At 45.4% G+C, this 136,384-nt stretch overlaps 1 protein-coding gene across 1 annotated transcript; it reads right to left on the bottom strand.

Annotated features, from left to right (window-relative positions):
- Window positions 1-15,488: 15,488 nt before the first annotated feature.
- LGALS8 (galectin 8) lies at window positions 15,489-84,644 on the bottom strand. The gene is made up of 10 exons (XM_073672616.1): window positions 84,477-84,644; window positions 68,508-68,566; window positions 64,008-64,096; window positions 62,023-62,233; window positions 51,213-51,332; window positions 48,124-48,180; window positions 48,023-48,046; window positions 34,330-34,418; window positions 24,267-24,432; window positions 15,489-16,670 (listed from the first exon to the last, which is right to left on the bottom strand). The coding sequence occupies exons 1-10, from the start codon at window positions 84,523-84,525 to the stop codon at window positions 16,521-16,523; spliced, it is 1,014 nt and encodes a 337-aa protein (XP_073528717.1). The 5' UTR covers window positions 84,526-84,644; the 3' UTR covers window positions 15,489-16,520.
- Window positions 84,645-136,384: the final 51,740 nt, after the last annotated feature.

The following is a 136,384-nucleotide window of genomic DNA, read 5'->3' as shown; positions in this document are numbered from 1 at the left end:
TTTATTCATTACATAGTGGAATGTGTTGAGAACAATAAAACATAAAAATGATCAATGTAAATCAAAATTAATATCCCATGGAGGTCTGGATTTGGAATCATACTCAAAATCAAAATGGAAAATCAAATTACAGGCTGATCCAACTTCAGTGGAAATGCCTCAAGACAAGGAAATGATGCTCCGTAGTGTGTGCGACCTCCGCGTGCCTGTATGACCTCTCTACAATGCCTGGGCATGCTCCTGATGAGGCGGCGGATGTTCTCCTGAGGAATCTCCTCCCAGACATGGCAATTCCGCTGCAGAAACGCTTAAAAAACGCTTGGTAGAAGGTCTGCCATGTTCCCCAATGATAATCCGCATGTGCTGTGCACATGCTGCGGAAATTTCCGCTGCGGATTATCATTGAGGAAAAAAACGCAGCACTACCAATTATTTTGCGGAAGCGCTGCGTTTTCACCGCCATTGACTTGAATTGGAACGCTTGGATTCCAAATCACTGCAACTGTACATGCGGAATCCATGCGTTTCAATGTGCGGATGGTACCCAGGTCTGGAGAAGAGGAGGCTCTCCTCCGGACCCAGGTACCATAGAACCTGTAAAAAAAAAGAATAAAATAAAAAATATACATTATACTTACTTTCTGATGGCCCCCGGAGTCCTTGTCTGTGCTTGCCGGCAGCTCGCGGTGGACTGAAGGACCTGCGCTGACGTCATTTAGTCATGTGACGGGTCACGCGACCGCTGACGTCGGCAGGTTCTTAAATCCACCGTGAGCTGCCGGCAAGCACAGAGAAGGACTCCGGGGGCCATCGGAAGGTAAATATAGATTTATTTTTTATTTTTTAACATTCTTTCGGTCACACTATATAAATCCATGCTGGTTGCATGGATTTATATAGTGTGACCAAGTTGTCAAGCACTTTCCAAGTGATGCTTAAATCTCTTGGAAAGCGCTTGTCAACCCGCATGCGGAAATGCATGTGAAGAACGCTTCACATCCGCTTGTCCCTGGCAGGAAAAATGCATGTACAATCCGCATGCGTTTTTTCTACCAGGGAGATGAAGAAACGCTCAGGAAAAAATCCGGAGCATTTCTGCATCGTGGGCACATAGCCTAAAGGTATTTCTGGCTAGCACAAGGAGGGCTGTGTGGCCCTCCAAAGAAATGCCTCTCCACACCATTACTGACCCACTGCCAAACCGGTCATGCTGGAGGATGTTGCAGGCAGCAGAACGTTCTCCACAGCATCTCCAGACTCTGTCATGTCTGTCACATGTGCTCAGTGTGAACTTGATCTCATCCGTGAAGAGCACAGGGCGTTGAATCTGCCAATCTTAGTGTTCTCTGGCAAACACCAATCGCCCTGCACGATGTTAGGCTGTAAGCACAACACCCACTTATTGACGTTGGGCCCTCATACCACCCTCATGGAGTCTGTTTCTGACAGTTTGAGCAGACATATGGATGTGTCTGGAGGTCGTTTTGCAGGGCTCTGGCACTGCTCCTCTTGTTCCTCCTTGCACATAGGAGGTAGCGGTCCTTCTGCTGGGTTGTTGCCCTCCTACGGCCCCCTCCACATCTCCTGGTGTACTGTCCTGTCTCTCGGTATCTGCTCCATGCTATGGACACTACGCTGACAGACACAGCTGCCCTTCTTGCCACAGCTCACTTTAATGTGTCATCCTGGCTGAGATGCACTACCTGAGCAACTTCTGTGGGTTGTGCTGTAGACACCGCCTCATGCTATTGTACCTCTAGGTGTGAGAGCAATGACAAAAAGTAAAAGTGACCAAAACAGCAGCCAAAAAGGATGAGGACAGAGAAATGGGCTGTAGACACCACCTGCAGAACCACTCTTTTATAGGGGTTGTCTTGCTAATTGCCTATCATTTCTACCGGTTGTCTGTTCCAGTTGCACAACAGCAGGAAAAATTAATTCACAATCAGTTTTGCTTCATAACTGGACATATTGATTTCACAGAAGTGTGATTGACATTATGTTAAGTGTTCCCTTTATTTTTTTGAGCAGTGTATATACAATCCATCCCCTGCTAATTCGACAATTATCCAAAATGCAGTAAGTTTTGAGCTGAACTAGCCGAATGCTCATATTTTGTGTATGGGTGACTTTAATTTAACTATGGACGGTAACTTACACAGAATACGGCTAGATGATAATCCTCAAATGATAGCCCAGTCTTCTAGTGTTCTGTCAACCTATATGGAGAGTAATGGGTGGATAGATTTGTGGAGGTTACATCATCCAGGCGTTAAAGAGTGTACCCGACCAAAAAGCACTAGATACTGGCTGGTGATAAGCTCATGCAGTCTCTATCTATCCCTCATCCCCTCAAGATGGCTGGACCATCCTTGTAAATAAGCCATTGTACTTTGTGTCACCCCCACCTCATTGTAGATTGTAAGCTCTTAGGAGCAGGGACGTCATTATTTTTGCTGTAATTATTGTATTATCTTTAGCTATGTTACTTATGACTGTTGTACATGAACCTGTGAATTGTTAAGCGCTGCGGAATATGTTGGCACTATATAAATAAAGATTATTATTATTATTATTATATACCACTCATCAACTAGACACTGTCGAGACTTGATTACATATTTGGGTCTAGTAATGTAGCGGTTTGGGTGGATAGCGTGGAACATGGGATTAGGGGGATTTCAGAACATAGTCCTGTGATACTAACCCTTAGTTTAGACCAATCGATGGGTAGACCTCCATGGAAGCGTAATCATTTTTGGTTGAAATTGATAGGTCCAAATGACAGGATTCCAGATCAGTTGGATTGTTTTGTGGATGCACATTTGGGACACGCTTAGGGGCTGTCTCTCCTCTACTATTTCATATGTCAAAAGAACAACTTTCCAAGAGGATACGGATACTGAATCTAGCCTAAAAGAATCTGAACAGTCTTATATTTCAAATCCCTCTAATGAAAACAGGGTAAATTGGCTGCATTCCCGTAGATTATATACTCAGCATGCAGACTCCAAGTCCAAACGTAAATTGTTTTTCACTTGATAATCATATTTCGAGTTGGGGAATCAGTCAAGTAAGTCAAGTAAGCTGTTGGCATTCATGGTTCGTAGGCATAATGATACTAACCCTATTCTTAGGATCCGAAACATCAAGGGGCCAAATAGTCACTTCTCCGAAAGATATTCTCTATTGCTTCCATAGTTATTACAAATCGTTATATGGTTCCAGGGGTGCTCACAATGAATCGGATTGTCTTTTATATCTAACAGACCTTAAATTCCCAAATTTGAGCACCTCTCAACAATCTTTTTCTAGATGCAGATATCACCCTAGAGAAGATAAATGCGGCCTTGACGGACATGGCCACGGGCATGGTCTGCCATTGGAACTCTATCATAGATATCAAGATGCCTTGGTACTCCATCTCCTAGAGGTTTTTCCTTAAGCCCTGCAGGGTAATTCTCTACCTGAGTCCTTTTATGACGCTAATATCATTGTTCTGAAAAAGGATGGAAAGGACCCTCTGGAGTGTGGATCTTATCACCCTATTTCATTATTAAATGTAGATTATAAAATATTTACTACAATTTTAGCTATGAGGCTTAATAAAGTAATCCTTACTATTATAGACCCAGATCAAACTGGCTTTTTACCCGGTAAAAATACCTCAATTAATATCAGAAGAGTACAACCTATTGTCCAATGTAGTTCATTAATATTGGAGAATAGTTGGGCCCTGGCTTCGCTTGATGCAGCCAAGGCCTTTGATTCATTAGAATGGCCTTTCCTTTCTGTCTGCTTAGAGAAATTTGCTTTTGGTTCCAAATTCTGTAAATGGATTCAAATGTTATATGTGGTGTAGCATCGGCGTCTCTGCCCCTTGCTAGGCAGAGACGCCGTCCCTCTCACCTCCCCGCTCCTGGCGCAGCGTCCTCCAGCGCTTCTCTCCCCGCTGCTTCCGGCACGCGCTCCTTCCCCGGCTGTGTGCTTAGGGCGCGCGCGCTCCCCCTCTCTTAAAGGGACCGCGCGCGCCGTCCTAAGAAGTCCCCGGCCAATTGCCGGAGGACCTCCCATATATAAGGCACCTCCTCCAAAATGGAGGTGCCCGAGCAAAGTTGTTTGCACTGTTTCTGATCTGTGCTTCAGCCCTCAGGTCCCGCTGCTTGCCTGACTTCTCGTCCTGCCTGCCAGCCTGTTATCTGTCCGTTACCTGCCGAGCCTGCCAGCCTGCTCACCTGGAGCGCTCACCTTTTACCTGCCTTGGCTATCTGTCCGCTCACCTGGGAGCATCCGCCTGCCCTGTCTGTCAGACCGCTCACCTGGGAGCGTCCACCAGTTACCTGCCTCATCTGTCAGACCGCTCACCTGGGAGCGTCCACCAGTTACCTGCCTGTTACCTGTCTCGTCTGTCTGCCTGCTCACCTGGGAGCGTCCACCAGTTACCTGCCTGTTACCTGCTGTGTCCGTCAGCCCGCTCACCTGGGAGCGCCCACCAGTTACCTGTCAGTTACCCGCCTCGTCTGTCTGCCCGCTCACCTGGGAGCACCTGCCTGTTTCCTGCCAGCCTGCCTGGAGACCCTGCCTTCACTTGCTGTGACCACCTTCCTGGTAAACCTAAAGACTGCTACTTGCCCTGCTTTCTCGAACTGTGACCACCTGTCAGCTACCAGAGATTTCCGCCTGCTTGCCGTGTCCATCCACCATACCGGTCAGTCCCAGCCATCTGACCCGTGGGAGCCACCTGCTCTCTTACAAGGTCGTCCCCAGAGTAGCACCTGGTCCCTCAGCCCGGATCCTCCCTGGTCACGGTGTCGTTAGCTGCCGTACGACCAGGGTCGGTTCGGGCGGATACTTAGTCACGCCCCTCTGGGTCCCTCCTTACACCTCGGCACAGAGGTTCTACCACTCGGACCCGTAACAGTTTGCTCGGGCCATGGAACCCATTGGCACCCAAGCTCCCTCGCTCTCTGACCTATACCATGAAGTCTCCCGTCAGAGATCCCAGCAGGACTCCATCCTGAACCACCTGCGGAATGTCAACTCCCGCCTGGACACACTGACTGCTCCACCAGCAACCACCGCTAGTCGCACGACTCGCACCCCGGCAGCGCCGCTGCCCACCAATACCATGGCATCCTGCCCCGGACCCCGGCTTTCTGCACCTCCTCGTTTCGGAGGTGACCCCGCTCAAGCACGGGGCTTCATAAACCAGTGCACCCTGCACTTTGAACTCTTGGCTCACCAGTTTATCTCCGACTGGGCCAAAGTGGCATTCATCATGTCCCATCTCACTGGGGAGGCACTGGCATGGCTTAACCCCCTATGGGAGAGAGGGGACCCCCTGGTGTCCAACCTGTCATCTTTCCTCACTGCTTTCCGGAGAGTCTTCGATGAACCGGGATGAAAGACCTCATCTGCCTCCTCTCTGCTACGTCTCCGCCAAGGGAGTCTCACCGTGGGCCAATATGCCATATGGTTCCGCACCCTCGCTTCTGAGCTTGCCTGGGATAACGAGGCCCTGGTGTCCGTCTTCTGGGCGGGTCTTTCCGGTCGGATTAAAGATGAGCTCACCGGTCGGGACATTCCTACCACCCTGGATGACCTGGTGTTGCTGGCTACCCGGATTGACATCCGGTTTCAAGAACGCACCAAAGAGACCACCCGTGAGAGAAGGTTTCCCTGCCTAGCTCCTACTTTCCAGAGACCTGTCTCCTCTTCTGTCACGCCCTGGGCGCACTCACCCGAGCCCATGCAGATCGACCAGACCAAGATGGTCAAATCTTGCCAAGAGTCACGCTGAGCCGAGGGGAGCTGTTTCTATTGTGGCAGTAAGGAGCACCTGATCCGTTCCTGCCCGGAGAGGCTGGGAAACTCCAGTGTCTAGGACCGCTCGGAGAGGTCGCCCTAGACAAAAGTAAGTCCTCTCCAACCCTGACTTTGTCTGTATCTATCTCCTGGGGAGTGAACCGTCACTTTGAACTCGCCCACCTGGATTTTGGATCCGCTGGAAACCTCATCTCCCAGTCCCTGGTTGAGAAATAACGTATTCCCACCAAGTCTCTGGCTGAACCTTTGTCAGTCGCCACCGTGGATGGAAGACTCCTTCCGGTGACCATCCTGCTCGACACGGAACCCATAACCCTGCAGGTGGGAATGCTGCACTCTGAGGTAATCTCCTTCCATGTGTTGCCCGGACTCTCCCACTCCCTATTGCTAGGTCTACCTTGGCTCCAGACACATGAACCCGTGTTGAATTGGCATTCTGGTGAAGTACTCCGGTGGGGGCCGGTCTGCCATAAGACCTGCCTGGTTCCGGTTCGTCCGGTTCGTCCTCCACCTACCCCAGCTAATTTACCCGGTCTTCCGGCTCCTTACTGGCCCTATGCTGACGTCTTTGGTAAAAAGGAAGCAGAGACATTGCCACCTCATAGGCCATATGATTGCCCGATCGACCTGGTACCTGGCTGCACTCCACCCCGCGGGCGTATTTATCCGTTGTCTGCGGCTGAAACCCGGGCCATGTCTGAGGACATAGAGGAGAATCTGGCCAGGGGATTCATCCGGAAGTCTACTTCCCCGGCTGGAGCCGGATTCTTCTTTGTCAAAAAAAAGGATGGCTCGCTACGCCCCTGTATTGACTATAGAGGACTCAATCAGATCACGGTTAAAAATAAATACCCCCTTCCGCTCATCTCAGAGTTATTTGATCGCCTTAAAGGCGCCAGGATCTTTTCCAAGCTGGATCTACGTGGAGCGTATAACCTGGTCCGTATCCGTCAAGGAGACAAGTGGAAAACGGCATTTAATACCCGGGACGGACACTATGAGTACCGTGTGATGCCCTTCGGCCTCTGCAATGCTCCCGCCGTCTTCCAAGAACTGGTCAACGACATCTTCCGTGACCTTCTTTACTCCTGCGTGGTGGTATACCTGGACGACATCTTGGTCTTCTCTCCGGATCTTCCCACACACCGGAGGGATGTTCGTCAGGTCCTGCTTAGGCTCAGGCAGAACCACCTATATGCTAAATACGAGAAGTGCCTTTTTGAGCAGACCTCTCTTCCATTCCTGCGCTATGTTATCTCCCAGACAGGCTTGCGAATGGATCCCGAGAAGCTCTCTGCTGTCCTAAAGTGGCCCCGTCCGGAGGGCTTGAAGGCGATACAGCGATTCCTGGGCTTTGCTAATTACTATCGTCTCTTCATTCCTCACTTCTCGTCTCGGACTGCTCCCATATCTGCGCTCACCCGTAAGGGAGCAAATCCCAAGGTATGGCCACCCGAAGCTGAGGAGGCCTTCCTTTCCCTGAAGCAAGCCTTCTCCTCTGCCCCTGTGCTGCACCGTCCGGACTGCAACAAACAGTTCTACCTGGAGGTTGATGCTTCCTCCTCTGGAGCCGGAGCGGTGCTCACCCAAAAGTCTTCATCCGGGAGAATGGTAACCTGCGGCTTTTTCTCCAAAATCTTCTCCTCCTCTGAGCGCAATTACTCCATAGGAGACCGAGAACTGCTTGCCGTCAAATTGGCGCTGGAAGAGTGGCGCTATCTGCTTGAAGGGGCTTTATACCTGGTGATCATCTACACGGATCACAAAAACCTGGCATATCTCCAAAATGCCCAATGTCTTAATCCACATCAGGCCCGGTGGTCTTTGTTTTTAGCCCGCTTCGATTTCATCCTTCATTTCCGCCCGGCGGACAAGAATGTCAAAGCTGATGCCTTGCCCCGATTCTTCCTGTCCTCCGACCAAGAGGAGGAGCCTATGCACATTATCGACCCCTCAAAGGTGAGGAATGCGGCCCGCTTGGATTTTACTCGTCTTCCACCCGGCAAGACGTTCGTGGCGGCTCCTGACCATGAGAAGGTTCTTCGCTGGGGTCATTCTTCTAAACTAGCTGGCCATGCCGGCCAAAAGAAGACCTTCCTACTCATTTCCCGGCATTACTGGTGGTCTACCCTGCATAAGGATGTGGTAGACTTAGTCTCTGCCTGTTCATCTTGTGGCCGCAACAAAGTTCCCAGACACTTACCAGCTGGTCATCTCCTGCCGCTTCCCATACCTGTTGCCCCGTGGCAACACATCGCTATGGACTTCATTACCGATCTACCCGTTTCTGCCGGGTGTACTGTCATTTGGGTGGTCGCGGACCGCTTTTCTAAAATGGCCCACTTCATTCCCGTGCCTGGTCTCCCGTCTGCACCCGAGCTGGCTAAGGACTTTATCTGCCATATCTTCCATCTCCATGGCCTACCCCTCCACATCATGTCGGATCGAGGGGTTCAGTTCACCTCACGCTTCTGGAGAGCCACATGTAAACTGCTGGACGTCATCCTGGATTTCTCCTCCGCTTACCACCCTCAGTCCAATGGTCAAGTGGAGCGGATCAATTAGATCCTTACCAGCTATCTCCGGCACTTTGTTAATGCCCACCATTCTGATTGGGTGGACCTCCTTCCTTTGGCCGAATTCTCTTATAATAACCACGAGAGCGAATCCTCTTCCAATTCCCCATTTTTTATTGTCTATGGCCAGCACCCCCGGATTCCGTTTCCCGTCTCTGCCTCTGTGGACAACCCTGCCGCGCAGTCTCTTGTCAGCGAGTTTTCTACCATTTGGGAGAGTACTTGGTCCGCACTTCTTCAGTCCTCCGAGCGGATGAAGAGATATGCTGATAAGAGACGTCAGGATCCGCCTCAATTCCGTCTGGGAGACAAGGTTTGGCTCTCCTCCAATCATGTTCGGCTCAAGATACCCTCCTACAAGTTAGGTCCTCGCTTCATCGGCCCTTTCGAAATCCTCAGGCAAATTAATCCAGTGGCCTACAAATTAAAACTCCCTGCCACCTTACGGATTCCCAACTCCTTCCACGTATCTCTCCTCAAGCCCGTTGTCTTTAACTCTTTTTCCAACAATCCAGGTACTCCCCCTGCTCACGTTTCCGCTGAAGACGTCTTTGAGGTAGAGAGTATTCTGGCCACCAAGAGGGTAAGAGGAAAGACCTTTTTTCTGGTAGATTGGAAGGGGTTTGGTCCTGAGGAGAGAACTTGGGAACCCAGGGAGAACATCAACGCCCCGCTTCTCCTTGAAAAATTTCTTTCTGGCCTAAAAAAGAGGGGGCCTAAAGGGGGGGGTACTGTAGCATTGGCGTCTCTGCCCCTTGCTAGGCAGAGACGCCGTCCCTCTCACCTCCCCGCTCCTGGCGCGGTGTCCTCCAGCCCTTCTCTCCCCGCTGCTTCCGGCACGCGCTCCTTCCCTGGCTGTCTGCTTAGGGCGCGCGCTCCCCCTCTCTTAAAGGGACCGCACGCGCCGTCCTAAGGAGTCCCCGGCCAATTGCCGGAGGACCTCCCATATATAAGGCACCTCATCCAAAATGGAGATGCCCGAGCAAAGCTGTTTGCACTGTTTCTGATCTGTGCTTCAGCCCTCAGGTCCCGCTGCTTGCCTGACTTCTCGTCCTGCCTGCCAGCCTGTTATCTGTCCATTACCTGCCGAACCTGCCTGCTCACCTGTTACCTGCCTGTTACCTGCCTTGGCTATCTGTCCGCTCACCTGGGAGCTTCCGCCTGCCCTGTCTGTCAGACCACTCACCTGGGAGCGTCCACCAGTTACCTGCCTATTACCTGTCTCGTCTGTCTGCCTGCTCACCTGGGAGCGTCCACCAGTTACCTGCCTGTTACCTGCTGTGTCCGTCAGCCCGCTCACCTGGGAGCGCCCACCAGTTACCTGTCAGTTACCCGCCTCGTCGGTCTGCCCGTTCACCTGGGAGCACCTGCCTGTTTCCTGCCAGCCTGCCTGGAGACCCTGCCGTAACTTGCTGTGACCACCTTCCTGGTACACCTAAAGACTGCTACTTGCCCTGCTTTCTCGAACTGTGACCACCTGTCAGCTACCAGAGACTTCCGCCTGCTTGCCGTGTCCATCCACCATACCGGTCAGTCCCAGCCATCTGACCCGTGGGAGCCACCAGCTCTCTTACAAGGTCGTCCCCAGAGTAGCACCTGGTCCCTCAGCCCGGATCCTCCCTGGTCACGGTGTCGTAAGCTGCCGTACGACCAGGGTCGGTTCGAGTGGATACTTAGTCACGCCCCTCTGGGTCCCTTCTTGCACCTCGGCACAGAGGTTCCACCACCCGGACCCGTAACATGTGGCTCCTAAGGCTAAAGTTATGATAAATTATTTTTCTTCCTCATCTTCTCCTTTGGGGAGAGGGACCCTTCAGGGTTGTCCCCTCTCCCCAGCTTTATTTGTTCTGGCAATTGAAGCACAGGCAATAAGAATTCGGACAACACCAAGTATTAAGGGTATCACAAAAGCAGATAGAACTGATAACATTGGACTATATGTAGATGATATGATAATTTTTATAGACCAAGTGGAGGATACCCTGCCTCAGGTCATTTCCACCATTGACAAATTTAGTGAATATTCTGGTCTTTATAAATTGGTAAAAATCCTTGCTTATGTCTTTGTCTCATAGCCAAGTTGATTATCTGGAAACATTAGCACTTTTGCCAGTGGTATCCCACTTTAAATATTTGGGAGTTGTTATTCAAAAAGATAGTAAAAATGACCTTTTATCTCATGTTTTCCCCTTATTGGACTATGCCAAGCTTAAATTTTCCTTGTGGGGGAAGTTTACATTTATCCATCCCGACACAGATAATGGTATCAAAATGATATTGCTCCCTAATTTAGTTATATATTACAACATACCACGGTACCAGTCCCCAAGTCATTTTTTTTACATCTCTTAACTCATTGATGTCCGCATTTATTTGGGGAAGTTCCAGATCAAAGCTTAAATTATCAACTGTTCAGAGACCCAAAATTATGGAAGGGCCCGCACTGCCAGATTTATTTTTTGTACTATCTGGCGGGTCAACTTAAGGTACTCCATAGTTGGATGCCAGATTCTCAGTTACCAAACTCAGAGAACCATCTGGCTCGAGCAGTTGGAACAGACTGTTTGCTGGGTTTTTTGGAACTAAGTAAATCTAAAGCCCCCAAATTGTTACCCTTACTTAAATTAGCATGTTTAGTTTGGAGACTAAGAATCGAGTTGGTTTTTGCCATGTCATAGCTGAAATGCCAATAAGAAGAAATCCATATTTGTTTACACTGATGGAACATCCATCTGCCCTTTTCTGGAAAACTGGTAAATGTTCGCTCGTTGAAAGACATTTATGAGGGAAATGTACTAATGTAATTTGAACAGGTGCAGCTTAAATTTCAGATTCCAAGATCCCAATTCTTTAGGCATCTTCAGCTCAGGGCGGCTCTTCAGTCCCATTTGCCCAATCTGAATTCAGACCGGTCTATATCATCATTTCCCTTAATAGGTATTCTTAAATCTCAGGGTCCACAAGGTCTTATATTCAATCTATATATGTATTTGGCATCAACAGGTTTGGATCTAAATCCACTGACAGTGAAGGATAAATGGAGACTCTTAATCCCTAACATTCAAGAGGAGGCGTGGGAAGGGATTTGGAGACCCCTACTCTCGTCTCCCCTACCGCTAATAAAATGATTCAACTCTATATTATTCACCAGTCATGTCTTACTCCTCTCAAGCTGTTCCCAATGGGAAGATTCCCAACCTCGGAATGTCTACGGTGTCATTCCTTGGATGCAGATTTCGTACATATGAATTGGGCTTGCCCAATTACTTCATCCTTTTGGCGTGAGGTGACTACTCTATTGTCTTCTTAAATATCTATTCCAATCCCAAGTGATCCATTAATGTGTCTGTTTGGGGTGCTAGAAGACATATGGGATCATTATATTAAGATTTTTTTAAGAGAAACTTTGTTTCTGTCTAGGGCTACTGACAATACGTTGGATGGGTAACTCATAGCCAACACTCAGATCCTGGATCGTACTGGTGATATCAATAATTCCGTATGAAAAAAGTCTATCAAAATAGAGGATGTTCATTGAAGTTTTCTAGAACTTGGGATTTTTGGAACTCTCCATGACTCACAGTCTCTTCTCATGGATGTGGGCACAAGTGATGGGAAACTTCTAGATTTGGTATATGGATGGGATAAAGTACTACTCATTATGGAGTTAGGGTGAACTTGTGTATGGTTATATAATGTATACCATGATAAGAGATGTGATATTAATATGGAGGTAAGGTTTAAAGTTTGAGTGAAACTTAAGTTATATTACTCTTGCATCCTTTTAGGTTATTGCTTATTTATCCAGAAGAAACAGCACTCCTATAACAAAAGACATATGTACATCCGTGTTTTTTATTTAATTATTTCTTCTTTATTAATAATATGTTCCTTATTTGATAACGAATGTTACAAATTATCCAACAATATTCTGTAATCTGTATGGTTTAGGATAATCTGTACTTGTTTGTAAAATTGTTGAATAAAACGGATTAAAAAAACCCCATAAGGAATGCTAATGTGACCTATAAGAAGACAGGAGTGACGCTGGAAACCAAGGAAGCCGGAAAGTGTTTTAACGCACCTACATTACATCACTATCATATTTAGAAAGCATTAGGGGATACTAATTTTGGTGGGAGTGCTTCTTTAAGGTGTATTGACAGGCTGAAATTGGCACATCTAAATGCACAATAAGTGGTGATGTCTAAGCTAGGGTTTCATTTTGTCCCCCCTCTGGTCTGGAGACTGTACTTATTTTGAGGATAAGTGGTTGGATTAGTTTAGGGGTCTAGCCTAGAGTTTGTGTTAGTGCATAAGCTCAGGCTTTGACTGGCCCATGGGACAACATGTGAATCCCCCGGTGGGCCCCTATGCAGAAATCAGCCACTTACCCTCTAACATGAGCAGTAGTTTGCCCAATACATTTGATTCACTATGTACAGACAAAAAAAGCATCTCCTCATTCATTCAACAAAATACCTAGTGTTTTTTTATTATAGAATATACCATATTTTTGGTCTATTAGACGCACCAGACTATAAGATGCACCTAGGTTTTACAGGAGGAAAATAGAAAAAAAATTTGAAGCAAAAATGTTATCATGATGCACTGTTATGTAGGGGGGAGGGTCTGCTGCTGACCCAGTTATAGGGATAATGTCCCCCAATTCAGTACTAATATCCCTCATCCTTGTTTATATAATATATATATATATGCCCCCATCCTGGTATATATGGCCCTCCCATCCTGATATACGTAGCCCCCATCCCCATCTTAGTATACATGGCCCCCATCCCCATCCTGGTATACATGGCCCCCCATCCTGATATACATGGTCCCCCAATTATGGCATACATGGTTCACCATCCTGGTATACATGGCCCACAATCCTCATATACATGGCGCCCACATCCTATGTAAATTTGTAAATGAGGGTAATGTAATATTTTCATGAAACTGTACAGTGGGCTCCCAGAGTCAATATTTGTGGTTGGCCCCTGCCACCCCAGTCCACCACTGCATAAGCTACTTACTTGATATAACTGGACACGATATTTCATGCCCTTCTGATGTCAAAATTTATAGTCAGGTAAATGTATCAATTTTGACAATTTTTTGCTTCTCCACAAAGGTATTTGTTGGTAACTGGTGAGGGGTAAATTCAATGTCACGTCCCTTGTCTCCATAAGTGACCACAAAAGACCTCCAAACAGCTATATTAGGTGAATAAACTATAAATCATGAAAAAACTGTATCAGTTTAGCAATGGTAATACCTCTATAATGATTATAGAGGTATGAATTACGATGATAAATACCCAAAAGTGTATAAGTATAAATACAATTTTTTGTTCCAAACACAAAAAAAATGGAAAAATGGTAAATAAATAAATACAAGTACAAATTTTGATCAGATTTTGTGTAATTAGAATTATTCCAGCAAACATAAAAGTTAAAATGTAACTTCATTTAAACATTGGTAAGTACAAAACTATAAAAGGTTTATACATTAAACGCAAGGAAATACACAAAAAGATAAACTTGTTATATAAAGAATCAATGAAACATTAATGCAATTATGTACAATTAAAGTGAAAACTGTGAAACCGTTTCTATGAACTTTTCACTCTTGATTCATATCAATTTATAGTATCAGTACAAGAATATAAAGACAGTTGTCATCTGTTAACAATATAGTAACTATATAGATTCTCATTAGCATCATTAGTGGGAGTATTAAAAGTTCCATAAGTGTGTGTAATTGGGGCCAAAAATAATTTTTGTAATTGGGTTTCATTAAAAAATGTGCATGACTCGTGGGCCAAATATAATCAGCCTGTAGGACAGATTTGGCCCACGGACCAGAGTTTGACATGCTCTAATCACACATCCCTTGGTGTAATTGACATCTTCTATACAATCCCTGTCACTGAAAAATCGCCAGCATATCACACGCATGGGCAAGATTTCCAGTAGTCCTACCATGACAAGAACTGCATGGAGGATGTTAAAACCTAGGGAGGTGTGATTAGAGGATCCGAGGCAGGACTAGTCTGGGGGAAGCTACACCCCACTGGACTAGTCCTACCTGTTATTTGCACACAGTAATCATCATTTATAATGTAATAGTGGTGATTTTGGGATGGTTAGGGGACCTTATAGGTTACTTATAGCCATCAGATCTGCAATAATTATTTGGTAAAAGCATGACAGTAAGTTTGACTCCTATGACGGAAAATATTGCAGCATGGGTAATCAGTACTAGTTACTATTTGTGGCATTACTGAGCACTATTTTATACAGATTTTACATTTTATATTATAGGAACGGAAGACAACAAAGGTAAAATACTGTGCCCAAGCTTAATACATTTATGGAGGTTAATAAAAACAGACGACCCTTTTTTGATTGGTCCCCTGAGAAAAGCTTATTTTTGAAGTTTACACTATATAACTGTGGATTACATAAGTGCTCTCTCAAATCCAGTGCACGGAAAACGTAGTATGAAATGGATCTAAATAAATTGAAACGGCTCCTATAGTTTTTTTTGCAGCCAAGATCTGCAGCAACTCCACATGCCTGAACGCAGCATAAACTAACAAGGCTTAGATTACAGAAGACTCCCCTATAATCTGATGGGACTCTAATCTTTCACCTGATGAAATGTAATCTTTAATTTAAAGCACTTTTCTGTGAACTTTCAGTTTGAACACACAAAGTATATGAAATAACATAAGTGATAGACCTAAAAGGAGTCGTAGTAGTGAGTGAACATATAGATCCTTTAAAAACAATCATTTTATTTGTTTCTCTAAGAACCACCGAAACCCGTGTGTTTTAAACAGTATATAGATACCAAATAATCCTATATGACACATCCCCTTAAAAAGGGTTATAGCTATAAACAATGGACTTAAATAGCCCTGATGAAATTCTCAGATGATCCTGCCTATCACGGAGGTTGCCACCCTAATAGTGAATTTGGCGCTCAACTCAATGGTGGCTGTCCTTGCAGTGCCCCATAGGGTGGACTAAAACAGGAAAAGAGGTGACTGCCTATACACATAGCAAAAACATTAATGAATTAATATTAAAATATTTTATTTTTCTATACCCAAAAATACAGCTCAAAACTTCATTTTTTCACTGTCCATAGTTTGAATTTTAGAGAGTTGGTACTGTAAATCATGGTAGATCAGTGGTTAGCACTGCAGCTTTGCAGCGCTGGGGTCCTGGGTTCAAATCCCACCAAGGACAACATCTGCAAGGAGTTTGTATGTTCTCCCCGTGTTTGGGTGGGTTTCCTCCGGGTTCTCCAGTTTCCTCCCACACTCCAAAGACATACTGATAGGTAATCTAGATTGTGAGCCCCAATGGGGACAGTGATGATAATGTATTAATGGCACCATATAAGTGAGTAAATTAATTAAGGGTGAAAGTTGTGTTTGTTACTTAATATTCAGCTTTATGTATAATAATTTCTCAATACTAGAGCTTTTTAAAGTATAGCAGTATAAAGTAATGCATTTCTCCTTGTGGAGAGTGGCAAAAGGCATAAAGAGATTTAAGGCCATGCAATGCTACTTTGGGAATATGCAAATATTCTCTTCAGAGAGGAAGAGGACTTGATCTCTAGCGCCACCTATTTGGGGTAGTAATCCTAACAGTCAATATCGACCCTTTAACGAGCTTTGCCATATAATTTACTATAAAAAGTCAAACCAGGCTCTCCATTATCAGACATGTGTTTGGGGGCATTTGCCCCTCATCAGTGGAAAGGAGGAGGTCTAATTTGGCTAGGTGAGAGGCCTCCAACAAGGAGGTCTAAGAGGGAACATTTTTCCTTGTGTTAAGTGCAATGTCAGTGAAAGAAGACTTGTAGGTCATGCAATGCTCCCCTGGGAATATAAATGTGCTAACAGCCTCTATAGAGGACTAGAACTAGTAATTAAACTAATACAGTCAGTTTAGGGCTAAGCTATGTCCATTGAAAATTTATCAGTAGCCATTTCATCAATTTTAATATAATGCCTCTACATAATTCACAGGATCAAAGGAAAATCTCTATGTTCTGACAATAGTATTAGTGATTGGTTGGCAGATATCATGTCTTTGGCTACCAGGCCCTGACATCATGAAGCTCAATGTCTCCATTAATGCAAATCTTGTCAATCTTGGCCAAGTCTTTGAATCGGTGCTTATATGCCAGAATATGCTGTCCATTAATAGCAACCTTATACTGGTGAGCTTCACAGTAGATCAGGAGCTACAGAAAGAAAAAAAATATTAGTGTGATTAAAACATATATGAACAGTGTTTATGACAGTACCAATGTATTTGTAGGCAAGTACAATGCACATAATGCCTTTAATAGGCTACTACACAGAAATTCAGCAACTTAGACTGCTATGGGGTCTGCAGGGAGAAGTTCCCTGGTGCTAAACGGCTTCTCGTTATAGAGTTTTCCCGCACCCACCAGCAGGGGGAGCCAAGTGCATAGTTTTTTTTCTATTTTTACAACCACAAATCTATATGTAGTTAACTCCCCGCAGTCCTGTTCTCAGCCTAGAGGAGGCTACTAGTGTTGAGCGAGTATGTTCTGTCCGAGTATTTACAGCTGCTCGGTGATAAGGTTAAATCGCTCCCGTGTGCATGATTTGCAACTGTTTGACAGCTTTATTCAATGCCGATAAATGTAAGGTCATGCACATGGGAAAGAAAAACAGCAGTCACCCATACATATTAAATGGGAAACCGTTGGGGAAATCTGACATGGAGAAGGACCTGGGCGTCTTGGTTAATAGCAAATTAAATTGGAGTGCCCAGTGTCAGGCAGCAGCTGCGAAGGCAAATAGAGTCATGGCATGCATCAGAAGAGGAATAGGGGCATATGATGAGAAGATTGTTCTTCCTCTGTATAAAGCGCTGGTAAGGCCGCACTTAGAATATTGTGCACAGTTCTGGGCTCCGGTGCTCAGGAAAGACATATTGGAGCTAGAGAGGGTACAAAGGAGGGCGACTAAGGTAATAAAGGGAATGGAGGGACTAGAATACCCAGAGAGGTTGTCAAAATTAGGCCTATTTACGTTGGAAAAGAGAAGGCTTAGGGGAGACCTCATAAACATGTATAAATACATCAGGGGGCAGTACAGAGATCTCTCCCATGACCTGTTTATACCAAGGATGGTGACAAAGACGAGGGGGCACACTATGTGTCTGGAGGAAAGGAGGTTACTACACCAGCATAGAAGGGGATTCTTTACGGTCAGAGCCATGAGACTCTGGAACTCTCTGGGAGAGGAAGTGGTGATGTCCAACTCACTTAATGAGTTCAAGAGAGGCCTGGACGCCTTTCTTGAGAACAATAAAATTACATCTTATGCTTAGGATAGTTAATTAATCCAGAGATTTAATCTGACTGCCAGATTGGTGTCGGGAAGTGAATTTTTCCTCAGTGATGTAAATTGGCCTATACCGCATGGTTTTTTTTTTGCCTTCCCCTGGATCAACGCTGCGGAATAGCTGCAGTGCACAAGAAATAGGCTGAACTGGATGGACGCTTGTCTTTATTCGGCCTTATAAACTATGTAACTTATTACATGGGAGGAATGTGTAAGAAATAGACATTCCTCACATTTAATAAAGCTGTCAAACAGTTGCAAATCATGCACATGGGAGCGATTCAACCATATCACCGAGCAGCTGTAACACTGTATTAAGCCTAGGCAATATTTTGTAAACTCAACAGTCTAAAAGCCAGGCTGGTAGTTGTAGACAATGTTTCAGTTTTGATCAAATCTATCAGGACATGATATTTAATTCAATGCCCCCATCCCTCTATAAACTTTGAGAAGGAGTAGGTCTATAGCGGTTTTCAGTCTTTGGATGTGAAGTAGAATATTGTTCTGTTCGCTGGTAACAGATTAATGTCATGGATCTGAGTCACAAAGCTTAATATTACCCAGTTATGTTGCTGTAAAATCTGACTTCTTGAGTTATCTTCCTGGTTATCACGATTTTACATAACATGGAGTGTAATAGTGATAATTGGCTTTTTGTTCTTACCTGTAAAAGCCCTTTTCTCATACCATTGATTGGGAGACATAAGACGGTAAGTTACAGCTGACTGTCACTAGTAGACACAGGGATAGGGTAGACCGTTCTCTCCGGTTTAGTAGAACCGGCTGTTGAAATCACAGTTGGTTTGCAGAACCAGCGAGAGGCAATATCTCCAATCCAGTGAGGTCTTAGTTGTGCCTGTGACACCAAGCACCTCGGTAGAATACACAGCTGTTCTGAACATTAGCTGCCTACCTCTCCGGCCATTTCCTCCAGTGCCACTGCTTTTATCTCACAGTCATTCAGAAACAGAGGAGACAGCATATAGGACAGAACTAGGCCGTCTCCTCACATCTTCTCATATCTAGCTCTCATCACGATCCACAAGGGGCTAGCATTAGGGGCAGTAGCAAAGCATTGCCCAGGACCCCCACGTGGAGAACACAATAACGTAAATGAAAACATTGTTACACTTAAAAATAGTCTGTCAGTCTAAACCAACAGTGTGAACTCCGTGCTAAGATTTGTAGAGGATCTAGTCCTATTTTTTTGGACCTTTAAAGTATGTGCACACAATGTCTGTGTTCAGCCGATAGAGTCGCTGAGTTTTTGTAGGCAAAGCCGCTTGAGTAATCTTTTCTCTGTATTTTACACTATGGTGGCAAGTCTTCCAAGTAATTAACATCTTACGTTTTTAAAACGGATTGTCCACTACTCGAACAACCCTTTCTCAATTATTGTGTTTCCCCAAAGTAACTAACACCTATATTCACCTCCACTGCCGGTGACGTTCCAGAGGTGTTGTCACTGGCTCACCCGAAGCTCGTGTGACACTGTTGTTATGTCACGTGATACCTGCGGCCAATCAGTAACCACTTTACTTTCACCTCCTTCGGACAAATCGAACATCCGGAGGAAGTGAAAGAGCAGCCGCACCTCTCAGAGCCTAGTTTTGTGGCAAGCTCAGTATTGGAGCATCATACAGCGACCATACAAGATCTGTGGTTAGTTCTCCAAAATGTTTGGAACAACCTCTCTACCAGAGTTCCTTTAAAAACTGTGTGCAAGTCTAGAAGAATTGATGATGTTTTGAAGGGAAATAGTGATCATGCAAACTATTAACACTTCCATTTTTAAAAGTATTCTCACTATGTAGAATTCCTTCCCCACCTGCCTAAAACTATTGTACAGTACCGTAGGTATGGGGGTTTAATATAATTTTTTTTTAATTTTGTAATTTAGACTTTATTTGTACACATCTAAAGTGTGTGTTAATTGGGGTCCTAGGGAGAAGAGGGATGGCAACAAAGAGGGGTTGCATAGGCAACTCCCTGTGAACAGCAGATTTAGAGGCCAATGGATACTGGATCAAAATTAAGAGGGCCAAGATCTGTCCTTTTAGGGAGCTCGGACTCAAACATGAAACCAAGCTATCCCTGAGCAAGGAAAGTATCCAGGAGAAAGAAAGCAGCTTAGGTTGGAAGTGCTTGTCCTCACACTTATGAAAATTTATTTTCCAGAGTCTATTTGAAATGAGAAGACCGTTTTCTGTCTGTAAACAAAGGTGAATGACCAATTCAGAGAATCCTCTCACTCCTAGTACTGTGGCTTCAATAGCAACGCTGAAAGAGTTAAGCTTAGCTAAATTCAGGTGTAAGAGAAAACCCTGAGAGATTGAATCATGCCAAAGAGAAGAAAGCCAACCTTCAAGGCAAGGTGAGGAGGTTGACGACATTGGCGTACCATGCCCATTTGGGCCAGTCCTGAGTGATGAGTATTGGTGGCCCTGAGCTTTGACCTTATTGGAGGACAACAGGAAGAAGTATAAGAAAAGTGTAGATGTAAGGCAGCTCATACTAATTCCAGAGTTTCCACTGCCATTGCTTTTGGATCCTGTGACCTGAACACAAACCAAGGCAACTTGTGGTTGAGCCTGAAGGCCATGAGGTCAGCATGGTTGTGCCCAAAATCAGGGGGTCCCCACCTGTACCCGAGTTCAGCGAGTACCTCAGTTTTGTAACCATTCTCTTTGTTCAAATCGCTAGTATCTGATAAAGTCAACCATCCAATTGTCTACTCCTGGAATATGGACTGCTGAAAGGGCTGGGGTGTGTGCTTCAACCCACTGTAGGATTTTGGATGATTCTGAAATGACCATCATGCTTTGGTTCCGCAGTGGTGATTTAGCTAGCCGATTCTAGTCTTACTGGGGGAACAGTCAAGGACTAAGTCCAGTGCCTCAGAGAGAGGAGGATGGCACAAAGTTCCAGAACATTGATTGGAAATGTGTACTCCTAAGGGGACCAGATTTGTTGGACTGTCCACTCTTGAAGTATTTCTACCCATTTGTGAAATCTGGAGTCCTTTGTGAAGACTCATCATTGGAATATAAGAAAAAAAAAAAATTACTGATCATTGGAGTAGGAGGAAGAACGAAAAGGAGTATGGTCTGGTCCAAAAAATCTTTCGACTTGGCCTAGTACAAGAGAATGGCTTGCTAAAGAGGAAATTGGACATATGGAACTGCTTTCATGGATGACACCATTTGGTCCAAGACTTGCATATATTGCTGGATTGGGATCGGGTTGTAGTCTTGAACATCGGCGTACATAGAAAACCGTATTCTATAGCAAAACTCCTAATTGGGCCTTTCCCCAGACTACAGCCCCCACACATAGTATGATGGACCCCACACATGCTATGTAATGGTGCGCACACAGTGTAAAGTATGATGCCCCACACAGTAGATTCCCCCCAAACATGATTCCCCCATAAAAGTAGTGACATTTAAAAAAAAGAAATGAACAAAAACTATTCACCTCGCCCTGTTCCTCTGATGCACTGCTCTGGTATGAGGCTCTGTGGAGCAGGAGTGATTGAATGATTTCATTGGACCTGCTGCACTGAGTCTCAGACACACAGGCAAAATTGTGGAAGAGGGAATCGATGGCCGGAAGACACAATTCAGTGATTTGTTGGTTCACTGTTTCTCTGATCCAACTATCAGTTTCACAGCCGCCTTAGAGAACAGGCAAATCCCATTTCCGGCAGGGGAAGGGAAGGGGTGAAATACTGCAATCAGGGATAAACCTCGGACTGCGGCATTAGGTGGCCCAAAGCAGATGCTCCGCTTGCTCCCCCACATCTGTGTGTTCTGGTTTCGTTTTTTCCTTTCCCCTCTCCCTTTTTATTCCCTCCCTCTTTTTCCTTTTGATGCAAAAGCTGGTCCATGTCCACAATGTATTCACTATAATTAATGGGAAACGGTCACCAGGTTTTTACTATTCCATCTGAGCAGCATGATGTAGGTGCAGAGACCCTGATTTCAGAGATGCATCACTTACTGGGCTGCTTGTTGCATTTTTTATAAAATCACTGTTTAATGTGCTTTAGATCTAGCAGTTCTCTGAATGCTGAGCTGTGTATAACCCCCAACACCACTGATTAGAAGCTTTCTGCCTATGCACAGTGTACACAGAAAGCTGCCAATCAGTGGTGGGGATGTAGCTGGACTACATGGCAGCAGGGTTTCTAGTCCTCTAGTGACAATTTCCTTCTGATAAAACTGTGATTATATCAAAACTATGGCAAGCAGCCGAGTAAGTGACACATCACTGAAATCTCAGTCTCTGCCCCACATTACGCTGCTCCCAGATTAGTTGGCAAAAACATGATGACAAATTCCTTTTCAGTGACTGGTAAAGATCTGAAAAGTGCAAGATTGAAAGAGTTTTTAACTTGCACCTTTTTTTCATCATGATAGATGTAAAGTTATTTTTTTATTTTCATTTTTTGTGGGTGCTGGATCTTTTTCTGCAATAATATGGATTACCAATGGTAAAACAGAACTAAAGCCCCCGTAACACTAAGCGAGATCATTAGCGAGATCGCTGCTGAGTCACAAGTTTTGTGACGCAACAGCGACCTCTGCAGCGATCTCGTTACGTTTGACACTTAGCAGCGACCAGGCCCCTGCTGTGAGATCGCTGGTCGTGTCGAAATGGCCTGGACCATTTTTTGATCGTTGAGGCCCCGCTGGGTAGCATGCATCGGTGTATTTGACACCTTACCAACGACCTCGTTGGCGACTCAGAACTGAGAAGTCCGTCCCTCATTGAGGTCTGAAGCGTCAGAGTAGCTGCTTTGTGACAGGGTCCCAACGACCGCCGACATCGTTATACAGGTCGCTACGGGTCGCCGTATCGTTGCTGTGTCATTGGGAAGATCTGACTGTTTGACATCTCACCAGCGACCACATAGCGAAGCAGCGACGATCCCTGCCAGGTCGTATCGTTGTCGGGATCGCTGTAGCGTCGCTAAGTGTGACGGTACCTTAACTCCTGACCAACAACAGAGAAAGAGAGAGGAGACAATTACTAGCTAGCAGGGGTCAGCTGCAGGGAGTACATGTTGATGAGACAAGACAAACATGAAATTGCCAACAGCACAGCCTACCTGGTCAGACACAACAGCAAGATCCACAGAGATGGTATGTGCTAGAACTGCAGAAATCAGAGAAGGCAGCTGGTACCAGATCTTCTCATGAAAGTGAAGGCAGTCCCAGTGAACATGTGATCGTGTGAGATAACCAAGCCAAGGGAGCTTACGGCCTACTCAGACACCAATGCAATGGACTAATTAGTGAAGCTGGCCACCAGAGCAGATTTGTAGGTCCCATGCCACCCAACCACAACTGGTGAAATTAGTGTAGCCAGCCAATATAAAGCATCTACAAGTGGTTAGCACTGCTGCCTTGTAGCGCTGGGGTCCTGGATTCAAATCCCACCAAGGAAAACATCTGCAAGGAGTTTGTATGTTCTCCCCATGTTTGTGTGGGTTTCCTCCCACACTTCAAAGACATACTGATAGTGAATGTAGATTGTGAGCCCCAATGGGGACAGTGCCGATATAGTCTATGAAGCGCTGTGGAATTAATGGTGCTATATAAGTGAGTAAAATAAATAAGGACTATGCCACACAACTGATGAATACGCACTCCCAGCTAGAGTAGCTTCAAAGCCAGGGCCAAGTGTATGGTTTTTAGTCAAGAACAGAAAATTATATTTCCTTACATAGAAAAAGACACTTGAAGTGGTTTTTAACAGGGTCACCCCCATCAATACTTTGGGGAAAGGTGGGGTGGGGGGAATGGGTACTACACAGGAAAAAATTTAGGAGAGTTAGTTGACCATAAACCTGAGGGGCCACAGCACAATCAGTCGAGTTGTGCCATCTTTTCTTCTGGAGGCAGGGGCATATAACTGTGAAGTTACAATGCACTAGTCTCTCTTCGCCTGTGGGGTAAAAGGGTTATGATTCAGCCCTGTATTCCCAACCTAAAAGGGGGAACATGAAAAAAACAAAAGAATATGCTGAGCAGGTATGTGTGCCTCTTGCTAAAATGTATTAGATCAGTGGCTGCAAGAGAGGTAAAGCTGGTGGGAGGAGAAGACACTTAAACGGGATGTCTGAAGTTCCTATCTTCAGGAGCACACCGCTCCCCTGCCTTCCGGCTTTCCACTTACTGGGGGAGAAACACTCTTGAGAATTGACACTTTGAGCCGGCAGCACGGCTGAGCCCATGATTAGGGCTGTGCAAGCACTTTAAAATTTTGTCGATTTAATAAATGAGACAACCCCTTTAAATACTTATGTCTGCCTCTTAGTGGCAGTTAGCTATAACCCAAGTTTGTGTGTCCCCCAATGGCATGGATGAGAAGTAACTTTTCATATCATAGAGGTATATTATTACCTTTAATATACCTCACTCCATATTGGAAAACCTCAACCAACCCATACCAACCTCAAAATACATTTCTGGAAAGAGGGGGAATTCACTCAGTAGACGTTCTTCTGATCCCCAACAATCAGACAAGTATGTGTTCCTCACAAACACCTTCTCTTTCATGCGTGGATTCAAGTGCAAGGCAATGTCCTGGGAGCCATTGGGCTTAAGATCAATAGAAAATCTGTCGCCAAAAGAAAAAATAAACATGAAAACATGGTAACAAAACAGATAACATTTCAATACATCAAAGACAAAATGCAGGAAACTGCTAGAATCAGGTACTCCTTATTAGTACCTAATTTATGACTTTATAAACTGCAATAGCACTTACGTAGTTTATGTTATCTCCTGTGAGAAATGTATACTGCAGTATGTGGGATGCACCACTTGCCCTTTAAAAAGAAGGATCTCTGAACACATCTACGATGCCCAAAATACTACTACTCGTAGTTTATCTGGTGCATCAAAACATTTCTTACATTTACACAAGGGAGTCTAAGGGTCAATGCAATTGAGAGAGTTCTGCCTCCAAAAAGGGGTGGTGATAGAACACGTACTTTAAAGTTTAAAGAAGCCTCCTGGATCTTAAAATTAAACAGCAGAATCCCGAATTTGGGATGAATATAAAATCAGATCTATGATATATATATTAATTGTGATAATATTATGTCTTTTTACAGAGGTTCTTTCTGAATCATTGTTATTTCAGGATATCCATCATTTTCTTTGACACACCCCCCTTTACTCATTTCATTTAAGCGACCTCTTGGCGCACAGACTCCATGCATACTAGGAGTAAGAACTTTTTTTAGTTCGAAACGCGTCAGTGCATGCATCTGATACAGCGCTTGTTGTTGTTTTTTTTATAATATGAATTTTTAATCCATTTTTGTAATAAAGGTTGTTTAATTTTTTCCTGATTTTTCCACGGTATGGTGCTGGACTGTATACTCTTTTTTCCTTTCCTGGATTTCTTGTGGCCGATACAAGTTTCAGTCCGTGCACTAACGGAGGATATCATCAGGAATGAGTGAGTAAGCTGGATATACATTTTTACTCTTTGTGGGTATACAGTATGACTCCACTAAAGGGAGTTAATGACTAAATAGATTTATATCACACAATTGAATGTTCACATGTCCTGCACAATGCATACATTTACACTAAGTACTTTACAATAACCCATATTTGGGAATTCATTATATAGTGTTGACTACATTCTACTATATGTTTCCACCAGAGGGAGTTAAAGATTAGGGAATTAGATATCTTATTTTTAATAGCCTATAAGTAATGTATAAATTTTGCATTTGCACAGAGCACTTTATAATGACCTATGTTTAGGAATTTGTTGTATAGTGATCCTATACACATTTATCTTATTGCACTGGCAATACTGATGTGGTATTGTATCCTTCCATGTAGATTGTGTCAGATCATACATTATAAGTATAACCGGATTATTCTCACCAGGACTTGTTCTTTGGCTGTGTGTTCTCCTTTTTTGTATTTTATTTATGTTTTAACAACTTTTTTTAAACTTTTTTTTGTTATTGGTATATACAGGTGCTTCTCACAAAATTAGAATATCATCAAAAAGTTAATTTATTTCAGTTCTTCAATACAAAAAGTGAAACTCATAATATATAGAGTCATTACAAACAGAGCAATCTATTTCAAGTGTTTATTTCTGTTAATGTTGATGATTATGACTTACAGCCAATGAAAACACAGACATCATTATCTCAATAAGCCGGGTGTCATCTTATAGGGCGTATACCTTTATAGTCCGAATGTTGGGGGAGGAGGGGGGTACAGTTATATGAAAAAGTTTGGGCACCCCTATTAATCTTAAGCTTAATGTTTTATAAAAATTGGTGTTTTTGCAACAGGTATTTCAGTTTGATATATGTAATAACTGTTGGACACAGTAATGTTTCTGCCTTGAAATAAGGTTTATTGTACTAACAGAAAATGTGCAATCTGCATTCAAACAAAATTTGACAGGTGCATAAGTATGGGCACCTCACCAGAAAAGTGACATTAATATTTATTAGATCCTCCTTTTGCAAAAATAACAGCCTCTAGTCGCTTCCTGTAGCTTTTAATGATTTCCTGGATCCTGGATGAAGGTATTTTTGACCATTCCTCTTTACAAAACAATTCCAGTTCAGTTAAGTTTGATGGTCGCCGAGCATGGACAGCCCTCTTCAAATGATCCCACAGATGTTCAATGATATTCAGGTCTGGGGACTGGGATGGCCATTCCAGAACATTGTAATTGTTCCTCTGCATGAATGCCTGAGTAGATTTGGAGCGGTGTTTTGGATCATTGTCTTGCTGAAAGATCCATCCCCCGCGTAACTTCAACTTTGTCACAGTTTCTTGAACATTATTGTCAAGAATCTGCTGATACTGAGTGGAATCCATGCGTCCCTCAACTTTAACAAGATTCCCGGTGCCGGCATTGGCCACACAGCCCCAATGCATGATGGAACCTGCACCAAATTTTACTGTGGGTAGCAAGTGTTTTTCTTGGAATGCTGTGTTTTTTTGCCGCCATGCATAACGCCTTTTTGTATGACCAAACAACTCAATCTTGGTTTCATCAGTCCACGGGACCTTCTTCCAAAAAGGAATTGGCTTCTCCAAATGAGCTTTTGCATACCTCAGCCGACTCTGTTTGTGGCGTGCTTGCAGAAACGGATTCTTTCGCATCACTCTCCTATACAGCTTCTCCTTGTGCAAAGTGCGTTGTATAGTTGACCGATGCACAGTGACACCATCTGCAGCAAGTTGATGCTGCAGCTCTCTGGAGGTGGTCTGAGGATTGTCCTTGACTGATCTCACCATTCTTCTTCTCTGCCTTTCTGATGTTTTTCTTGGCCTGCCACTTCTGGCCTTAACAAGAACTGTCCTTGTGTTCTTCCATTTCCTTACTATGTTCCTCACAGTGGAAACTGACAGGTTAAATCGATGAGACAGCTTTTTATATCCTTCCCCTGAACAACTATGTTGAATAATCTTTGTTTTCAGATCATTTGACAGTTGTTTTGAGGAGCCCATGATGCCACTCTTCAGAGGATATTCAAACAGGAGAACAACTTGCAAGTGGCCACTTTAAGTAGCTTTTCTCATGATTGCATACACCTGGCTATGAAGTTCAAAGCTCAATGAGGTTACAAAACCAAAAAAAGTGCTTTAGTAAGTCAGTAAAACGTAGGTAGGAGTATTTAAAACAAGAAAATGATAAGGGTGCCCATACTTATGCACCTGTCAAATTTTGTTTGAATGCAGATTGCACATTTTCTGTTAGTACAATAAACCTCATTTCAAGGCAAAAACATTACTGTGTCCAACAGTTATTACATATATCAAATTGAAATAGCTGTTGCAAAAACACCAATTTTTATAAAACATTAAGCTTAAGATTAATAAGGGTGCCCAAACTTTTTCATATAACTGTATATATATATATATATATATATATATATATATATATATATATATATATATATATATATATATATATATATATATATATATATATATATATATATATATATGATGTGTGGGGTGTGGGGGGAGCGGTAACACAGGAGGCAGCAGCCGCCTGCTGCAGCCTACACTGTCCCCGCGGCTAATGAAAATGAATATTCATGCTCCTTAATAGCAGCACACAGTGTAGCCCCAGCGCGGCTCCTGCTGCTTCCGGAATCGCCTGTGCCCGCTGTTAAAGGGCATGAATATTCAACCTCTCTCCACGCCCATGGGCGTGGGGAGCGGTAAATATTCATGCCCTTTAATAGCGGGCACACGCGATCTCCCGGCAGCAGCAGGAGCCATGCTGCGGCTACGCTGTGTGCCGGCTATTAAGGAGCATGACGTCACTGCTCCCCGCGCACACAGTCCCGGCGTGGGGAGCAGTGATTTCCGGCAGCTGATCTCTCCTTGTGAGCCGCGCATGGAAGTGACGCCATGCACGGCTCACATGGCGAGATCAGTGCGGGCAGACCGGATGCAGCGCTGGAGGAAAGAAGAAAGGTGAGTAGGAGTGTTTACTTTTTTATGTGCAGCATGATGGGGATTAGGGGGACCATGCATACCAAAATAAGGGGGCATACGTAACAGGATAAAAGTGAGGGGGCCATACATACCAGGATAAGGCTGAGGGGGACATACATAACAGGATAAAGATGAGGGGTGGCATACATACCAGGATAAGGATGAGGGGTGCCATGCATACCAGGACAGAGATGAGGGGTGCCATGCATACCAGGACAGGGATGAAGGGTGCCATGCATACCAGGACAGGGATGAATGGTGCCATGCATACCAGGACAGGGATGAGGGGTGCCATGCATACCAGGACAGGGATGAGGGGTGCCATGCATACCAGGACAGGGATGAGGGGTGTCATGCATACCAGGATAGGGATGAGGGGTGCCATGCATACCAGGATAAGGATGAGGGGTGCCATGCATACCAGGATAAGGATGAGGGGTGCCATGCATACCAGGATGGAGGGGTTCCATGCATACCAGGTTGGAGGGATCCCAGGCATACCAGGATGAGGATGGGGGCCACGTATAAAGGGAAGGGGGGGGCATATATACCAGGATGGGGGACATTGTCAGAATTGAGGGACATTACCCCTATACAAGTGTCAGCAGAAGACCACCTCCCCCCTTAAAAGTGCATCGTGAACACATTTTTTTGCTTAATTTTTTTTTCTATTTTCCTCCTCTAAAACCTAGGTGTGTCTTATGGTCCGGTGAGTCTTATAGTCCGAAAAATACGGTATTTATGGTAATTTATAAGCCCTCCCTGTCTCCAAGACTATCAGAGCGGTAGCACTTCCCTCTGGCCCGCCCTTGTATCCTATTACCGGTACCTCCTTCTCTGCCTCTCTGATCTCGCGCCTGAGGACTGCAGTGACGAGGTGAGGGGGCCCTCACCGGGAAAGTGTAAGTGAGGCAAGCTGCAGGCGTCCGGGAGGCCCAGGGTATGGAAAAAAGATAGAGCGGTGCTGTGCCCAGAAAAACACTCCTATTTCACTCGTCTGGCCCACCCTTGTTTTACCTCCTTCTCTGCCTCTCAGATCTCGCTCCTGAGGACTGCAGTGAAGCGGCGCAGGCGCGCATGTGCGAGATCTGAAAGGAAGAGAAGCAGGTACCGGTAATAGGATACAAGGGCGGGCCAGAGGGATGTGCTAAGGCTCTGATAGTCTTGGAGACAGTGAGAGCTGGGCAGGCAGGGAGAGCTGACCAATCCAAGCAGGATTTGTATACAAAAAACAGCTAATCGCCGGTAAGGTTCATCACTTTAAAATTACCATATTGAAATCAAATCAGATTTTTTTTTAATTTTTACCATATGTGCGTTAGAAGAGGGGTAGTCTTATACGGCGAGTATATCCCAAACTCTATATTTTAACTGGAAAAGTTGGGGGTCGTCTCATACACCAAGTCGTCTTATACTCCGGAAAATACGGTAGATCACTCTGTTTGTAATGACTCTTTATAATATACTAGATGGTGGCCCGATTCTAACGCATCGGGTATTCTAGAATATGTATGCGGCAGACCGGGCGCAATCAGCAGAGCGGTGTTTAAATTTGGCGCCAAAATCGCTGATTGGTGGCAGCCGGCGGTCGCGACCAATCAGCAGAGCGGGGTTTAAATTTGGCGCCAATACTGCTGATTGGTCGCGGTTGCTGGCCGTGACCAATCAGCAGAGCGGGGTTTAAATTTGGCGCCAATAATGCTGATTAGTCGTGGCCGGCATCCGCGACCAATTAGCAGAGAGGGGTTTAAATTTGACGCCAAAATTGCTGATTGGTCGAGGCCGCCGGCCGCGACCAATCAGCAGAGCGGTGTTTAACTTTAGCGCCAAGATCACTGATTGGTCGCGTGCGGAGAGCGCGACCAATCAGCGAATCGTATTGGTGAGGACCGGGGAGCGGAATCGTATTGGTGAGGACCGGGGAGCGCCGCTGCCTGTGCGGCTACTTCCGCTGCGAGAAGCCGGGAGATGAGCGACTGCTCGCAGCAGAAGTATCCCGACTCGCAGCGCTGCTCCCCGGTCCTCCCTTCACACCCTAGCCGCTGATGTCCCCACAGTATCCGCAGGGTGTTACAAAAGTCCGGACATTTGTGTTAAAAATCGCTGATTGGTCGCTGGCGCTGCCCGCGACCAATCACCGATTTGGGCGCCAAATTTAAATATCGGCCGCAACCAATCACCGATCTTGGCTCCACATTTAAACACCGCTGTGCTGATTGGTCGCGCCCAGCGTCCGCGACCAATCACCGATTTTGGCGCCAATTTAAATAGCGTCCACGACCAATCAGCACAGTAGTGTTTAACTTTTGCGGCAAGATCAGTGATTGGTCGCGGGCCAAGACCGCGACCAATCACCGATTTGTGCAGCACATTTAAATAGCGGCCGCGACCAATTGGATGTCAGCGCCGCTCCCCAGTCCTCCCTTCACACCCTAGCCGCTGATGTCCCCACAGTATCCGCATGGTGTTACAAAGGTCCGGACATTTGTGTTAAAAATCGCTGATTGGTCGGGATTTTTAACACAAATGTCCGGACCTTTGTAACACCATGCGGATACGGTGGGGACATCAGCGGCTAGGGTGTCAAGGGAGGACCGGGGAGCGGCGCTGCGGGTCGGGATACTTCTGCTGCGAGCGCCCGCTCATGTCCCGGGTTCTCGCAGTGGAAGTATCCGCACAGGCCGCGCCGCTGACATCCATGCTGCTAGGGTCTGAAGGGAGGACCGGGGAGCGGCCGCTATTTAAATGTGCTGCACAAATCGGTGATTGGTCGCGGTCTTGGCCCGCGACCAATCACTGATCTTGCCGCAAAAGTTAAACACTACTGTGCTGATTGGTCGCGGACGCTGCCTGCGACCAATCACCGATTTGGGCGCCAAATTTAAATATCGGCCGCGACCAATCACCAATCTTGGCTCCACATTTAAACACCGCTGTGCTGATTGGTCGCGGACGCTATTTAAATGTGGCGACAAAATCGGTGATTGGTCGCGCCCAGCGTCGGTGACCAATCAGCACAGCGGTGTTTAAATGTGGAGCCAAGATCAGTGATTGGTCGCGGCCGATATTTAAATTTGGCGCCCAAATTGGTGATTGGTCGCGGGCAGCGTCCGCGACCAATCAGCACAGTAGTGTTTAACTTTTGCGGTAAGATCAGTGATTGGTCGGGTCCGAAGACCGCGACCAATCATCGAATCGTCTTGGTGAGGACCGGGGAGCGGCGCTGCCTGTGCGGGTACTTTCGCAGCGAGAACCCGGGACATGAGCAGGCGCTCGCAGCAGAAGTATCCCGACCCGCAGCGCCGCTCCCCGGTCCTCCCTTCCGCATGGAGGTCAGCGACGCCGGTGGTCCTTCCGCTGCTACCGGCCGGGAGATGAGCACCTCGCGCCGGTCATCTCCCGGCTGCATCTCCGTCCCGCAGATGGGTCCGGCGGTTGAGGTCCTTCTGCTGTTACCGGCCGGGAGATGAGCGCCTCGTGGCGCTTATCTCCCAGCTGCATCGCCGCTGAGCTCCGTCCCCCAGATGAGCCGCTAACGGCCACCATCTTTTTTCAGAAATCCCGCGGCGCTGATTGGCCGCTGCCGGACCAATGAGCGACGCGGGATTTCCAGGACAGACAGACAGATGGGATAAGACAATTATATAGTAGATGAGTTTCACTTTTTGAATTGAAGAACTGAAATAAATTTTTTGATGATATTCTAATTTTGTGAGAAGCACCTGTATGTTCAATAAAAGTATATGTTTTTATTGAAGTGTTTTATCATTTCTTCTTATTCGTGTTTATATGGGAGGTTCTTTTTTTGGTTTATCGCTTCCAGGTGAGTAGCATTGTTACAATATGTTTTGGGATATTTTTTTACCATGGAGTGTATATTTTGAGAAACACAATGCTGTATTAACTAGATACCGAGATATCAGTCCGTGCAGTTTATCTGTTTTAAGGGTTTTATTCATCTTAGTATGTACATCTATCTATATAAATTGTCTTATCCCGTCTGTCTGTCTGTCTGTCCAGGAAATCCCGCGTCGCTGATTGGCCGCGGCCGGACCAATCAGCGACGCGGCATTTCACAAAAAGATGGCGGCCGTTAGCGGCTGATCTGCCACATGGAGGTGAGCGGCGATGCAGCCGGGAGATGAAGCCGGCTGCTCGCAGCATACGTCCCCCGACCGGAGGCGCCGATGACCCCCATGCGGCTACTGTCGGGAGATCAGCGGCTACGGCCGCTTATCTCTGGACGGTAAAAGTGACGCCCCTCCCCTCTCCTCCTGTCCCTCCCCCCCGCTCAGGACCCCGGCACCCGGCGCCATACTTACCCCTCCCCTCTCCCCTCTCCCCCCGCTCGCTCAGGACCCCGGCACCCGGCGCCATACTTACCCCTCCCCTCTCCTCCTCTCCCCCCCCCGCTCGCTCAGGACCCCGGCACCCGGCGCGATACTTACCCCTCCCCTCTCCTCCTCTCCCCTCCCCCCCCCCCTCTCACTCAGGACCCCGGCACCTGGCGCCATACTTACCCCTCCCCGTGCCTGCGCAGCAGCTCCTGTGTCTTTCGCTGCTGCTGTGTGACGTGTCAGGTCAGAGAGAACGGTGACGTCTTTACACCGCGCTCTCTCCTGACCGGTCACAGCACACAGCGGGAACATGCGGGCTACGCTGGAGTCCAGAGGAGCAGCTGAGAGGTGAGGTGAGTATTGGATTTTTTTTTTTTTTATTGTATGGGGCCATAGGGCATTAAATGGTGGGGTGGGGAAGTGTGACATCGTGGAGGGGCCATTATAAGGGAAGGGGGATGTGACATCCTCCATGGGGCACTATGGGGGGGATGTAACATCCTGCATGGGGTATTATATAGGGGGGATGTGACATCCTGCATTATAAGGGAGGGGGGGATGTGACATCCTGCATGGGGCACTAAGGGGGGGATGTGACATCCTGCATGGGGTATTATAAGGGAGGGGGGGGATGTCACATCCAGCATGGGGCATTATAACGGACGGGGGATGTGACATCCTGCATGGCGCATTATATGGGGGGGGGAGTCACATCCTGCATGGGGCATATTCTAGAATACCCGATGCGTTAGATTCGGGCAACCATCTAGTATCTAATAAAGATTGTTTATTATATTAATTATTTTGTACCTAAGGGAGTTTTTTCTATTGGTTGTTTGCACCTTGTCAATGCTGTATTCAGATATAATTTTGATATGTTATTGCTGCAGACGTTTTACACTTTTGGTTCAATTATTGATATTTTTGTGAAAAATGCAATGAGTGCATTTTGTGAATACAATCCTTAGTAATTCAGCAATGCACTTACCTTATGTAACAACTAGATGGTGGCCCGATTCAAACGCATCGGGTATTCTAGAATATGTATGCGGTACACCGGGCGCAATCAGCAGAGTGGTGCTTAAATTTGGCGCCAATATCGCTGATTGGTCGCGGCCGCCGGCCACGACCAATCAGCACAACGGTGTTTAAATTTGGCGCCAATATAGCTGATTGGTCGCCGCCGGCGGCGACCAATCAGCGTCATATTAGTGTGGGCCCGGGAGCGGCGCTGCTTGTGCGGGTACTTCCGCTGTGAGCAGCTGGGAGATGACCGGCTGCTCGCAGCAGAAGCATCCCGACTGGCGGCGCTGCTCCCCGGTCCTCCCTTCACACTTACCGTCGGGAGATCAGCGGTCCTAGCTGCTGATCTCCCGACGGTAGCCGCATGGAGGTCAGCGGCGCCGCCGGTCTGGGTAGTTCTGCTGCGATCAGCCGGGAGATGACAGGCTCGCGCCGGTCATCTCCCGGCTGCATCACCACTGACCTCCGTGCGGCAGATGAGCCGCTAACGGCCATCTTTTTTCTGAAATCCCACGTCGCTGATTGGCCGCGGCCGGACCAATCAGCGACGCGGGATTTCCTGGACAGAAGGACAGACAGACAGACGGGATAAGACAATTATATATATTAGATTAGTTTTAACTACCAAACAAGATAATCAGCTGATAATTCACCTTTGAGCATTTTTCTTTATTTCACCCTTCACAAGTACAGTTTTTCCTGGGCCAAAAGTGTCAGGAAGGTTTCCAGTGTAAGGAATTTCCTAAAAAAAACAAAAAACAAACCAAAAAAACAAAACCTCTTAACATACTACAATATACATTTGCATGCAAAGCTCATCACAATACTCTCACATAAAGGGAATATGTCATCTGAGAAAAACCTAATGGTGTTTTAACTCCTTCTCGCAGCAGATAATTTACCGTATTTTTCGGACTATAAGACACACTTTTTTCCTCCAAAATTTTGGAGGAAAATGGGGGGTGAGTCTTATAGTCCGAATGTTGGGGGTGGGGGGGTGGGTGTATATATATGTGGGGTGTGGGGGGAGCTAGAGCTGTAGAGGAGCGGGGCACAGGAGGCAGCAGCAGCCCGCTGCAGCCTACACGGTCCCCGCTGCTAAAGAAAATGAATATTCACATGGGGCGTGGGGAGCACGGAATATTCATGCTCCTTAATAGCGGCACAGTGTAGCCGCAGTGCGGTTCCTGCCGGAATCGCCTGTGCCCGCTGTTAAAGGGCATGAATATTCAACCTCTCTCCACGCCCATGGGCGTGGGGAGGGGGTGAATATTCATGCCCTTTAATAAGCGGGCACACGCGATAGCCAGGCAGCAGCAGGAGCCGCAGCGCGGCTACACTGTATGCCGGCTATGAAGGAGAGTGAAGTCACTGCTCCCCGCGCACACAGTGCAGGCGTGGGGAGCAGTGACTTCCGGCAGCTGATCTCTCCTTGTAAGCCGCGCATGGCAGTGACGCCATGCGCGGCTCACATGAAGAGATCAGTGCGGGCAGACCGGACGCAGCGCTGGAGGAGAGAAGAAAGGTGAGTAGGAGTGTTTATTTTTTTTTTTATGTGCAGCATGATGGGGATTAGGGGGACCATGCATATCAGGGTAAGGATGAGGGGGCCATACATACCAGGGTAAGGATGAGGGGGCCATACATACCAGGGTAAGGATGAGGGGGCCATACATACCATGGTAAGGATGAGGGGGCCATACATGCCAGGGTAACGCTGAGGGGGGGCCATACATAGCAGGATAAAGATGAGGGGGCCATACATAAGATAAAGATGAGGGGGCCATACATACCAGGATAACACTGTGGGGGGCATACATAACAGGATAAAGATGAGGGGGTCATACATACCTGGATTAGGATGAGGGGCCATACATACCAGGATAGGGATTAGGGGTACCATGCATACCATGATAGGGATTAGGGGTGCCATGCATACCAGGATAGGGATTAGTGGTCCCATGCATACCAGGATAGGGATTAGTGGTCCCATGCATACCAGGATAAGGATTAGGGGTCCCATGCATACCAGGACAGGGATGAGGGGTGCCATGCATACCAGGATAGGGATGAGGGGTGCCATGCATACCAGGATGGGGATTGCTGTGCCATGCATACCAGGATGGGGATTAGGGGTGCATGCATACCAGGATAGGGATGAGGGGTGCCATGCATACCAGGACAGGGATGAGGGGTGCCATGCATACCAGGACAGGGATGAGGGGTGCCATGCATACCAGGATAGGGATGAGGGGTGCCATGCATACCAGGATAAGGATGAGGGGTGCCATGCATACCAGGATGGAGGGATGCCAGGCATACCAGGATGGGGATGGGGACACGTATAAAAGGAAGGGGGGGGCATATATACCAGGATGGGGGATATTGTCAGAATAGGGGGACATCACCCCTATACCAGTGTCAGCAGAAGACCCCCTCCCCCTTAAAAGTGCATCATGAACACATTTTTGGCTTAATTTTTTTTTTTTTGATTTTCCTCCTCTAAAACCTAGGTGCGTCTTATGGTCCGGTGCATCTTATAGTCTGAAAAATACGATAGTTTTTTCTTCCCCTTCTACTAATAGCCAAAACGTTCTTATTTTTCCGTTGAAAAGTTTCAATTTTGAATGATACTATTCATTTTACCATAAAATGTACTGAAAAACAGGACAAAAATGCAGCGACATGGGGGACAATGGAATTTGTAGTATCGGCGTCTCTGCCCCCTGACAGGCAGAGACGCCGTCCCTCTTACCGCCGCACTCACCACCCGGCGTCCTCCGGCGCTCCTGCTTCTGCCGGCGCGTGCAGCTTCCCGGGCACTGTGTTTAGGGCGCGCTCCCTCCCTCTTAAAAGGAGCCGCGCGCGCCGGCCGGAGGACCTCTCATATAAAAGGCACCTCCTCCAAAATGGAGGTGCCCGTGCAAGGTTGTAGCTTTGTGTGTAAAACTCTCTTCAGCCCTCAGGTCCAGTCCGCCAGCCTGACTACCAGTCCAGTCCGCCAGCCTGACTACCAGTTCAGTCTGCCAGCCTGACTACCAGTCCTGTCCGCCAGCCTGACTACCAGTCCTGTCCGCCAGCTTGTCTACTCTCCAGCCCGACAGTCTGTCTACAGTCCAGTCCGCCAATCTGTCTATGGGTCCTGCTCGCCTGCTTACCTGGAAGCACCTGCCTGTTACCTGCCGTGCCAACCAGCCAGCCTACCAAGAGGCTCCTGCTTGTTACCTGCCGTGCCTACCCGTCAGCCTACCCGAAGGCTCCTGCTTGTTACCTGCCGTGCCTACCAGCCAGCCTACCTGGAGGCTCCTGCTTGTTTCCTGCCGTGTCTGCCAGTCCGTCTACCCGGATCACCCGTCAGCCTGCCTGCCGTGCTCATCTGCTGTACGGGTCAGTCCCTGCCTTCTGACCCGTGGGAGTCACCTGCTCTTATACAAGGTCGGTCCCAAAGTAGCATGTGGTCCCTCAGCTCGGTCCTTCCCTGGTCACGGAGTCGATTGAGCCGCCGTACGACCTTGGTCAGTCTGAGTTGATACCTAGTTACGCCCCTCAGGTCCCTCCTTGCACCGCAGCACAGAGGTTCCACCACCCGGATCCGTAACAGAATTCCTCCATTGCTATTTGAATATTGTTTTTACAGCATTTATGTGGTAAAAATTACAGTACAATTACTGTGATATCAAATTTGTATACTTTTTTTTATACTTTGGTGATGAAAAAAAAAAAATTGTTTTGTGATTTTCTGAGACCTGTAACTTTTTCCTTTTTCCATGGAAGGATGCTATATGAGGGCTTGTACACTGCTCAAAAAAATAAAGGGAACACTTAAACAACAGAATATAACTCCAAGTAAATCAAACTTATGTGAAATCAAACTGTCCACTTAGGAAGCAACACTGATTGGGGCGTGGCCTAGCCGGGGATGTAGGAAGACGTGTTCTGAAGCTCTCCCGCCGACCGTCGCTGTGTGCACTGACCCGGTGTACTGCCGAGCCCTTTAAACGACGCCAGATCCTGTGGGAAGCTCTCCTGTCGCCCTGGGGAGCGTTTCTGGCGAGCAGGAGAGAAGAAATGAACGCACCAGGCAGCGAGATCCCGGCCCTGGCAGAGGGGGCAGGGGCCAAGATGGCGCTGAGACTCAGGAGGAGGCGGCCAGAGAGAATGCGGCGTGCTCCAGGAGGATGTCGGCCGCTGCACGCCTTGAGAGGTTTGCAAGGGTGAAAGTGGGTGAACACAGTGCTGGACTCTCAGAAAGGGAGGCTGGGGCAGAAGATGGTATGGAAGATCAGGAGCATACTGTGGATGCAGGAGATTGTGAGGCTGATGGCTCTGGAGACGTGGTGCAGTCTGCTGCTGAGCCTGCTGTGGAGGAACCCACTCTGAAAGAGGTGTTCACTGTGGTGTCATATTGCAAACAGGCGCTTACAAACTTGTCAAAGCAGGTTACGGGTGTGCAAACAGAAATTACTAACATTAAAGCTGCCATGCAGAAAGCCGACATCCGCATAGGAGAGGTAGAGGAAAGAGTGAGCACTGCTGAGGACACTATAATATCTTTACAAACTGCTCAGAAAAAGCTGGACAAGCAATTAACAGATGTCATTGCTAAAAATTATGACCTAGAAAACAGGTCACGACGTAACAATATCAGGATAGTGGGGGTCCCGGAAAAAGCAGAGGTATCAAACCCTACAGAGTTTATTGAGAATTGGCTGCTGGAAAAATTTGGAGCTGATAAACTGTCAAAGGTCTTTGTTGTAGAACGAGCTCACAGAGTCCCACTGAGACCCCAGCCTCCAGGAGCAGCTCCCCGAGACAGACACATTATCTTGCGTACGGCGAGGAAGATCAAGGATTTAACAATTGATGGACAAGACATCTCATTCTATTCAGATTATTCACCCACGGTGTAAAGAATGCGCCTGAATTATAGAGATGTGAAGAAAAAATTGAGAGACATGGGACTTGCGTATTCTGTGATGTATCCGGCCAAGCTGAGACTGGTTGCACTGGGTAGAGTACACTTTCTGCAATCTCCAGAAGTATTGGACTGGATTGAAAAGAATTCTAGACGAGCGCGAGAGCACAAGGACAGTTGAAGAAAAGCAGATAGTGTTTTTGTGAATGTGATTTATAATTATCCTTTGCTATCCTTTTTTTGGTGCATTTAATTATTTGTTACAGGATACAAGCTTGCTCATGGACTGGAGTGGCGTACTGGTGGTGCATACAGTTTATATACGTTTTATATAAAATGTTTTTTTCATAAGGCGGGAGAGGCCTTTTGGGAAGATAGTTGGTTTATTGTTTTTCTGCAGTTTAGGCGGAAGGGATCAGTTGGTGGAATAGGCTGGTTTCATTCACCCACTCTAGGATAGAGAGAATGGAACGACAAATTTGGAGGTGGATTTGTGGAGATAGGGGCGGTCAGAGGAGTTTTGGTTTGGGGTATGGTGGGGGTGGAGGGGGGCGGTTTCGATGCGGGGGGGGGCGGGGACGGATGGCATGGGGGACATCTTATGATATGGTCATATATACAGACGTTGATTCTGACAAACAAATGGCGGGTATGGTTAAGGTGTTAAGCTGGAACATACGTGGTTTGGCAGACCGTAAGAGACGGCCATTGTTCTCCAAAATATTATGGCTCATGGGTCTTCCATTATGTGCCTCATGGAAACGCACCTGACAAGGGACAAAATTGGGCTACTGGCGAGGAAATGGGTTCAAAAAGCATACCACTCTACTTATTCAGCATATGCGAGAGGGGTTTCCATCCTGGTGCATGTGGGGACTCCATTTGAGGAGGTTGAGATTAAAATAGATAAAGATGGGCAGTACGTTTTTTTAGTCTGTAGACTTTATGGCAAATTATATTGTGTGGTGGCAGTGTATTTCCCACCGCCATTTACTGGGACAAAACTGCAAGAGATTATAGAACTTACGAGGCATTGGACAGGGACCCCTGTGCTGCTGATTGGAGATGTTAACAATATAATGAATAAAATTTGGGACAAAACTAGTAGGCAACCGGGAAGAACTGACGGAGAGGGGGAGACAACCTTTGCTAAATATGTGTCAGAAGTGGGCCTGATAGATTTGTGGAGAGTGAGACACATGGGAGTGAAGACATATTCATGTTACTCCTCAACGCACGGCTCTCTGTCTAGAATAGACTTAGCCTTGGGAAATGGGTTGGCTAACCAAAACATTGCTCATATTGATTATTTGCCTAGGATACTTTCTGGTCATAGTCCCTTGCTGGTGGAACTGAAGTTTGGTATGTGTTGGGATGGTGGACGGAAAGAGTGGAAAGTCCACCCGGTATGGCTGGAAATGGTAGATATTCAGAAAATAGCAGGAGAGGTGGAGGAATTCTTTCAGAACAATGTGGGAAGTACAGCCATAGGAACTGTGTGGGACACAATGAAGGCCTATGCTAGGGGTTTATTGATTCAAGATATCTCCAGATGTAAAAGTCAGAACAGATTGGAGGAAAGAGAGGCATTGGCTGCGCTGAGGAGGGCAGAGGAGTTGGTGCTTAATCCCACCATAGAGGCGCAACAGAACATGAAGGAAGCTCAAAAAGAGGAGGATAAAATATTTCTGGCCAATGGGGAAAAGAAGAGGGAATTCCAAAAAATTGCCTTTTATGAAGAGGGTAAAAAACTTGGTCACCTGCTGTCTACTATAGCGGCAGCGCAGAGGGAACAGGGATTTGTGTATGGTCTCTTGGATCCAACTGGAACCCTGGTCACTGAAACGCGAGATATCTTGAGGGGGTTTAGAGACTTTTATAGTGACCTATATAACTCTAAATTAAGGAACACGGGAGATGATATAGACCAATTTTTGAGGGGTACTCAGATATCTAGGCTTAGTGAGGAGGCTAGGGATAGCTTGGAGAGCCCCCTGACGGTAGAGGAAATGGAGGAAGCTTTGGCTTCAATGGCAAATAATAAAGCCCCAGGAGCAGATGGTTTACCAACAGAAGTTTATAAACATCTTAGAGATGTACTACTACCAAAATTGAAAGATGTGTTTTTGGCGGCTCTTGAGGTGGGAGAATTACCAGAATCAATACAGGAGGCTACGGTGGTGGTTCTGCCCAAGGCAGATAAGGACCGGACACAGCCAGATTCGTATAGACCCATATCCCTACTACCGGCTGATATTAAAATGTTAGCTAAAGTGATGTCTAACCGACTGAGCCGGGTGGTCTCTGGTTTAGTACACCCGGATCAGTCAGGATTTATGCCGGATAGATCGACGGCCATTAACTTGAGGCGGTTATTCTTTAATATGCAACTGACCGCTGATAATACTGGGCATAGAGTGGTGGTTTCATTAGACACACGAAAAGCCTTTGATAGTGTAGAGTGGAGTTATCTCTGGCGTGTTCTCCAGTTAATGGGAATTGGTCCGTTTTTTTTGGCGTGAATACAATTATTATATACACATCCGGTGGCCAGATTGAGAGTAAATGGGGAGAGGTCAGATAAATTTGTTTTGACTAGAGGAACTAGACAGGGCTGCCCCCTCTCTCCGCTGTTATTTGCCTTGGCCATAGAGCCGTTGGCTGCTGTACTGAGACAGTCAGACGTGGTAAGGGGATTCCGGTATGGTGTGGCGGAGGAGAAGATAGCGTTGTACGCAGATGATATTTTATTATTCTTACAGGACCCTCAGATGTCATTACAGGTGGAGCGTACACAACTCAAATTGGTGCGAGAATTTAAGTATCTTGGAATTACAATAGCATTACCAGTAAAGGAGTACCTTCAGTTGAATGTATACCCGGTACTGGGGAAATTAAAGGATAAAGCATCTACATGGAGCAAAATGCGCCTCTCGGTGGTGGGACGCACCAATCTTCTTAAAATGGTGCTGATGCCCAAATTGTTGTACGTTTTACATAACTCCCCTGTGTGGATTCCTCAGCCGGTGTTCCAGCGCATTAATGCAATATTTAGAGATCTGGTCTGGGGTGGAGGGCAGCCTAGGATTAAGCTGGAGACTCTCCAGAGGCCAAAGGAGGAGGGGGGGTCTCGCCCTACCAAACCCATGGGTATATTTTTTGGCAGCACAGTCCCAACATATTAGAGGGTGGGCGCAGAGGGCAGGGAAGGGGACTATTCAGGCGGTTCTGGAACTTTATTTTAAAAAGAGTCCATTGGTAATGGGTTTAGAAACGGGACTTTTTGGGAGGATGGGCAAGTCATACCTGACATGTGGCTTAGTCCATAAATTGTGGACAAGGGTGAAAAAGATTAGAGGCATATTGGGGCTGACAACGTATACTCTTATTTGGTATAATGAAAATCTGTGTGAATTTTATAAAATAAGAGTTGAGAGGCAGGGTGGCAAAGGGTATACAATATATCTACCAACTGATGGATAACCAAAATATCAAAACCCTAGAGACGCTGAAAGAGGAATTTCACTTATCGGACAGACACAGCTATCAGTATACACAGGTTAAACATGCGTTTATTAAACAAGGGAAAATGAGGAACATATCTGTTCAAAGGGATATCGTTATTGATTATATTTGTACGGGGGGATGTACAAAAGGTGTCATATCTACGGTGTATGCGGATCTGCTTCACACCTTTTTACTGAATTACCCAGTTTTGGCTAAGGGAAGGTGGGAGGCAGATGTTGGCACCATTGAGGATGACAAATGGGAATCCATATTAGAATATATCCCAAAGCTGTCTCTAAGTGAACCTGCCAGAATGTCCCAACTACTTCTTATTCACAGAGCGTATAGGTCGCTTGATTTTTTGTTCAGAATAGGAGTACGGGAGACCTCGGACTGCCCGAGATGTGGGTCAGAAGCTGCCGATATACTACATGTTATGTGGAGTTGCCCAAAACTTGCAAGCTATTGGTCTGAAGTAGCTGCCCTAATTGAAGGGCGTTATCAATGTATAATTCCTAGGAATCCAATTGTTTGCCTGTTGGGATATGTGGAAGAACTTGTAGGGAATGATATTGCAAAATTGGCAATTGCCAGACTCTTATATGCAGCTAGGAAAGTAATAGCTAGGTACTGGGTGCGAATGGAACCTCCCTCTAGACAAGAGTATATTAGGCAGGTGGACTATGTGGTACGGATGGAGAAAATTTATTTAAAAAGGAAAAATGCCAAACTTAGTGACAACCTATGGGCACTATGGAAGGTGTGATTAATGCTATTGAAGGGAAGATTCCGGTGAATACACTACGAAATGTATTGAAATGTTATAGGATGTTTTGTGAGATATTGGATCATATTTTATATAACGACTAGGGATTATTGCTGTCTGTTAAAAGGGAGGGGGGTTGAGGGTGGGATTCTTTAAGCTATAAGAAATTGAAAATTGTTATGCTAAAGTTGTATTTCATCAATTTTTCTCTAAATGAATAAAAATTTATCTGATTTAAAAAAAAAAAGGAAGCAACACTGATTGACAATCAATTTCACATGCTGTTGTGCAAATGGAATAGAGAATAGATGGAAATTATTGGCAATTATCAAGACACACTCAATAAAGGAGTGGTTCTGCAGGTGGGGACCACAGACAACATCTCAGTACCAATGCTTTCTGGCTGATGTTTTGGTCACTTTTGAATGTTGGTTGTGCTTTCACACTCGTGGTAGCATGAGATGGACTCTACAACACACAGAAGTTGCTCAGGTAGTGCAGCCCATCCAGGATGGCACATCAATGCGAGCTGTGGCAAAAAGGTTTGCTGTGTCTGTCAGCGTAGTGTCCAGAGGCTGGAGGCGCTACCAGGAGATAGGCCAGTACACCAGGAAACGTGGAGGGGGCCGTAGGAGGGCAACAACCCAGCAGCAGGACCGCTACCTCCACCTTTGTGCAAGGAGGAACAGGAGGAGCACTGCCAGAGCCAATGTCCTCCAGCAGGCCACAAATGTGCATGTGTCTGCACAAACGGTTAGAAACCGACTCTATGAGGGTGGTATGAGGGCCCGACGTACACAGATGTAGGTTGTGCTCACAGCCCAACACCGTGCAGGACGCTTGGCATTTGCCACAGAACACCAGGATTGGCAAAGTCGCCACTGGCGCCCTGTGCTCTTCACAAATGAAAGCAGGTTCACACTGAGCACATGTGACAGAGTCTGGAGACGCAGTGGAGAGCGATCTGCTGCCTGCAACATCCTTCAGCATGACCGGTTTGTCAGTGGGTCAGTAATGGTGTGGGGTGGCATTTCTCTGGAGGGCCGCACAGCCCTCCATGTGCTTTTCAGGGGGAAGACCAGGGTGTAAGTACTTTCAGAACAAGGGATACGGAACTGCCGGGGCCGTGCCTCTGGTTGCAGGGGGAAGACAGACTGCGAGCACAGGAGTCAGGTGATCGGGAAGCTGCGGGTGTGTCCAGAGCCAGAGCTCAGGGGTCAGATGACAGGGGAGCTCAAAGCGTGTCTAGGAAGAGGGAGAAAAAGGAGTTTTGCGCGGGAAAGAAGGGAGTTGACAGTTGGGGTCAAGCCCCGCTAGAGGGAGAAGAGACGCAGGGTCCGTGGAGCCGAGCAAGTGAGGTGCAGTATTATGGACTAGGGGCTCAGCGGGTCAAACCGGAGACTGCTCGCTGCAGCCAGAAGACGTGGAGCCGAGCAAGTGAGGTGCAGTGTTATGGACTAGGGCTCAGTGGGTGAAACCGGAGACCACCCGCTGCCGCCAGAAGACGGAGCATTATTTAGGCGGGGAAGCCAGAAGAAAACAACACAGGCATCAGCCGGCAACTGCCTTGTGGGGAACAAGAGTCAGCTAAGTGTAAAACTGCCGATTACAACCGTGTCGACTCTGCTACATCTAGCCAAACTGTGAATTGTTGGTTATAGTCTGTTACCTGCTACTCCCCTTGTTGTCCCCATATTTCCCCTGTAACTCCCTGTGTGTAGATTGACCCTGTTACAATAAATCCCCCCTGTTTATTAACCCTGTACTGGCTGCTCTGTGTTTCTGTGTCACTGCATCTAAAGTACCTGTGTTACATGCTCGCCAGAGGTAGCCTGACTGCCATTAGGTACCGAGATGAGATCCTCAGACCCCTTGTGAGACCATATGCTGGTGCGGTTGGCCATGGGTTCCTCCTAATGCAGGACAATGCCAGACCTCATGTGGCTGGAGTGTTTCAGCAGTTCCTGCAAGATGAAGGCATTGAAGCTATGGACTGGCCCGCCCGTTCCCCAGACCTGAAGCCGACTGAGCACATCTGGGACATCATGTCTCGCTCCATCCACCAACGTCACGTTGCACCAGAGACTGTCCAGGAGTTAGCGGATGCTTTAGTCCAGGTCAGGGAGAAGATCCCACAGGAGACCATCCGCAACCTCATCAGGAGCATGCCCAGGCGTTGTAGGGAGGTCATACAGGCACGTGGAGGCCACACACAATACTGAGCCTCATTTTCACTTGTTTTATGGACATTACATCAAAGTTGGATCAGCCTGTAGTGTGTTTTTCCACTTTAATTTTGGGGGTGACTCCAAATCCAGGCCTCCATTGGTTAATAAATTTGATTTCCATTGATGATTTTTGTGTGATGTGTCAGCACATTCAAATTTGTACAGAACAAAGTATTCAATGAGATTATTTCATTCATTCAGATCTAGGATGTGTTATTTCAGTGTTCCCTTTATCTTTTTGAGCAGTGTATTTTGCATAGCAATCCAATGTATTTATTGATGCCATTTTGGGGAGCACAAGATGTTTTGCTCGCCTTTAATTGTAATTTTTGGCGGAGGTGTCGTGGTCCAAGAATGACAATTATGGTGTTCTTATTTTTCTGCTTTACGCCATTTACTGTAAGGATTAAATAATTTTATATTTTGATACATTATATTTTTTACTTTTATGAATGTGGCAATACCAAATATTTTTAACTTTTTTTTTTAATATCTTTATATTTAATGGGGGAAAAAAAAGTGATTAATATTTTTATAACTTGCTTTATATACTACAACACAGCCTGGGTCGCACACATTAAATACTGCTGTCAGAGATTGACACTGTGCTGTTGGAGGCAGACTATGGCTTTGTGCCAGGAATGAAGTAAGCTCAGCTCCTGAGTGTCATCAAAGAAGAGAACCAGACATATAACACATTAAACAACAAAGAACTATCAAAGCCTGATCCTTACAACACGTTTGTGGAAGAGTATCATGGAACGAACAAAGGAGGTTTTTAAAGGACATCAATCCACAGTCAGAGAGATTGTGTACAAATTTGCCAATATTCCTCTCTCTAGGCGTGGTTGACCAACAAAGATCACTCCAAGAGCAAGATGTATTGTACTCCATGATGTCAAAAAGGAACCCAAGGTAAGCTCTTAGTAACTAAAGGCCTTTCTCAAATTAGCTCATGTTAATGTTTGTGACTCTTCCATCAGAAAGTCATTGAACAACAATGGAGGGTTGTCCCCATATCCACTAATAACTGCATCTAAACGTGTCCTCTAATTGTTGATTAGTCCTGCACATTGGCTTGGGTGAATTTTAGCCCATTCCTCCCTATAAAACATCTTCAACTCTGTTATGTTGTTCTGGTTTAGCCAATGAACTACTTGTTTCAGGTCCTTACACGTCATTTCTATAGGATTAAGGTCAGGACTTTAACTTTATTCTTCCTTTACTATTCTTTTGTAGAATGATGTGTGCTTTGGGTTGTTTTTTTGGGTGCATGACCCATGTTCTCTTTAGATTCTGTGTATGGAGAGATGTTCCTGACATTTTCTTTTTGAATTTGCTGGTATAATTCAGCATTTATTGTTCCATTGATGTTAGCAAGCTGTCCTGGTCCAGATGCAGCAACAAATACCACCAGCTCTGTGCTTCACAGGTGTAAGGTTTTTATGCTGTAATGCAGTGGGGTGGGGGTTCTACAAACATAATGCTTCTCATTTAACCCAAAAAGCTCTCTTTTGGTCTCATCATCCACAAAATATTCTTCCAGGTGATCTTCAGAAAACTGTAAATGGGCAGCAATATTCATTTTGGAGATCAGTCGCTTTCTCCTTACAATCCTGCCGTGCTCACAGACATGATATTAGGTAAAATCCTCAAAAAAATGACAAATGTAATATTTTTTTGACTAATTTGATTCGGTTCTCTTTATTTACTTATAGGACCGTTGTAAAAGTCTGATGTAGCTTTAGGTTAAATATATGGAAAATTCTGATGTGATAGTTTCCCCTTCATTTACTCCCTTCACAGTGACCTTTGCCCAGATTAAACTTTCAAGGCTTCTATGCAAAAGATAGTGCATAAGCCAGTCTATTGCTGCTAATATCTGTGTGTCCAACAGAAAGTAGGAGGCTTAAATTAGATCTAGAGGACTGTTTGAAAGTTGCAAGATTTTTCTTTTAAATATGTATTTCACACAAAAAAACAGATTACACATTTTAATAAAAAAAAATACAGAAGTCTTGCAATTTTACACTGCCCTCTAGGTCTTATACCACACACACACACACACACACACACACACACACACACACACACACACACACACACACACACACACTGCCTGTTCTGTACATAAGACTTTTCAGCAGTCTCATTGTCATTACAGACAGGATTGCAAGGAAACGTAACACCTCTATACACAGTAGATAACAAAGGATCCACTATTTACAGCAAGTGATGTCACAGCTGATTAGAAGCTATTGTTGCTTTTGTGCACGTGTCCCGCCATTTTAAATTAGGCCCAGTACCAAATGTAAAAACTGCAATTTTTTTTAATAAAAAACCCCATAAAAAATGTATATAGAATTTACTATACAGAACTTGTTACTTACTCTAAGGCCAGGCCACAGCCCCACTATCAGTATTTGGCTCAGTGGGAGCCAAAATCAGGTGAGGAACAATCAGAGAAAAGGTATAATAGAAACAAGTCACCAATTCTGCATTTATCACCCACTCCTGGTTTTGTCTCCCATTCCTGAGAAAAAAATACTGACCAAATACTGATAGTGGGGCCGTGGCCTAAGGATCACTGTGACAAAATTTTAATACTTTAATGGCCATTTTTCTGGTTATTTATTAAAAGTGTATTTTTTGGATTGGAAAAAATAAGCAGTGCAAGCCAAACATAACCAGTCCAATGTCCCGCCTAAAAATGGCTCTTCAGGGTGCTCATACATGTATGAGGGGTTCCTTAGATGTATCAGATCCCGCCTAAAAAGGGTTCCTTAGGGTGCCTCCTCAGGTTGCTCACTCATGTATGAGGTGTTCGTTATATGTATCAGATCCACGTAAAATTCCAACCCATGCTGAACTAGTCATACCCCAGTGTATTTTTCTTAGTGAAATGGAAAAATAGAGTAAATAATACTTACAATAGTCATGCTCCTCTGTGATGCCTGGTAATAAAAAGCAAAAAGAATAAGTTTACCCATAGAATAATTCACATTACTTATTTTACATAGTAAAAAAATACCTGAGTGGAACTCATCGAAGAAAGTGCAAGAGATGTTGGTTGTGAGCCTGGGGGCGTCTATAATAAGAATGAAATATGCAATATTAACGTAAAGTATGAGACGCTAAGGAATTCTAACACTGAAAGAAAACATCACCCAGGCCCAATATACTGTAATACACACGGCAGCTGCTGAAGAACCTCTTTTATTAAAGATAGAGGTAACACCACAAGTCAGGTAATTAGTGGATGTTACAGTAGAAGAACTTACCTGCAAAAGTGATCTGAGACAAATTGCTTTTGCCGGAAGACATAATTAGTGTCCATGTAGTATGCTCATAAAACGTTTAATACATGTTACACCCAGAACATAGTCAGTTATGTGAGCGCGCAACCTAATTTTTTAGTGGTACATACTATGAAATTAATGTTGCAATTGCATTTGACCATGTATATGACAGGCATCATGTTGCAGTTATTAAAAGATTTGACTGGATACAGTAAACTATGGTTAGTACAGAAACAAGTGGATCTGACCATATGTAGGCACAAATTACAAGTTCCTTTAAATCGATAGGAAACTTTTACTGTAAGCCAGGTGCTAGAGTATTAAAATGTTGAAGAGTCTAAAATACCAGTGGTAAGTGATTTTCTCTCTACAAAATTAACACCTTAAAGGGGTTGAACGGTCTAAAACTACAAGTCTGCAGTCACTCTATGTGTTTTCATTGAGAAATGGCTCAAACAGAAGATGACTCAATGGACCCTGGTGCCAGATGAGGAGGCAGTCTTCTATATATTCACTGTACCACCTGATGCTTTGGTGGAATGGGTTAACGGAAGAATACAGAGGACAGTCATTGAAAAATGGCTCAAACTGCAGAGGACTCAATGGACCCTGGTGCCAGATGAGGCAGTCTTCTATATATTCACCGTACCACCTGATGCTTTGGTGGAATGAGTTAACAGTTGTTGCCTTCTCACCAAGCTGCTTGCCTATTGGCCTATAGCCCATCCCAGCCTTATGCAGGTCTACAATTTTGTCCCTGGTGTCTTTAGACAGCTCTTTGGTCTTGGCCATGGTGGAGAGGTTGGAGTGTGATTGATTGAGTGTGTAGACAGGTGTCTTTTAATAAAGGTAACGAGTTCAAACAGGTGCAATTAATACAGATAATGAGTGCAGAGAAGGATGGCTTTTTAAAGAAAAACTAACAGGTCTGTGAGAGACAGAATTATTGCTTGTTGGTAGGTGATCAAATATTTATTTCATGCTAAAAAAAGCAATTTAATTATTTTAAAATCATACAATGTGATTTTCTGTTTTTTTAGATTCTGTCTCTCACACTTTTAACACCTGGCTTAGGCTATGTGCACACGATGCGTATTTCATGCGTATTTTGTGCGGAAAATTCCGCAGCGTAAACGCATGAATTACGCGTGTTAGCCTTCTGCCATGGTCCCCTATGGCATTCCGCAATTGTAATGCCCACGATGCGGAATTTTCCGCAGCGTTTTGTTGTGCGGAAAATTCCGCAGCATGTCAATTCTTTGTGCGTTTACGCATGCGGAATTGCCATCTACAATGCAGTAGAAAACGCAAGGCAATTCCGCATGTGCAAAACGCGCGAATTACGCGCGAAAAACGCATGTCAAATTCCGCATGCGTTTTCCAGGAAAAAGGACATGCGGAAATGAAGCGGAAATTTCCGCTTCAAATACGCATCGTGTGCACTTAGCCTTACAGTAAAAGGTTCTTATCAATTTGGAGGAACTCGTAATTTGTGCCAACATATGGTTAGATGCACTAATTTCTGGACTAACCAAAGCTTAATAAATCCAAATCAAATCTTTTTCTTAACTGCAACACAATGCCAAATGTGAGAACTGCAACATCCATTCTATAGGATGTACAACAAATAAACCATCCTTGTATGCGAAACCTATTGGATTCTTGTATTACCCACCAGAGCGCCTTTGCGTCTAGGGCAGGGCTGTGAAGTTGGAGTTGGAGTCATGGTCCATTTTGGTGGAGTCAGAGCTGGAATCGGAGTCGGTATAAAATGGACCAACTTCAACTCCTAAAATATATAATAAATTGGGTACAGTAGCTCAATGCAGTTTATAGGGAATATTTTTTCATAAGAATTTGGGAAGATTATGAAATGTCCTATAAATGTCTCTCCTATTCCTGATCTAAGGGTCTAGACTTTTAGCTGAGATGAATCTGTGCTACAGTAAATTTATCACTTAAACATGAGCCATGTATGAGGGAGTCGGAGTTGTGGAGTCGGAGCTGGTGTCATGGAAATTGAAGAGTTGGAGTTGGAGTCAGAGGTTTGGCTTATCGACTCCACAGACCAGGTCTAGAGTATTAAACTTTTTATTTTAATTTTTGATGGCTGGTGTTGGTTCAATTTCTGATTAAATTAAAAATGGGCATTGCGTGTAAAATGACGTTTCCCCTCTCTTAGTCCACATGGCACTATACAAATCTTGTACAATTTGTTTTACATTGCCTTGACTAAAAACTCGCAATGGGTGGAAAGGCATAGTTTGTATTGCATTTTTTAAATTTTGATGAAGATGAAATAAAATTGGATTTTTTATACACTAATATCGACGCGGACGACCTATTTTCTACCATTTGTCAGCATCTTGGATAAATAACAGTTCTATCACTGATCTTTCTCTGTATTAATGACTGCAAGTGGCACAATTTTTCTGATACTTATGTTGTGGCAAATCCACAGCAAAACCACTTGGTACATGCAGATTCTGCTGTAGATTTCGCTCTATACATTAAAGAGGTAAAGTCACTGAGAGAAAACGTCGTGTTGAACATCTGCAAGAAGTGGGTGACAATTTTAAAACCTTGTCCACCTGTCCTGTATTATAATTTGCAGTGAATTTTAAGTGCAAAATCTGCCCTGCAAATCTGCCACAACATAGCCAGTTCAAAGTCATCATCCTCAGCTACTGTATGAGCAAATGGACCCCTCAGTGTTGTTGTTGAGGGGCATGCTGCTGCTGCTTACAAGGAAATTACAATACTATAAAGTTTTTTTTAAGGGGTAAGGAGCTAACAGAATGGGCGAATATGAAAGACTTACTGTGTGATTGGCAAATCCAATTGTGTTAATTTCAACCATTCCACTTATGCTGAGAGTATCAATTTTGTTAAGATTGACTCTGTGTTTATAAATCAGTAAGTGCTTTCCGTTTGCAGCCACCTAAAATACACAAACGACAAACTACAATAAAATGAGATTAATATACAAGAAAACTTTTAAAAGGAATTTTCCTATTATGGTCACTTGGTTGGTTTTATATTTCTTGCTGACTTTAAAGAAGTTGTCCAAGTTTGTGACGAAAGTCTGCAGTCACTCTATGTGACTGCAAACTTGTGAAACCTCACAGCGCACATTGTGAGTATTCTCTGCTGCCGGGGGTGAGAATGAGCACTAATGTGACCGAAAGTATGCAATAGGCATTCTTCTGGCCACATTCTGACTAGACTGTGCAACCTCGCTCAATTCCCTAGTATTTAATGAGGATGCCCACGTCTAGTTGGTATGTGGACAGAACTATGCATATCGCATATTTGTGGTCAGATGATCGCTCAATGTCACTCTCTGCACCAGAGAATTCACAAGTCTGCAATCACATAGAGTAACTGTAAACATTTGTGAAAAACCTAGACAACCCCTGTACCCTCCTGATAGAAGACATGTGCAGTCATGAAATTGTTGGCACCCTTGAAATTGTTTCAGAAAATTAAGTACGGTATTTTTTTGGTGGGGGGGGAAGGAATAAGAAAAAAAAATGTAGTAAAAAAAATATATATATGTTCGTGTGTCTTACAGTCCACTTTTACGGTACCTTACTGGGGGGGTAGTTGCGGTGCAGTCGGGTCCCAGGAGACAGCAACAGGAGTGGGGCTATGATGCGGGTCCCATTCTGGGAAGAGGGGGTGTTTGGCGGTGCGAGGCAGTGGCAGGCCCCAGGCTATCAAAAAATATCGGTGGGGCTGCTGGAGGCAGCACATGTGCAGATTGAGATCCTGGGAGCCAATTTTCCTGAAGTCCACCGCAGTGAAAAAGATGGGTGCAGGGACTCCGCCGACATTTTCTGACAGCCTGGGGCCCGCCACAGCCTCACACCACCGAACACCTCCCAGCGCGAGTACCACAGCATCGTCCCACTAATGCAGAAATGACCCTGCCTCCTGGGACCACACTCCACTGGAGCCGCCCCCCGGCAAGCTACGTTCGGATTGTAAGACGCACACCCATTCCCCCGCCCCAAATTTTGGGGTAAAAAAGTGCTTATAGTCTGAAAAATATGGTATTTCTTCCAGAAAATTATAGCAATTACACGTTTTGTTATGTACATGTTTATTTCCTTTGTGTGTATTGGAACAACACAAAAAAAACAGAGAAAGAAAAAGGTAAATTGGACAATTTTTGGTGTTTTGTGCAAAATTAAGTCCAGACAAAATTGTTGGCACCCCCAACTTAATATTTGGTTGCACACCCTTTTGGACTAAATAACTGCAATCACTCAACCGATAACCATCAACAAGCTTCTGATCTCTCTCAATTGGAATTTTGGACCACTTTTCATTTGCAAACTGCTCCACGCCTCTCAAATATGAAGGCCGCCTTCTCCCAACTGCAATTTTAAGATCTCTTCACAGGTGTTCAATGGGATTTGGATCCGGACTCATTGCTGGCCACTTCATAACTCTCCACCGCTTTGTTTCCATCCATTTCTGGGTGCTTCTTGAAGTATGATTTGTCATAGTCCTGCTGGAAGACCCATGACCTAGGACGCAAACCCAGCTTTCTGACACTGGGCACTACCATTGAGACCCTAAATCCTTTGGTAATCTTCAGATTTCATGAAGCAGCACAACAACCCCAAAACATTTTTGAACCTTCACCATATTTGACTGTAGGTATTGTGTTCTTTTCTTTGTAGGCCTCATTCCGTTTTTTTGGTAAACAGTAGAATTATGTGCTTTATCAAAAAAGCTCTATCTTGGACTCATCTGTCCACATAACGCTTTCCCAGAAAGATTTTGGCTTACTAATGTATATTTTGGCAACCTGCAGTCTAGCTTTTTTATGTCTCTGTGTCAGCAGTGGGTCCTCCTGGGTCTCCTGCCATAGCATTTAATTTTGTTAAAATTTCAACAGATAATTTGCTTTGACACTGTTGCATCCTGAGCCTGCAGGACATCTTGAATTTCTTTGGAACTTGATTGGGGCTGCTTAGCCACTGTGAAGATCTGAGGTTGTGGGTTGTAAAAAAATACCTTGGCAGGTTAATGATGCAACAATATTTTATTCCTTACATCAAGCAAGGTTTTACAATAACTCCAGATAAATGGCCAAAATACAGTTCTCTCAGTCCTCAAGTTCCCAACCCGGGATCAGCAGTTCCACTGCCTTTGTGTCAGGCGATACTCACCGTCTCCCAACTTCTGGTTGGTCCACAGATTTCGTATCTTCAGCCAGTATAGTCTGTAGCCACAGTCCACGATCCTCCAGATGACAGATAAAATGATGAAAGCACAGGTGTTCAGTAGCAACAGTCCTTTAAGAAAGTTTAAATCCAAACGATAGATCCCACAACAGTGGCACGTTTATCCAGCCCAGTCGGTACTGATCTCCAAGACTCCATAGACCATTCATCCATCCCAGGGCTACAAGACCTCAGTCTAGCTCCTCTCCCTTTGACGAAATTCAACACAACTCCTGACTAAACATGTGGCTTCTTTTTCTCCTTCACTGGAATCAGCCCCCTCAAAACATACATGTGCATTAGTGGAGGGATTTTTTCTCAGGCCGAACTCATCACCTGGGACTGCATGTGCGACTCCCTGTGGTGGCGGCTCAGCTGGATCTACTTTGCCCCCATACACAATGAGCCTAGTGGCTGAGAGAACAATGGTTAGATGCTCCTGAGATACTAATGAGATTACTGGAATGCTGGACATTTTACAAGTGAAATTAGTGCACATACTGACGAGCAAGCAGAACATTAATAAAACACAGCAAGAAATCACTAATAAGACACAACAATAAGATCGATGGCACCGGTGCTCTGTGCTGAAAAAAAATCTGAGTCTTAAGAACAAAGCCAGATCATGACATCCACCATCTGGATTATCCTGCGTTGTAAGCTTTCATCAATTTTTCTCTTCCGTTCACGACCAGGGAGATCAGCTACAGTGCCATGGGTTGTAAACTTCTTGATTATGTTGCGCACCATGGACAAAGCAATATCAAGATCTCAGGAGATGGACTTCTAACCTTGAGATTGTTGATATTTTTAACAATTTTGGTTCTTAATTCCTCAGACAGTTCTCTTCTCCTCTTTCTATTCTCCAAGCGTAGTGAGGCACACACACAATGCAAAGATTGAGTCAATTTCTCTCCTTTCTATCTGGTTTCAGGTGTAATTTTCATATTGCCAACACCTGTTACTTACCACAGGTGAGTTTGAATGAGCATCACATGCTTGAAACAAAGTTGTTTAACTACAATTTTGGAAAAGTGCCAACAATTTTGTCCAGTCCATTTTTGGGGTTTTGTGTGGAGTTCTGTCCAATTTGTGTTTTTTTCGATGTTTTTTGTATTGTTACAAAGCACACAAAGAAAATAAATGTGTATAACAGAACGTGTAATTGCAATTATTCTTTGGGAGAAATACTTCATTTTCTGGAACGATTTCAAGGGTGCCAACACTTTTGGTCATGATTGTATATCTTACATCGGTTCTCAGTGTATGGAGAAGGCTCAAGAGTTTAATTTTAACCACTGAAATGCCGCTGTCAACCTCTGACAGCGGCATTTAAATGACACCAGTGCATGGTCACCGGATTCCACCAGCCCGTGACACATTCATAGGGAGTTGATATGGCAGCTGGGAACCTGCGATGGCCACAGTTCCCTACATGAGCTTGCAACACAAAACCCAAGACCTCACACAGTTCCATCAATGGAAAAAATTAAAACATTGCAACACAAGCATTTTTTTTTATTTTTTACAAATGTCTAAAAAAAAAATAAAACTCACCACTAATAAATAAATATGTACAATAAAATATATATATATATATATATATATATATATATATATATATATATATATATATATATATATATATATATATATATATATTACAGACCAAAAGTTTGGACACACCTTCTCATTTAAAGATTTTTCTGTATTTTCATGACTTTGCAAATTGTACATTCACACTGAAGGCATCAAAACTATGAATTAACACATGTGGAATTATATACTTAACAAAAAAGTGTGAAACAAGTGAAAATATGTCTTATATTCTAGGTTCTTCAAAGTAGCCACCTTTTGCTTTGATGACTGCTTTGCATACTCTTGGCATTCTCTTGATGAGCTTCAAGAGGTAGTCACCGGAAATGGTCTTCCAACAATCTTGAAGGAGTTCCCAGAGATGCTTAGCACTTGTTGGCCCTTTTGCCTTCACTCTGCGGTCCAGCTCACCCCAAACCATCTCGATCGGGTTCAGGTCTGGTGACTGTGGAGGCCAGGTCATCTGGCGTAGCACCCCATCGCTCTCCTTCTTGGTCAAATAGCCCTTACACAGCCTGGAGGTGTGTTTGGGGTCATTGTCCTGTTGAAAAATAAATGATGTTCCAACTAAACGCAAACCGGATGGAATAGCATGCCGCTGCAGGATGCTGTGGTAGCCATGCTGGTTCAGTATGCCTTCAATTTTGAATAAATCCCCAACAGTGTCATCAGCAAAGCACCCCCACACCATCACACCTCCTCCTCCATGCTTCACGGTGGGAACCAGACATGTAGAGTCCATCCGTTCACTTTTTCTGCGTCGCACAAACACACGGTGGAACCAAAAATCTCAAATTTGGACTCACCAGACCAAAGCACAGATTTCCACTGGTCTAATGTCCATTCCTTGTGTTCTTTAGCCCAAACAAGTCTCTTCTGCTTGTTGCCTGTCCTTAGCAGTGGTTTCCTAGCAGCTATTTTACCATGAAGGCCTGCTGCACAAAGTCTCCTCTTAACAGTTGTTGAAGAGATGTGGCTGCTGCTAGAACTGTGTGTGGCATTGACCTGGTTTCTAATCTGAGCTGCTGTTAACCTACGATTTCTGAGGCTGGTGACTCGGATAAACATATCCTCAGAAGCAGAGGTGACTCTTGGTCTTCCTTTCCTGGGGCGGTCCTCATGTGAGCCAGTTTCTTTGTAGCGCTTGTTTTTGCAACTGCACTTGGGGACACTTTCAAAGTTTTCCCAATTTTTCGGACTGACTGACCTTCATTTCTTAAAGTAATGATGGCCACTCGTTTTTCTTTACTTAGCTGCTTTTTTCTTGCCATAATACAAATTCTAACAGTCTATTCAGTAGGACTATCAGCTGTGTATCCACCAGACTGCTGCACAACACAACTGATGGTCCCAACCCCATTTATAAGGCAAGAAATCCCACTTATTAAACCTGACAGGGCACACCTGTGAAGTGAAAACCATTTCCGGTGACTACCTCTTGAAGCTCATCAAGAGAATGCCAAGAGTGTGCAAAGCAGTCATCAAAGCAAAAGGTGGCTACTTTAAAGAGCCTAGAATATAAGACATATTTTCAGTTGTTTCACACTTTTTTGTTAAGTATATAATTTCACATGTGTTAATTCATAGTTTTGATGCCTTCAGTGTGAATACAGAGTGGGTACGGAAAGTTTTCAGGCCCCATTACATTTTTCACTCTTTGTTTCATTGCAGCCATTTGGTAGATTCTAAAAAGTTCATTTTTTTCTCATTAAAGTACACTCTGCACCCCATCTTGACTGAAAAAAAAGCAAATGTAGAAATTTTAAAAAAAAGAAAAACTGAAATATCACATGGTCATAAGTACTCAGACCCTTTGCTCAGACACTCATATTTAAGTCACATGCTGTCCATTTCCTTGTGATCCTCCTTGAGATGGTTCTACTCCTTCATTGGAGTCTTGCTGTGTTTAATTAAACTGATAGGACTTGATTTGGAAAGGCACACACCTTACAAAAGAATTTCAGCATTACTCAAGGTTCCTAAGAGCACAGTGGCCTCCATAATCCTTAAATGGAATAAGTTTGGGACCACCAGAAGTTTTCCTAGTCCTGGTTGTCCAGCCAACCTGAGCAATCGTGGAAAAAGAGCCTTGGTGAGAGAGGTAAAGAAGAACCCCAAGATCACTGTGGCTGAGCTCCAGAGATGCAGTAGGGAGATGGGAGAAAGTTCCACAAAGTCAACTATCACTGCAGCCCTCCACCAGCCGGGCCTTTATGGCAGAGTGGCCCGACGGAAGCCTCTCCTCAGCGCAAGACTTATGAAAGCCCACATAGTTTGTGTTCAAAAACACATGAAGGACTCCCAGACTATGAGAAATCAGACTATGAGAAATAAGATTCTCTGGTTTGATGAGACGAAGATAGAACTGTTTGGTGATAATTCTAAGCGGTATGTGTGGAGAAAACCAGGCACTGTTCATCACCAGCCCAATACAATTCCAGCAGTGAAATATGGTGGTGGCAGCATCATGCTATGGGGGTATTTTTCAGCTGCAGGGATAGGACGACTGGTTGCAATTGAAGGAAACATGAATGCGGCCAAGTACAGAAATATCTTGGATGAAAACCTCTTCCAGAGTGCTGTGGACCTCAGACTTGGCTGAAGGTTCACCTTCCAACAAGACAATAACCCTAAGCACACAGTTAAAATAACAAAGGTGTGACTTCAGAAGAACTCTGACCATTCTTGACTGGCCCAGCCAGAGCCTTGACCTAAACTCAATTGAGCATCTCTGGAGAGACCTAAAAATGGCTTTCTACCAAAGTTCACCATCCAACCTGACGGAACTGGAGAGGATCTGCAAGGAAGAATGGCAGAGGGTCCCCAAATCCAGGTGTGAAAAACTTGTTGCATCATTCCCAAGAAGATTCATGGCTGTAGTAGCTCAAAAGGGTGATTCTATTTAATACTGAACAAAGGGTCTGAATACTTATGACCATGTGATATTTCAGTTTTTCTTTTGTAATAAATTTGCAAAAATTTCTGCATTTCTGTTTTTTTCAGTCAAGATGGGGTGCAGAGTGTACTTTAATGAGAAAAAAAATAACTTTTTAGAATTTACCAAATGGCTGCAATGAAACAAAGACTGAAAAATTTAAAGGGGTCAGAACACACTGTGTATGTATGTATGCATATATATATATATATATATATATATATATATATATATATATATATATATATATATATATATATATATATATATATATATATATATATATATATATATATATATATATATATAATATATAATGAAACTGCAAAATCAAAGCCCAAAAAACACTTGCGAAATTGCTTTTTTGCATAATTTCACAGGACTTCAGAAAACGAGCCTTCATAGATCTCTTTACATGGAAAAATAAAAAAAAGTTATGACTCTTGGAACAAGAGGAGGAAAAACACAAAAGAACAAAATTGGAAACACTCCCAGTCAAGAAAGGATTAAAGAACATGGGGCAGATGTGCAGTACCCTGCTGCGGCCACTACACTGTTAACGGAACTGTACAGCTCTGTAACTGAGAAGGTTCGTCCGCTGCCACCCCCAGGAACAGATGATTGGCGGGGTTGTCTGGTGTCCCACCCCCATCGATCAGATCATATATTAAAGATCTATCCTTTGGATAGGCATGTAAAAGTCCCATACAACCCGTTAAAAAAATCTGTCTGAAGGCTTGCTTTTCGCACACTAAGATATAGTTTTTATGTATGTCATTTTTGGGTACATACAACATTTTGAAAGCTTTTTATTACATTTTGTGTTTTTTTTTTTCAATTCTGGTGTATTGATTTTTTTTTTTCGGAGTTTAAAGTACCAGATAAATCATTTTATATTTTGAAAGCTGAAAGTTTTAGGCAATGTGCCCACGATGCAGAAATGCTGCATATTTTTTACGCTTCTCCCTGGCAGGAAAAACGCATGCTGTTTTTACATGCGTTTTCCCTGCCAGGTAGAAGCGTTTGTCAAGCGTTTTTGCATGCATTTCTGCATGCGGGTTATCAACGCTTTTCCAAGCGATTTTAGCATCACTTGGAAAAGTGCTTGACAACTTGGTCACACTATATAAATCCATGCAACCGGCATGGATTTATAGTAGTGTGACCAAGTTAGTTAAAATAAAAAAAAAGAATAAGAATGGTAAAAAATAAAAAATAAAGATTATACTTACCTTCCGATGTCCTCACGGTGTTTTCTCCCCTTTGTCCGGTCTTTTGCACTGCTCGCGGTGGTGTGAAGGACCTGCGGTGACATCATTGAGTCATGTGACAGGTCACATGACTCAATGACGTCATGGCAGGTCCTTGACAACACCGCGTGCAGTGCAAGAGAACGGACAAAGGGGAGAAACCTTCCGATGTCCTCCCGGTGTGAAGTATAATCTTTATTTTTTATTTAACAATTTTTTTGTACAGTTTCTATAAAAAACAGTCTCCTCTCCTCCAGACCTGGGTACCATCCACACATTGAACCGTGTGATATCCGCTTGTGCACATGTAGTGATGCGGATGTCATGCGGTTCAATGCAAGTCAATGGCGGCGATTACGCTGCGTGTCTGCAAATTTAATGGACATGCTGCGGATTTTTGAGCGCAGCACAAATGCTATGGAAAAATCCGCAGCATGGGCATTGAACTTTGTCATTGGGGACCATGGGGGACAGATTACCAAGCGTTTACGCTGCGTAAATTCCGCAGCATAAACGCTTGTAAAATGCTTCGTGGGCATGCAGCCTTATGAACACAACCAAATATGTTTACTTTTTTTTTTTTTAATTTTTCCATTTTTGAATTGGGGAAAAAAAGATGAATTAAAGTCTTTGTTTTAATATTTTCTAAAAGTAAAAAAATGAATTAAGGTTTGTTTTTTTAATTTCTCCAGGGGACTTGAACTTACAATTATTTGATCCCTTGTATTATGCAGTTAGGTCCAGAAACATTTGGACAGTAACACAAGTTTTGGCATTCCAGTTGTTTACTAAAACCTATTCAAGAACAGTTTTATAATCAATATGACTCTCAGCTTTAAGTTGAGGGTATTCACATCCTAACTGGAGTAAAGGTTTAGGAAGTACAACTCTTTCATATGTAGCTGCCTATTTTTCTAGGGAACAAAAGGTAATTGGACAATTATCACAAAATCTCTTTATTAGGCTGCATGAGCTTTTCCCTCGTTAATCCATCATCAATTAATCAGGTAAAAGGTCTGGTGCGTATTCCAGGTGTGGCATTTGCACTTGGAAGCTGTTGCTGTGAACCCACAACATGCAAACAAAGGAGCTCTCAATGGAAGTGAAACAGACCATCATTAGGCTAGAAAAAAGAAATCCATCAGAAAGATAACAGAAATGTTAGGAGTAACCAAATCAACAGTTTGGTACATTCTGCAAAAAAAGAGCGCACTGGTGTGCTTGGGAATTCAAAAAGGCCTGGACGTATACAAAAAACAACAGTGGTGGATGATCACAAAAAACTTTCCATGGTGAAGAAAAACCCCCTTTACAACATCCACCTCGGGGAAGAACAGTCTCCACGAAGTACGTGTTTCAGTATCTAAGTCTACCATTAAGAGAAGACTTCATGAGAGCAAATATAGAGGGTTCACCACAAGATGCAAACCATGAATCAGCCTTAAAAATAGAAAGTACAGACTCTGCCAAAAAACATCTAAACAGATTTGGAAAAACATTCTTTGGACAGATGAAACTAAGATCAACCTGTACAAGAATGATGGAAAGAAGAAAGTGTGGAGAAGGCTTGGAACGACTCATGATCCAAAGCACACCACATCCTCTGTAACACATGGTGGAGGCAGTGTGATGGCATGGGCATGCATGGCTTCCAATGACACTGGGTCACTAGTGTTTATTGATGATGTGACTGAAGACAGAAGCAGCTGGATGAATTCTGAAGTGTACAGGGCGAAACTTTCTGCTCAGATTTAACCAAATGCAGCAAGGTTGATTGGATGGAGCTTCACAGTACAGATGGATAAAGACCAAAAACATACAGCGAAAGCGACCCAGGAGTTTTTTTAAGGCAAAGTGGAATATTCTGCAATGGCCGAGTAAATCACCAGATCTCAACCCCACTGACCAGCATTTCACATGTTTAAGTCAAAACTTAGGAACAAAGATCCACAAACAAGCAACAACTAAAGTCAGCTGCACTAAAGGCCTTACGTCCGTGGCTTCCAGGCTGTCATTGTCTGAAAAGGGTTCTCTACAAAGTATTAAAAATTAACATTTTTCTTATGATAAAGTTAATTTGTCCAATTACTATTGAGCCCCTGAAATGAGGAGGCTTTGTAGAAAAAATGGTTACAATTCCTAAACGTTTCACAGGATATTTATTTATTTTCAACCCCTTAAATTAAACCTGAAAGTCTACACTTCAATTGCATCTCAGTTGTTTCATTTTAAATCCAAAATAGTGGCATTGAGAGACGAAAATCACGAAGATTCGGTCACTGTTCAAATATTTCTGGACCTAACTGTATAATGCGATATTACAGAATTGTAGTGTATAGTAAAATTACTGATCACTTATAAAGCACAGCCATAGGCTAGGCTTCACAGAAGCACCACGACGGCGGTGACGAGGGTCTACACTAGGCCCCCACCTAATTTGGCAGTCCCTTAGATCTTATAGCAGTACCTCCTATGTTGTGAAGGACTTAGTCACATATTAATCTTAGAGAATTTTGTTTATGTCACACACTACCTTCAACTTACAAAAATATAACATTAACCACGGACTGATTTAAAAAAAAAAAAAAAAAAAAAAAAAAAAAAAAAACTTACCTGGAATTTATTATGTAACACAAAAAATACAACTTCAAATCTCTGGCCCTTCTGGAAAGGCATCTGGTATGTTTTTTCTTCCCAGCCCCATCTTTCATTTAGTAGAGTGTTGCAGACTATGACTCCTGACCCTTTAAATCGAGGGTTAAAATGGAAAGCCACATCAGAACGGGGTTTAACACTCCTCCCACTCTGGAAGTCTATCTGAAACCTAAGAAAAAAAAAATAGATATTTTTAGGTGCTCATCATTTATGTATTAACCCCTCAATGTTGATGCCTGAAAGGGCCTTAATAATTGTCCAATTTTTTTCATCTTCACCAGCCATGACTTTTTAAATTTTTTTTTCCACTGACATGGCTGTATGAGGCTTTATTTTATGCGTGACAAATTGTATTATTCTTTTTGGGCTCTGGTTTGGGTACAAAGGAATTACTATATTTAATAAAATGTATATTATATGAAAAAAAAATAAACATATTACGGTACTTTTTTGTCCCAGATGCTTTTATAAATATTCACAGAGGGCTCCTATGGATTCCACAGTTGCAATAGGAAAACAAAGGGAGAAATAGGAGAGATACATACATACAAATATGTTTTTTTTCACATCGTTTGTCCATCAAAGCATCATAAAAAATCTATGGGGACATATATATATTTTTTTACTTTAATGCGCATTCTTCCGACTGTAACTGGCGCATCCCCAAGTACAGTAAAATACCGGCCACTACAGTGACAAAGCTGATCGGAGATTGCTAGGATCCATTAACTCTGCGGTGCCAGGCAGACACCTGTAGATCATGTAATCGCCAGGTTCTAAAGAAACATCGGCAGCTATTCACCATATACTTCTCACTGCATGTTATAAAACCTGCAAAATATATAGACAGAAGCAGTATTAAACCACTTCTGTCATTTCCCCCTTGGTCGCTGACTGTGTTGGTCAGCCAGAAATCAGACCTGCTGCTGTTAGAATGCAGGAGCTTTAAAGCAAGTGGCTAAGCTCTGTAAATTTAATACAACTGGTTGGTTAACACTATTGGCTCATCTGATCTGGAATAAATGAAGTGTAAGTTGGAGAATTTGTAAAAATATTTACATTTGAAAATAAATTTATACATTTACAAATACATATGGAGATACTGATAATTAAAAGCTGCCTTGTATAATGGCCGCTTCGTGTCACATTTAAGTCACAGATTGACTAAACAGATGGCCATGTATGCCCACGCCGTCTCAAATCTAACCTACTGCAGGGATAGAAGCATCCAAGGAAGTGCTCATGATTGGTGGTCCACGAAAATCCACCTATGAGGCGTTTATGTACTGATGCTATAAATGTATTTTGCATGCAAATTTCATACAAACCTTTATATCTATACAGACGTAGCCTTCAGATTGAGGGATCTTTCATGGCAATTTATAATACAATAGAAATTGGTGAGCACTTCAATTGAATTTTCAAATGAAAAGTGTAAGATGGCCGCCGGAAATGTCCTTGAGGGGAGATATGTATCCCTGAGGTTGGCAGCCTCAGTGATGTAAAACCGGGAAAGGATGCTCCAGCACACATAGTGCTGAGAGGGTTAACAGGGCGTATCAGTGCCGTTTTTTTCAAGCAGTCATAAGAGACAGATGGGATTGGTTGCGCACATATCCCCACCCCAGGGTGTGCGTATAAAATGGAGACCGAGTGTCTCATTCAGTGTCTGTGGCCGGAGGTGTGGAGACCTCCAGCGTGTCTGTGCTAAAGGACACTGACCGTGTACGGGCGAACCCATTATATTGTATGGACTGTTTATTTTCTGTTTTGTTACACTGTGCCGGACAAGGCTGTCTTTTGTTTAATTCTAAAAGTGCGCTTTATGCAGGCATAATAAACCTGCCTTGGACGTTTTAAAGAAACAGTATCCTGTGTCTACTTCTAACGCGGCTGAGTGAGTACCAAACCCTACAAAAGATAAAAATGAGCTCAACAAATACCTGTCTGCATTAGGATCTACTACCCCATGGACCACTACCATGGTTCCTGGTTCCAAATTTTCAAAGATTGTGCCAACATATGGGACGGCCTGTAAAAATATTATACATTATTAAAGAAAAACTTTGCAGTCAAACTTTTTTCTCTACTACTTTACAGTGTACTAATTCTAGAAATGTTCTTTCAATGAATATCTAATAGATATCTGTTGTGCAAAAACCTTTAAGGCTTTGTTCACACTAAGCTGTTTATTTTTCTGCAGCAAAACCTACTCTTTTAGCAGTGAAGTTTCTGCCTCTAAAAAGCAGGTTTTGCTTGTTTTTTTGCAACGTTTTTGTCACTGTCCACTTGTCTCTTTATGCATGCTGATAAAGTTTAGTGACAAAAAAAATTGGCTATTCAACTTCATCAGATTTTCGCACAAAAAAAAAAAAAGCAGCAAAACCTGATACCTGTGTTTTTGCAGCGTGTTTGGCACTGCCCATTACTTTCAATGGGTGAAAAACACTGCAAAAACGCCGAAAGTAACCTTCTCTATTGTGTAAAAAAACATGCAAAGCACAAAATACTGATGACAAAAATGCCAATGTGTGTGCATGAGATTTCTGAAATCTCAGACTTTGCTGGAACTGTAAAACACAGCTGAAAATTTGCATAAAAAAATGCATCGAAAAAACACCTAGTGTGAGCATAGCACAATTTTACATCTCTAAAAACATTTTAAGGCTATCAGTGGGAGTCTTATCCAGAGAGTGAGAATGGCAATAGTTACATAGCACATGGACTTCTCACTGCTCCGGTCCATGATGTGTCTACTTGGAAATTAAGAAAATAAGGAGTTGAATATGCAGACCATACAGACTAAATTTTCTCTTTTTTTTTTTAGAACAATATGCCAATGATAGACCACAAATGTCACATAACAGAAAACATATACATGCTGTGGTTTTCTTGTTCATATTGGAATGAGCAAATTGTAGATTCAGAGTGAAGGCACCAAAACCGCGATGGAAATAAAAGTAAGAAAACTAGATGAAGTGTTAAACCTTAGACTCCTCAACGTTCCCCTCTTTTACTTCGAGGGCAGAGTTACACCAACTTGGAGTTCTCTCAAGCAGCTTCATGAAGTAGACACATGGAATGGCTTTCCAGCCAGCAGTCTTGAAAAAGTTCCCATAGGTGCTGAGCAATTTCTGACCACCGTACAGTTTTCCACGGAAATGATGTCCAGTCCAGTGTTGCTCAGCCCAAATAAGTCTCTTTTTCTTGTTTGCAGTCGGTAATAGTGACTTTCTTTCAGCAATTTGATCATGAAGCCCAGCTTCTTGTAGTTTCCTCTAGACTGTTGATGTCTGCTACTTCATTTATGAGGGCTGTTATGTGAGGTGTTGTCATTTTGCCTTTTCTGAGGCTGGTAATTCTAATGAACTTATCCTCTGCTGTAGAGGTCATTCTTGGTGCTCCTTTCCTGGAAAGCCAGTTTCATCACAGCGAATGATTGTTTTCATGACTGCACTTAAGCATACCTTCAATGTTCTAGCAATTTTCCAGACTAACCTTCACATGTTAAAGCAATGATTCACTGCTGTTTCTCATTAATTAGTGACTGGTTTTTGTTAATTTCTGGCTTAGAACTGTTGTGGAATACAGCTCAGCATTCTTACTTTGCAGCATTTTTCGATTTTTATTTCGCTTTTTGGCATTTACAGTAGAAGTTAATTCATTTTTTATTTTGATAGATTGAGCTTACAGATGCGACAATACCAAATATGTTTATTTATTTATTGTTCCCTAATTTTTAGTCCCTTTAGAGAACTTGAATGTGCAATCACTTGTTCTATTACTGCAGTAATATACCATGCGTGCAGAATTATTAGGCAAGTGAGTATTTTGACCGTATCTTTAGGCAGATTTTCCAACTTCAAGCTGCATAAACTTGAATTCTTATAGGATGAAGCAGATCAGGTGATTTGTATTTGTGTAATGAGGAGGGTGCGGCATATGGCTACAACACCCTTTATCAAGGTGTGCAGAATTATTAGGCAGCTTGTTTTACTAAGGCAAAATGGGCCAAAAAAATATTTAACAAACTTCGAAAAGTCAAAAATTGTTACAAAGTCTTACCATAGGGATTCAATATTCTAGAAATTACGAAGATATTGGGGAGTAATCACAGAACCATCAAAAGTATTGTAGCAGATAGTCAACAGGGTCACAAAAAACGTGTTGAGAAAAAAAAGACTCACATATAAACTGCCAAAGACTTGAGAAGAATCAAACGTGAAGCGACAGGAATCCATTATCCTCCAGTGCTGTCATATTCCAGAACTACAACCTCCCTGTAGTGCCCAGAAGTACAAGGTGTTCAGTGCTCAGAGACATGGTTAAAGTAAGGAAGGCTGAAACCCGACCACCACTGAACAAGACACAGAAGGTAAAATGTAGAGACTGGATCAAGAAATATCTGAAGACTGATGAGATGATAGTTACTCTTGATGGACCAGATGGATGGGCTGTACCTGCGGCTGGATCAATATCTGGCACAGACCTCCACCTTGCCTCAAATGCCAGCAAGGTGGAGGTGGGATACTGCCATGACTTAGTATTATTAAACATGAGGTAGTTGGACCTTTTGGGGTTGAAGATGGCCTCAAAATCAACTCCCAAACCTACTGCCAGTTTTTATAAGACACTTTCTTCAAGCAGTAGTACAGGAAAAAGTCTGTGGTTTTCAAGAAAACCATGATTTTGATACAGGACAATGCTCCATCGCATGCTTTAAAGTCTCCACTGCTAGACTGCCAGTAAAGGCCTAAAGATGAAAAAATAATGACATGGCCCCTCCCTCATCTGACCTAAATCCTACTGAGAACTTGTGGGCTCTGCTTAAAATTGAGATTTATGGTGAAGGAAAACAGTCACCTCTCTGAACAGTGTCTGAGGGGCTGTGGTTGGTGCTGCCCAAAAGGTTGATAATCAGCAGATGAAGAAACTGACAGACTCCATGGATGAAAGACTGAATTTTTTTGAAATGTCAGAAATGTATTTTTGTACATTGAGTTATTTTGTTATTATTCTCTGAAAATCAACAATTGAGATGGGAACATTTAAATTTTTCACTTTGTTGCATAGTAATTCTGCACACTAATCATTGCCGAATAATTCTAGATATTCCCCTAAGAAAGACAAAACTTCACTTCTACTTTCTTGAATACTCAGGGTTCAGGATTATTAACGTTTTGGATTGACCGACAGCACTATAGTTGTTAAATAATAAAATTGATCATCAAAAATACAAAATTGCCTAATAATTATGCACACAGTGCAGAGAAAATGACATTCTACGCAGGCTGGGCTGCACAGGAGGACTAAGTTGACAGTTTCGGGTGTCTTCGGCAGACCCTCGACTGCCATGACAACCCATGAACACCTCTGAAGCTAAGCCTATGCATGTGTCCACCGGCAAGCAGTCCTGATTGCTGTTGTTACAGGAAGATGTCAGTTATTCAACACAGCCAGCATCTGCCAAGTACAGTGTGGGCTGGAGTTTGAAACGGTGCCTGGCTGCGAAATTTCATCCATGCAGGTTGTGTCGGTGTCTCTACCATCACCACTCAAAGCATTCTGAGCAGTGGTGGTCAGCACACCTTGGCATCTGGCTTGGCAGCCGGCCCTCCAGTGCATCTGTTCAGAGTTAGCAGTATCTCAGAGCCAGCACACCTTACTGACTGAAGCATGTCGGCTCCTAGGAGGAATATAGTTAATTTTCTCTTGGGAGCCGCACTTTAAGTCTGGGCACCTTTGTAACACGATGTAACTGCAGATTAGCCCTATATCTGCAGGTAAATAGCCTTATGAGATGTGACAGGTTCCATTTAATCCCTAGGTTGGTAACAAATGAAAGGGTCAACCCTAACCAGATACGCCAAGTGATTCTATATTTCCCATGCAGCAACCAGTTCAGAGGAATTGGGTATAGTTGGAAACAACTTCCCTAACAATAAGGGTGCTTTCACATTGTGTTCTGTGTCTCCGTCGGGGCATACGTCCCAAATTCCCCGCAAAACAGGGTCTGGACGTATGCTCTGACGGGGGCCACAGACTGCAATGGTGACGGCAGAGTGAACGTAGAGCGAACGTGAGCTCTGCCGTGCACGCCCACAGGAGGCGGACACTCAGACACCGTAGCCTACGTCTGAGTGTCCGCCTCCTGTGGGCGCACACTCCCGAAAAAAGTGCACGGCAGAGTGCACGTTTGCTCTGCCGTTACAATTGCAGTCTATGGCCCCCGTCACCGTATACGTCCAGACTCCGTTTTGTGGGGACACAGAACACAATGTGAAAGCATCCTAAGAGATGATCACCAAAGTTTTTGAAAGCATGACACAAGATGATCAGCCTCCTAAAGTTCAGAGGAGATTATTATAGTGACATAACCCATTTACAAAAGAAGGGATGGCTACACAACAGGTGAATGTGTGGTACCAAAAGTTGTTATTTACCGGATCAAAGATGGTTTGATGAAGTCTATTACCGGACATGTCTTCCTTATTAATAAGAACTGAAAAAGGAAAAAAAATAATAACAATGCATTTGAAACAATACAACAATTTAACATATTTTAACAATTAATCACTAATTCTTTTTCGTTCCCTCTGTCTCTCTAGGGCAAGGGTTGGCAATTCAAGAAGCACTCCCATAAAAGCTTTTATCCTCTTAATAAACTGCAGTCTTCATATTTTACAGCCCTGTGTACTTACAATTGCTAATTTTGCCTTTCTACCCAGATAATTCTTCTATTGTCTCTGCTCTATGAAGAAATAGGAAGTCCTTTCTCCCTGCATTTATCATCCCCCTCTTCAACTCTTGACCCAGCTGCCCTGCTCCACCCCCATTTCAGGGACTTTTGCAGTGACTTATGAGTCATGAAGGGAAAATTGACTTCCTGTTTCTATATAGAGCTTAGAAGGAATCAACTAGTCAGTTTTAATCACGTGATGTCATAGACCGAATGGAAAACAGAAGAATTAAATGGGTACAAGGGCAAAATGAGAAGTTGTTAAGTACACAGTGCTATATAATATGATGATTGCAATATGTTAAGAGGATAAAAACTTTGATGGGAGGAGGAGTGCTTCTTTAATTTTCCAAAGGGGCTTCATGGTAGACTGTGACTACTGTGTAGGGATGAACAAACAAGCTGAACTTAATTATGCCATTATATCCATTTTTATCACTGCCTGTTAGTTCTTAGGCCCATAGTAAAAAAAAAATCAATAAATAATAGTCCAAGAAAACCGCTTTAAGAAAGTTGACCAGCTGCTACTGCTAATATATGTTACGATACAGCTTATTGTAACGTGTTCTTATCAGTAGCAGCTAATCAAAACCATACAATTTACTTCTATTTATAAAGTTTATAAATCATACTGCTCACCTTGATCAACAGCTCCTCCACACACTGTATGATGGACCCCACAGCCCACCACACACAGTAAGATGGCCCAGTTTATCCCAAGTGCTGTCTGACAAATATATATATAAAAAATAAATAAAAACTCTTCACCTAACCCCGTTCCCCTGATGCACTGCTTTGTTCTGTGCTATGTGGAGACAGAGGTTGCGCACAGCAGGCGCAATGTAGTGACGTCATCACGCCTGAAGCAGGCCACACTTTGACCAGGTCAGCTCTAGGGAACGGTTCATAGAAAATTGACAGAATAATGAACTGTCAAGCTTCCAACAGATGTCAATTCAGTTGGATTCAAATCTAGGACCTCAGGGCTGCCCCAGTCTTTACAGTGATGTACTTTATACATATTATACGACGGGCCCCATATTTCTATATAACAAAATATTTGTTTTAATCAATAAAAATCTTATCTCCTGATTAGTTGCTTGCACAAGTTACTTCTCAGCCTTACAAGGAAGGCCACTCATTCAAGTGCAGTCAAGGCTAAGATTGGAAAAACCCTTTAAAAGGGGCTGTGTCAGATTCAAATTTTCAGGAGCCCTCCACTCCCTCCCTATCCTATGTTATTTTCATGTACTATTACTATTTGCTTACTATAGCGTATATGCTCATTTTGTTTTTTTTCTTTGGTGGGTTTTGTCTGTGAAATGGCCACAGTGTGAATGTGCTCTTACACACTGCACGTATATCAACTTATGCTTCGGCTCATTTATTTGATTTTGCTCCCAGCTCCCTACTTGTGTGAACAGCAAATGGTGAGAAATAAAACATAACTTTTAATAAAATATTAAAACAAGTAAAAGAGAGAGAAAGTGGGTCCAGACACCAGAGCAAATTACAGAGAAAGAATAGAGACCTGATTGTGTAATAAAATGGTCAGATATATCAAGTCAGGTGTTCTGACAATGTAGATAATGAACAGTATATAATGGGTGCAACGGATACATATAATGATTAACAAGACAGTACTTGTCAAGGCGTCTATGTATAGCCCAGTATATTAAATATCCAGTTCTGCACCAGTGAAGCGACTGGACTTATCCCTTATCAACTGCAATACATAACAACAATAACTAGTTTAGTCATGAGGATATTACAGCCAAACCGCTTTAGGTCCAGACAGTGATCTTAAGAGACAGCAAACAAAACCCTATATTAGCAACTAAGGGCTATGTAGTTTGTAAAAGCAGATAGGGAAAAATAAATCTCTATGGGTGAGCAGTAACCCTCCATATCCCAGAAGAAATAATGACCAATTGAATGAAATGGAGTGGTCTCACCCATTAGTAATCCGCAGTCACATCCAGTAGGTACATCCAGGTAGGCCCTATAGATCCCTATTCGGTCTAGTAAAGACTCAACCCCCAAACTCCCACACTGACAAGGGCAGTCCACATCTGACCGTTGAGCAGTGGCATGGAGGAGACTGAACTTTTTGATATTTGGACCAGTTATATAGATGACATCTTTATAGTATGGAAAGATTTGCGTGAACGTTTTCAGAAGTTTGTGTAGACTCTCAACCTCAATGATTGAGGTCTTTTCTTCACCTCCGTTACGGAGTTCTCCTCCCTGCCATTCCTGGACACTGTGATCGAAAAAGGTCCCAATGGGGAATTGACCACATGTACTTACAGGAAACCCACAGCAACAAATTCATTACTTAAAGGGGTTTTTCCGTGAACAAAAGTTAATTTTAATCAATAGATCTTGGAATAATAATCATTTCCACAATTGGATGTGTTTAAATAAAATGTTCCTGTGCGGAGATAATCTTATAAATGTGTCCCTGCTGTGTACTGTGTAATGCAGGGGTCTCAAACACACGGCCCCTCCGGCTGCTTCTTGCGGCCCGCAGGCCCGACTCTCTGCACAGCAATACCAGTGTCAGCCGCCGGCCTATCAGAGGCCAGCAGCTGACATTTGCGTCCCAGCGCAGCAGCGTATGACGTCACTGCCATGCCCAGATGTCAGCTGCTGGCCTCTGATAGGCCGGCGGCTGACACTGGTATTGCTGTGCAGAGAGCCACTCTCTGTGCGGCAATACACTGCATTACAGTGCTGATGTCGGCGGCTCCTGGAGAGAGCCGCGATCGTTACGGGGTCTGTGCCTGTGGGCCACAGGTACAGACAGGACGCCGAGAGAACGGAGGACAGGTGAGAATCTTTTTTTTTTTTTTCTCTGTCACGTGAAATACACCACAGGGGACCTGTGCTCAGTATGGGGGGCACTGTGCGCAGTATGGGGGGATGAGGACCCTGAGCGCTGTATGGGGGGACGGGGACCTTGAGCGCTGTATGGGGGGGGACGGGGACCCCGAGCGCAGTATTGAGGGGGGGGGGACTGGGACCCCGAGCGCAGTATTGGGGGGACCCTGTGTGCAGTATTGGGGGGGGGACGACCCTGTGTGCAGTATTGGGGGGGGGACGACCCTGTGTGCAGTATTGGGGGGGACGACGACCCTGTGCGCAGTATTGGGGGGGGACGACGACCCTGTGCGCAGTATTGGAGGGGGGGGGGACGGAGACCCTGTGCGCAGTATTGGAGGGGGGGGGGGCGGAGACCCTGTGGGCAGTATTGGGGGGGGGACCCTGTGCGCAGTATTGGGGGGGGGGACCCTGTGCGCAGTATTGGGGGGGACCTGGATGGGGGACCTGTCTGCAATATGGAGGACCATGTCTGTAATATGGGGGACCTGGATGGGGGACCATGTCTGCAATATGGGGGACCTGGAGGGGAGACCATGTCTGCAATATGGGGGACCTGGAGGGGAGACCATGTCTGCTAGATGAGGACCAGTTCAAAAGGTGTAAAGAAAATAAAATGGTATCACTAAAAATGTCACTTTGTCATGCAAATAATGCGGCCCCCCAAATTAAATGTTTTTCCGTGTGCGGCCCGTATGCCAAGCTGAGTTTGAGACCCCTGGTGTAATGGCTGTGTCTGACCGTGCAGGAACATGGTCTGATCATACCACGTCTCCTGGGCAGAGGAGGAAGCAAAAGAGTATACAGACAGGACAGTATGGGATCACAGCTGATTCTTTTTGTGAGGTAAAACATTTCTCTGCTTGTTTTTAAGCAATGTTTTACTTCAAAGAGAGAATCATTTGCGATCCCGTGCTGTCATGTCTGTATACTCATTTGCGTCCTCCCCTGCACAGGAGATGTAGTATGATCAGACCATGTTCCTGTACGGTCAGACACGGCCATTACACAGGGGAACATTTACAAGATTATCTCAGCACAGGAATTTTTAAATTTAAAACACATCCAGTTGTGGAAGTTATTATTCCAAGATCTATTGATTAAAATCAACTTTTGTTCGTGGGAAAACCCCTTTAAGTGGGATAGTGGTCACTCGATGAATTTAAAGAGAGGCATCCCCAAGGGACAATACATCAGGATCCGCAGAAATTGTACCACGGAGGAGTCTTTTGAAAGGCAAGCTAAGGAACAGAGGGACAGATTCCTTTAAAGGGGATATCCCTTGATTTTCTGTGGCCATAAGATGATGCTGCACTGATGGCACATCAATATATTCCCTGATGAACCCCAGCAACTCCGCCTGGGAGGAAACGCGTCAGGATTCTTGGGATACATGTGAAGGAATTGGCTATAAGCTAAGTACAATATAGTTCTATATTTTTATGCTAAACCAATATTATACAGGTACAAGAAAAATTCTATCTATCTTTCTATGTTGAACTGAAAGTATGTATATGTCTTTACTATTTATATGTATATCTATTGAGTCTTTCTATCTTTACTGCACTTAATATTAGGCGTGCAGCAAGGGTTATAAGGGACAGCCATCATGCAGCGGGGCCGCCATACTGTTTCAAATTAGGTTGCCAACCTCCGCTAACAGGGATTCCTTTTGGAAGAACTAGGGAATTGCTAGTTTGCACATTATGTCCTGTCTGTATGTATGTAGTTGTTTGATAAGAACACTGTTTCCTTGAAATAATATATATAGAAAAGGCATACACCTTGTAAAAACGTAATATTTTATTGCTACTTGAGAGTATATATTTGTTTTAACTTTACCATTAAAGGTTATATTTTAGGGGTCCTCTCTGTTTCAGTTCATATATAAAAATTGGGGACCCGCCCCTAATATCCTTTCTTTTCGTTTTTTTGTAGAACGGACCTCCTAAACCCTACATACAAGACTCCAACAATGGGAAGTAGCAGGTTTATTACAACTTTTGACAAGAGAGCACAGGAAGTATGAGTGATCCTGAATTAACACTGGCCAATTCTACTCATGGATTCGGAGGTGGGGACTAAGTTGACGAGCTTACCGCAGATCACCTACAGGAAAGGGCGATCGTTGAGTGATAGGCTAGTAGGTAGTCACTTTAAGAAACCAGTCGTGAGTCATGGCTATCCAGTGATGTCAGAGGGTGCTTTAAGTGTGGTCACTGTGTCGTTTGTCCCCACATCATGTCTTGCAATGTTTTATCAGCAATTTCACAGGTAAATAATATAAGATCACGGAATTCATCAACTACAGTAGCAGAGGGGTGATCGATAAGGCCACCTGCGACTGTAGCATCGAGTATGTGGGAAAGACAATTAGGGAGCTCAAACGCAGGATAAGTGACCACATAGGAGGCATCCAGCGTAAGAGAGACAACCCAATTTCACGACACATAAATAACTGTCATGGTGGTGATGTTAGACATATTAAACTCAAGGGTATTGAAAACGTTAATAAACTGCATAGGGGCGGTAATTGGGATAGACTAGTTTTGCAAAAAGAAACAAGGTGGATTTTCTACCTCAAAACAGTCGCCCCAGGGGGCCTAAATGAGCAACTGAATTATGGCTGTTATGTCTAGAACCCGATCCGCCCTATATATTCTTTCTACAGTAGTGTATTGGGCATTAACATTTTGATCAATATTTCTGAAACTGCCGATGAACCCCTCTTCTCTTTGATTTTGGCTGCCTTATATTTTGCTAATGCAACTTCTTATGATTTTGCTCTACCTCTTTGCATTGCCACAAGTATCTTCTATTTAAGAGTGTTTAATGCCCGTATTTAACGCGGATTTACATCTATACGTCGCTATATTGGAGCGTTTGATGCCCCTGCATCTTTAAATTGGTAATTAGTGCCGACTTCTGTAGGTATTGGAAATGATGTCTTTGCACCTTTAAATGACCAAATTAGCTTTTTTCTCCAAAGGTCAATTTTTTGATCATTCTTAGATACCGGGTATCTCTTGTGGGCTTTGTACCTTACTTACTGTTTAGTCTATTTCTGAGACTTGCCAACATAGGGTTTGTTTAATTCAGTGCCGATATGCGGTTCAGATATGGAAAATGACATTATTTGCATGCCAGATACTGGAAATTACATAATTTGTTTTCCAGCAACCAGATGTGATGTCAGTTTGCGGGGCCAAATACTGAAAGTAGTAGTTTGGTGGAGCACACTGCGTTCCACACACACATGTGCGAGCCTGTACTCCAAAGACCGGAATGACGTCATTTGCGGGCAAAAATACTGCAGGTCGGTGTGTGGGGACACACCTGTGGACCTACTGACGTGTGCTCCAATGGAAGTAAATGTGAGTTATTATATCTACTGATATGACTGGCCAATCAAGACTAGATTGCTTTCAGATGTTTTCTATTTTGTCCACTATATAAGATCTTAGCCTATAGGTGCTTCCTGTCTCTACTAAACAGGAAGAGCTTAGGAGTTGCCCTCTTTGATTCTGCTCTATTATGAAGAACCCCACATGTGCCGTAGGTCCCCTGAGGATTCAGTTTTGATGAAACGCGTTGGGTACAAAGGGCAAGTACAGGGCCGCCACAAAAGGACCAGATGTGGACTGCCCTTGTCAGTGTGGGAGTTTGGGGATTGAAACTTTACTAGGCCGAATAGGAATCTATAGGGCTAGACAGCTATCCTCTGCCTCTCTGGATGTACCTCCTGGATCTTACTGATTACTAATGGGTGAGACCACTCCATTTCATTCATTCAATTGGTTATTATATCTTCTGTGATATGGAGGGTTACTGCTCACCCATAGAGATTTATTTTTCCCTATAATTATCAGCTTTTACAAACTACATAGCCCTTAGTTGCTAATATAGGGTTTTGTTTGCTGTCTCTTTAGACCACTGTCTGGACCTAAAGCGGTTTGGCTGTAATACCCTCTTGATTAAATTAGTGTTATTCCTGCTATATATTGCAGTTGATAAAGGATAAGTCCAGTCGCTTCACTGGTGCAGAACTGAATATTTAATATACTGGGCTATACATAGACGCCTTGACAAGTACTGTCTTGTTAATCATTATATGTATCCGTTGCACCCATTATATACTGTTCATTATCTACATTATCAGGACACCCGACTTGGTATATCTGACCATTTTATTAGAAAATCAGGTCTCTTTTCTACCTCTGTAATTTGCACTGGGGTCTGGAGCCACTTTCTCTCTCTTTTACTTGTTTTAATATTTTATTAAAAGCTATGTTTTATTTCTCACCGTTTGCTGTTCACATTATTAATTTGTGAGAGATTTTCCTGAGTGGACAAAGTATTTCCACTATTCTGCTGATTTACAGCTTCCTACTTGCCAGTGGGACAGTGCACTCCTTATTTCTGTCAGTTTGAACCAGTACCATTGTTGGGCAGCTGGTCCAAACTCTGCGCTCTTCCATGTTGGAAGCAGAGACAGCTTTGCCTCTGCAGCATTGGAGAAGTGCAGTGACACAATCTGCCTGGACCCAGTGATCTAGCCAGCTTCAGAACAGCGCTTTCAAGCTCCATGCTAAGAGACCGGCCATCACTGAGACTGCAGAGTTGGCCGGTAACCTCAGTAATAAGCAGTGAAATCTAGAATTAAAAATCCCTCCGCTCTTGAGAACAAAGTAGATTTTTAATGAGAAGTAAAGATCCTAGTTACTTACCGGTAACGGGATTTTACAGAGCCCATGACAGCACCACCTGAGAGAGGGTATCCGCCCACCAAGGACAGGAACCTACTGAATAAAAAGGCGGTACCTCTCCTCCGCATCAGTTTTTTGTTTCAGAGCATGAGAGGGCCTCCGAAGACAGGTTAATACATAACCACCACCTCAACATATGTACTAAACACCTTAAAAAAAGTGCACACCACAGTGATAAAGGGGAGGGAATTAATAGGGTGCTGTCATGGGCTCTGTAAAATCCCGTTACCGGTAAGTAACTAGGATCTTTTCCCCTTCTCCCATGACAGCACCACCTGAGAGATTTATAGAGATTAAATACCAGAGGGAGGGATCACCGCTTGCAACACCCTTCTACCAAAGGACAGATCAGTAGAAGAGGAAAGGTCAAGACGGTAATGTTTGTAAAATGTAGCAGGGGATGACCAAGTTGCCGCCTTACATATAATGTCGATGGGCACATCCGCCTTCTCAGCCCAGGAAGCAGCTACCGCTCTGGTGGAATGGGCCTTCAGGTTCTCAGGAACCGGCAGATTGCTAGAAGAGTAGGCTAAGGTAATAGTATCCCTGACCCATCTAGCTATGGTCCCCCTTGTAACCTTAAGTCCTTTCCTAGCCCCCTGAAAGGATATAAATAAAGCGTCACTCTTTCTCCAGGCTTTTGTCACTTCCAAATACTGGACTAACACCCTCCTAACATCTAAGGTGTGAAGCTTATATTCCTCAGAATCCCTAGGATTAGGATAGAAGGAAGGGAGAGTGATTACTTGAGTCCTATGGAACTTGGAGGCTACCTTTGGAAGATAGGCCGGGTCTGGTCTTAAGATTACTCTATCCATACATACTTGAGTGAATGGATGGTTAATGGACAGTGCGTGTAAGTCACTGACTCTACGAGCTGATGTCAGGGCCACCAATAGCGCAGTCTTTAAAGTTAAGATTTTTTCTGAAACCTTCTCTAAGGGCTCGAAGGGAGGTTTGGTTAATGCTTCCAGAACTAAATTAAGGTCCCAAGGAGGCATTCTTGGAACAGGAATAGGTCTGGATCTATGACAGGCTTTAATAAATCTAATGATCCATCTATTTGCTGCCAAGTCATAATTATACAGTGCCCCCAGAGCAGATACCTGTACCTTAAGAGTACTGGTGGCTAGTCCCATGTTTAATCCCTTCTGGAGGAATTCTAGTATGGCCTCAATAGGAACCCTCCCTTTGGCAGACTGACCCGAGGTAGACAAGAACTTAGCCCAGGTTCTACCATAGATTCTAGTTGTTATGGGCTTTCTACTTGCTAGAAGGGTAGTAACAAGATCTGGAGAAAACCCCCTTTGCGTCAATAGCGACCTCTCAAAATCCAAGCCGTCAAATGCAGGCCCGCTCTTTGGGGATGACAGACTGGGCCCTGCCTGAGGAGATCCGGGATGTCCGGAAGAACCCATGGATCTGCTTGGGACATTCTCTTCATCCAAGTGAACCATGGTCTCTTGGGCCAGAACGGGGCGATCAATATAACCCTCGCCCGTTCCTCTCGGATCTTCCTCAGGATAGTAGGGATCAGTACTAAAGGGGGAAAGGCATAAGCTAGAGTGAAATCCCACTGAATCTGCAGCGCGTCCACCGCAAACGCCCCCTCTTTTGGATTCAGGGAGCAAAAGGTTTCGGTCTTCCGATTGTGTCTGTTTGCAAATAGATCTATCTGGGGCTGTCCCCACCGATCCACAATCTGCTGAAAAACGGCTGGATTCAACTCCCACTCTCCTTGTTTCAAGATGTGACGACTCAAGAAATCGGCCTTTATGTTCTCTTCCCCTTTTATATGTAGTGCCGAGAGCGTAACCAGCCGACTCTCGGCAAAACTGAAGATCTGATCCGCTATTGACATCAGAGGGAGAGACCTGGTACCCCCCTGATGGTTGATGTAGGCGACTGTTGATCTGTTGTCTGACATTATCCTGACGTGAGGACCCTGAAGAACAGAACTGAATTCTTTTAGCGCGTTTCTGGCTGCCAACAGCTCTTTCATGTTGGAAGAGAGGCTTGTCTCGCTGTCCGACCAGAGGCCTTGTACAGAACGATCCCTTAGGTGAGCTCCCCAACCTTCCGCACTTGCGTCTGTTGTAATTGTATCCGACACCTGGAAGGTCCAAGGAACCCCCAAAGATAGGTTGACCGGAGATGTCCACCAGTCCAGGGAGTTGATCACAACATCTGGAAGAGATATTTTCCCATTCAGGCGACCTTTGAGCCGCCTGTCCGCTGCCAGAATCTCCTGTTGAAGACACCTGGAATGGTGCTGGGCCCACTGAACCGCCGGAATGCAAGACGTCATTGTACCCAACAGAGACATTGCACTCCTCAGGGTGATGGTCGGATTGCTGACAATCTGAGATGTTAGGGATCTGATCTTCAGTTTCTTTTCCTCTGGCAGAAGACAGGTTTGGTTTTCCGAGTCCAGAATGAGACCCAGGAAAGACTGAACCCTCTTTGGTTCCAGCCTTGACTTCTCCAGATTTAACAGCCAACCTAGGCGTCTTAGACTGGCCATGACGTCCGCCAGGGCTAGAGCACAGAGTTGACTTGATCTGCCCACTACTAAGAAGTCGTCCAGATAAGGGATGACTAAAATATCTCTTTCCCTCAAGTGTGCTGTGACCTCCAGAATGATTTTTGTGAAGACTCTCGGCGCCATGGAAATGCCAAAGGGAAGAGCTGCGAACTGAAAATGCCTTACGTGCCTGCCGAATTGTACAGCTACTCTTAGAAACTGTTGATGATCTGGCAAAATCGGGACGTGGTAGTAGGCGTCCTTCAGATCGAGGACGCACATAAAACAGTCCGGAAATAACATCTTTATGGCTGATTTTATTGTTTCCATCTTGAAAGGCCTGTAGATTAAATGGTCGTTCAGTCTTTTTAAGTTCGCAATGGTCCTGAAGGAGCCGTCCGGCTTCTTTATTAGGAAGAGGGTAGAATAGAATCCTCTTCCTTGCTCGGGTATAGGTGTTTCCACCAGAACTCCTTTCCTGAGCAGAGAGAGAACTTCCTGCTGTATTTATTTTTAGCACTACACTTCTTCGCCTCCTGCCCCAAGAATTAAAAGGAGAAGAAGGAGGAAAAGAGAGAGAGAGAGAGAGAGAGAGAGAAGAGCACATTATTCAAGGTGAGACTTTCACGAAGATCACTCACCACACTGCCGTTCAGACTAGGGTACCGGAGGCGGTGGTTGCCGTTCACATGAGGGCTCCCATCTGGCGGAGGTGGACTGACGAAGTCTTTTCTGACCAGTCTTGCCGGAACTCGTACGCCCCTCACTGCTATGACTTTGTCGATGGGAAGATTCCCGTTCCATTTGTTTGAGCTGCTTGCGCTGCTTTGATGGCTGTGGCTGCTGCTGTACTTCCTGTGGCGGTGACAGCTGCTGCCCAGGTGACTGCGGTTCCTCATTCATCATGGCGGGGATGCAGACACCGCCATCCTGATTGCTCCCCATCCTTAAAAGCAGTAGGGCTCCACCTCCTTTAGGCTCCTCCCCTTCCGGCAGCGTGCTCATCTCTCTTTTTCCTTTCTTTTTTTTTTTTTTTTTTAATTTTAGCCAGCTGGCGCGCTACCCGCAGATCCACCTGCCTCTGCGCGTGCGCAGCCCAGCGGCACCTGGCGCGCTTGCAGCTGGATGACAGCTTCCCACCCGCGCATGCGCAGACCCGGTTTCCGGCGCACTCCGTGATAGGGCGCGTCAGCACCCCGCGCGTGCGCAGCCCGGACTTCCGGCGCGCTCCGTCACAGGGTGCGACGCGACCTCCACGTGCGCAGCCCGGAAGACCTGCCGGCCGGCGCGCTCTGTTCATCTTTGCGAGGCGCAGACCCGGCCGCAGGCCCCGGCGCACGCGGGGAGGCATCCGAAGGAAAACAGCACCTCCTCCCCACACGCAGACCCGGGCAGCAGCCAGACGGGCTGGGAACAGGGACCATCTGCTGCTTCCACGGCCTCCAGGCCGCACCGTCCATAATCCAGGTACGTGAGGTACCACCTGGTGAGGCTCCCATCAGGGACAGGAACCAAAAACTGATGCGGAGGAGAGGTACCGCCTTTTTATTCAGTAGGTTCCTGTCCTTGGTGGGCGGATACCCTCTCTCAGGTGGTGCTGTCATGGGAGAAGGGGAAAATTGCAAAGTTGCCTATTTTCAAAAGCACTTTGCGATCGTACTTATTTAAGATAAGACTAACCCTTTTAAACTACCTTAGGCACTAGTCCTTTATGGAGATCCTCTAGGCTTTATTGTATGAGTATTGTAATCACTAGGTATACCACAACTGGTGGGGGTCCTACCTCTAGACCACTTTCCAAGCCAAATATCATCAGCTGTTATAGTGGTACCTTTCCACTGCAAGAATAGTTATTATTGTAAAAAAAAAATCAGACCCCTGGACTTTGTTTTTTTCTGCAAGCTAGACACCTGGCACAGAGTGAAAATTCTACACAGTATTTTGCATTCTTGGACACCTTCATGCAATTTTTCAAGAAAGCCTAAGATTTTGCAAACAAAATTGCAAAAAAAAAATAAATTCTGCATCAGAAAGTTTGATATGTGCAGAGCCTTAGACGTACAACACCTCTAAGGGTGCTTTCACATTGCGCTTTTATCCACGTTCGTGGGACCCGTCAGGGCATGCACCTGAACCCCCCACAAAACGCGATTTGAGCGCATTTTTTCACGCATCACTGCTGCAGTAAGTGAGGTCACCCGAGATCGTCAACTGATCTTCAGCTGATGAACTCAAGTGACCTCAGTCTCCGCAGCTCAGCGCTATACACTGAAGCAGTGATTACACTCCTGTCAGTGTATAGAGTGCTGTCCTCTACAACAGTCACATCAGGGATTGCTGATGTGACTGCTGTAGAAGCAGGGGCTGGCTGACAAAATTTTGGCCTAGGGGGCAAGTATACAGCAGTGGCCCCTGAGCAGCAGCACAGCCTCACTGCGCAGGCGCAGGCCCAAAGCTGGACATGTAGAAATATGCATGCGCCCCAGAACAATAGCGCTTGCCGCGAGCAAAATTCAAATACGTGGGCGGCGCCAGCAGTGATTGAATGCTGCGCCCACCCCTGACTGAATAGCAGGATCACACCCCTATGACTGAAAACGAGCAGGTAGGACAAAGTGTATGTAATGTTATAAAATCATTATAATACCACCAAGTTTAATTAAAAAAAGCTTGTTAGTGATGCACACTCTGTACTTTATCCACGGCTCCACATGGTGCTCCTCACAGTATAATGGCCCCACATGGTGCTCCTCACAGTATAATGGCCCCACATGGTGCTCCACACAGTATACATGGCCCCACATGGTGCTCCACACAGTATAATGGCCCCAGATTAAAAAAATACTCACCTCTGTCATTCGAACGCTGATCCCTACCTACCTGGGGGCCCACGGGCCATCCCCCTTTCACTAGCGTCGCGACCACTCTCCCATCAGGCCGCGCGCCATCCCATCAGGCCGCGTGCCCTCCCATCAGGCCACAGTACAATAAAATACCCCCACAGTGAATTCCTCGACACTCACAGTATGATGACCCTACTGTACCCCTCTCCTTCAATCCCCCCCAACAAAGAATGGTGACCCCATCACAGTATGATTCTCCAACTGTAATCCCCACACAGCCCTTCATACAGTATAATGGCCACAAAGAGTTCTCCATACAGAATAATTGGCCCCGCACAGTGCTCCGTACTGTATACACGGCCCCGCACAGTGCTCCGTACTGTATACACGGCCCCGCACAGTGCTCCGTACTGTATACACGGCCCCGCACAGTGCTCCGTACTGTATACACGGCCCCAGATTAAAAAAATAAATACTCACCTCTGCCATTCCAACGCTGATCCCCACCTACCTGTGGGCCCACGGGCCATCCCCTTTCACTCTCCTCTGCGTGCGCCCTAATGGGAGGGCGCGTGCAGAGGAAAGTGGCCACGTCAGTGGCGATGGTTGACGGCCCAAAACCTCTGCTGGAGGACCGGCATGGGGGGCATTTGCCCCTCTGCCACCCGGCCCAGTCCACCCCTGTGTAGAAGTGACCCGTATCGTCGTGGGACACTGTGGATTATGACATCACGGTGGACAGGTGAGGGATATGGTTGTTTTTTATTTTTGGTTTCTTACAAGTGACAATGGCTATAGCGGACTAGGCGTTAGATAAGTATACGGTGTTCTTTATTTTTAAATAAATGATTAAAACCGTGTGGAATTTTATTTGCAATAAAAGACTTTATTCTGGCTGTGTCTTTATTTCAAAAACTTTACAATGGAGTTAGTAATGGGTGCATCTTATAGATGCCAACCTTTACTAACCTGGGCTTCATGTCAGCTGCCAATACAAGGCTGACATTAACACCAACCCTATTACCCCACTTGCCACAGCACCAGGGCAAGTGTGAAAAGCAGAGGCTAAGCACCAGATTTGGCGCATCTTATGTATGCACCAGTACTGGGGCAGCTGAGAGCTGATATTATTATCCATGGCCCCTTCTCTCTCTGGCTATTAATATCAGGCCGCAGCTGTCTGCCTAGCCTTTGCTGGTTAGATTTTATAGGGGGGCCCTACATCAATTTTTTTCTGGGGTCCACCTGTCATCTAGTTAGTAAAGGCTAAGCAAACAGCTGTAGGCTGTTATTAATAGCCAGGGAACATTTTGGGCTAATGGCCCCTTCCCCAGCTAGTAATAGCAGCTCCCAGTGGTTGGCTTTCCCTCTACTAGTTATGAAAATCATGCGGGAGCCCATGCCATTTTTTGAATTTCAGGCTATGTACCCATGATCCGGATGTAGCAGCACTTTGGACCCAGCATATTTTTGCCGAGCCTAGCTAGTAGACATACAGCCATGTGGAACTAGATGAATGGAGCCATCTAGTTCCCCATGGATGTGTGTCTACTATCCAGACTCGGTCTTTCTCAGCCCTTAGCCACATGCATGTCACTTGACAAAAGGTAAGGTATTAAATATTAGAGTTAGGACTGTCATTAATAGGGTCGCTGTGATGTGGTGGGATGGGTTTTGCATTCTTTTGATCAAAATTGTTAACTAAGTACCCGATATTTTCATGCACTATTGTTTATTTATTTATTGCAGGGTATTTGCTATATTATGTTTCTGTCGTTGTTTTTTTGTTTTGTGGCCAGTGTGAAAACGCGCCTACGTGCTACACCAACTTATTTCTCAGTTCAGATTTCTAGGTTTACTTAGGCCCACAGTAAAAACACTTATATAGCCCTGGATTACCCCTATAATTGCCTGACAGGTTTCCTTTAAGGGATAAAAAAATATATATTTTGATAGTTGATTTTTATTTCTTTACTATTAACTCGGAAAAAGGGTCAATTTTAATTTTTACGCTTTTTTAAGAATTTTTATTTAGTTTTTTTTTACTATACCCTATATTTTTTTTCTTGTACTATATACTGAAATACTTCACTATTGTAGTATACTGTGAAAATCACAGTCTGACATGAAGCCCAGCCTGTGGCGGAGCTTCACAGACATATCAAGATGATGGCAACAGGAGCCTTCAGGAGGTACGTGGCACCGTAACAATGCTTTATAATGTCACAGTGGGGTAACTGAGGGCCCAAACAAATGCCGTTGGCAAAAATCAACAGCAGCATTTAAAGGGAATCTGTCGTGTCCCCAAACGCTATTAATCTGCAGTTATAGGGTTTATAGCCTGCTGTGGTGGCCGGTAACCTTGGCAACAAGTGGAAAATAAAATGAAAAATCCCTCCCTGCTTGAGAATGGAGAGCATTTCTAATAACAAGCATAATGTAAAGTGGCCTGTTTTTATAATATATATATGAATAACCAATTAAAAAAAAACTTCCGTGAGGGGTGTAACATAAGTGGGGGTCAGCCCTCATGAAGTAGTCCTGTTTGTACCCACAAGAAGCAGTGCCACATCCATAGCCTAACACCATATCAGCACACACAGAATTCTGTAGGACAATCAGACATTAGACACAAATGTCACATGACAAGTACTGACCCCCAGTCTTCACCGTGTGCGGGCAGCAGGTCGGAGTTTCCGCGTACATCTGCAGTCACTAGAGGGCGGATCGTATTCCGCCTACTGCACAGTCTCTGCCCATCATCTATTTTCTCTCTGCACCATATAGTTATTTTTTTCTATGGGTCATAGAAATTACTGGCTGAAGTGCTGTCCTCTGTTCCGAAGAAACTTGTCTCCACTTCCGGGAAAGGAATATCACCAAGTGGCCATTGTTTTGAAGACCAATTTATAATTGTTTGTATAGGGCGAGCGCCAAAAAAATGGCCACTGAGAAGCGGACATAAGTTTTACTAACTTTCGAACATGACTAAACCTGACAAGTCCGGCACTGTCTCTGGTCAGGTGATTTATGGGAAATCGTGTGGCTAGTGATCACACACACTTGACTCCCCAGATAATAGTGACGTGGGTGTCATCTCTTTTAGTAATATGTAGATTGTATATTTTATGTAGGATTAATTAGGTTTGCAAACAAAATAAATGTTAATAAAAATCCTCCCAAAAGCTCCTGACAGAAGTTATCTGGCAGAATAGCAATACAAATAATTGTGACCTTATGTTTTTCTTTTTATGCATTTGTGCAGGTTTTTTTTTGTTGTTAATTGCAGCATGACATTTTTAAAGTAGAAAAATGCCCCTCCCCCCAAAATACATCTTTTACTTGCTTAAAAAAAGCTTCTAGAGCACATTCACATGTTGCAGCGTTTTACTTTAAGAAAAGGAGACTTCTAGAATATTTTTTCTTAAATTTCATTCCCACTGTGCACATTTCCTTAGAGTTTTTAACCGCTGGTGTGTTTTTAACAAATAGTGTTATGTCAGTTCAGTGCTGGTTTCCTTTTTGTATGGAATGAGAAGGCTGCTGCGTCACGTTCAGCCCCCTCCCCACCAAACAATGCCAGTGGGGGACACCGCTGTGAGAGCGGAAGAGTGGAGCCTGGCCAGGAATCAATACTGTTTTTTTATTATTATTATACCTGCCTAAGCCTAGCAAGCCTAATATTTAGGGTTAACTCACACTAGCGTATATGATCTGTTAATTCTCTCGTGAGAGAATCGGATGCGATGTGCAAATCACCCTCGGCTCAAACACTGCTGCAAGCGAGTGTCGGTGCACTGTGATCCAATTCCCTCACATGCGAGATCGAATCACAGGTGCAGAGAAGGCTGAGAACTTAATTTCTTCATTGTGTGAGTCGGTATACTTCAGACTGCACTCAGATGACATCCAAGTGCAGTCCAATGTTTTGCACACACACATAGACTTGTATGGGTGCGTGCTGTCTGATATACGCTGCCAATTGCAGCATGCAACGATTTTCTTCTCATGCTGATACGGCATGCGAAAAAAAGCACTATTCGGCACTGCCCCATAGTATAACATTGGAGCGAGTGCTATCCAATGAAACATCATATAGCAATCGTCCTAGTTATACGCTGGCTACTCCCCAGTGTGAGCGAACCCTTAATATGATGGAAAACTCCTTTAGGGCTCTTTCACACGTCTGCATTTCCAGTACGAGTGGTGACAGTTTCCACACGTACTGGAGACACTGACACATGTAGATCCATTCAAATCTATTGGTCTGCCACATGTCAGTGTGTTTCCACGGACTGTGTTTCCATGTGCTCCACATGCTGACTTGTCCGATTTTTTTTGCGGATGCACGGTCCGCAAAAGTGTCTCATGCTGAACATCCGTGTGTCATCAGTGTAACACGTACCGGCACTTAGGAATCAGTGTACAGTTAACGCAGATCCCAAGCACCGAGTGCTGAACACTGCCCTCATCATGGTTCCTGCCGGCGCTGCGATCAGCACCAGCAGGGACAATGATAAGGGTAGTAGTAGTCTGCTACCGCAGTGTTCAACTGTAAAAATAAGAATAAAATAAAAAATTCTTATACTCACCTAAGTGTCCCCCGCTGTAATCCTCTGACCGCTGACACCGGGGAGAATGAGCTGCCCTGGAGCTGAGATTCGCTGGAGCGAGTCATTCTTCCCTGCTCCTCTGCTGATTGGTCGCATGGATTACTGCGGCGGACACTTAGGACAGGTGAGCATATGGATTTTATTATTTTAATCTTATTTTTACACAGGGACACTGTAGGAGAAGACTACTACTACCCTCATCATTGTCCCTGCTGGTGCTGATCGCAGCGCTGGCAGGAACAATGAATAGGGCAGCATTCAGCACCCGGCGCTTGAGAACAGCTCTAACTGTAGCGCTGATTCCCAGGCGTCAGTCCGTGTGATCCCCACGGGACATGGATATCTCCGGTACTATTTTTTCCGGTACCGGAAATATACGGACGTGTGAAACCGGCCTTAGGCTTTGTGCACAGGATGAGCTTTAGGTGAGTTTTTGACACTGTGTATTTTTTCTGCGTCAAAAATACAGTGTCCAAGGGTATGTGCCCATGTAGCGTTTTTCAAGCGTATATGCTGTGGAATTTCCGCAGCGTAAACGCTTGTGAAACGCTAGGTAATCCGCCCCCTATAGTCCCCAAGGGGATTCCGCAAGTTCAATGCCCATGCTGCGTGGAAAAATCTGCAGCATGTCAATTAATTTTGCGTTTCCGCAAGCGGAATTGCCTTTGCAATGCAATAAAAAACGCAAGGCAATTCCGCATGTGGAAATTGCGCGATAAACGCACGATAAACGCGTGCGGAATTCCGTATGCGTTTATCCGGGAGAGGACATGCAGAAATGAAGCAGAAATTTTCTGCTTCATTTCTGCAACGTGGGCACATACCCTTACAGTTCTAGCAAAGTGGATTGGATTTATAGAATGCTCATGCCCACTGCTTTTTTTTACTCACCGTAAACTGACCTGCGGTGCGGAGTGACTCTGAAACGCATTGACATTAAACCAGCAATCCTTTATTCCAGCTTGGCTTGTCATTTATTGAGTAGTGCAGGATATTTCCATCGCCCTTGGCATATTTTGTATTTGGACCACGTAATCACGTCCCCTAACCACAACTTAATAGGTGCAAAAATGGTGCAGAAAATCTGCAATATCAAAAACTCATCAAAAGCTCATCGTGGGAACTTAGCCTTAAGGGAACCTGACAGCAGATTCATACTGCTCACAACATGAAACAGACACCAGCTGCCTTTTTACATCCTGGTATCTTTTTCTCTGTTAGGACGCAGTCAGACAGCCATATAAAATGGACTGAGATCGGAACACAGTGCACAGACTGGCCGGCGGCTCTCCCAACCTAAGCATGACAGCTTCAAGTATTTCTATGCAGCTGTCACACTCGGATCGGGAGAGCCTGCGTTACGATCTCGGTCCGATTTCTAAAGCCGTCTGACTACACCCTAAGGCTATGGTCACACATTATTGCTTTTTTGGTGTCATTTTTCTGCGGCAAAACCTGATCTTCAAGGGCATTTTGTTCAGGATTTTTCTTGCAGTTTTGGTGCTATTTGGATGCATTATTTTATCATTTTTTCACTGTCCTTCTGTCTCTTTTTATGCATGTAAGTAATGTTCTGTGAAAAAAAACCCCCTATTTTGCCATCAAAAACGCTGAAAAATCGCTGATACAAATTTTGATGCATTTTTTTCACCACCCATTACTTCCTACGGGTGAAAAAACGCTGAAAAAATGCTAAAACAAGTGACATGCTCTATGTTCAAAAAAAACATGCAAGGCACAAAAACCTAAACAAAAAAAAAATATGTGTGAACAGAGAATTCTGGTTTCTCGTAGACTTTGCTGGTGTTGCAAAAGGCAGCTGAAAATTTGCATAAAAAACTGCATCAAAAAACGCTGGAAAAAACATGATGTGGGAACATAGCCTTATTCTGCAGTGTTACATAGAAAGTATACTTTAAAAAGCTGACTGACCATGTATCTCAGATGACAAGTGTTACACACATGCCGCCTAAGTTCAGATAGGGGTGAGACCGGTTACATGAATTCGTTGGAATCCTGGGGGAACCGTTACGCTGGGCGACCATAGGCTGCAGCTTCTCTCAGGCACACGAAAGATTCAGTTGCTGACCAGACACATCTGACAAGAGTCCTCAGAAATGATAGAACAGTAACATTTAATGAGGTACGGTCAGTGCAATGTAAATGTCTCTTTGAGCAACAGGCTCCAGTAATAACAGTACAATCTCCTTTGCAGCACAGCAGTACACAGTCTATTATCCTGTAGCACAGTACAGCACAGTTTTAATTCATACACAACCACAGGCTTTTCCTTCACAAGGACTCAATTGTACACAGCATTCTTTATCCTGCATGGAGATGGAGGGGGGAGGGTTTGTTGACGGAGATGATCTCTGTGACACAATTCCTTCCAGTCCTTATCTGCCTGCCCGATGATAGACTTCCTGAACTAACTGTACAGGGTATCTGACCTGTGTTGAGCGTCACCCTGGACTTGAATCCTGTCCTCTTTCCTGAACTTCTGTGAGATACAGATCACACACAACACTTCTACCTTTGGCTGCAGCCAGAATGTAAACTTCCCCACAATCCCGCTGGGGCTCTGCTAAAACACTCCCCTTCTCCTGTGACTGTGTTAACCCCTCTATTTGCTGGATGCTTCTGGAGCACAACACTTCCTGTCTCATGTGCTTGTGTTACTTCTAATAGTTGCTGAATACTTTTAAAGCAACAGCATTACTTCTTCATGTCACATTCTTCCCTCCTTTTTGAATGTTGTCCTCGACATTTGTCTTAATTGGTCAATCTGACAGTGGTGAAAGTTGGATAACTTTATATACAAATTGGCATTGTGAAATTGGTATAACATTCATAAACATTGATAACAACTAGTGTTGAGCATTCCGATACTGAAATATCGGGTATCGGCCGATATTCGCGGTATCGGAATTCCGATACTTAATTCCGATACTTTTAGAATATCGAATACCGGAATCGGAAGTTCCCATAATGCCTGCGCTCTGCAGTGTCTCTAAAGGATTACAAGCTGGATGGCAGCGCTCAGCTGCGATCCAGCCTGTCATCAGAATGCCATCCCAGCGTGGGAGAATTCTCCTGATTGTTTAAAAGCCGGCGGGCGGTAAAAAGCCGCCAGCTTTTAAACAATCACACAGCCCCATGCTGCTTCCCCGCAGCCTCCCACTCCGATCCTCCGCTCCCCCCATCCTGATCGTAAGTTAGGACCGGGCGGGGAGCGCAGCACCAAGGAGCAGGGAGCGAAGGACCCGGGCGGGGAAGCCGGCAGCGAAAAGACTTCACCGCCGGCTTTCCCGTTCTGTCCTGCGCTTTCCCGCCGGTTATTTCAAATGAACAGCTGAGGTATCAGGTGATGCTGATCAGCTGTTCATTTGAAGTAGCCGCGGTGCCCTCAGAGGGTTCATGTGAGTTCATGCTTGACTGCATGAACTCACATGAACTTTCCCACGGCCACACAGGTCAGCCTCACCTCCCAGACCCGTCATGATTAGTGTGTGCGCGGTGTCTGTGCGATGTCTGCGAGTGTGTGCGGGGTGTCTGTGCGATGGGTGCGGGTGTGTGCGGTGTCTGTGCGATGTGTGCGCGGTGTCTGTGCTATGTCTGCGGGTGTGCGCGGTGTCTGTGCGATGTCTGCGGGTGTGTGCGTGCAGGCAGACATAGGCCGATGTGACACTACTACTCCCATCGGCCTATGTCTGTCCCCCGTCCACTCGTGCCAGCAGGATCAGCTTGATGGGAGCAGTAGTTCCCATCAGCCTGATCCTGTTATTTTTGCCCCTATACATCTTTTATTCTTTTAGGCCCCCATATATATTTGTTTTTGGTCCCCAATAAATTTAAAATACATTTCATTGGTGGCCAGTGGTTACCTAAAATAAATTAGTTTATACATTACCTGTCCCCGCCGATCGCCACCTAAAATAAAGTAAAAAATAAAAAACTACACCTATACTCACCTAGACACCTAATTCCTCGAAGCCATCGATCTCCTGTAATAAAATATAAAATAATAAACCACAACCTTATCCTTACCCCTCCGTAGTAGTCCACGAGTGTCCCACGATGATCTCCAATTTAGAGCAGCCACATAGAATGTGATCGCTCTGAACCGCTGCCGCCGCTAGAATGATGGGGCCGTAAAGCAGCCCCATCATTGCATAAGCGGGTTCGCCGGAGTTCAGGCAGCGCTGCTCCGGTTAGCTCCTTTACGGCCCTGCTGTACCGTGAGAAATTCCCACGGTACAGCAGAGCTGTAAAGGAGGTCGCCGGAGCTGCGCTGCCTGAATGCACTCAGGTGACCTCAGTCAGTGGCTCCCGCTGCCAGGAGCGGACGTGTTCCCGGCAGTGTGAGCTTACAGCAGCCATGCACAGCTGTCACCATCTCCAGATGTGACAACTGTGCATGGGAGATCAGCGCAGGAACGTGGACCAGTAACTATTTTTTTTTAGTAAACTAAGAATTAAATAAAATGGTGTGTTTTATTTCAAATAAATTATTTTTTTCTAGGTGTAGTGTGTGTTTTTTCTTAATACTTTGTAGGTTAGTAATGGGGGTGTCTTATAGACGCCCATCATTACTAACCTGGGCTTCATGGCAGCTGGCGCTGACATGAACCCCACCACTATTACCCCCTGCCACCGCACCAGGGCAGCGTGGAAGAGCGAGGCTAAGTGCTAGAATTGGCGCATCCTATGGATGCGCCATTTCTGGGGCGGCTGACGGCTGGTGTTTCTAGCCTGGGAGGGGGCCAATATTCATGGCACCCTTCCTGGGCTATTAATATCAGCCCCCAGCTGTCTGCCTAGCCTTTGCTAGCTATTAAAATAGGGGGGACCCCACGTAATTTTTTTTGGGGGGTCTCCCATTTTAATAGCTAGTAAAGGCTAGGTATTCAGCTGGGGGCTGATATTAGTAGCCTGGGAAGCTCCGTGGGTATTACCCCCTTCCCAGGCCTCAAACATCTGCCCCAGCCGTTTGCTTAACCTCCGCTAGAGACTAAAATTATGGGGGATCCCACGCCAATTTTTTTTTTTAATAAATCCTTTATTTTAACACTAAATGACACTTGAGGGGTTAATAAAGATGCAGTCCCTAAATTATTATTTATTTTTTAATTAATTTTTCCCAAAAATTTTGATGTGGGCTTTGCCATATTTTTGTATGCCAGCCAGGTACAGCATCCAGGAACGGGCTGCCCCCAACTCCCAGCTGCCTATTTGTACCTGGCCGGACACAACAATATAGGGAAGCCCTTTTTTTATTATTATTTCATGAATTTCATGAAATAAGTAAAAAAAAAAAAATACGTGGGGCTTCGCTCTATTTTTGTGTCCAGCCAGGTACAACTAAGCAGCTGGGGGCTGGAATCCACAGCGCAGGGTGGCCCAAGCTTTGTGGGCCCCCCTGCTGCGAACTGCAGTCCGCAGCCACCCCAGAAAATGGCGCGTTCATAGAAGCGCCATCTTCTGGCGCTGTATCCAGCTCATCCAGGGCCCTGGTGCGGTGGCTCACTGGGTAATAAAGGGGTTAGGGCCAGCTTTGTATTATCCGCTGGCCCTAAGCCCGAAATTCATGGGGTCACGCCAATATTAGACATGACCGCCATGAATTTCTAGTAAAGTATTTAAAAAAAAAACACAACACCCAGAATAAAGTCCTTTAATTGAAATAAACACACAATTCTTTAATGTTCTAAATTAAACCATACTTACCATCACACCCATTCCAGCTGAAGCCAACGATCTCCTGCAATAAAAGTAAAATAATAAAGCAACCTCATCCTTACCTTTCCATGGTTCCCAGGACAGCTTCAGCTCTGCTACATCGAGATGACAGGCTGGACCGCAGCAGAACGCTGCCATCCAGCCTGTCATCCCGTAGACACTGAGAAGCGCAGGCTTGCTTGTGCTCCTCAGTGTCAGGCTGTGACGACATCCAGATGAGCCGAGTCTCTCACGCTCACCGCATGCGCAGGAGAATTCTCCCACGCTGTCAGTGACGTGCATGAGGTGAGCTGAGTTCATTGTCGGCTCATCTGGATGCCGTCACAGCGAGACACTGAGGAGCGCAAGCATGCCTGCGCTTCTCAGTGTCTGCGGGATGACAGGCTGGATGGCAGCGTTCTGCTGCGGTCCAGCCTGTCATCTCGATGTAGCAGAGCTGAAGCTGTCCTGGGAACCATGGAAAGGTAAGGATGAGGTTGCTTTATTATTTTACGTTTATTGCAGGAGATCGTTGGCTTCAGCTGGAATGGGCGTGATGGTAAGTATGGTTTAATTTAGAACAATAAAGAATTGTGTGTTTATTTCAATTAAAGGACTTTATTCTGGGTGTTTGTGTTTTTTTTTAGCTTTGACTATGGGGTTAGTAATGGGGGTGTCTTATAGACGCCTCTCCATTACTAACCTGGGCTTGATGTCAGCTGGCATTATAAGCTGACCTCAACCCCAGCCCTATTACCCCACTGCCACTGCCACAGGGCAGTGGGAAGAGCGAGGCTAAGTGCCAGAATTGGCGCATCCTATGGATGCGCCATTTCTGGGGCGGCTGACGGCTGGTGTTTCTAGCCTGGGAGGGGGCCAATATTCATGGCACCCTTCCTGGGCTATTAATATTAGCCCCCAGCTGTCTGCCTAGCCTTTGCTAGCTATTAAAATAGGGGGGACCCCACGTCATTTTTTTGGGGGGGTCCCCCATTTTAATAGCTAGTAAAGGCTAGGTATTCAGCTGGGGGCTGATCAGGGCCGGCGTCAGCACCCGGCGCACCCGGGCAAATACCGGGGCCCTGAGCAGGCAGAGGGGCCCACTGGCGGTCGCGCACCCCGCTGGGCTATGGGCGGAGGAGAGCGGTGTCAGCGCCCGCCCTTCTCCGCCGCTTGCTAAGGGCCCCGGCAGCTGGATACTTACCTCTCCCCGTGCCTCCGCAGATCAGCTGTCTTCCTGCTCTGCGCTCCCTGTGACGTCTCAGGTCAGAGGGCGCGGTGGCGTCTTTACACCGCGCCTTCCCCTGAGCCGTCACAGGGAGCACTGAGCGGGAAGATGCCGACAACGCTGGAGTTCGGACCCGAGCAGCGGGCAGCGGGCAGCAGGTAGCAGGTGAGGAGAAGGGAGGTGAGTATTTGATTTTTTTTTTAATGTATGGAGGCATGGGGCAGTATAAAGAGAAGGGGGGGGGTGGCATCCTCCATGGAGCATTATAAAGAGAGGGGGGGGCATCCTGCATGGGGCATTATAAAGAGAGGGGGGACATCCTGCATGGGGCATTATAAAGAGGGGGGGTGACATCCTGCATGGGGCATTATAAGGTGGGGAACAGCCTGCATGGAGCATTATAAGGGGGGGGGCAGCCTGTATGGGGCATTATGTGGGGGGTAACAGCCTGCATGGAGCATTATAAGGGGGGGACAGCCTGTATGGGGCATTATGTGGGGGGTAATAGCCTGCATGCAGCATTATATGGGGGCCAGTATCCTGTATGGAGCGTTATAAGGGGACGGATATCCTGTATGGAGCGTTATATGGGGGCCAGTATCCTGTATGGAGTTTTATAAGGGGACCAGTATCCTGTATGGAGCGTTATATGGGGGCCAGTATCCTGTATGGAGCTTTATAAGGGGACCAGTATCCTGTATGGCGCGTTATATGGGGGCCAGTATTCTGTATGGAGCCTTATATGGGAGCCAGTATTCCGTATGGAGCCTTATATGGAGGCCAGTATTCCGTATGGAGCCTTATATGGGGGCCAGTATTCCGTATGGGGCCTTATATGGGGGTCAGTATTCCGTATGGGGCCTTATATGGGGGCCAGTATTCCGTATGAAGCCTTATATGGGGGCCAGTATTCCGTATGGAGCCTTATATGGGGGCCAGTATTCCGTATGGAGCCTTATATGGGGGCCAGTATTCCGTATGGAGCCTTATATGGGGGCCAGTATTCCGTATGGAGCCTTATATGGGGGCCAGTATTCCGTATGGAGCCTTATATGGGGGCCAGTATTCCGTACGGGGCCTTATATGGGGGCCAGTATTCCGTATGGGGCCTTATATGGGGGCCAGTATTCCGTATGGAGCCTTATATGGGGGCCAGTATTCCGTATGGGGCCTTATATGGGGGCCAGTATTCTGTATGGGGCCTTATATGGAGGCCAGTATTCCGTATGGAGCCTTATATGGGGGCCAGTATTCCATATGGGGCCTTATATGGGGGCCAGTATTCCGTATGGGGCCTTATATGGGGGCCAGTATTCCGTATGGAGCCTTATATGGGGGCCAGTATTCCGTATGGAGCCTTATATGGGGGCCAGTATTCCGTATGGAGCCTTATATGGGGGCCAGTATTCCGTATGGAGCCTTATATGGGGGCCAGTATTCCGTATGGAGCCTTATATGGGGGCCAGTATTCCTTATGGGGCCTTATATGGGGGCCAGTATTCCGTATGGGGCCTTATATGGGGGCCAGTATTCCGTATGGGGCCTTATATGGGGGCCAGTATTCCGTATGGGGCCTTATATGGGGGCCAGTATTCCTTATGGAGCCTTATATGGGGGCCAGTATTCCGTATGGGGCCTTATATGGGGGCCAGTATTCCGTATGAAGCGTTATATGGGGGCCAGTATTCCGTATGGAGCCTTATATGGGGGCCAGTATTCTGTGTGGAGCGATTCACTGGTTTCTGAGCTATTGTGGAATTTACAATAGATATCACTCATGTAATGTAAGAAGTGAAATCTTTGCATTGTACTATATATATATATTTCTCTGCGGTATCTCTGCATCATGAATCGTGGTATGTGTTAAAGGGGCCCACTGAGACTCTTTCGCCCGGGGCCCAGAAAAACCTGGAGCCGGCCCTGGGGCTGATATTAGTAGCCTGGGGAGCTCCGTGGGTATTACCCCCTTCCCAGGCTTCAAACATCTGCCCCAGCCGTCTGCTTAACCTCCGCTAGAGGCTAAAATTACGGGGAACCCTACGCCAATTTTTTTTTTAATAAATCCTTTATTTTAACACTAAATGACAAGTACAGTAATCAACACTATCACTGTACTTCTTATATATGTGAATGACATGTTTCTATCTATCTAATCTATGTGTGATGCTCTATTCTTTCTGTTATAAATTGTCGGGTACAGATGCTGAATTGCCGGCCGGCTTTTTTAAAGAGACGGTGCATGAAAACACTAATATTTTTTAAAATAAATCCTTTACACTAAATGACAAGAACAGTAAGCAACACTGTCAGTGTACTTCATATATATGTGACTGACATGTTTCTATCTATCTAATCTATGTGTGAAGCTCTATTCTTTCTGTTCTAAATTGTCGGGTTCCGGTGTATGCCGCTGCTGAATTGCCGGCTTTTCATGTTTTAGTGTGATCACTGTTCCCATCGATTTGGGCAACCACCTCCCCCAATACATTCTACATTATTGTTAGTTGTTTTCCTTCATGTAGAATTAACCTACAAGGAAAGAAAGGGTTTATTTTCATTCCGATATTTGTGTCCCATTGACTTGCATTGGTTTCGGTATCGGAATCGGCGATATCCGATACTTTTTGGGTATCGGCCCGATCCAATCCGATCCGATATTTCCTGATATCGGAAGGTATCGCTCAACACTAATAACAACCTAATCTTACGACCTTTTACTTGTAGGATGCCTGTAAGAAATAAACAATTAACACAATTATAACAGTCAGCATCTCTTCAGCTGGAACTTTTCGTACGTCTTCAACCAGCTTTCTCTCTCTATGCTTTAACAGTTCTTTGTTTCTACAAAGTCTTTTAAGGAAAATCAAAGCTTGAAAACAAGTCTTTCCACCAGGCAATATCTTCCATACAGCCTCTCGGTGGTGAATACCACTCAAGTGGGCTTACCTGGTCCGGAGGCAGAGATACCTGTTTCCAGTCGACAGTCTTTGGCACTTGACTTAATTCACCAAGTGTCTCATATGTCAGCATCACGGGCCTCCTCACTTCTCAAGTCGACATCCTCCTGGTGGGTTGTTCCTCAGAGACCATGGGTTCTTCGGTCACAGAAGTTTCTTCCACCACACTCATTTTCCGTGCTTCCTCAGATGCTCTTGGAACTGCCTCAGTAAGTTCCTGTACTTCTCCTGAGTCGATTGTTTCCGCAAGGTCTGGTAATTCCGCTCTTCCAGAGTGTCGATCGGTCTCTTCAGGGGCCAGTGTTCGATCATCAGATCTGAATTGAACTTCATCTGTACTCCTTGGTACGAACTCTGAAGCTTCAGGACTTAGTTCACTCTCCCGAGGATGGTACATTCATCTCCTTGCTGGTCCAAGAAATACAACGGTGTGTTCTTCTCTATCGGAACTTTCAAGGTCACTATTCACCTTCGGAGCTTGTCTGTGGTGGTCCCTTAGTCGATCTCGGCCAGTGTCTTTCTACTTCTGGGAAGTCTTGTTGAGGTGGGAGATAATCACAGGGTAGTAGTAAATTCCGATGGACTATTCTGCTTTTCTTGTCTCCCATTTCCAATCGAATTTCATACACTGGGCTGTCATCAGCTTTCCTCCTTATGACCACATACACCTTGTGGACTGCCTTCCTGACGTACGTTCTTGACTAGCACCTGGCTTCCCGATGCCAATTCCGCTCCATAACATTTTCGATCATAGTACTCCTTACTCTTGCTCTGTCCTTGCGTAACCACTTATAACCACGCTATATTGTATGCCTCTGCAATCCGTTCCTTCCATTTACAAACATACTCCGGATACGTTTTGTAAGTCCTGGAGTATCGAACATGATGTCGATTGGCAGTCTTGGCGATCGTCCATACAATAGGAAAAAGGGTGAGTAACCCATTGCATCACTCTTTGTACAGTTATAGGCATGTACCACTTTTGAAAGAACTCTTCCAGTCTTTCTTCTCATCAGCTGTTAAAGTGCGCAACATCGACAATAATATGCTGTTAAAACTTTCAACTTGTCCATTACCCTCTAGGTGATAGGGCGTTGTGTGGGATCTCTGAATTCTACAGTACTTTCCTAGCTTGGCAAAGAATTGGTTCTGAAATTCTCTTCCTTGGTCATGGTGTAACCTTGTAGGGAACACAAACATTAAAGCAAAATCATTGAAGATCTCTGCCGCTGTTCGACCCGCTTTATTGGTGGTGGCATATGCTTGAGCAAATCGAGTGAAATGGTCCATCACCACCAAGATGTATTCATAACCACCCTTGCACGTCTCGAGATGTAGAAAGTCTATTGATACCATCTCAAACGGATACGTAGTCCCTATCTGATACATCCGCCTTTTTCAACAAGGAAACATGAAACACAGGATTAATCTTCCAGGAAGTAGGGACATCCAACCTAACCGCAGATGGGTTAACAATAGTGTTGAGCCACCCCGTAGTGTTCGAGTTCGGTTCGGTTCGTCGAACACCCGTGTGTTCGCCGAACTGTTCGTCGAACTGTTCGTAGAACACCTTCGAACACCGTTAAAACCAATGGCAGGCAAACAAAAACACATAGAAACACATAGAAAACACCTTCAAAGGTGTCCAAAAGCTGACAAACTGCTCAGAAGACATAACTAACACATGGAAAAGTGACAAGTACATATAGTAATGCGAAAATAAAAGAGGTGGAGGAGTAAAAGGAGGGGGAGACACAGATATAGGCATGTCATGCCCTTCTAAAATCCAAAAAGTGAGAAGCCGACACGGCCAGTCCGCTCCTGCCCGTGCCACCTCCGTGTCGCCGGGTTTGTGCCAGAGCCGCGGTGAACCCTGATGGCCAGCCCCCCTCTCCCAATACTGGTGCCTGTCCGCTGGTGGGTCGAGCGAGCCCCCCTGTGGTGGAGGCAGCTCTAAGCTTTTTAATTTAAATTGTCTCTCTAATTTGAATGAATACACTTTAAATCCATTTACAAGGATCTATTGGAGGGCAAGTCTCATGCCAGCAGCCGCGTAATTCCAGCTCCAGTAGCGTCCACTAAAGCTGCTGCAGTTAATAAGCTTTTATAAGGATCGAGCTCGGCTGTCCACCGCAAGGCATCCTACTGCCAGTCCCAGCCCCTATGCCTTGGGGTGCCTCCTGATGCTCTTCACTGAGTATCCCGTGGTCCCGAAGCATTTCCTTTGAAAAAATGAAGTGTCCAAACTACAGGTGGTGTAGCTTGCTTAACAGCCGGGATAATCCGCTGACTAGCAGACCCTGCTACTAGGCACAAAGTATTTCCTGGGCTAGATGCAGTTAAAAATTTGTAATTAGATACTCTCGTTGGATGCTGAGAAAGCATTCCATAGAGTCTCCTGGCACGCCATATATGATTCTCTTAAAAAGCTTGGGGTAGGGGTCTAGGGGACCCTTTTATAGCCAAAATCACGGCCCTGTATCGCAATACGTCACCTAGGCTGAAGATAAATGGAACTGTAGCACCCTGAGGGCTCGGTTGCTACAGAGGTATTGCACCTCACCCAGAGGTGTGATATCTCACTCTCAGGTAAGGATGTAGTGTGGATCAGGACCCGACACCTGCATGCATTACACCACATTGCCGTGGGGCAGGGCGACCAATATGCCCCTGAGATGGGCACGACAGTCCCTGTCCCTGGCTGGAGTGGGGGGAGGGAACACTGAGGAAGGTGAACCCTGTAGTGCAGGAGCAGGGAGGAAGCAGTTCCTGGGTGCATTGAGAAGGGAGTATAAAAGGTGGGCACCATCTTAGTTCAGTGCAGAGAAGTCTGAGCAGAAGTGGCAGGGAGCAGGGGCTCTGCATGAGCTCTGCTCCGGAGGCGGGCCTAGTAACAGAGGCCCAGGCCTGGAAGAGGGAGAAGGAAGGAAGAGGAGCGGAGAAGGCTCCAGGAACGAGGAACGAAGGGATCTCAGGGGTGCGGACGGGCGAGTCGCCACCGCACGCCAGAATCCACCTGCGTGGAGGGGTCAGGCCAAAGGGGGAGACCGGTCCCCGAAACTAGTAGAGGCAGGAAACGACCCTCAGCTAGAAACAGGAGGCTGTAACATTTTATGTGGCGCAGCCCCTCGCTACACCCGCTAGGAAGGCACCACATAGGGTCAGGGAAACTGGTGCCAAGTTTACCAAGAGGAGGCCCGAGGCAGCCGGACAGAAGGGTTGGTAAGAAAGGCCAGACAAAGGACACACAAAGGGGGTCCTGTGAAGCGCTCCAAAGTTATCTGGGAGTTATCTGAGCCCCTCACCTGGTGAGCACAGTACGACGTGGGCAGCCGTTACCTGCAGACGTGGTCTGGATAATAAGAACTGTGAGTAAAGGCCCTGGACTGCATCACTGACTCCGTGTCATTACTGCTGCTGCCCTGCACCATCACCCCCATCCTCCGCATACACTGCCCTGAGGCTATACTCCTCCCGTGGGGAGTTATGCTACGCTCTGCTGCACCCACAACACCAGCCTCAACGGTCTGCCCTGGAGCGGCGGTTCACTCTGACCGCAATCCACGGGTGGCGTAGTCGGACATTTAAACATCAAAACCACATAAATAGTTCCGCCACTGGTTTGACCGCCCTGAGCCACGGAACCGGGTTGCCGCCACGGAGACTACAACCACCAGCATCCACCAAAAAGGGTCCGGCTCCGGGTGTCCCAAGGCCCAGGGGGCGCGTCAGAACATTTTCATCACCTTTCACAATCACCAATGGGACAAGGCAGGGATGTTCTCTGTCCCCTCTCTTATACATCCTAGTGACGGAGCACCTGCTCTCATCAATTCGCCATAACCCCAATATTAGGTGGATTGAGGTGGGAGGCACCGAGTACAAGTGCTCTCTATTTGCTGATGATGTCCTAGTATATATCACTCAATCATATATATTCATCCATGCTGTTATGGCTGAAATAGATCACTTTGTTACATGGTCAAATTTTAAAATCAATGCAGCGAAGTCTGAGGCCCTCGATGTCTCCCTCCCCAAATCCATATAGGATTCCATCCAGTCCAACTTTCCCTTTGCCTGGCCCTCACAGGGTATCAAATACTTAGGAATTCCTATTCATAGAGACCTCTCCCATCTATGTTATCTTAATTTTGGGCCCTTTATTGAACAACTCCATACAGACCACGGTTGGCAAGTTAGAACTGTAAGATTCACTACGTGAACCACTGGTGTTTTGTGGAAAAGCACATGTACACTGTGCTCCAAATTATTATGCAAAAAGTGTTTAGGAGTGATAAGGGAAGAATTTGTTTGTTTGTCAGTTAAACTCATTGATGGTGATGTGTGTCAGGGCTCTTTATATCACTGTAAGCAATTGCAGACACCAGTGCTAATTAGTTTGGCAGGTGTGTCCAATGAAAGGCAAGACTACTTAAGAAGGCTCTCTCACATTATTCAGCAGCCTACATTTTCTGCCAAAATGGGAAAGAAAAAGGATGTGTCGGCTGCTGAGAAGCAACAAATTGTGGAGTGTTTAGGTCAAGGCATGACTACAATCAACATTGTGCGATGATCAGGATGAAGTGTCTTGGCAATCAAGAAGTATGTAGCTGATTCACAGTACACACGTGTGCGTGCTGATAAGGGAAAATTGAGGACTCTTTCCTACAGGCAATTACGTCAGGTTGAAAGAGCAGCGGCAAAAAAGCCTTGTCATAGCAGCAGACAAGTTTTTGAAGCTGCTTGTGCCTCCAACGTCCCCTGAACAACAAGATGCAGGGTCCTTCAGAGGTTTGCAGCTGTGCATACGCCATCCTGTCGACCTCCTCTATCCACTTCACACAAGCAGAAACGGCTCCAGTGGGCCAAACATTACATGAAGACTGATTTCAAAACTGTTTGGTTCACGGATGAGTGCCGTGCAGCGCTCGATGGTCCAGATGGATGGAGTGGAGGATGGCTGGTTGATGGACACCCCACGCAAACACGGCTACAGCGCCAACAAGGAGGAGGTGGAGTAATGTTTTGGGCTGGAATCATGGGGAGAGAGATTGTCGGCCCCTTTAGGATCCCTGAAGGCGCTAAAGATGAACTCCATAATGTATGTGGATTTTCTCAAACAGCACTTCCTGCCATGGTTCAAGAAGAAGAACCGTGTATTTCACAGCAAGATCATTTTTCTGCATGATAATGCACCATCTCATGCTGCACATAAAACATCTGCATCTCTGGCTGATATGGGCATAAAAGGGGACAAACTTATGGTGTGACCCCCATGCTCCCCTGACCTCTACCCCATTCAGAACCTTTGGAGCATCATTAAAAGGAGTGTCTATGATGGCGGGAGGCAGTTCACATCTAAGCAACAGCTCTGGGAGGGTATTCTGTCCTCATGCAAAACAATTGAAGCAGAAACCATCCAAAACCTGACAAATTCAATGGACGAGAGAGTTCAGAAGCTCCTTTCGAACAAGGGGTCCTATGTGAAAATGTAACATCACCTAGAATAAAGTTTTGAGTTGAAAACTGTTTGATTTCAGTTTCTAACAACCTGCCAATGCTTATAATTTCAAAAATGACCATTTTTTTTGGTCTTTATTAAAATGAAAAGGTTGATCGAAAAGTTTGGGGGATCTAAGAGTGTGGCAACCCAGTAGTCATGATTACTTTGAATTCTGACAATATGAGGGTCATGCTGCAGGTAGTGCAGCAAGAAGGCACTTATGTGTCTTGCGCATCTCGGAGCCCCAAAATTATTTTCCGGGCTAGATGCAGCTAAAAATTATTTTTAATTTTAAATCTGGTGGAGCTTATTATAGATGGCCTAATAGGATCAGTGCTGCACACTGCTACAAAGCCCAAATTATTTTCCAGTCAAGATACAGATAAACATGATTAGTAATTTGAAAGCTTAAAACGGTTGGTAGGGTGATTTTAAACAATCATCAAGCTTTTACTCTCCCCAGGATGACACAGGCGTAGAAAAGTCGTTTCGGATCCATGATTTGTTCATCTTTATGAACGTGAGTCTGTCTACATTATCAGTGGAGAGCCGCGTGCGCTTATCTGTCAGCACACCACCAGCAGCGCTGAACACACGTTCAGACAGAACGCTGGCTGCGGGGCATGACAAGATCTCCAAGGCGTAAGTGGCTAGCTCCGGCCATTTATCCAGATTGGAAGCCCAAAAAGAGCAAGGGTCCAGTGACACAGTCGTGGCTTCAATGTTTACTTGGAGATACTCCTGTACCATCGTCTCTAGGCGTTGACTATGTGTCAGACTTCTTGTCTCCTGTGGCCTTGCAAAGGATGGGCTAAAAAAGTGGTGAAATGATTCCGCAAAATTGATGTTACCACCAGTTGGCAAGTTGGAACTGTGAGATTCACTACGTGCACCACTGGTATTTTGTGGAAAAGCACATGTAAGATTCTGCAACAGTCTCTGCTGATACTCCTGCATGCGTGCATCCCTTTCTATGGCAGGAATAATTTCTGCAAATTTACTTTTGTACCGGGGATCTAACAGTGTGGCAACCCAGTAGTCAGGATTATTTCTAATTCTCACAATTCGAGGGTCATGTTGCAGGTAGTGCAGCAAGAAGGCACTCATGTGTGTTGCGCATCCAGGAGCACCAAGTCCCTGTTGTGTTGGTGGCGAGGTAACAATCATGCTTCCTTCCTCTGTCCTCTCCCCCCAACCTCGCACAACAGAAATGTGATCAAGGTCTCCCTCATCTGATGAGTCTTCCATCAGTTCGTCCTCCACTTCTTCCTGGGCTCCTGCACCTTCCTCACTAGTTTGGCTGCTACCATGCGTCCTGGTAAAACCATCTCCCCCACCCTCACATGCCTGCCGCCTTGGTGCTGCCGACCGTCTGGACCTTGCAGATGTTAGCCCTTCCGCATACAACTCCTCCTCCTCTACTTCCTCCACCTCCTCTTGTGCCACCACCTGACTCCGAATTCTGTTTAACATGTGCTCCAGCATGTAAATCACCGGAATAGTCATGCTGATAATGGCATCGTCAGCACTAAACATCTTCGTCGCCATTTCAAAACTGTGCAGAAGGGTGCATAGGTCCCTGATCTGAGACCACTCCTCCAGCGTGATTTGCCCCACCTCTGAATCTCGTTGGCCCAGGCTATACGTCAGAACGTATTGCACCAGGGCTTGTCGGTGCTGCCACAGTCGCTGCAACATGTGCAGAGTTGAATTCCACCGGGTAGGCACATCGCATTTTAGCCGGTGAAGTGGCAGGCCCAACGACTTCTGTAGAGATGTAAGTCGCTGAGCTGCGGGATGCGAACGGCGGAAGTGAGCACACAGCGACCGTGCCCTCTGCAGAAGGCCATCTAGTCTGGGATAGTGGGCTAAAAATTGCTGGACAACCAGGTTCAACACGTGAGCCATACAAGGCACGTGTGTGACATTGCCCCGGCGAAGGGCCGCACCCAGGTTTGCAGCATTGTCGCACACGGCCTTCCCTGGTTTCAGGTCCAGTGGAGACAACCATTCATGAAATTGGTTCTCCAGAGCTGACCACAACTCCTCAGCTGTGTGACTCACATTTCCCAGACATTTCAATGTAAAAACCGCCTGATGACGTTGAGCCCTACTGCCAGCATAGTAAGGAGGTGTGCAGGATCCCTTCTGCGCAGTTAGAAAGCTTGTGGCATGACCAGACAGGCTTTGGGTGCAGGTGGAAGACCGAGAGGAGGTTGAGGAGGCAGAAGCAGTGGAGGAACTTTGACATAAAGAGGATTGACGCACAACTCGTGGGGACGGCAAGACTTGGACAGCAGCCCCTTGTCCTGCTGTCACCATAGTTACCCAGTGCCCAGTCAGCGACATGTAACGCCCCTGTCCATGCCTACTCGTCCAAGTGTCTGTGGTGAAATGCACCCTGTCACACACAGAGTTTCTCAAAGAAGCGGTGATGTTGTGTGCGACATGCTGGTGGAGCGCAGGCACACCTTTCTTTGAGAAGTAGTGCCGACTGGGCATCTGGTACTGGGGCACTGCGACGGACATAAGGTCTCGAAAATCCTCTGTGTCCACCAGGCGGAAAGGCAGCATTTCTGTAGCCAAGAGCTTGCAGATGGTGAAATTCAACCTCTTAGCTTTCTCATGGCTAGGAGGAAATGGTCTTTTACTTGTCCACATCTGAGGGACCGAGGGCTGGCTATTATGCTTAGACGGGGTTGATAAGGGTGTCCCCGGCAAACTGCCGGTCTGTGAGGAAGATGCAGGCGGACATGTTAGGTTGCCTTGATCCAAAGGTGGTGCTATCGATGTCGGACAGTGCTCAACACCAGCTGCTGTTACCACCTCCAAAGAAAATGATGACCTGCCAATCACGCTGGCTGTTGCGGGTAAAGAGGTGGCAGGTCTGCGCCCCAAAACAGGTGTGACTGGTGTCCCCCCAGTCACAGAGGATGAAGAGGCCGCGGATGCACAAGATATGGCAGACGGCGGTTGGCCCGGCCGGCTAGGCCGCATTGTAGCACACTGAGCTTCCCACTGCAACTTATGCTTCATGTCCATGTGCCGGTTCATGCATGAAGTACTCAAACTATGTATTTTTTGGCCTCTACTTAGCTTTTGCTGACAAATGTTACAGATAACACGAGTTGGGTCATCTTTATCGATCTGAAAAAATGCCCAGGCTATGCAAGGCTTAGCACCCATGCGACCTGAAGAGCCACCACGACTTGTGGTGAGAGGCAGAGTTGTGTTTGAGGATGCAGTTGTTGACGTGCTTCCAGTACTACGTCTCTGTCCAGGAAGGCACAACCTGACCTCGTCGTCACTAGCATCTTCCTTCACCTCCTCTGCTGACCTCATCTCTTGGCTGACTGTGGGTTGACAGTAAGTGGGATCTCCAACCTCATCATCATCACCCTGTGTGTTATCACACCCGTCGCCCTCAGAGCCAACCTGTTCCTGCCCTGACAAAAAACTAAAGTTGTCGCTCCAATCAGGTATTTGAGTCTTATCATCGTCTTCCTCATTGTCTCCACCAACAGGAGTTACAGTTTGGGAATGAGGGTCTACATTATGGTCAGAACCTTCTGCGTCTGGTCCTGGATCCGACTCATAAAGATTCTGGGCATCAGTGCAGATCATTTCCTCGTCTGGATTCACAGAAGCGCTGGAGTCGACCTCTGATTCCCAGGCTATAGTATGAGTAAACAGCTCTGCAGACTCAACCATCTGTTCTACCAAATACTCAGACGGGCAGCTGGACATTTGGGAGCTGTGAGGAAGCAAGTGCGATTTGGGTGACACCTTTGAGGACTGGAGTATTTGTGATGTTGAAGTTGATGTGGAGGAGAGCCCACTTAAAGGAGCACTTGATATCCGTTGAAGCACCTGCTGTTTTTGTGCCTCATCTGGAATTTGTAGCGATTGGCGTGGCCGTAAGAAAGGGATCTTATCACATTGTCCGCTAAAAGAAGTAGACATTTTAGTTTGGCTGGAAGATGGTCTTTCTTCTGCAGATGTTACTGTTGCTTTAACACCTACCCCACGGACACAACCTTTTTTCCCCTTCCCAACACGCCTATTCCCCTTTCCACCAGCAGCAGGCCTTTTTCCACTCATTTTGGTGGTTAACTAATTCACAACTCTGGAGTTGTTTGCACAAAAAAACAATGGTAACCGAGCAGAGCTGAGTGGCCAAACTGTGGTATTAGGCCAAAACTATTGGCTGGGTTAGATGCAGAAAAAAATATATTCAGTTTGCAACCTGATGGAGGTCAGTATAGATGGACTAATAGAGAAAGTCCGACACACTGCTACAAGGCCAAATATTTTTTCAGAGGTAGATGCAGAAAAAAATTATATTCAGTTTGCAACCTGATGGAGGTCTGTATAGATGGATTAATAGAACAAGACCCACACACAGCTAGAAGCCCAATATTTTTTCAGAGGTAGATGCAGAAAAAAATATATTCAGTTTGCAACCTGATGGAGGTCAGTATAGATGGACTAATACAACAAGTCCCACACACAGCTAGAAGCCCAAATATTTTTTCAGAGGTACTGTAGATGCAGATAAAAATTATTTTTAATTTGCAACCTGATGGAGGTCAGTATAGATGGACTAATACAACAAGTCCCACACACAGCTAGAAGCCCAAATATTTTTTCAGAGGTACTGTAGATGCAGATAAAAATTATTTTTAATTTGCAACCTGATGGAGGTCAGTATAGATGGACTAATAGAGAAAGTCCGACACACTGCTACAAGGCCAAATATTTTTTCAGAGGTAGATGCAGAAAAAAATTATATTCAGTTTGCAACCTGATGGAGGTCTGTATAGATGGATTAATAGAACAAGACCCACACACAGCTAGAAGCCCAATATTTTTTCAGAGGTAGATGCAGAAAAAAATATATTCAGTTTGCAACCTGATGGAGGTCAGTATAGATGGACTAATACAACAAGTCCCACACACAGCTAGAAGCCCAATATTTTTTCAGAGGTAGATGCAGAAAAAAATATATTCAGTTTGCAACCTGATGGAGGTCAGTATAGATGGACTAATACAACATGTCCCACACACAGCTAGAAGCCCAAATATTTTTTCAGAGGTACTGTAGATGCAGATAAAAATTATTTTTAATTTGCAACCTGATGGAGGTCAGTATAGATGGACTAATACAACAAGTCCCACACACAGCTAGAAGCCCAAATATTTTTTCAGAGGTAGATGCAGAAAAAAATATATTCAGTTTGCAACCTGATGGAGGTCAATATAGATGGACTAATACAACAAGTCCCACACACAGCTAGAAGCCCAAATATTTTTTCAGAGGTACTGTAGATGCAGATACAAATTATTTTTAATTTGCAACCTGATGGAGGTCAGTATAGATGGACTAATACAACAAGTCCCACACACAGCTAGAAGCCCAAATATTTTTTCAGAGGTACTGTAGATGCAGATAAAAATTATTTTTAATTTGCAACCTGATGGAGGTCAGTATAGATGGACTAATAGAGAAAGTCCGACACACTGCTAGAAGGCCAAATATTTTTTCAGAGGTAGATGCAGAAAAAAATTATATTCAGTTTGCAACCTGATGGAGGTCAGTATAGATGGATTAATAGAACAAGACCCAGACACAGCTAGAAGCCCAAATATTTTTTCAGAGGTAGATGCAGAAAAAAATATATTCAGTTTGCAACCTGATGGAGGTCAGTATAGATGGACTAATACAACAAGTCCCACACACAGCTAGAAGCCCAAATATTTTTTCAGAGGTACTGTAGATGCAGATAAAAATTAGTTTTAATTTGCAACCTGATGGAGGTCAGTATAGATGGACTAATAGAATGATGCTATGCCCAAAAGATTTTTCTTCACTAGGTGCAGTAAAAAAATTGGTATTCTATACACAGGTGGTATATCTTGCAGCACAGATAGGCTACTCCACTGACTAACACACTCTGCAATAGGCCAAAAAGGATTAGCTTTGCTAGATTTAGCCAAATGCTGTGAAAAAAACTTGCACAGCACTGGCACAGACCTGCCTGGCAAAAACTGATAGGAACTGATGTAACCTAGTCCTGAAAAGGACTCCAATTACAATTAGTCTTTACTCCCACAACCTATCTAAGAGCACAGACCTCCCTGATAAAAGTCGTCGGAAATGCTGTAACCTAGTCCTTAAAAGGACTGCAATCACAACTATTCCCTACTCCCAAGCTATCTGTATATTTGTGCGAAAATTGGCTTGAAATTAACAAGTTATAGCGCACACAGCAACAGCGGTGCCGTCTAACACGCAGCTGCAGCAGTGAGAAAATGGTGGCGACGGGGAAAATGGCTTGGTCTTATAGGGCAAGGACATGTGACATACACTGCCAATGACACATTCCCTTGCTTGTGTGAAAAAAAGCACTTCGCTCCGTGTGTGCGCTGCTGATAGGCTGACAGATTGCACCTCCCCACTGCAAATGCGGGAAAGAGAAAAAAAAATGGAGATCTTCATTGTTCCTGCAGAGATCCATCCCCTGCCCCTCCCCCCACCCCGCTGTACACTCAAACTGCGTATTAACATTAATTTTCATCATTACTGAGAAAAAATCCAGTTATGACTTTGGTGCACGAACAGTTATCGAACATAACCTCGAACAGCCGAATTTTTATCAAATTGTTCGTGTTCGCCGAACGGCTCGAACACCGCCCAAAACAGCTCGAATTTGAGATTGGCGAACAGTTCGAGTAGAACAACGCTCATCTCTAGTTAACAACCTGAAGCACTTTAAATGGATCCACAAACTTAGGACCCAGTTTTTTAGAGGGAATCCTCAACCGCAGGTTCCTTGAGGACAACCAAACCATGTCACTCACAGTAAACAAAACCTCCTTATGTTTCCTGTCAAAATACTTCTTGGACTTCTTGTTAGCCTCTTGAAGGTTGCAACGTACATTAGTCCTAACTCTCTCCAAATCACCGGAAAAATTCTCCTCCTCCGGCACAGCCGACCCCAATTTGGAGAACGAACCAAATGACGGATGTCTCCCAGTACAGCAAAAAAAAGGAGAACACCTAGCAGAGGAGGATGTATGATTGTTAAGCGCAAATTCTGCGAGATGCAGAAACTTAGACCACACCTCAAAATAACAACGCAAAAACTGTTCAACATCCTGGTTCTTTCTTTCAGTCTGTCCATTAGACTCAGGATGATACCCAGACAAAAATGACAAATGGACTTCCAACCTGTCACAAAAAGCATGCCAAAAGCGAGCCACAAACTGAGGTCCTCTATCAGAAACAATATCCGTGGGAACACCATGGAGCTTGACAATCTCCTTAACAAACGCCTTAGCAAGTGTCTTGGCGCAGGGCAACTTAATGAATGGAACCAAATGACACATCTTACTAAAACGGTCCACAACCACCCAGATGACAGTAAAACCCTCGGACACAGGAAGATCAGTAATAAAATCCATTGTGAGATGCATCCAAGGCGCACTAGGAACCTCCAGAAGGCAAAGCAACCCCGCAGCAGGAGTATGTGAAGCCTTTGACCTAGCACACACGGTACATTGACGCACCCACTTGATGACTTCCTTCTACCATCCAGGCCACCAAAAACTGCGACTGATAAGTCTCTTAGTCTCCGAAATTCCTGGATAACCTGCCAACCGAGAATCATGACACTCCACAAACAAATCTCTCCTAAAGGTTCTAGGCTCGAACAACCTCCCATGGGGAGTGTTAGATGGAGCATCATCTTGAGCTTTCAGAATCCCATTCTCCAAAACGGAGTCCAATGCCACCACCACAACTCCTTTCTGTAAAATGCTCTCCTCCTCGGCACCGACCATAGGAGAGAAGCTGCGAGATAAAGCATCGGCTTTAACATTCTTAGTACCAGGGATATAGGTAACAGAAAAATGAAACCGAGAAAAAAAAAGTGCCCACCTAGCTTGATGGGCATTCAAGCGCTTGGTTGCATCCAGATAGATCAAATTCTTATGATCTGTGAAAACCTGAATAGGAAATCTAGCGCCTTCCAAAAAATGACGCCAGTGTTCAAACGCAAGTTTAATAGCCAGCAACTCCCGTTTTCCAATATCATAATTCAGTTCGGTTTCCGAATTTTTTTTCGAAAAGAAGACACAAGGATGTACTCCATCCCTGTTATCCAGAGACAAAACTGCTCCGACCCCCACCGATGAAGCATCGACCTCGACCAAAAAAGGCTTGGTCTCATCAGGCTGCATAAGGATAGGGGCAGAACTGAACCTCTCTTTGAGATACCTAAACTCTTCAATGGCCTCAGTAGTCCACTGGACCGTATTCGCACCTTTCCTGGTTAGATCGGTTAGAGACTTAACAATTACAGAAAAATTCTTAATGAATTTCCTGTAATAATTGGCAAAACCCAAAAATCTTTATATAGATTTCAAACCAATAGGCCTAGGCCATTCCTGCACAGCCTGAACCTTCACCGGGTCTATCTCAAAGCCCTCGCTGGAGACAATGTAGCCCAAAAAACTAATTTTCTGCACAGCGAACTCACATTTCTCCAGCTTAGCAAAAAGTGAATTATCACTCAATAACTGCAAAACTTCACGTAAACTCTGCCAATGGGACTCTAGATCTGGTGAATAAATCAAAATGTCATCCAAATACACAACCACATTCTTACCAATCAAAGGTCTCAGGATGTCATTAATAAGGTTCTGAAAAAATGCAGGTGCATTGGTAAGGCCAAAAGGCATCACCAGATTCTCAAAAGGACCTACCGGAGTGTTAAAAGCAGTTTTCCATTCATCACCCTCCTTCACTCATAACAAATTGTATGCCCCCGGAGATCAATTTTAGAGAACCACTTGGCCCCCACCAACTAGTTAAACAATCAGGAATTAACGGCAATGGGTAGGAATTGCGCACGGTAATCTTATTAATTTCATGAAAATCCAGACATGGACGTAAACCCCTGTCCTTTTTGTTAACAAAGAAAAATCCAACTGCCACAGGCGACTTAGAAGGTCTAATGTGACCAGCAGCCAGCCTAGTCTGTATGTACTCCTCCAAGGCCTTTCTTTCAGGGATAGTCAGATTAAACAAGTGACTCTTGGAAAGAGTAGCTCCCGGAACAAACTCAATGGCGCAATCATAATCCCTATGAGGAGGTAAAACTTGCGACTCCTCCGAAAAAACCCTCCAAAAATCTTGAATAGGTACCGGTAATTCCCCTTTTCCCACAGCCGCAATGCGACCATTACAACATTTATAATAGCACTTCGGACTCCAAGACTTAATCACATTAGTAGACCAATCCAGTAAAGGTTTGTGCAGTTTTAACCAAGGCAAACCTAGAACGACCGGAGTGGGTAAATTATCTAATACAACCAAGTCCAAAATTTCTTGGTGAACTCCATTGATAGTGAGGGGAAATGCAGCAACCTTGTGAGTAATACATTTCAAGGGAGTGTTATCAATTGCAATCACAGAAATAGGTGATGACAAAGGTTTGGATCTCAATTTAAGTTTTTCCAAAAACCCTTTATCAATCTCATTAAGGGTTGAACCACAATCCACAAATACCTGAAATTCAATCAAATTTTCCTGCAAAGTAGTACTCCCTGAAAGAAATACTCCTTTCTTTACTTAAACGAAGCTCACAATACTTAATCAAATGGTCAGCCTTACCACAATAAAGACACAATCCCTAGGCGAATCTCCGGTCTCTTTCCTGAGAGGAGAGCGACTTCGCCCCAACCTCCATCGGTTCTATGCCGTCTGAGCAGATTTTCTGGGGACTAGGACCTGGCATTACAGGAGTCTTTACCTCATTCTGCCTAAATCTCAGCCTCCTATCCACACGAACAGCTAATTGCATGGCATCCTGCAGAGTCTCAGGTACGGGGAATGCAATCAGCAAATCCTTAACCCTTTCACTCAGACTAGCAAGAAATAGACATTTCAGAGCAGGATCATTCCATTTGACGTTTAAAGCCCATCTTCTAAAGTGTGTGCAATAATTTTCAACATCACCTGACCCCTGATTCAAATGCCTGAGTTTTGCATCAGCAGATGAGATTCGATCAGGATCGTCATATAATAGACCCATAGCCGAAAAAAATTCTTCTACAAACCTTAAGCATGGATCATTAGGTTGGAGAGAAAAGGCCCACCCCTGTGGTTCTTTGTGCAAAAGTGACATAATAAAACCAATGCGCTGTGATTCATTTCCAGAGGACCTTGGTTTCAAACGAAAATATAACAAACAAGCATTTTTAAAGGAAAAAAAATCTTGCTGTTTACCATAAACATCAGGCAGTCCTACTTTGGGTTCCACAAAATGCGCTCCAGAACAGCTACTCACGTGTTGCTGGAGTTCGGCCACCTCCAGAGACAATCCCTGCAAGCGTTGAGCCAAAACTTGGACAGAAGCCATACTGATCCCCGAATTTCTTTCCTTTAGTTTTTTTTTTTTGGGCTGGACTTACTGTTATGATCTGCAACATGTACTAAGGAAAGATAGGGGAAAGCTGTCCCTACAGTAAGACTAAGCTGAATCCCTACGATGTAGCGGGCTGCCTGTTCCTAGCGGCTAGTCTGAACGAAGACCTATAGCATAAAGGGAGGGGTCTCTAAAAGAACTAAGGACTGGAACAAAAATGGGACACCTCCTAAACAGAGAAGTTGTTGCAGAACACAAAAAGACAAACAGAAAAAAAGTACTAAGGTCCCAGAAGGACCAAGCGAACTGACCGAGATAGGCACCGAAGCACCTGGCTAGAAAGACAGTCAAACAACACTGAAGTCCAGTACAGCCAGAAGGGCGGAGCTGGAATATAAAGGCAGGTGGTCACATGATCGCAAAATACAAGATGGAAAAAACAAACAGGAGGGTTCTAACACCTGGTGGTCTGCTGTCCAAAGAATGGTCTGTTGGGACGAAACACCGTTGTTTCGTTTAAGCTCGGTACTACCCGCGTTCTTCTTTTTCTCCGTTGGTGTTGTTGTCTCTGTCTTCGTCCCCAAGAGAAGGTATAGTGGGGCGGCAATCCTGGAGAAATTGCGAACGTAAGTACGATAGTAGGAGAAGAATCCTAATATCTGCCTCAACTCCCCGACAGTAGAGGGCCGCTTGTCTTTTAAGGCCAGTACCAGAGCGATTTCTGCTGGGTCCATGGTATATCCTTCTCCGGCCACAATTTTCCCTAGAAATCGGACTTGTCTTTTGAACAGTTCACACTTCTTTGAGGTCAACTTAACTCTGTGTTGTTGATACTGTTGTAATACGGTCCTCACGTGTTCATCATGCTCCTGGAAGGTTTTGCTGTGTACCACATTATCATCCAAGTACGGCTGGCTGATATAGTCCCTCAATCCTTCTAAACATGTCTCCATGATCCTCTGGAATTCTGCTGGAGCTGAACTGAGCCCAAACGGTATGCTGATCCACTCATATAATCCCCACGGTGTGATGAATGCTGTCAAGGGTCTACTGGACTCTTCAACAAACCCTTGATGGTATGCTTTACCCTGATCAAGGACAGAGAACCAGGTACTTCCTGATAGGCAATCCAGCATATTGTAGCATCGGCGTCTCTGCCTCCTGCCAGGCAGAGACGCCGTCCCACTCACCGCTGCGCTCCCCGCCCGGCGTCCTCCAGTGCTCCTCGTCCTGCTGCTGCCAGCGCGCGCAGCTTCCTGGGCACTGTGCTTAGGGCGCCCGCGCGCTCCCTCCCTCTTAAAGGGGCCGCGCGCGCCGTCCTAAGGAGTCCCCGGCAAATTGCCGGAGGTCCTCCCATACATAAGGCACCTCCTCCAAAATGGAGGTGCCCGAGCAATAGTTGTTGCACAGTGTACTTACCTCTGCTTCAGCCCTCAGGTCCCGCTGCTAGCCTGACTACCAGTCCTGCCCGCCAGCCTGACTACCAGTCCAGTCCGCCAGCCTGACTACTCTCCAGCCCGACAGTCTGTCTTCCGTTCAGTCCGCCAGTCTGTCTATGGGCTTTTGCCCGCCTGCTTACCTGGAAGCACCTGCACGCTACCTACCGTGCCTACCTGGAGGCTCCTGCTTGTTACCTGCCGTGCCTACCTGGAGGATCCTGCCTGCTACCTGCCGTGCCTACCTGGAGGCTCCTGCTGTCACTTGCTGTGAACACCTGTCAGCCTACCTGGAGGCTCCTGCCCGTCACTTGCCGTGACCACCTGACAGCCTACCTAGAGGCTCCTGCCTGTCACTTGCCGTGACCACCTGTCAGCCTACCTGGAGGCTCCTGCCCGTCACTTGCTGTGACCACCTGACAGCCTACCTAGAGGCTCCTGACTGTCACCTGCCGTGACCACCTGACAGCCTACCTAGAGGCTCCCGTCTGTCACCTGCTGTGTCTGCCAGTCCATCCACCCGGATCAATCGTCAGCCTGCCTGCTGTGCCCATCTGCTATACCGGTCAGTTCCTGCCGTCTGTACCGTGGGAGTCACCTGCTCCCTTACAAGGTCGTCCCCAGAGTAGCACCTGGTCCCTCTGCTCGGACCCTCCCTGGTCACGGAGTCGATTGAGCCACTGTACGACTTAGGTCGCTCCGAGTTGATACCTAGTTACGCCTCTCTGGGTCCCTCCTTGCACCGCAGCACAGAGGTTCCACCATCCGGATCCGTAACACATATCTTGGATCTTTAGTATCGGGTGTTGATCAGGTACTGACTTTCGGTTTAGTTCCCGGTAATCACAACAGAGTTTCAATGTACCATCCTTCTTCCTAACACAGACAATAGGAGAGGAATAAGATGACTTCGACTTTTGAACCTAACCTCTGTTGATAAGATCTTGTAAATATTCTTTCACTTCACGATATAATGGTTTTGGCACAGACATGTAACTTCAGGTTACTGGGGTCGTGTCTTTCAACTTGATTTTCAATTGCAACGACGAGATACAGCCTATGTCAGAGTCATCTTTAGAGAATGCATGACACTCTTCTCTCAGCATCTGTTTTGCTATCGCTATATCTTCAACACACTAGTGTTCCAGGGATACTGGGGGATCCCAGGACCCTAAGGTTAGTTGTGCAATTTCCTCCCTTGGGCAACTCCTGTTCCTTGGTGGGGAGACTGAATTCACGGTAGACCCCTGGGCGGGTCTCACACTGGCTGGATATACCATTTTAGCGGTTTCAATGTGACCTAACACAGTCTTTAGATCCAGTCTAATTTCGTGTTTCGTAGTATTCATCACCAGTACTGTCACTCGAGCAAACCCACCAGTAGGAATCGTAAGCACAGTCTCACCTTGAACTAGGCCTTCCAGAAGTTCTGAGGAGTCTTTTGGCATGAACAGTGTTTTCTGGACTTTTCTTCCCGGTTCTACCCGGACTCCTCACCTCACCCCCACCATTTGGTTTTCAGGGTTGATGGCTGGGCGCCAGCCTACCGTGACTTCTTTTAGGTCCATTGTATTCTGTGCTTTCTTTTCTCTATGAATCACATTTTCCGCCACGGCGTTGGGTATGGCAAGTGATGTGGCAATTGCATCCACCACTAGCGTCCCTTGTGTTTCATGATGACCTCACTGATTACATTATAACCCAGGATCGGATCCTCTGCCACGTTCTGATAACTGGTCACGAGAAATGGTACCAAAAGCTCAATGGTGTTGCTGTTCTTCGTGGCCCTGAATTGAAAAGTCACTTCCACCCAGCCTATGAAAGGGATTTCGGTCTGGTTGACAGCTTTTCCGTGGAGTTCCACTGGTCCTAAGAGTTCTTTTAGCGACTGGAGGCAGGTATGTGGCAAGTAGCACCTTCTCCATTCCTCATTTAAAAGGCTCGCTTGGGCTCCTGTGTCCCCCAGTGCTTTTACCAGGAGTCCATCTAGCTGGCACTGTATAAAGCACCTTACACCGATTAGGCTGATGAGACTATCTTTACTGACCAAGGAATCCTCCTCCCAGGAGTACATAGTTTGACCTCCGCACTGGGCATTAAGTAACTGATACCCCTGTCTCTCTTGCAGTTGTTGTAAACGGGAAAACACTTGAGGATAGTACTGATGCAGCCATTTTACCTCATGCTCCGTTCTGGCGTTTGGTGGGATTTGGATTTGTTTCTGGGGCCTCCTCCGTGTCGCGGTTACCAGTCACCCTGCACTGGCAACCTCCTGTCTTTTAACCCAAATGACCGTGACCATTGGCACTCCATGGCATAATGTCCTTCCTCACCACATCTTAGACAGTGGACACACACCGTACTCTGATTTGATGAACGGCTTGCTTTTCATCAACTTTTTCACCTCAATCAACTCGGCTCGCAGTTCTATTACTTTCTCCCAGTTAGCGCTGGCGGTCTTCTCTTTTGTTGGTGATTTAAGGTTCCCTCTCGGAGGTGGCATTGGAGGGCCTCTATGATGATCTTCGCACTTGCCACCGGGGGTCTCCAACTTCAGCTGACTCATTTTGGTGATTTTAGGAGCAGAGCCTTTCTTTAACTTCTGTTCACTCTCTGACTCCAAACTAGCGGCCTCATTCATTTTTTCAATTAGAACTTCGTCCAAAATGGCAGGATCTTCTAGGTACTGTTTCAGCTGCAACTTGATATCTTTGCTGATTAATGCCATTCCCAATGATCTCAAGAACTTCTTCTGGACTATTCCAGCATCAAACTTCTCCTCCGCTTCTACATCTCTGGATGCAAGCAACAGTCTATCCTTCAGTTCAATTGCTCTGAACAAGAAACTTTGGGGTGATTTATTATTTTTCTGCGAGAGGTTAATGAGTCGGTGAAACAATTCTGAAGTATTCTCTACTTTATAGTGCCCTTTTAAAATCATCTTCAGCTATTGCAAGGTCAATTGACTTTTCATTTCTGGCATACTACGAAGGTTCAGTCTTGGACTGATCGCTTTCACCACTCCCTCAACGATCTCATCTGGCTGGTAGCCTTTCTGTAAGCCTGCATCGATCTGGTGCAACAAGTTCCTATAAGACAGTCTCTCTTTCTGTTCACACTCTCCAATCTGTCCCAGGATCTTGAATTATTTCCTTATGGTGATTAGTGGTGTTAGAGAGGACTGTCTCCCTGATTTATCTAACCTGAGCAGGTTAAAGAACCTGTTTGAGTCTATCACCCGTTCAGAGGTATTGGTCGATTTCTGCAGGGCTGTTGTTAGGGCTTTGAATTGTTCTTTCAATTCCTGTAGTTCAGTCTGTGGACAGAGATTCCCGCTTTTGGTAATTGGTGCCGCCCCTCCATCCTTCAACTTCAACCTGTTTAGAAACTGTGTTAGTTCCTGGAGGAATGTCTCCATGACGTCTTCAGCTTCTTTCTCCCCCAGCTCATCCATTTTTGCATTAATGGCAGCTAACAGTTGCCTGCAGCTATGTGCTTTGGAACTCTGTTCCACTGACATCTTTATATGTTCTGCTACTGTTCTCAATTCTTCACAGGTTAATTGAAGAAGCAGCTCAATAATTCTGTCCATTTGTATTTCCACATCCATTGCTGCTAATGAGTTTTTCTTTAGGGCTGGACCCTTTAACTGGTGTAGCAGAGTTGAGTTGAGGTGCTGTGCTGCTGTGTTTTTCCAGACACTTTTCCTCTTCTCCCTCTACACGCTAATTCCCGCTCAGGATTCCCCATACTGGCCACCAATACACGCACGCCACCTAAGTTCAGATAGGGGCGAGACCAGTTACATGAATTCGTTTGAATCCTGGGGGAACCGTTACTCAGGGCGACCATAGGCTGCAGCTTCTCTCAGGCTCCGGCACACGATAGATTCAGTTGCTGACCAGACACATCTGACAAGAGTCCTCAGAAATGGTAGAACAGTAACATTTAATGAGGCACGGCTAGTGCAATGTAAATGTCTCTTTGAGCAACAGGCTCCAGTAATAACAGTACAATCTTTCACAATCCCCCTGGGGCTCTGCTAAAACACTCACCTTCTCCTGTAACTGTTAACCCCTCTAGTTGCTGGATGCTTCTGGAGCACAATACTCCCTGTCTCATGTGCTAGTGTTACTTCTAATAGTTGCTGAATGCTTTTAAAGCAACAGCACTATCTCTGCATGTCACACAAGTCCAGGGCAGGTTCCTGGTGACTTCGCCCTGCACTGCTCCCCTAGACTGACAGGTCTCATGTCTCTCCCCTGTGAACACAAATAGTTAGAGATCTGCTTGTCAGTGAAGGAGAACCCCACTCAATTCCAGTGTAGTGCAAGTGAATGGGATTGCTTTGCGACCCGCAAGGTACAGCACAAACGACAAACAAGTAATAAGTCCGAATCACTTGGATTTTCTGCGACTTTCATGTCACTGTATCTTGCAGGTTGCAGGACAACACCAAGCACTATATAGCATTGTAGAGGCGGCATGTCACAATTTTTTTGCCTGCAATCTTTGCCCCATCCTAAAGGAAACAAGTCCAATTTTACACTAGCGAGGCTGCTAAATAGCTGAATAGTACAAGAAAAATATATGAAGCCTTCGCTTTCCAATAGCGTATCGTGGAACACCTCCTTAAAAGGGTAATTTCCATCTGAGATATTTATGTCATATCCACAGCACATGTCATAAATGTCAACTAAATGGGGACCCCATCACTGGGATACTCATGTTTCCCGAGAACAGTGAGATCATCTTGTGCCACTGATTCTCTCCACTCATTCTGAAAACTGATGAGCAAACAAGCTGAAAAAGCGGATTTTTTATTTTTTTTTAAATATAACTATTCATAAAATTATCTTTTTTTTTAACTCTAACACCTTGTTCACACATTCAATATTTTACATCAGCATTTGTAAGAAAAAATCAGGAGTGGAAAACTCAGGGTAAAAGTAAAATAGAAACACGTCACCACTTCTGCATTTATTACCAAAATATCACCAACAAATACTGATGTAAAATTATGACCTGATACTGAACGTATGAATGGGGCCGTATTATTCAACTCACTGTGCATCATTATTTAATGTTTTGGATTGTATCTTTTACACATCAGATTGAACAAATCCACTTTACTGTACAATCTTTTATAACAAAAAGACGACTGAATCTCCTAATTCTGGGACTACACATTAACTTCTTGGTCAGTTTTAACTATCGAGTGACAACAACAGTCCCCTGATTACATACAGATGTAACTGCTGGCTCATCTTGGTGAAACTCACAAATAGTCCTAATTATACTTGATTTGCTGATATATGAAAATTGGGAGGATGTCAGGATATTATAAATAAATGTTGGATCAATTAGGGTGGTGATTGTTTAGTGATTGCTCACAGAGGCGCTGCTTGGTGGGAACTTAATGGTGGCTAGTAAGAAGGAAGCAAAAAGAGATGTCAGTGGGTCAGAAATGGGTATTTATCATATACTGATATTAACTATATGCCAAAAGGAGCAATAATTGCTTCATAAATCTTCTCTGTGTGTACAGATGTAGTAAGTGCCAAACGAAAGATTGTGTTTTTTCTGCTAATGAACCATCGTGTTGCACTTATTCTTGGCTGCTCATTTTATATTATACCTTGTGTAGCATGTAATAAATGGCTACTTGCTGGGCACTTGCTACACCTGTACTTACTAAGAAGGGCAGTAATAGTCACATCACTTTTGATGATCCAACTTTGCACAAGGGTAATTCAATAATAACATTTTAAAAGTATTTTTTTAAACCAAATGTTTTTATTGAAAATTGTCAAATTTAAAGACATTTACAGCCAAAAGTCATATTGAAGTGTAAAACATGATCCACAGTTCGATAGAGGGGAAAATATCTTATTTAGTTGGTTACCGTTAACTTGTTAGGACAGAGATTAAATACAAATGAGTACTGGTCTGCTGGAAAAAGTGTAGTCAAGAAAAGTAATGCATCTGGAATTGATGTACTACATTAGGCTATTTTTCAAAAAAGACTTAGACCATGGGTCTCAAACATGCGGTCTCTGAGGCTGCTTCATGCGGCCCGCAGGTCCTGTAGCCCCCTTTATGATCACAGCTCGGTAAAGTACCCACCGACGTTAGAGCTTCATTTAAGTTGAATGTGCGTCCTTTTATGCACATTCATTTGAAATGTATTGCCGTGCAGAGACAAGCTTTCTGCACAGCAATACCAATGCTGCCGCTGTCCAATAGGGGTCAGCGGCTGGCCAATCAGGGGCCAGCAGCTGGCACGGCGGCTTATGACGTCCCTGCCATGCGCCGGCATGCCGATGACAGCTTCTGGCCTCTGGCCGGAGGCTGGCATTGGTATTGCTGTGCAGAGAGCTTGTCTCTGCGAGGCAATATATTGCAATTGAATGTGCATCAAAGGACGTACATTTAACTGAAATTAAGCGCTGCCGTTGGCATAACCTAGACCAGCAACATGTGCAGAAAAGAGGACGCCGAGGGAACAAAGGACAGACGAGAATATTTTTTTTTCTTTTATGTGTATGTGAAGAACGACACAATAGGGTACATTACTACAAGAGGAGGATCAGGATGGGTCATTACTATAAGGTCACGGCCCCACTATCAGTATTTGGTCAGTATTCGGTCAGTATTTTTTCTCAGGAGTGGGAGCCAAAACCAGATGAGGAACAATCAGAGAAAAGATATAATGGAAACAAGTCACCAATTCTGTATTTATCACCCACTCCTGGTTTTGTCTCTCACACCTGAGAAAAAATACTGACCAAATACTGATAGTGCGGCCGTGGCCTTAGAAGGGGCCAGGATGGGGCATTACTACAAGATGAGGACCAGTTAAAGTTAAAACTCTTGGAAGAATGGGAGGAAAGCGCAAAAAAACTGAAAATCGTTCAATCATGAAGCAATTAAGAGTCATTAAGGCCTGGTCACTAAAGGATCAGTAATCATAATAAAAAAATTTTGATTAAATAAAAAAATACAAAATGTAATAGTAATAACAATATTACATTCTTGACATTTTGGTATAATAATTAGTGATGAGCGAGCACTAAAATGCTCGGGTACTCGTTGCTCGGGTCAAGCAATTTAGAATGCTCGATTCGAGCAACGAGTCCAATGTAAGTCTATGGGAAACTCGTTAAAGTATCTGAGCCTCCCATAAAGGGAAGATTGTTTCTTGTTTACAAAAGCATTTAAAAATTTTGAATGTCTGTACCAATACTTTGCTCTATTGCAGCCCGCGGACGTGCTGTGTTTCACCAGGGGGGAATGTGGCGCCCCTGAGGGTTCAGCCGCCACAGGGGTACTGCACCTCAGATAGAGGTGTGGTATCTCCTCTTCCAGGTAAGGATGGAGCATCACTCAGGACCCCACTTCACCACTCAACACTACACCACTCCTGTCCTGTAGGGGGTCTAAATGCACCAGGGTGCTGCCCCGTCCCGGGATAGAGGAGATGGGGGGAACCAAGGATAGGGGGAACCAAGTAGTGGGTGAGGGTGGAGGAAACACTTACAGGAAGCACTTATAGAATCATATATAAAATTCGGCCATCTTATGTTCAAGGTCTTTGATTGTGGGTCTTCTGTCAGGGTCCCGCAAGAGTTTGTAGCTGGCTGAAGATTCGTGGTCCTCGCTCTCTGGCCTTGAGACGAGGAGCGAGTCAGAGTTAACAAGTGCCTCTGCCCGGTCGAGGTCCTGCTCTAAGAAGGCCTTGGAGGGGAGCGGAGGAGATAGGCTCCACAGGCAAAAGGATCCCAGGGGGATACGGACGGAGCAGAGTCACCACCTGTATTCTTCATTCTGGCCTAGCCAGAGGGACTCCTGCTGCAAGAGGGGTAACCGGCCCCCGATATCTGACTTTGTCATTTCACATCTCAGTCAGAAAAGCCCAGAGGCTTAGTGGATCCTAGGGGGATACGGACGGAGCGGAGTCGCCACCTGTATCTCTCAACCTGCGTTTACCCAGTGGGACCCAGCCTTACACCACGTTCATACCACACACAGTCAGGATAAGACTCAGTGGGAGAGCTTACTAAGGAGAGGAACACACCAGCGGGGTCTTGACAGGTGCTCCTGGTCTACCTGGGGAGCGCTGAATCCCTTCCTGGTGGCCGCAGCGCGCCACGAGAAGCAGAGAGAAGCTTTGCAGCTGCTACTTCACCAAAGTGAGTAAAGCTTGGATGACTTCACTTACTGCCTCCGTTTTGTTCATTACTGCGTGGCACTGCACCCCACCACAACTCTCCAGATCTTACTCACTGCCCTGAGGCCTACTCCGCCTGTGGGAAGTAGTACCAACCAAGCTGCCAGAATATTATCCTCAGAGGATTGTTGCAGCACTGGTGGCCTTCTCCAGAAACCACAGGTGGCGTAGTCGAACAACCACTCATCCAAAAGCCCATTTTTCATGTGACAGCCCTGAGCACGGAACGGGTCAAGGCCACGACTGCATCCCCACAACATCTGCAAGGCCCGGCTCCGAGTAACCCCACCGCTCAGGGAGCGCGAGTCACTCACCTAACCCCTGGCGAGTCCAGCTGCAGGCAGCGGAATTGCGCGGGTGTCATCACGCCAGGGGGCGCACAGCAAGTTCATGTCCTGCGATTATGTCATCAGGTTGCTCTGCCCCGGACCTACTGTTCTACAGGGCACAGGCCTAAAAAGACCTGTGGCTTACACAGTAGTGCAGAGAGAATATGTCTCCCTGTTCTACCAAAAGGGTTTAACTGTATCAGTGTGCTGTAGCACCAGCACTGTCCCCTCACAGTGGTGGCTGTAGCTGTGGTAAGTGACAGCAGTACCACTCACTAATGACATCCTGTTTCAGGTGATAGATCCTGCAAAGAAGTCAAGTGCAGCCCCAGTCTCCTGTGACGACCCATCTGAGACTCCTTTCAAATGAAACTTTACAAAAAGTAAAGTAAAAAAAACATAATGAAAATACAAGGATAGGGAGAAGTGTAGGGAATTTAATAATAAAACTATTATAATTACAAATTAGAAAAGTGGTCATGGCATAAAGATGGGAATATATCATGGATTTTATAGGCATTGGACTTTAAAGGGAACCTGTCACGTCCTAGCTACTATCTACACTGCCCCCATATCGTTGTTAGTGGTGTAATGTGCATCACTAACAAGTTTTTTTCATTAAAATTGGTGCAACTATAATGATTTTATAACTTTAATATACTTAGATCCTACCTGCTTGTTCAGTCATAGGGGTCTGATCCTCATATTCAGTCATGGGCGGGCGCAGCATTCAGTCACTACTGGTGCCGCCCATGTGTTTGTATATTGCTTCCGGCATGCGTTATTATTGTGGGGCGCATTTGTTCATGTCCTGCAACTGGTCCCGCGTCTGCGCAATGAGGCTGTGTGATTACAGATTCACTGCTCACGTGCTATGTTCTCACGCGTGCGCAGTGAGGCTGCGTAGTTCGCAGCTTCACTGCACATGCACTATGACTAGAGATGAACTGTTCGCCAATCTCAAATTCGAGCTGTTTTGGGCGGTGTTCGAGCCGTTCAGCGAACACAAACGATTTGAGAAAAATTCGGCTGTTCGAGGTTATGTTTGATAACTGTTCGTGCACCAAAATTATAACTGGATTTTTTCTCAGTAATGATGAAAATTAATGTTAATACGCAGTTTGAGTGTACAGCAGGGTGGGGGGAGGGGCAGGGGATGGATCTCTGCAGGAATAATGAAGATCTCCATTTTTTTTTCTCTTTCCCGCATTTACAGTGGGGAGGTGCAATCTGTCAGCCTATCAGCAGCGCACACACGGAGCGAAGTGCTTTTTTTCACACAAGCAAGGGCATGTGTCCTTGGCAGTGTATGTCACATGTCCTTGCCCTATAAGACCAAGCCATTTTCCCCGTCGCCACCATTTTCTCACTGCTGCAGCTGCGTGTTAGACGGCACCGCTGTTGCTGTGTGCGCTATACCTTGTTAATTTCAAGCCAATTTTCGCACAAATCTACAGATAGCTTGGGAGTAGGGAATAGTTGTGATTGCAGTCCTTTTAAGGACTAGGTTACAGCATTTCCTATGACTTTTATCAGGCAGGTCTGTGCTCTTAAATAGATAGATTGTGGGAGTAAAGACTAATTGTAATTGCAGTCCTTTTCATTAGTGTTGAGCCACCCCCGTAGTGTTCGTCGAACTGTTCGTCGAACACCTTCGAACACCGTTAAAACCAATGGCAGGCAAACAAAAACACATAGAAACACATAGAAAACACCTTCAAAGGTGTCCAAAAGCTGACAAACTGCTCAGAAGACACAACTAACACATGGAAAAGTGACAAGTACATATAGTCATGCGAAAAGAAAAGAGGTGGAGGAGTAAAAGGAGGGGGAGACACAGATATAGGCATGTCATGCCCTTCTAAAATCCAAAAAGTGAGAAGCCAACACGGCCAGTCCGTTCCTGCCTGTGCCACCTCTGTGTCGCCGGGTTTGTGCCAGAGCCGCGGTGGACCCTGACGGCCAGCCCCCCTATCCCAATACTGGTGCCTGTCCGCCGGTGGGTCGAGGCCCCCCACGGTGGGGGGGGGGAGTAACATCTGCAGAAGAAAGACCATCTTCCAGCCAAACTAAGATGTCGACTTCTTTTCGTGGACAATGTGATACGATCCCATTCTTACGGACACGCCCATCGCTACAAATTCTAGATGAGGCACAAAAACAGCAGGTGCTTCAACGGATATCAAGTGCTCCTTCAAGTGGGCTCTCCATCACCTCAATTTCAACATCACAAATACTCCAGTCCTCAGAGGTGTCACCCCAATCGCACTTGCTTCCTCACAGCTCCCAAGTCTCCAGCTGCCCGTCTGAGTATGGGGTAACACAGATGGCTGAGTCTGCCCAGCTGTTTACTCATACTATAGCCTGGGAAACGGAGGTCTGCTCCAGAGCTTCTGTTAATCCAGATGAGGAAATGATCTGATCCGATGCCCAGAATCTTTATAAGTTGGATCCAGGACCAGATGAAGAAGGTTCTGAGCATAATGTAGACCCTTGTTCCCAAACTGTAACTCCTGTTGGTGGAGACAATGATGAAGACGATGATGAGACTCAAATACCTGATTGGAGCGACAACTTGACTTTTCGGTAAGGGCAGGAAGAGGTTGGCTCTGAGGGCGACGGGTGTGATAAACACAGGGTGATGATGACGAGGTTGGAGATCCCACTTACTGTCAACCCACAGTCAGACAGTCGATGAGGTCAGCAGAGGAGGTGGAGGAGGATGTGACTAGCCCTGGGGATGGGGATGACTCGGTACCCGGGCATTTGCCTGGCCTTGGGGATGTCGCGGTGGTCGGCTCCCTGGCCCGTACCCTGGGGTCTCTCTTTAAAAGGGTGGATAATTGTTAATTTTATAAGAGTTCATGACGCCACCTGTGGTATCTGGTGACAAGCACCAGCGCTGCAGCAGTCCACTGAGGCCGGTGATAAGGCAGCTCCATGGTATAGCTCCCCACAGGTGGAGCTAGGTCTCAGGGCAGCGTATGCAGGGGGAATGCAGGACAGGCGAGACCCAGCTGGGTCAGAGCAAGAACGGGAACGGACACGGTAGTCACTTCAGTACCTTTTACTGGTGGAAATTCAGGCACATCCCAGAGCACTGTAGGGTGAAGGGTGCATATCAGGATCCTCCCCAATGAGAGGGTGTAGGGCCTCCTGTTTCTTGCCTCTGCATAGTAAGTTTCTGACCTGCCTGGAGCTAGGCCTAACTTTGTCTCTGTCCTGCGCTGGTTGACCTTGTGGTAGGGCCTTCTCTTGGAGTTCACGCTCCCAGTATGCGGGGCCTAAGCGTCTCCTGGCTCTGTTACATATCAGCACCTTAGCGATCCTGGGACTTGTAGTTCTCCAGGGATTCCGGTTATGCCTTACTGGGTCATAGAGATACCGGTAAGCTCGGATCCTGTGTCCGGTAAATGGTTCGGGGTGAGCTGGTTAAGCTCCTCTGCCCCTTATGTACTAACTCGCCACTCGACTTCGGCCTACTCGGGCCCTCACTAGGCTATACACACTAACGGCAGCTTGCCGCGCTTCACTGATCTTACGGCACCGGCACACCTTAAGCTCTATCTGGGCTCCCTGAATCTAGCAAGCAGGAGCCTCGTGCTCCACTGCTGAACTATTAACTGCGTTCTCTAGACTAGACTGAGCTCCACTGCAGACTGACCTCTCTTAGGCTTCTCTACTGCAGGAACTCTTCAGAGGAACTGAACTGCCTAGCTCCACCTTCCCTATTTATATCCCTAACGGGCTCCCTCTGCTGGTCTGAGGTGGAAGGTGGAGATGTGTGAATGTTTATGGGGGCCTCTTGTGGAGAATTCCATCAATGCACTCTTGTAGGATCTGTGATACCAAGCGCAGCGGGGCATCACAGATGCTATTGACGACGAGGTTAGGTTGCGCCTTCCTGAACAGAGACGGAGTACTGGAAGCACGTCAACAACTGCATCCTCAACCACAACTCTGCCTCTGACCACAAGTCGTAGTGGCTCTTCAGGTCACATGGGCTCTAAGCCTTGCATAGCCTGGGCATTTATTCAGATCGATAAGGATGACCCAACTCGTGTTATCTGTAATATTTGTCAGCAAAAGCTAAGTAGAGGCCAAAAAATACATAGTTTGAGTACTTCATGCATGTACCGTCACATGGATATGAAGCATAAGTTGCAGTGGGAAGCTCACTGTGCTACAATGCGGCCTAGCCGGCTGGGCCAACCACCGTCTGCCCCATCTTGTGCATCCGCAGCCTCTTCATCCTCTGTGACTGGGGGGACAGCAGTCACACATGTTTTTGGACGCAGACCTGCCACCTCTTTACCCGCAACAGCCAGTGTGATTGGCAGGTCGTCAGTTCATTGGGAAGTGGAAACACCTGCTAGTGTTGAGCGCTCTCCGACATCGAGAGCACCACCTTTGGATCAAGGCAACCTAACATGTCCGCCTGCATCTTCCTCACAGACCGGCAGTTGCCGGGGACAGCCTACTCAACACCGTCTAAGCACAACAGCCAGCCCTCGGTCCCTCAGATGTGGAAAAGTAAAAGACCATTTCCTCCTAGCCATGAGAAAGCTAAGAGGTTGAATTTCACCATCTGCAAGCTGTTGGCTACAGAAATGCTGCCTTTCCACCTGGAGGACACAGAGGATTTTCAAGACCTTATGTCCGTCACAGTGCCCCAGTACCAGATGCCCAGTCGGCACTACTTCTCAAAGAAAGGTGTGCCTGCGCTCCACTAGCATGTCGCACACAACATCACCGCTTCTTTGAGAAACTCTGTGTGTGACAGGGTGCACTTCACCACAGACACTTGGACGAGAAGGCATGGACAGGGGCGTTACATGTCGCTGACTGGGCACTGGGTAACTATGGTGACAGCAGGACAAGGGGCTGCTGTCCAAGTCTTACCGTCCCCACGAGTTGTGTGTTAATCCTCTTTATCTCGAACTTCCTCCACTGCTTCTGCCTCCTCAACCTCCTCTCGGTCCTCCACCTGCACCCAAAGCCTGTCTGGTAATGCCACCTGCTTTCTAACTGCGCAGAAGGAATCCTGCACACCTCTTACTATGCTGGCAGCAGGGCTCAACGCATCAGTGTTTACTTTGAAATGTCTGGGAAATGTGAGTCACACAGCTGAGGAGTTTTGGTCAGCTCTGGAGACCCAGTTTCATGAAAGGTTGTCTCCACTGGACCTGCAACCAGGGAAGGCCATGTGCGACAATGCTGCAAACCTGGGTGCGGCACTTCGCCGGGGCAATGTCACACACGTTCCTTGTATGGCTCACGTGTTGAACCTGGTTGTCCAGCAATTTTTAGCCCACTATCCCGGACTAGATGGCCTTCTGCAGAGTGCACGGTCGCTGTGTGCTCACTTCTGCCGTTCGCATCCCGCAGTTCAACGACTTACATCTCTACAGAAGTCGCTGGGCCTGCCAGTTCACCGGCTGAAATGCGATGTGCCGACACGGTGGAATTCAACTCTGCACATGTTGCAGCGACTGTGGCAGCACCGACAAGCCCTGGTGCAATACGTTCTGACGTATAGCCTGGGCCAACGAGATCCAGAGGTGGGGCAAATCACGCTGGAGGAGTGGTCTCAGATCAGGGACCTATGCACCCTTCTGCACAGTCTTGAAATGGCGACGAAGATGTTTATTGCTGACGATGCCATTATCAGCATGACTATTACGGTGATTTACATGCTGGAGCACATGTTAAACAGAATTCGGAGTCAGGTGGTGGGACAAGAGGAGGTGGAGGAAGTAGAGGAGGAGTTGTATGCGGAAGAGATAACATCTCCAAGGTCCAGACGGTTGGCAGCACCAAGGCGGCAGGCATGGGAGGGTGGGGGAGAGGGATTAACCAGGGCGCATGGTAGCAGCCAAACTGTTGAGGAAGGTGCAGGAGCCGAGGAAGAAGTGGAGGACGAACTGGCAATGGGCATGGAAGACTCATCAGATGAGGGAGACCTTGATCACATTTCTGTTGTGCGAGGTTGGAGGGAGAGGGCAGAGGAAGGAAGCATGATTCTTACCTCGCTACCAACACAACAAGGACTTGGTCCTTCTGGATGCGCAAGACACATGAGTGCCTTCTTGCTGCACTACCTGCAACATGACCCCCGGATTGTCAGAATTCGAAGTAATCCCGACTACTGGGTTGCCACACTCTTAGAGCCCCGGTACAAAAGTATATTTGCCGAAATAATTCCTGCCATAAAAAGGTATTGACGAATGCAGGAGTATCTGTTGCAGAATCTTACATGTGCTTTTCCACAAAACACCAGTGGTGCACGTAGTGAATCTCACAGTTCTAACTTGCCAACGGTGGGACTGTCGAGTCTTCATCACTCAAACAGTAACAGTAACACAGTATCTGCTGGTAACAGCAATTTTGTGGAATCGTTTCACCACTTTTTTAGACCATCCTTTGCAAGGCCACAGGAGACAAGAAGTCTGACACATAGTCAATGCCTAGAGAGGATGGTACAGGAGAATCTCCAAGTGAACATCGAAGCCATGACTGTGTCACTGGACCCTTGCTCATTTTGGTATTCCAATCTTGAAAAATCGCCGGAGCTCGCCACTCCCGCCTTGGAGATCTTGTCATGCCATGCAGCCAGCGTTCTCTCTGAACGTGTGTTCAGCGCTGCTGGTGGTGTGCTGACAGATAAGCGCACGCGGCTGTCCACTGAGAATGTAGACAGACTAACGTTCATAAAGATGATCAAATCATGGATTCGCAAGGACATTTCTACCCCTGTGTCATCCTTGGGAGACTAAAAGCTTGGGGATTTGGTAAAATCACCTCACCAACCGTTTTAAGCAACAGTGGGGCAATTGATGCCACTTAACCCTAGAACGCATGACCATAAAAATCTACACTTTCACATACCTGGGGCCCTTTAGGCCCGTGTGCAAATAACATGGAATAACTCAAACTCAAATGACAAACAACTATATACATGAAGAATACCTAGAGTTTCAAAATTCTAACTAAAGCAATCTTGCAGAAAATAGAAAACAATTAACTGGGCGGGCCTGCAAGGCCACAGGTATGCGTTCTAAGGTTAAGTGGTGTCTGTGCCACAATTTTGGGAGTCCCCTTGCTGTGTCTTACGTGACGTTGGCATCGTCAATTCCAGGTGGGTTGGGTCGCACCCCCCCCTTTTAACTGTAAGAAACTACATACACTATGGCTTGGGGTAACACAGATGGTTGAGTCTGAAGAGCTGTTTACTCAGAGGTCTGCTCCAAATCTTCAGTGTCTGCTAGTCAGCGTAGAATTTTTAACTGCATCTAGCCTAGGCAATACTTTGGGCGTAGTAGCCCAGCTGCGAAGCAAGCTGCACCGCCTGTGTATCTAATAAGAATTTTTAAATTAATCTAGCCTAGGCAGACTGTGGGGACCCCCAACCAAACCCAGATGCTCAGCCCCCCTACCGCCCCCCTTTCATGGACAACCCAATAATGTAACTCTTACAACTGGATGGGTGAGGATCGGTCACAGCTTTATTAACTCTTTATACTCATTCCATTAGAAAGGCATTTTATTTCTAAAATAATTCAGCTTGTTGCAGCATGCCCTGGGTCCCCACTCCGGCAAGTTGGCCAACAAGTGTAACTCTCCAACATGTCCTTTCTATTTCCAGGCCACGGAGGATCCAGCGTACTCGTATGCAGGACTCTGACTCCCACCCATCACTCTTAACGCTTGTTCCACTCCGTCCTGGAGTCCTGACAGGAATATGTCCAGTCCAATATCTATTAAGTGAACACCGTCGGGCCGTATGAGGCCTGCTTTATCTCCTTCCAGTTGTCGGTGTCGTATCACTACACCACCTCTGTCTCTTCTAAATTTTGCCATCCGAATATTTATTACCCGCCTTGTCCATTCGATGGCCGTGATGTCTCGCGCACCTTGCCATACCGCTATCGGCACAATCTCTGACCATACTATAGCTAATTTTGTGAAAAATTCTCTGAAGCGCTCAGTGTCTAGTTTCATTATTGCCATTAGTTATGCGCTCTTGTGATGACCTAGGTTGTTTCCCCCGGCCTGTATAACTAAGATGACCGGACCTCTTGCCTCTCTCCCTACCTTGATTACCTCCATTAGTACCTGTGGCCATAGCAGGCCTCTAATACCTCTCCAGTTGAAATATGTGTTATGAAACTCTAATTTCCTCCCGCCTGGGCGGACTTTCGCCCTTTTTTGTGCCCAATATATATACGAGTGGCCTATCACTCACACTGTTGGCTTAGCGTCACCTGTAAAAGAAACAAACCACGTTAGGATAACAAGTCCGGTCTTATGTATCTCGCCAAACACGTGGATCGCCATCTCCCTATCCTCTGAACTTCCGTTTCTGACAGTCCTGCTCTTGCTGCTTCCGTGGCCGCACCTATGCGGAATGAGTGTGTCCCGTAATCTTTGGGGTGGTTCCCCGCCGATGTTATGCATTTATTAAATATAGCTTGGAACAGGTATCTTGATAATGGCGTTCCATCAATGTGTGATACGAAGAAATTACTTTGTGATCTGATGGTTAGATATGTTTTTACTATTGTTACCCGACTCAGTGTACCGTTTGTGGGTTGTAGAAGTACCCAAGTACCCCTGCCCGCTGGAACCATTTTCGATTGGTGTATGCGTACACGTATTGCATTATTGGCTATGACTACTTCCTGGTGTAATAAGCGTCCACTGGTGGTAATTTTGGATTGAGGGACTAATTCGCTTATACATAGCGCCCCGAATAAGGCGATCACAAATGCAGTAGACATTAGTGTTGCTTCAAATTGTGAGTGTCATGTTAATGGTGTTAGGGATAAGATGTGAGAAATCAGTTTTAGTGACACGGGACGGGACGTCTACATTCCTGACTTGGCTGACCCCTTTTCCACCCTTTTATGGATTGTCTGATGATGAATCTTTGTCACATCTCCCCAATTCAGTAGTTGGAAGTGAAATGCTACTCCGGTCAGACACCGCTGCGCTGACGCCCCTGATATGCCCCTCATCATTAGCTGGTGGAGAAATTCTATGGTGACTTGTGATCTGGCTTGTTCACATTGGTCAACCCGTCTGCCTGCTACTAGTCGTGTCCACTCTTCCCATGCCTTACCGTATGCTTGCCACGTTGACGGGGCAACTGACGCTCTGATTAATGGCATCAACTATTCGCCACTAGATCCCATAGGGAGGGTGGGCAACTGTTGCCCGATGGGTGGGTGTTGTGGAAGAGCTCTGTGAAAATCTGCCAATTGAATTGTTATAAAGCGTTAGCAGCAGCTTTATACCCCTCAGCATAGTGGCTAGCGCGGACCCATACATTGTGTTTTAGGCACAGGAATACTAGCCTGCGTAGTAGGCCTAGCACTGGGAGAGACGATGATGCCATCTTATTAATGCAGTGCGCTAGGCTGGTGTTTTGTGTTATGAAGCGTATATTTTTGTTAGCCAGGCGCGCGCCCCATATTTCTATTGCTACCACTATTGGGAAAAATTATTTTCAGGGCTAGATGCAGCTAAAAATTATTATTAATTTCAAAGCTGGTGGAGCTTGGTATAGATGGCCTAATACAATGAGTCCCACACACTGCTAGAAGGCCAAATATTTTTTCAGAGCTAGATGCAGATAAAAATTATATTCAATTTGCAACCTGATGAAGGTCAGTATAGATGGACTAATAGAGAAAGTCCCACACACTGCTAGAAGGCCAAATATTTTTTCAGAGCTAGATGCAGATAAAAATTATATTCAATTTGCAACCTGATGGAGGTCAGTATAGATGGACTAATAGAACAAGTCCCACACACAGCTAGAAGCCCAAATATTTTTTCAGAGGTACTGTAGATGCAGATAAAAATTATTTTGAATTTGCAACCTGATGGAGGTCAGTATAGATGGACTAATACAACAAGTCCCACACACAGCTAGAAGCCCAATATTTTTTCAGAGCTAGATGCAGACAAAAAATTATTTTGAATTTGCAACCTGATGGAGGTCAGTATAGATGGACTAATAGAGAAAGTCCCACACACTGCTAGAAGGCCACATATTTTTTCAGAGGTAGATGCAGAAAAAAATATATTCAGTTTGCAACCTGATGGAGGTCTGTATAGATGGATTAATAGAACAAGTCCCACACACAGCTAGAAGCCCAAATATTTTTTCAGAGGTAGATGCAGATAAAAATTATTTTTAATTTGCAACCTGATGGAGGTCAGTATAGATGGACTAATAGAGAAAGTCCCACACACTGCTAGAAGGCCAAATATTTTTTCAGAGCTAGATGCAGATAAAAATTATATTCAATTTGCAACCTGATGGAGGTCAGTATAGATGGACTAATAGAACAAGTCCCACACACAGCTAGAAGCCCAAATATTTTTTCAGAGGTACTGTAGATGCAGATAAAAATTATTTTTAATTTGCAACCTGATGGAGGTCTGTATAGATGGACTAATACAACAAGTCCCACACACAGCTAGAAGCCCAATATTTTTTCAGAGGTAGATGCAGAAAAAAATATATTCAGTTTGCAACCTGATGGAGGTCTGTATAGATGGATTAATACAACAAGTCCCACACACAGCTAGAAGCCCAATATTTTTTCAGAGCTAGATGCAGAAAAAAATTATATTCAATTTGCAACCTGATGGAGGTCAGTATAGATGGACTAATAGAATGATGCTATGCCCAAAAGATTTTACTTCACTAGGTGCAGTAAAAAAATTGGTATTCTATACACAGGTGGTATATCTTGCAACACAGATAGGCTACTCCACTGACTAACACACTCTGCAATAGGCCAAAAAGGATTAGCTTTGCTAGATTCAGCCAAATGCTGTGAAAAAAACTTGCACAGCACTGGCACAGACCTGCCTGGCAAAAACTGATAGGAACTGATGTAACCTAGTCCTGAAAAGTAGAGATGAGCGTTGTTCTACTCGAACTGTTCGCCAATCTCAAATTCGAGCTGTTTTGGGCGGTGTTCGAGCCGTTCGGCGAACACGAACAATTTGAGAAAAATTCGGCTGTTCGAGGTTATGTTCGATAACTGTTCGTGCACCAAAATCATAACTGGATTTTTTCTCAGTAATGATGAAAATTAATGTTAATACGCAGTTTGAGTGTACAGCGGGGTGGGGGGAGGGGCAGGGGATGGATCTCTGCAGGAACAATGAAGATCTCCATTTTTTTTTTCTCTTTCCCGCATTTACAGTGGGGAGGTGCAATCTGTCAGCCTATCAGCAGCGCACACACGGAGCGAAGTGCTTTTTTTCACCCTTATCAACCCCGTCTAAGCACAATAGCCAGCCCTCGGTCCCTCAGATGTGGACAAGTAAAAGACCATTTCCTCCTAGCCATGAGAAAGCTAAGAGGTTGAATTTCACCATCTGCAAGCTCTTGGCTACAGAAATGCTGCCTTTCCGCCTGGTGGACACAGAGGATTTTCGAGACCTTATGTCCGTCGCAGTGCCCCAGTACCAGATGCCCAGTCGGCACTACTTCTCAAAGAAAGGTGTGCCTGCGCTCCACCAGCATGTCGCACACAACATCACCGCTTCTTTGAGAAACTCTGTGTGTGACAGGGTGCATTTCACCACAGACACTTGGACGAGTAGGCATGGACAGGGGCGTTACATGTCGCTGACTGGGCACTGGGTAACTATGGTGACAGCAGGACAAGGGGCTGCTGTCCAAGTCTTGCCGTCCCCACGAGTTGTGCGTCAATCCTCTTTATGTCAAAGTTCCTCCACTGCTTCTGCCTCCTCAACCTCCTCTTGGTCTTCCACCTGCACCCAAAGCCTGTCTGGTCATGCCACAAGCTTTCTAACTGCGCAGAAGGGATCCTGCACACCTCCTTACTATGCTGGCAGTAGGGCTCAACGTCATCAGGCGGTTTTTACTTTGAAATGTCTGGGAAATGTGAGTCACACAGCTGAGGAGTTGTGGTCAGCTCTGGAGAACCAATTTCATGAATGGTTGTCTCCACTGGATCTGAAACCAGGGAAGGCCGTGTGCGACAATGCTGCAAACCTGGGTGCGGCCCTTCGCCGGGGCAATGTCACACACGTGCCTGGTATGGCTCACGTGTTGAACCTGGTTGTCCAGCAATTTTTAGCCCACTATCCCAGACTAGATGGCCTTCTGCAGAGGGCACGGTCGCTGTGTGCTCACTTCCGCCGTTCGCATCCCGCAGCTCAGCGACTTACATCTCTACAGAAGTCGTTGGGCCTGCCACTTCACCGGCTAAAATGCGATGTGCCTACCCGGTTGAATTCAACTCTGCACATGTTGCAGCGACTGTGGCAGCACCGACAAGCCCTGGTGCAATACGTTCTGACGTATAGCCTGGGCCAACGAGATCCAGAGGTGGGGCAAATCACGCTGGAGGAGTGGTCTCAGATCAGGGACCTATGCACCCTTCTGCACAGTTTTGAAATGGCGACGAAGATGTTTAGTGCTGACGATGCCATTATCAGCATGACTATTCCGGTGATTTACATGCTGGAGCACATGTTAAACAGAATTCGGAGTCAGGTGGTGGCACAAGAGGAGGTGGAGGAAGTAGAGGAGGAGGAGTTGTATGCGGAAGGGCTAACATCTGCAAGGTCCAGACGGTCGGCAGCACCAAGGCGGCAGGCATGTGAGGGTGGGGGAGATGGTTTTACCAGGGCGCATGGTAGCAGCCAAACTAGTGAGGAAGGTGCAGGAGCCCAGGAAGAAGTGGAGGACGAACTGATGGAAGACTCATCAGATGAGGGAGACCTTGATCACATTTCTGTTGTGCGAGGTTGGGGGGAGAGGACAGAGGAAGGAAGCATGATTGTTACCTCGCCACCAACACAACAGGGACTTGGTGCTCCTGGATGCGCAACACACATGAGTGCCTTCTTGCTGCACTACCTGCAACATGACCCTCGAATTGTGAGAATTAGAAATAATCCTGACTACTGGGTTGCCACACTGTTAGATCCCCGGTACAAAAGTAAATTTGCAGAAATTATTCCTGCCATAGAAAGGGATGCACGCATGCAGGAGTATCAGCAGAGACTGTTGCAGAATCTTACATGTGCTTTTCCACAAAATACCAGTGGTGCACGTAGTGAATCTCACAGTTCCAACTTGCCAACCGTGGGACCGTCAAGTGTTCAGCACTAGTGTTGAGCCACCCCCGTAGTGTTCGAGTTCGGTTCGGTTCGTCGAACACCCGTGTGTTCGCCGAACTGTTCGTCGAACTGTTCGTCGAACACCTTCGAACACCGTTAAAACCAATGGCAGGCAAACAAAAACACATAGAAACACATAGAAAACACCTTCAAAGGTGTCCAAAAGCTGACAAACTGCTCAGAAGACACAACTAACACATGGAAAAGTGACAAGTACATATAGTCATGCGAAAGTAAAAGAGGTGGAGGAGTAAAAGGAGGGGGAGACACAGATATAGGCATGTCATGCCCTTCTAAAATCCAAAAAGTGAGAAGCCGACACGGCCAGTCCGCTCCTGCCCGTGCCACCTCCGTGTCGCCGGGTTTGTGCCAGAGCCGCGGTGAACCCTGATGGCCAGCCCCCCTCTCCCAATACTGGTGCCTGTCCGCTGGTGGGTCGAGCGAGCCCCCCTGTGGTGGAGGCAGCTCTAAGCTTTTTAATTTAAATTGTCTCTCTAATTTGAATGAATACACTTTAAATCCATTTACAAGGATCTATTGGAGGGCAAGTCTCATGCCAGCAGCCGCGTAATTCCAGCTCCAGTAGCGTCCACTAAAGCTGCTGCAGTTAAAAAGCTTTTATAAGGATCGAGCTCGGCTGTCCACCGCAAGGCATCCTACTGCCAGTCCCAGCCCCTATGCCTTGGGGTGCCTCCTGATGCTCTTCACTGAGTATCCCATGGTCCCGAAGCATTTCCTTTGAAAAAATTAAGTGTCTAAGCTACAGGTGGTGTAGCTTGCTTAACAGCCGGGATAATCCGCTGACTAGCAGACACTGCTACTAGGCACAAAGTATTTCCTGGGCTAGATGCAGTTAAAAATTTGTATTTAGATACTCTCGTTGGATGCTGAGAAAGCATTCCATAGAGTCTCCTGGCACGCCATATATGATTCTCTTAAAAAGCT

The sequence above is a fragment of the Phyllobates terribilis genome, unplaced genomic scaffold, assembly GCF_046119375.1.
Source record: "Phyllobates terribilis strain yellow unplaced genomic scaffold, ASM4611937v1 Scaffold_3__8_contigs__length_932513732, whole genome shotgun sequence".
In the NCBI taxonomy this organism is placed as follows: domain Eukaryota; kingdom Metazoa; phylum Chordata; class Amphibia; order Anura; family Dendrobatidae; genus Phyllobates; species Phyllobates terribilis.
The sequence above is the reverse complement of the archived record's forward strand: the minus strand, read 5'-3'. Positions and strand labels throughout refer to the sequence as shown.

Bases quoted from the DNA above. Each gene is read 5' to 3' on its own strand.
- LGALS8 (XM_073672616.1), bottom strand. From the start codon at position 84,525: ATGTACGCGGAAACTCCGACCTGCTGCCCGCACACGGTGAAGACTGGG. The intron at 51,333-62,022 runs GTAAGTTTTTTT...TGTGTATTTTAG, and splicing joins TGTTACATAATAAATTCCAG to GTGGCTGCAAACGGAAAGCA. The intron at 24,433-34,329 runs GTGAATTATCAG...TTTTGGCGACAG, and splicing joins ATAAAGAAAAATGCTCAAAG to ATTTTCTATTGATCTTAAGC.